The sequence below is a fragment of the Calliphora vicina genome, chromosome X (assembly GCF_958450345.1).
Source record: "Calliphora vicina chromosome X, idCalVici1.1, whole genome shotgun sequence".
Classification (NCBI taxonomy): domain Eukaryota; kingdom Metazoa; phylum Arthropoda; class Insecta; order Diptera; family Calliphoridae; genus Calliphora; species Calliphora vicina.
Genome location: NC_088785.1, coordinates 2,592,991 through 2,737,169, shown reverse-complemented (window position 1 = coordinate 2,737,169; position 144,179 = coordinate 2,592,991). Strand labels below are relative to the sequence as shown.

Below are 144,179 nucleotides of genomic sequence, written 5' to 3'. Positions count from 1 at the left end.
TTTTATTGTTTAATCGGTTAATCTTCTTCAATATAAGAAAAAGAATAAAACGTAACAAGAAAAAAAGAAATTAGTGTAAAGAGAAATATGAAAAAAGACACGAAAAACACAAATCGAGACTATTTGTTTACCCCCCAAGCTTCTCTACACCGTTCGCCAACAAACAAAAAGAGACGTCGAAAAAGCAACGTTGCAAAAATCATGGTGTAAATCCAGTGATAGTCTATTACATATACTTGTTGTCAAAATTAACAAAAATTGAAAGCTGTGACGTAGGCTGCACGCAACTTGAAAGCAATTTAATATTTCAAGATGTCGTTGTCAAGAAAACAACTCAAAATGTTTGCTTCAATGAAAGTATTGGAAGAAATAAATAATTTGGTGGAAGAGGAAAATAAACGGAAGGTAGTGCGAAGATATTAGATGAAGCCATTATTAGTAACAAGGTAAGTTAATTGTTAGAAAAATTAATCTATAATTTATATGTATACCTATACATACTACTTTTTATTTTATAAGGATGGAGCACGACTTGGAGGCTCATTTGCTCAATGATCTGGTATGGGAAGACGACGATAGCGACTTCAGAAACTTTACCCGCATTAATTTACTTAAGTTTGAAGAGCTACTAAAAATGGTAAAGTAATTATTGAAACGAGCTGTAATAACATTTATTAAATATTTTTGTCATCAACTAGGTGCACAATCGCATAAAGAAAAGTGACACGGTAATGCGAGTAGCTATTGCACCACGAGTTAAATTGTGTATCACGTTACGATATATAGCTACAGGAGACTCATACAAATCGTTGGAGTTCTTGTCCAGGGTTTCTAGAAACACAATAGGCGTCTTTGTGCCTGAAGTTCTAGAAGCCATATATGAAAGTCTTCAAGATAAGTATTTAAAAGTGAGTTACATGCGTTTTAATTAAAAACATGGGAACAAGTGTGATATAAAATTTAAAAATAAGAATAAATCATAAAATAGAAAACGCATAGTTTTCGAGTTATGGACCTATGAAAATTTCATCAGGGTTGTGAACAATTTCTAACCAAAAACCTTCGTGCCTCTATGAAACCTAAAAAACAATTTTAACATTCTCGAGATCTTTCATTCGGGCATAAAAATTAGTATTCTATTAAATGACTTTCTGTTTCTTATTTTTGATTTGTATTTGAAAAACAAAGCACAATAGCGTGCATATTAGCGTGCGAATACTAGATTTAAGTCAAAACTTCATTTATTTGGTTTCTTAAATTTTATTTGTACACAAATTTCATTAAAAACTATGATAAAAAAGGAAAACAAAAATGAGATCTTTCAATTTGTCGTAAGAACAAGACAATAACATAAAAAAAATGAAAATAAAAAAATTCAATGATTAATATAAGGCTTAAACCAGGGACCGTTACAGTTACCCTTTTTTCATAAAAGTCAGATGATAACATTTATTTTTTGATTTTTATTTTCTCGAGCAAAAATAAAAGTGATTCTCTAAAGAAATGTACAAGTTATAATTATTTAGTTGACTTTTAATGTATAATGATCATCTTATGCATATTAAAATAAATATTTAAAATCAAATTAATTATTATAACATGTTTAGAGAATAACTTTTATTTTTGCTCGAGAAAATAAAAATCAAAAACTAGCTGTTATTCTTGTATAAAAAATAAAAATCAGAAAATAACTTTTATCATCTGACTTTTATAAAAAAAGTAATAACTGTAATGGTTCCTGGTTTAAGCCTTATTTTAATCGATGTAATATTCAAATTATAAAAATTCCTCTATTCGACAACGTTTAAAAATCGGCGAAGATATAACGTTGTGCAAAAACTGTTGGGCCGTGAAGTACAAAAAATTTTTTTTTTATTGAAAAACAAAAATTCTAGTAGTCAGTCTTCTTCCAAGAATTCAGTATCAGGCATGGCGAAAAACAAAACATCACTCGATGGCATTGAGTTTGAGCTTTGCGACAGAGGTGTTGATGCTCTTGATGGGCGGTTTAACTCAACAGGAACTATTTTGTTAGCCGCAAGTTTCTTTCTTAAAACCTCCATTTTTCTATTCGAAATCAGGGATTGCAGGTCCGCCATTAGCTGATACGCCTCCAGTTCGGGAAATTCCTTCACTTGCCTGCCAACACTTTCCCCAAAAGCCTCAAATGCACTCACATCTTTATTTATTGCAATTAATTTTTCAAAAGCATCATCCATTTTCGACTTGGGCTCTGGGGAATGCTTTCGTTTCTTTGAGCAAGACGAATACGACTCTGAAAATGATGATTCGTTCGACTCAGAGTTGAAAGATGTTTCGGCTAATGCACCAACATGTCCCTTTAATTAAAAAAATATATATTTATACATACATACTATGTCCATTACAATATTACAACTTTTAATTTTATTTCTTAACAGATGCCCAATACTGAAAACGAATGGCAGCAAATATCTGACGATTTTGAGAAATTCTGGCAGTTCCCACATACACTAAGTGCACTGGATGGGAAGCATATTCGGATTAAGGCTCCGGCACATACAGGCTCCCATTTTTTTAATTTTAAGGGCTATTTTAGCATAGTGCTGTTTGCTGCTGTTGACGCACATACGCGCTTCACATATATAAACGTGGGCTGCAATGGCAAGTCGTCCGACAACACCATCTATAGCGACAGCTATTTATACCAAAGTCTGAAGAATGGAACATTAAATATTCCACAACCAATACAACTGATCGCCGGTGAAGGAAACGAAATTCCTTATTTCTTTATCGGCGACGATGCTTTTGCGCAGGACAGAAATTTAATGAAGCCATATGCCAGATGCATGAAATTAAGCGTGCCGCAGGAGATTTTTAATTACAGAATATGCCGCGCACGAATGGTGGTGGAATGTGCTTTCGGCCGGCTGTCAAATAGATTCCGCATATTTCACAGACCAATCGAAGTTCAACCTACAACTGTGGATGCTATCGTGAAGGCTTGCTGTGTGCTTCACAATTATTTAACTAAGTCAAGAACTCTAACAATAGTGGCAGAACCAACAGAGCAAACAATTGTGGAAGCGTTTTCTGCAATTGGAAACCAAAGCCACAAAACTTATAAATATTCGTGCAGAACTAGGGATGAGCTGTCACGATACTTAACCACATATGGTAATGTCGATTTTCAGTGGCAAAAAATTAATATTCAATAAAAATTTGCATCCACTAAGAAATTAAATGTTTTTTATTTGGTTTTTTACTTACCTGGTTAGAATTGTCAACAGTTTTCCGACGAATTAGAGATGCTTCAAGAAAAGTCATCTCATTATACCAAAACAAAGTTGGAATGTATAGAGAGTCTGTGTCACATCCAGATTTTTTGCTATTTTCCACTTTAGATTTTTCTGCACTGTAGGCTGTTCGAAGGGACTTTATTTTTTTCTTTACTTCTTCTACAGGAATATTAGTTTCAGCAGCAATAGACTCATAGGCCTTAATTTTTAAATCATTTCGCCTATATGATGAAAGGTTCATATTCCATAAAATTTCATGGCTTCTGTACAGCTCTATGAATCGCAACACATCATTATGCTTAGTACTTCTATTCGCAAACATATTTCACTATTTGATTTATTTATTTATTTTAGATTTTAATTTAAAATTTCCGCAAAAATGTGTAAAAAAATAAAACTGAAGCTTATAGCGGCAAAATATTTATAAAAGAAAAACGAAAAAACTTTAAAAGAATTGTTATCAGCTGTTTTCTTGAACGTAAATTGAAACACTCAACTTGAATGAGAAATTGATATCAAGTTCGTTTCAATTCTTAAAAGTGTAAGTGTATTAGTAAAAAAATGTGAGTGTATTAAAACTTGAAAGGCAAAACTTGATCGTGTAACCCCCAAGTTTGCAATTATTTTTTAAAAAATTTACAAATCTAGTCAATTTTCTAATTAACCATACATACAAAAATATTGAACAAAAAATGTTACAAATAATTGACCACAAAGAATATAAAAATAGCAGGAGAGAATTGGATTCCGTTATTAGAAAAATCATACCAGTTGAAGATCATATAGCATAGCGTTGCATTTTTTATGCTCGGTACTGTACATTTGTTAGTGTAATAAAATATGGAGAAAATCGGGAAATATTTGAACCGCTATTATCCAGAGTCTGGAGTAGTGTGTGTAAAAATGTTTAAAATTTAATTTTCATTTCGTTTTTCGTAGTGTTCATTTGTGTTTTTTGCAACTTTTTTTGATCTCTCTTTTACGCGGTTTATTCTAGAAATTTTTAGGCGTCATTTTGAAATCATTACATTCAATTGTAATTTTTGGAAATTTTCCTTTTATAATATTTTGTCTATATAATTGGAAAATCTTGTGTTTTTTTAATTAATTAATTTTACAATGATTTTACAACGAGCACACATCCTCTGACAAATATTAGGCCCACATTTGATGATTTTGTCCGATATCTCTCGTGGTGATTGTTCTTCTGGTAATCCACCTTTAAATGAGCCTGCGGTTGAACCTCATGTTGGTAAGTCTAGTGAAAGGCCTTTGATTTTGTATTCTGATGGACATTTTGGTGACTTTCTTGTCTTGTGTGATACGTCTGGATCCAAGGGCAAGAAGGATAATTTGATAATAATAATGAGAGCATAAAGAATTAACAATTTGAGGGTATCTCCCTTATTTCACATATTGGGAAAACTCTATTTAGACTAAAGTTTGAATCGGCATCTGCTGCCAACTTTTTTCGTCTCTAGGTTACAGGGCGTTCATTCCCAATACATTTTTTTACTCCTATGGAGTCGTAAGAGGTATTCCTTTTTGGTATGCTGAAGATTTTATGAAGGAGAATATAATTTCTTGGGTACCTATTATTTCTGTTGAACGTTTTCATGGTAGGGGTTCCACTGGTGATGGGGCTAGATTACCGATGCTGTCGGTAAAACTGGGTTTCAACTCAAATGAAATTCCTACCAGTGTCATATTAGATAATGCGATTGTTGAGGTGTCAGTTTATTATCAACAACTTCGTCAATGTAGAAAGTTTGGTTGTCACACGAAGCGGAGATGCTTAATATGTGGTAATTTTGATTCTTGCAATGGATTATGTAGTGATCCCAAGTGCATCTTGTGTGGAGCTACGGATCACTCTTCTACTGAGAAATCGAAATGCCCAAAATGGGCTCGTGTATGATATTTTGAAGGTGATGACATTGAAGCGCTTATCGAGAAAGGAAGTTTTGAGTACCTTTACAGTCAATGGTTTTGATGTTTTTAAGGAGTATGATGTCAATTTTCCACCCCTGGGTGATGACCAGGTCTCCAGGCCGATGGCTACGAATATTTTAGATAGGATTATGATGAGAAGGAAATTTAATCGAACTGTTAGGCCGAGGCCTCCTCCTAGGTTGAATAGGCCAATCCCACAATTGCAACCGGTTAACACCGATCCGTCCACGCCGGTAATTTATCGGAGGTTGGAGAAGGTCACGAATTTCGAAAAACTAATAACTGAGATGACTAACGTAATGAAGGACTATTTCTCAGAGCGGAAATATGGTTCATATGTAAGGGTACTCGGGATATCCATGCTCGTCTGATACTACGCCGTAGACACTTACACGATGAAATTACTGCAGTACAATGTTCAAAGTTTAATTGCTAACAAAGGCTCTATTGAGTACTACATTAATAATAATTCTGTTGATGTATGCTTTTTTTCTGAAATTTTTGATGCTGATGATTCAAACTCATCATGACGACTTTTGAATTTTGATACCTTTTGCAAACCCCGAGGAGATGGTTATGGTGGATGTACCATAGCTATCAGGAAGGGAATGTGAGTTTCTAGGGTGACATTCAGGACTGGGGGGTTACTGCGTAACTCAATCCGAATTCGAAAATGTGTGCTAAATGCATTGTGATTCGAAAAGATTTTCTTTCGAATCGAATTAGAGAGTAATCCCCCTGGGGGCAAATCACGGCATTCGATATCGAGTGCACGTTCGTGTAGAGAAAAATGTCGATAGCTGCAATGTTTTGGATCACGGTAGTCGATCTAATTTATATTACCTACTACTATTTTTTACATTGCTAAAGCATATGACAATAAGAAAAACAAAACAAAAAAGGAAAACCAAAATAAATAAATTTGTGATGAATTGTTAAATTGTGAAAAAAAATACATAAAACTTTTAATAAAAAATGGATCTAAATGTTTTTTTGTATTCCTCATCATCCGCCAGTGGCAACTTTCAGAATGTTTTTTACTTTGATTAGCACAAAGCACCATGTGCAAAGTTGTGAAAAACGTAAACAAAATACAAAACAAATTGTGGCTCAAAATTTTAAAATTTTAAATAAAATATTTATATTTTTTACACTAATTTTGAGAAAATATCAGAAAAATACGTATATTTTTGTTTATTTATTTTGTTACTTCATTGTTTTGGTTTATTTGTTTACTTTTAACACAAAACGAAATTTTTTTTTCGATAAGAGATTAACAATCGAGTACAACTTCGAGTAAATACGTTTCGATAACGACTGCCGTGATCCACGTTAACTACATTTCGATGACAAAGTACTCGATTTCGAATGCGGTGATTTGGCCCCTGATCTTGATGCCCTGATAGTAAAAACATTGAATATTAGGACCAATCTTGTATTGGTCTCTGTCTATCTGCATCCGAGTCGCGGTTTACTTGATTTTGTTGGTCAGTTTACTAACGCCATCATTGCTGGCGACTTTAATGCGCGATCTACACATTGGGGGATTATTGTGATTCTCCAAGGGGTAATCTTGTTTATCGTTTAATTTCTGATTCAGATTTCAAGTGTCTAAATGATGCATCTTGTACTTTTCTTAATCATCTTGACAATCCTAATGGCACTGTTCTTGATTTGAGCTTCTCGAATTGCGGTTTTAGAATTACTTGGATAATTTAGACACGGCCTCGTCTGCTTTCCGGAATTGGAAGGATGCCGTGAAGAAGGCTAAGTCTGAATCCTTTCAACATAGGTTGAATGAGTTAAACTCTCAACCCAATGCAAGAAATGCTTGGAAATTCGTAAATAGTATCAAGAGTGCATCGGTATTTATGGGATGATGTTAATAATTTACCTTATCTTGAACATCTGAGGGATCAGGTTCCAGATAACACACTGGTTGAGTTTTCTAGGATGCAAATTGGTCCCTCCTCTCCTTTAACGCGTTTTGAACTTGATACTGTTCAAGTACAGCTGGTGGATTGTGTCACGTATGACATGTTGAGGTCATTGTCTGCGGTGTCCAGGGATTCCCTAATATTTGCCTTTAATACATATTTTTCTAATTGTGAGATCAGACCTTCCTGGAGGGATATAAGGATAGTGCCAATTCCAAAGAAGGACAAGTACTTGGAGGTCTATACGAACTTTCGCTATTTTCGCCCTATTGCCCTTATTTCGGTGTTCCTTAAGACTTTAAATTTTATAGTTAGGAATAGACTTACGACCTTTATTGAGGGGAATGGTTAACTTCCAATTAGGTATTTTGCTTATAGGAAGAATTTATCGGCCTCTGTTTGCATTAATGAATTTTTATTTAGGGTTACTCTTTTGAAATCTCAGGGTTTCAAGATTGTTACTGCCGTGAATGCCTACGACTGTGTGAATGTTAGTACCTTATGTGGAATAATGTTGGCCAATAATGTTCCTTTGGATATAGTGGACTGGATAGTGAATTTTCTATCGAATAGAAGGCTTTGTCTCGGTAAGAACTCTATACGAGTTTTTAATGATCTTCCACAAGGCAGTTGTTTGTCACCAATATTATTTAATCTCTATTCAGCCTCGCTCCATGGAATTGAGGATGATAACACGTTGGTATTTCAATTTGCGGACGACTTTATTATAATTGTTGTATATGTAAATTTAGTATTATTTAGTGCTTATTTATATAACAATTATATGGTAACTCTTTTTATAAATAAATGAATTTACTTCACTCTAAAAGACATTGCATGGTGTCAGAAGTGTTTGAAAAGTCCAAATTGAAGAAGAAAATATAATAAAAGTTAAAAAAATAAAATGGCGACAAAAAATGAAGAAACACAAAAAACGCTGCAACAAATAGATGATGGTGAGCCTATTATTAATTATATTAAAAGAGATAATTATAAAGTGAAGCAGACAAATATGCCATGTAATAAGTGTGGCCAAAATCCTTGTATTAAATGCCCTGCGTTGAAAGCAAAATGTCATCATTGTGGAAAAATAGGACATTATGAGAAAATGTGCTTTTTTAAGAAGAAATACATTAAATATGTAAGTGCTGGTGAAAATGAAAACGAAATAGATGAAGAAAACCTGTTTATTGGCGCGCTTTCTAAAAAAACAAAAAACAGCTGCTGAGTGCAACATAGAGGTAATGATAAACAACAATAAAATTGTATGTCAAGTGGACACAGGGGCACAGGCCAATATAATATCATCTGAAACAATGAGAATGTTAAATATAAAACATTTGTTGAGAGCAGTGTTGCCAATTCATGGTGAACAAAAAGGGCTAAATACTTAGAAAAAAGCCTAAAAAAGGGTTATCATTTTTAATTCAAAAAATACATACATTTGACACAAAAAAAACTTAGAATGTTACATTTAGCACGTTCAAATGCAAGAAAATAAGAATATTTATTCCTGTATGTTGATCCGTATTTATCACCTGACCTGCAAAATACTCCTAAGCAAATTTTTTTATATGAAAGTCAAATTATGTATAAAGTAATCCTTTGTGATAACTTCGATGGAGAATATTTTGATAAGTGAATATATGGCAAATATGCCTCTCATGTAATGCAGAAAAATTATACACGTCGCCGGACAGAATTGATTTTCATTGGCAAAAACATAAATTTGTTAAAGTACTATATTTACGTCAATACATCGCCCAGATAAAGTTAAAAGTATTCTCTTTAACCCTATATATGATTTTATAAACGCCCGGACCCGCGCGTAAAACATTAACATATTTATTAACAATTTTTATTCAAATAACGTCCATTTTCTCTATATTAGTTATGGCATTTTTTTAATGTATGGAAGGTCCAATAATTTGTATGTGCTTAAATTGTTAACTGGTTCAACATTTTTCATTAATTTTTGTCATAATAACCCTACCAATTTTTTGAACTGATTTTACTAATTTTCAACAGCAAAAATTTCAGATCATTAGAGTAAATATATATGGCTAAATTAAAATAAAAAAGGCTAAATTAATTTTTTTGTGGCTAAACAAGATTTAAAAGGGCTAAATTTAGCCCAAAAAGGGCTAAATTGGCAACACTGGTTGAGAGAAACCAATGTTAAAATATTTACAATCAGTGGTGAACATTTAAAAGTTTTAGGTGCTGTTAATTTGACAGTAGATTATGAAAACCCAAGTTATAACATTAAATTTTATATTGCTAACATTGATTGCAAAAATATTATTGGTCTTGAATCTGCTATTAATTTGAAATTAGTTAAAAATATAAATGTAATAACTATGAATAAATTACTTGAAAACTATTCTAATGTATTTAATGGCCTTGGCCTTTTGCAAAGTAAATGTAATTTGAAAATACGTGAAGATGTTTCCCCCGTTGTGGATCCACCACGTAAAATACCATTTAAATTACTTGATAAATTGAATTAAAAAGAATGTGTAATTTAAATGTTATTAAGCAGTGAACCAACAGAGTGTGTGAGTACTATAGTTATCGTATCAAAACCAAACGGGAGTCTAAGACTTTGTTTAGATCCACGGAACCTAAACAAAGCTATCTTACGTCCACACTACCCTTTTCCTAACATTGAGGACTGTAAGCCTCAATTACATGGGTCTAATTATTTTTCCTCACTAGATGCCTACAGTGGCTTTTGGATGATTTCACTAAATGAAAAATCTTCAAAATTGTGCACTTTCAATACGCCTTTTGGTCGATATCGTTTTTTGAGGTTGCCTTTTGGTATTAACGCAGCACCAGAAATATTTCTCGCAGAGATGGTGAAATTATTTGGAGATATTTCAGGTTTAATTATTTATATCGACGATTTTTTAATTCATTCAAGTTCAAGAGAGGAACACTTTGAAATTCTGAAAAAGGTTTTTCAAAGAGCCAACGAGGTTGGATTGAAATTTAATAAATCCAAATGCAAGTTGTTGCAAACTGAAATAAAGTTTTTAGGACACATTTTTGATAAAACTGCTATAAAACCCGATGGGGAGAAGATCAAATCGATTATTAATATACCGAGACCTGGTAATGTTAAGGAATTACAACGTTTCTTAGGTATGATTACCTATCTTGGTTCTTTTATAGAGAACTTGTCGTCAAAGAATAAAAATTTGAGACAGCTTTTAAAAAAGGAAATTCAGTGGCATTGGTCGTCTAAACACGAGGAAGAATTCGAGAATCTTAAACATGAGATTACTAAAGCGCCTGTTCTAACCTATTTTGATCCCAAAAGGGATTTAACTTTGTCAGTAGATGCATCGAAATTTGCTATGGGCTCTACAATTATGCATGACAAACATCCTATTGCATATGTATCAGTATCACTAACGGAAGCCCAACAAAAATATGCTCAAATAGAAAAAAAACTATTTGCCTTACTTTTTGGGTGCACAAGATTCCATCAATTTGTTTACGGTTCAAAAGTTCTAGTCGAAACCGATCACAAGCCCCTTGTTAATTTGTTTGACAAACCTGTTTATAAATGCTGCGCTTGCAGTGTTATGATCTTTTAGTTGTTTTCAAACCGGGTAAAGATTTGAATATTGCTGATACTTTGTCCAGAGCTCCATTAAGGGGAACAGCTTTTACGGAAATGGACACTGAGATTTCACTACACTGCAACTTCATAGCTTCACATTTGGAAACCCCATTTTCAAATATAAGTGATGTAAGGGAACATTCTATTAATGATGAAACTTTTAAGAAATTATTTAATTATATGGAAAATGGATGGCCAATGAACAAGAAAAATGTTGATCAGGATGTTATGCCTTATTTTAAAATGAAGGACAACATTTCCACTCTAAATGGCGTTTTGTTAAAAGATCACCAAATCCTAATACCAAAAGGTTTGAGGAAATCTATTTTGCGCAAAATACATGAGGGTCATTTAGGTATGCAGCGATGTAAAGATTTAGCCCGTCAGTCAATTTATTGGCCAAATATTTATAATGACATTGAGAATATTGTCACCGATTGTGAGATTTGCATGCGACATCAGAACTCAAATCCAAAATCTGAATTATCACCTCATGATGTAATTGATATACCATGGTTTAAAATAGGGTGTGATCTTTTTGAATTTAACAAAAAAATGTATTTACTTGTAGTCGATTATTATTCTAAATATATTGAATTGGAATCATTGAGCTCTGGTTATAATAGCTCACAACTTACACTCAAGCTAAAATCTATTTTTTCAAGGCATGGTATTCCGCATATTTTGATAACAGATAATGGAACTCCATTTAATTCTAAAGATTTTAGATCATTCTGTCAAGATTGGGAAATTGACCTGAAAACGTCTAGTCCATATTTACCTAGGTCCAATGGCTTGGCGGAGCGGTCAATTCAAACTATTAAAAAGTTATTATTACGAATGTAAATCAGACCCTTATATGGCATTACTGCATTATCGTACATCTCCTAAGGGCAACTTGCCCAGTCCTGCGGAGTTATTAATGTCAAGATCTCTTAGGACAAAAATTCCGTCCTTAACTCAAAATTTTTGACCAAAAGTCGTCGACCAAGAAAAGGACAAGAAGGGAATGCAAACATTCAAAAGTATTGTGATAATTATAATAAAAATGCTTTTTTTGAAACTTTTTATAGAAGAAATCAAGAACACATAAAAACAACTTTAGACAACAAATTAATTGAAAATCCTTATGTAACGGAAACAACCAAAAGTGATGAGAAAATTCTTAATAATGATGAAAATGTTAAAGTGCCTAATGAAGAAGATATTGAAATTACAAATGAAGCAAATGTTGAAACCATTTAAGACAAATATTCAAGAAAATAATAAAAATAGCTATGTAACAAGAAGAGGCAGAATTGTCAAAGAACCAGAAAAATTAAACTTGTAAATTGTATTATCAAGTATATTTGTAATTATCAAAATAATCACAACATTCTAATTATTATTTAAGTACAAAAAACTACTTTATAACAAATTCATATTTTTAAATTTATTTTAAGAATTATAATTTATATCTGAAAAGGAAAGATGTTGTATATGTAAATTTAGTATTATTTGGTACTTATTTATATAACAATTATATGGTAACTCTTTTTATAAATAAATGAATTTATTTCACTCTCTAAAAGACATTACAATAATGTCCTTTGACCATCATTTTGAGGATGCTGTTGACAATTTGTCTAGAAAATTATTGCACTTTAGGGATGATTGTAATTCCATCAACCTATCTTTTTTTTTTCTTGGTCCAGCACTCAGGGGATGACCCCTACTCATGCAAAGCATTGTGTTGGAACTAGGAAAATAGGTTATGGGAGGGAGGATAGAGGGAGTAGTGTTTGTGGACATTTGATTTGAATTTTCCTATATTGAAAGTGACAGGAAATACTTCAGGAGAAAGCTTATATATACATACGGACAGTACGGCTAAAGAACGAATTTTCCCTGTAATGTGTTGTGCGATCTACTGTCCAGTCGACAACGAATTGATGTGCCCTTGCCGAAGAGCGTGTGTTGCGTAAAAATCTACGGGTTTCGGGAACAAGTTCCCTAATTTCAGCAGAGCACATACCATTGTAGTATCGGTAGAAGAGTGAAACACAACCCACATTGCGACGATCTTCCAGTGAGTCAATAGAGTTGGATACCCTACTGTCACCGATAAGCATCTTCGCCCTCTCCTGTACGCGGTCGTGTAACTCCAAAATAGACTTCGAAGCACCGGCCCACACATGAGAGTTGTATTTCATTTTAGGTCGGATATAAGTGGTATAAATAGTAAGGAGATCAGATGGAGTGAAGTATTTCTTACACCGTTTTAGAAAACCAAGGCACTTGAATGATTCTTTCAAAAATGTGTCCAGCGGACATCGCACTGAATACTCATGCCTATAACATCAAGAGCTTCTGATTCCTTAATATTTACACCACCCATAAAAACAGATGGAGCAACATGATCTGTTATGCGTTTGTGGGTTAACATACAACATTGAGTCTTGCGTGCATTAAAATCGACTCTATTCGCACAACTCCATTCAGAGATTGTCACAAGATCTTGGTTGAGCGTATCATTCATATTTTGCCTCATTGCCCCAATCTCCGACAGGCTGTCATCTGCAAAAGAGTAGAGTGTAGTGCGATCTCTGAGAAAGCTCGATATAAATCGACAGAAGTTATTACCAACACCAAAAGCAATAAGTTTTGCTAATAGCGCACCATGCCATACTCTATCAAACGCTTTAGAAATATCTAGAGCCACCACTTTACTTTCGCCAAAACGGTGTATGGAACGACACCATTTTTCCGATAGGAAGGCTAGCAAGTCTCCCGTAAAGCGTCCTCTACGAAAGCCATACTGCCGGTCGCTGAGTAAATTGTTGGACTCTAACCCCCATATTCATAAAAATATCATTTTTAAGGTTTAAAATACACATTTTAAACCATAAAACACATTTTAGGCCTAAAATGGCTTTCTTATAAACTCGTATTCATACTGAGCATTTTAAGTAAACAGTATTTTAATATTTTTTTAAATTCTGTGATGGTAACACTATAACTTTTATGTGCCACTTCAATCATAGTGCAGCAAAACAATGAATATTAAATAATAAAGTACTCGTACTATTTTTTTTTTAGTAAATAAAATCTGAAATTACAGATTAAACTTGTTGTTAAATTTACACAATCAGCGAATAAAAACCGTTCCTATTTACATTATGCCTAAATATATTAATATACAAACATTTTTATATATTTTTTTTCAATTATTATTAAAAGTATTCGAATGACGAATATTCTTTGTTTAAATAAACATCACTATTTTATGATTTGATTTATTAATTTATTTTGTTAAATTGTAACAAAATCAAATGATTTTCTATGATAAAACTCTTAATTTTAATGCCGGAGTGAGTATATTAGATTTTGTGGACCTTCTTCCACGATGTTTACACATTTAATTACTACATGTCGTTACAGGTTAACAGTAAATGACAAAAATGTCTATAAAACTAATTTGTGAACCTCATGTAGCTCACTGCCGGAGGAATATCTCAGCAAGCAATTTTAAAATTCGTTTATTTAAACAACATTTGAATTAGGTATTTTAAGCTAAAACACGTTTATGAATACAATTTTAAGGAATTTTGCTTAAAAATGCCTTAAAATGCAGTTTAAAATTTTTATGAATACGGCCGTAAATATTTCACTCTCCATAACTTTGGAAATTGCAGAACAAATTGCTATTGGGCGATAATTTTCAGGGTTGTTAGCCTCTCCCTTTTTAGGAATTGGCGTTACATTAGCAACCTTCCAACATACTGGAAATTTGCCGGCACGGTATAAAGTGCTGAAAACGTCAGCTAATGGACGAGCTAGCGTCGAAGAACACTGCTTCAAGACCAGTGCTGGTATACCATCAGGCCCAGGAGACTTATTTATGTTGAGATCCGCTAAAACCCTTTTAACTGCGCGAGCGCGAAAGAATATATCCGGCATAGTAACTGATACTCTTTCGAGCTGGGGTAGTGGTTGATTGCTTTCCGGTAAGTTCGAATTATTTGAAAATAATTCAGCCAAAAGGTTAGCTTTATCAACCGGGTCAGTGAATGGTTGGTCATCCCTTAAAAGAGTAGGAATTGATGATCTAGCATTATCCTTAATTCTTTTAACGAATGACCAAAAGCTCTTACTGCCCCGGGGAGCAGTAAGAACTTTGGCTCGAAGGCGCTGCTCGTGTAGAGATTTTTCACGGCTCAGCACTTTGGCACACGAAGATCTCGCCCTTTTGCGTAGCGAATCAGTTTCGGCATTTTTGTTGTTACGCCAGATTCTGAATGCTTCCTCTCTAGATCTGATTGCAATTTTGCACTTCTGATTAAACCAGGATTTTTCCATAGTTTTAATCGAAATTTTCTTAGATGGAATGAAGGTTTTCATCCCCATCATAATTATGTTCTCCACCATTTTCGACGTGTCATTGACACTATTGTCTAAGAAACAAAGTTTCCAATTAAAATGCCGAAAGAAATCGTTGAGCTCAGCCCAACGAGCCTTTTCGTAAATAAAAGTTGAACGTTTCGTAGCTGGTCGTGAAACAATACGAAGTTCAGAGAGCGAAAAGGAGGCGGAAATGGTGCAATGATCTGAATTGCCGAGAGGTACATAAACATCTACTTCATAGTTGTCAGGGTGTGAAGTTAGAAAAAGGTCGAGCGTGTTATTTTGGTGCCCATAAACGCATGAAATATGCGTTGGTTCATTCACTAATTGCGCAAGGTGATTGTGCGCCGCGAATAGTTCAACATATTGGCCTTCTGCAGTTGTATGACTTGAATGGCGAAGCCAAGAGGAGTTGTGAACATTAAAATCACCAGCAACAACAATTTCACTGTTAGGACAACTCTCAAGAATCTTCGATATGGAATCGGAAAGGGCATCGAAGCTATATATAGTAATATCCCTTTCCGCATTTGGACTTCTATAAAGAAACCCGAAGTGCAAACAGTGTGTCCTGATTTTGAACTTAACCCAGAGACAGTTAAATTCTACATCATACGTACCTAATGATTGCTGGTACTGGTACACGACTTCATTGCGTATGTACATGGCAATGCCCCGATGAAAGTTAAAAAGCGATAGAAAGTGATACCCAGGTATCTGAAAATCCTGTGGATCAGCATTCTCAGATACCTGCGTTTCACATAAGGCGAAAACATCCGGCCGATGGAAACAAACATGGGCGTAAACGGAGAAAATATTCGATCGTAACCCCGTATATTGCAGAAGACAATCCGGAAGCTACCTGTCATTTCAATATTCAGAAAATTCAAATAAAGTGTATATTTCTATGATATAAGTAACAATGATATTAATTGCTGTTATTAAGACTCGTTTAGTGACCAGTGTTATACCTTCGTCACCAAACAGTCAAACAACAATTAATACAATTGTACCAATATCATAAAAATTTAAGGATTAAGGAAAAAACGGACAATTAGGACGGGGAAATAATTACACAATGACGAGAGGCCATAAAAGCCCTGATCTGGTCATTGAGACAGAGAAACGGCCTGTAGTGCCAACACTGTTGCTGTTTATTGTTTTGCTGTGGTTGTTGTTTGTGTATTTTAGCGGTTTATTTTCGTTGATTTTATGTTGGATTATTTGTAATTGTTTTGAAGCTTTTGTTGTTTATTGTTATTTTGTTTGTTGTATTTAATTTTGTTTCTATTTGTTTGTGCATATTTTAAACATGTTTTATTAATTTTTTCGTATTTAATTAATGTAGTTTTGTTTTATATTTTAATTTATTTTCAGACGACACTCGACGCGGACACATTATAATATAAGTACATATTATCAATATTGGGCGGATCACGACATTTATTTGAGGACAAAATAAAAATGCGTGTAGACGCGACGGACGACAGAACACTACTGAACAGGTTTCATCACTAAGTTTTTTAGGTAGAAAGATTATGAACAGTTTGTCGGTTAGGGAACATTGCGATTTTGCTTTGCGAAATTTTTCATCGGCGGTCAACCTACTTGTGCTTGACCAGTATTCGGGTGGTCTTAATCCTGATGTGTCACTTAAGTTTTATAGGAGCTTTATTAGAAGTAAGATCGAGTATGCCAGGACAACTACGGCTCATTCTCCGTCATATATTAATAATTAGATTCGGTCATTTCAAAACTCTACTCTTAGGAGATATCTTGGACTTACCCCATCAACACCCGTTCACATAATTTATGCTCTGGCATGTGAACTCCCTCCGGATCATCTTTTCATTTTCAATCCTATTCTTTTTCATTTAATTAAATCTTTTCGTGATCTAAACAACAGCTATTCTTTTACTTTCTCTAAATTTGGTCAAATCTTTGATAAACTTGGGAAGTGTGTGAGGTCAAAGGTGCCTGTGAGAGTTACATTTAGGGTTAACTATCCGTCAGATTTTGCTTCTGGGGCCTATTTCACTAAGCTACAAGTTCACAATTACAAGTGTTTTTGCCTGTAAAATTGTGAACTTGTGAATAATTGTGTTTCATCAAAATACAATTACAAGTTTGTAGCTACAAGTGAATTTTACAAGTCACAAATCTACAAGTCATACTTCTACAAGTGGTTTTGTTTCACTAAACTAAATTTGCACTTGTAAACTTGTAGAATTGTAGAAAAAAGGCTTAGGGTCGACGGCGACCCTCAGAAAAATTTTACAAGTTACAAGTGAATGATAAATTGAAATAAAATATGATTTTTAACTATTTTTTAATAAAAATTAGTTAAAATAAACACAAAATCCAAAAATTTTAATATTATCATTTGTTTACCTTAATATAGAAAGGCCCTATATATTATGTCGAATTTTTTTTTAATAAATATGATACAATATGTGTGGACCATTTATCGAAATAATCGAAAATATGGGATTATAAAAAAACACGAGTTAAGTCCTTTCTATGTTAAAGTAACGATTTAATTATTTTGTTTATTTTTAAATAGGTTTCATATATACAGAAGACATGCCACCTAATTTTAAGGCGATTGGTGTAGGGTATCATATGGTCAGGCTTGTCCGACTACACTTTCTTACTTGTTTTTTTTTGCTTTTGGGAATAGCCACTTTGGAAATCTAAACATATATCTTCCCCGCAATAAAACAATAGTGTATAAGCATATATACTAGGGTATTCAATTAATCGGGTTTCTGGTTTAATCTGTTAATCGAGCAAATAATTAATCGGGGTATAGATTTAATCGGTTAATAATCGGTTAATTTTAAATTATTCGATTAACCGAATAATTTCTATTTAAATTTTAATAATAAAATGAACAAAAACATAAAAAATAAACGAAACATAACAATTCAACCAAAAAGTAAATAATTTTCTTTAGTTTTAATAAAACTCGACTTGGAAAAAAACTCTCTCGAAAAAACTGAAGTAAGACATGACAAAGAATATCCAATATATGAGTTATTTTTTTAGTTTTTTTCTAAAAATATAAAATCTTCCACCTCAATGCTATAGTCCTTTTTGGATCTTTTTTGATTTTAAATATTTTTAATAATTTCGATAAGTTCTGATAAAAACTCATTTCGGTAGTGTTTCCCGTTTCGTTTATTATCAAGTTCTCATTCGACAAATACATGTCGATGGCTTAATATAGAAAGGTCGTATCTCGTTTTTTTCTAAATCGGGGTTTTTACATATTCTGGTAGACAAAACTCAAGTATACCTCCCTTAAAAAATTCAGTTTTCTATGTTGAAGAATAACAGATTTACAGTAATTTAAAAAAACCCTAACTCATTTCAAAAATTGTTTGAAAAAAACCCCTAACTCATTTAATGTTGAATGCATATTTTTTGGTTTATATTAAAACAAGCAACTTTTCTAAAAGTATTTTTTGATATATTACAATTTTTTAGTTGTTAGTTTTTGGCTTTAACTTTCAGATTTTATTGAGTTTTTTCCTTCTCTTTCTTATATATTAAGCCATCGAAGTAAATTAAATATGTCAGTTGTTATACTCACTGAACATGTTTCTTGGATGTTCGAAAAAATATGTAATGTTGTATTTGAATTAAAATGGAAAAATAAATACAAAAAAAATATGTTAAAGTGCAAAAAAACAGAAATTTCGGTTAATCGGTTAATCGACACAAATTAATCGGTTTATTTGTTATTCGAAAATCGGTAATTTTGAATTATTCGAACAGTTAACCGACCAAATTTAATCGGTTAACCGATTAACGGTTAACCGATTGAATACCCTAATATATACCATTATTTTTATTGTAGAATAAGAATCTACATAACTGATTCTATATGAGGTCAAAATTTTGTGAAGTTCTACTTCCACAAAGTGGGTCAATAGATCAATTGAAATATTGATTTTGTTCTAGATGTTTACTAACACCAAAAATTTTAAACTCAATTATTTCGAAATGGTAAACAAATTATACACCATGATAAAAATATAGAAGGTAGTTTCAATCAAAATTTTTTTTTTAAAAATAAGGTTTTTTGAAATTTCCTTTTTTTGTGAGCATTATAAAAAGCGTTGCCACATTCCAAAAAATGATTATGATTTTCGAGAATTTTTTTTACAAAAAATGTGTAATTTAATTTATTATTTAAATAAAAATGTATTATGTTGTGTTGGGAGTTATTGATTCAATTCCTAACGTTCGATTACTTATTAAAACACGTTGACTATTTTTATATGTATGCATTTTCTTTATTTTTTTTATTACTATGTAAATATTTTATATCTTTTAAATGGAGGTTTAATTATAAGAGACAAGTAGCACACGGAAGAATGTATTTTCAAGATCTAGCTGAGCACTCTCAGAAAATATAAAAAGTCTTTGAAATCGGATGGAAAACAAAAAATGGCACGCGTTTAACAAATTTACATGTCGAAGGTGCCCTACTTTGGGTCCCATAGCGCCGCCATTGAAGTATTTGTGGGGTTCATTTTCAAATCTTAAACTCGAATATTCCTTGGGTACGCCGTTTAGAAATACGAGATTTATTTTCAGATAATTTCGATTCTACTCCAGCGTGCATAGTTAATGGATTATAATCGGTGATATATATCCCAAAATATGTTTACATAATAAGTAGTATTTTGAAGTTACTTTGTGTTCATTGGGACAGCATTCATATCCAATCTCACACGCTTTGTTTTATCTGAAATATTACTTTTAACTAAATGGTCGGAGCACACCATTGGCTGTTTCGGCAAATCTTCTTCGCAAGCTTTACATATATCCATAAACTGTTGTTGTTGTTGTTGGGTAAATATTTTTTCTATTTTTTTAATAATTTTCCAATTAATGAAAATTATGTATTCCCAAAGGAAAAATTTGAAATTGATATGGCATTACTATTTTTACGAAAACTTCAAAATCCTTAAGTACACTTGGTCGCATAAGTTTGCGTACAAACTCCTTTATATATTTTAACAGGCTATTTTAGTCGTAAGTAACATCGGTAATCATTTGAAATTGGTTTTTATGTATAGATAAACATTTGAAAATTATGATAGGTATCTTGTTTTGGCATTTGCAAAGTTTGGTAATAATTGACAGCTTAAAAACAATGGTATGCTAACTTTTCGTGTATGCAAAAGTATGCGTACATAAAATTTAAAGGTAATTTATAACTGTTTTTGTTATTGTGTGATACTACAATACTGCGGTTTTTGTTTCAAACTCATCATAAAAGTGATTTTTGAAATTTTTTTGTTTCAAATTGGAATAATTTCAAGAAATGGCAAACAGAAAATTAATTAATGTAGCTGAACGTAATATTATTATACATTTACGGAAACAAGGGAAAACTTTGCGCGAAATCGATCAAGTAGTTAAACGTACTCACTCCTCCATCCAGAGAGTGATAAACAATTTTAAAAATACTTGAATTTTTGTCCCAAAGCCTCGTTCTGGTCGTCCACCAAAATTAACTGAACGCGAAAAAAGGGTTATAATGCAATCTGTGAAGGAAAACCCAAAATTTATTGTATCGAAAATGGCTGAAAACTTAAATTCACAATTTAATAAACATGTGTCCAAAGTCACTGTGCTCAGAATTTTGAAAAAGGCCAACTATAGAAGCCATGTAGCACGGAAAAAGCCGCCAGTTTTGATAGTTAATAGACAAAAACGAATTGCTTTCACTAATAACACATAAATATGCCTCCAGAGTTCTGGAAAAATGTTCTGTTCACGGATGAATGCAAGTACTGCATCAATGGCATAAAAAATCGTCAGTTTGTTTGGAGAAAGCCTTGTACAGTGCTTAGTCCCAAAAATTTAATACTAACAGTTAAGCATGGTGGTGGTGCAGTGATGGTACTGGGGTACATGACAAGTGAAGGCGTGGGAAATTTAGAATTTATTCCATCGACAATGGATCATAAGGTCTATTTAGACATTCTAATGAAAAATCTTATCTAAAGTGTTAGCAAATTTGGCATTGAAGATGAATATATATATATTCCTGCAAGACAATGACCCAAAGCATACTACACACAACACAAGGCTTTGGTAGTTGTTTAATAAAACAAAAACAATTGGAAACTTCTCCGCAGTCAAAAGACCTAAATCCTATAGAACATTTATGGGATTTGTGGGAGTGAAAAATACGAAACCATGTAATAACATTAAAGGAAATGCTTCAAACAGTATTAACTGAGGAATGGAGAAATATTAGTTCCAAATACACCGAAAAACTGGTTTCATCAATGACAAAACGCCTTCCTGATGTTCTTGGTTGTCGGGGTTTTCCAAGTAATTATTAAAATACAGTTTAATTTATAAAAATCAGTAATATTTAATTTTTTTTTTATGTACGCAAACTTTTGCCTACATGCGGAATTGAATTTTTTTATGAATTGAATTCTTATAAGTTTTGTTGATTCTTAAATATGCATTTTACAATGCAGTTGTGTTCTTAAATATTTAACAGTTTTATATAAAAAATTTCAAATGAGTAGCGTTTATTTTTATATCCAAAATTGGAGTATACTTTTAATTTTCGTTCTTGTACCCAAACTTATGCGGCCAAGTGTATGTCAGATATAGAATTTGAAAAAATAAAGAGAGAATGAAACTACCTTCTATTTTTCTACTATGTTATACACTATTGTTTTATTAAGGGGACGATATAGACAATTCTAAATTAGTACCCATAATTGCAAAAGAATTTATTTTTATCAGTCCCCGCACATTTTTTATTTATTTTTATTTATTTAATATCAATACAAAGATGCCTTCGGCCAAAAAATACATATTGAAATATTGCTTTTTTTATAGGATATTTTAGCATTTTGAATAATAATAAATAAAAATTGTAAAATTAATATCACAATATATATGTACAAGAACTTTTAATTGTAGAAATTGTAGTTTACAAGTGCAAAAAGCTACAAGTGTTAAGAAATTTTTAATGAAACACAATTCATCAGCACTTGTAAGAATTAGACTTGTAATTGTAACTTGTAAACTTGTAGTTTAGTGAAATAGGCCCCTGGATGTGCAATTTACTTAGTGTCAATTGATCCATTTTTCAGTTTTAAATGTGATATGCGTTTGTCTTCCTTGTCGGCTGAATTAATTGCAATCAGTGAGGCTTTATCTGCTGCTGCAGCTGATGGTCTTGAACGGGTTGTTGTCTTCACAGATAGTCGTAATGCGATTATTTCTATAATGAATAATAAGTGGGAGAACGATCTTGTATCTGAAATCATTCAGATTATTGAGAATTCGCATATAGGGTCGATCCATTTGGTTTGGGTTCCTAGTCATATGGGTGTTCCTTTTACTGAGAGAGCTGATGAATTGGCGAAAATGGCCCTTCAATATGGGGCTCCTTTGGAGGTGGATTACAAGACTGATTGGGCATTAAGATTGATGAGAAATGAGTTACAGCACGAATGGAATATTTCATATTCTGAGATATCTCGTAACAAGGGAAATTTTTACTTCTCCTTTAATAAAACTATTTCCTTGAAGCCATGGTATAGAGGATTCTCACTGGAGACATCAAAATAATAAATCGACTACTATCGGGTCATGCTTATGATAAGAAATCTTTGAACTTGATAGTGACTCCAACTTATGTGACACTTGCAATGTCATTGAAACTGCGAATCATTTAATCTTTTATTGTATTAAGTATTATGATATATGTACGTAGAAAACACATGGTTTTTAATAAGTATACAGAATCAGTGATGATTCCTATCATCGCATAAAATAAATCGCTAGTGGGATAACCTGGCAAGTTGTGTGTTCTATACACCGCCATATGATTTAAAAATGTTACATACTCGAGGTGCCTTACTTTACAAAACTTAAACTCGACAACACTTCCTTCATTCGCATATCAAATCGGAATAAGCGTTTAGAAGTTATTTTCCATTGATATAGTTTTGAATTTGAGCTTAAAACACCAAGGGGCTGCCGAGCCACAATGCCCCTTGGAGATGCCAATACGAAAAATTTATAAATATATGGATACATGAAAATTAAAATTTAATTTTTTTTACCTTCCTTATTCTGCTTTTTTGCTAATAACGGATCCGATTTTCTTGAAATGTATTTTTTTGTATTAACAACAAATTTCTTTACAAAGAATTGTAATTGCAACTCTTCTCCTGAAAATTTTGAGAATTTTGAGTTGTGACGTTATTACATTTAGTGTGCGATATTGTGGAAATTTTTGCATCAATGAAACGTAAACATTTTATATTTAGGGCTGTAATGAATCGTAATTTTGAACTTTCAAAAAAAAAAATATTTTAAATTTAGTAGGATGCAATTTTATTCTGTACAGTCAGTTTTTATATTCTTTCTCCTACAGAATGAACAGCAAGGGTTTGATTTTCATTCGCTGCTATGGCAATGAAAACTAGAGATGAGCGATATTTCCATACCTGTGATTTAATCACTGTGATTGAAAAATCACTGGTAACAACAGTTACTGAATATTGCATTAACAGGTACATTTAAATCGTTCTTTTATATTTTTCAACATACTGTTAAATGTTGTTCTTTTATATTTTTCAACATTCACTGATAACGTTTTAGAAAAATCACTGGAACAACTGTAGTAACAGGCACTTTTAATATTTTTCAACATACTGTTAAATGTCGTTCTTTTATATCTTTCAACATTCATTGGTAACGTTTTTAAAAAATCACTGGTAACAAAACCAGAAAGTAACAGGTACGTTTAATGTCGTTCTTTTACGTATTTCAACAAACTGTTAAATGTCGTTCCTTTATATTTTTCAACATTCACTGGTAACAACAACCTATTTTTAGGCGCATAATTTTATTTATCTCCAACACAGTGTATAAAATAAAATGTTAAGTACCATATCAGTTAATTCTCTTAATATTGTATTGCATTTGCTTAATTCTGTTATTTTCCAATTTTTTTTAAAAAACGTTTTTATGTCAGCAAATATTAATTTTTGGTTAACATACGAGCAGATTTAAGAATGCAAATAATCTATATATATAAAAGAGTAACGTTACTGACTGACTGACTGATTCATCATCGCACAGCCCAAACGGCTGAAGCTAGAATCATGAAATTTTAACTGTGGGTTCCTCCCTCCCCAAAACGATCCGATAAGAAGGGATTTTTGGAAATTCGAACGTTTAGGGGGTAAAAAAGGGTAAAAACGGGTAAATTCGGTAACCTTATATCTTCAAAACTAATAAAGATACAAAAAAACTTAAAATAGCATGTTACTCCATTTCAAAAATAAGCTGACAGGTGTTTCGTACTTTTTGGAAATTCGAAACTTTTAGGGGAGAAAACGGGTAAAAACTGTATTTTGGTACTTTTTTTGCACCCTATGTATCTTTTAAGCTAATAAACATAGAAACAAATTTTAAATCGTATTATTTAACTAACAAAAAATAAAAAATATAAGTTTGGTACTTTTTGGAAATTCGAACCTTTAAGGGATAAAAATTGTGTTAATTTTTGGTACTTTTTCATAAAATATGTTTTTCTATAATTTGACATAGACATACGAATATTTTATTATGAAATTTATTTTATTACATAAATTTATTTGAATGAAATTGTACCACCTCAATGGGGATAAAAAAGGTACCAAAAAGGAGATAAAATCGGGAAAATACATTATATTTGAAATTAAGCCAATTTTGATAACTTTTTTAACGTTGGTTCCTGGATTCATACAAAAATTAACTAACAGGGTGTTATTTGGAACTCGAGTACCAAGGTGTACATTGGGCCAAATCCGGGTAAACAGTTTGGTACTTTTTTTAAAACATATTTATTCTTGGGCACATTAACACAGATTTTAATATTTTGATACATGCCTATAGCATAAACAATTTTGGCAAAATGGAATATTTTTAAATTTCAAACTTGAGGGGTGTTCAAGTAAGAAAAGGGAAATTGGTACTTTTCTCCTAATGGTACTTTTTTAACATTTTAAATTATTTCAGTTATCGAGATTAAAGTTAGCTGATATGTATTTAAGTGAAGTTAGTGTTAGGAATAGGGGATAATATTTAGGTACCAAAATGTGTGAACAGTACTATAGGTACTTTTTTGTTCTTCTAATGGTACTTTTTTGAAATTTCTATAATAATGGACTTAGAAACATGAAATTAAACATATATGGTCCTAAGTGAGTGAGAATTCTAGGGGGAGACTTTTTGGTACTTTTTCTTTATTGGAATGGTACTTTTTGTAATTTCTTCATCAATGAACCTAGAAACATGAAATAAAGCTTATATATAAACCGAGTGAGTGGGAAACCACAAGTGTGGGTTTTTTGGTACTTTTTCTATATTCTAATGGTACTTTTTTGAATTTTCTATAACTATGGACTTAGAAACATGAAATTAAGCATATATAGTCATAAGTGAGTGAGAATTCTAAGGGGAAACTTTTTGGTACTTTTTCTTTATTCTAATGGTACTTTTTGAATTTTCTATAACTATGGACTTAGAAACATGAAATTAAGCATATATGGTCCTAAGTAAGTGATAATTCTAGGGGGAGACTTTTTGGTACTTTTTCTTTATTCGATTGGTACTTTTTGTAATTTCTTCACCAATGAACCTAGAAACATGAAATAAAGCTTATATGGAACCGAGTGAGTGGGAAACCACAAGTGTGGGTTTTTTTGGTACTTTTTCTATATTCTAATGGTACTTTTTTTAATTTTCTATAGCAATGGACTTAAAAACATGAAATTAAGCATATATGGTCCTAAGTGAGTGAGAATTCTAAGGGGTGACTTTTTGGTACTTTTTCTTTATTCGAATGGTACTTTTTTAATTTCTTCACCAATGAACGTAGAATCATGAAATAAAGCTTATATGAACCCGAGTGACTGGAAAACCACAAGTGTATACTTTTTAGTACTTTTTCTATATTATAATGGTACTTTTTTGAATTTTCTATAACAATGGACTTAGAAACACGAAATTAAACATATATGGTCCTAAGTGAGTGAGAAGTCTAGGGGGAGACTTTTTGGTACTTTTTCCTTATTCAAATGGTACTTTTTGTAATTTCTTCACCAATGAACCTATAAACATTAAATAAAGGTTATACGGACCCGAGTGGGTGGTCAACTACAAGTGGGTGCTTTTTGGTACTTCTTCTATATTCTAATGGTACTTTTTGAATTTTCTGTAATATAATGGACCTAGAAATATGAAACTAAGCGTATATGGTCCTAAGTGATTGAAAATTCAAGAGGATACCTCATGGTACCTTTTGTTTATTCTAATGGTACTTTTTTTTAAGTTTCTATAGCAATGGACTTAAAAACATGAAATTAAGCATACATGGTCCTAAGTGAGTTAGAATTCTAGGGGAGACTTTTTGGTACTTTTTCTTTATTCGAATGGTACTTTTTGTAATTTCTTCACCAATGAACCTAAAGCCATGAAATTAAGCTTATATGGACCGAGTGAGTAGGAAACCACAAGTGGGGGATTTTTGGTACTTTTTATATATTCTAATGGTACTTTTTTGAATTTCCTATAATAATGGACCTAGAGTTTCCAAAAAATCGAAGAATTTCAAAACCGCGGTTTCGGTTTTAAAAAATTAAAAACCGATTGGTTTCGGTTTTGTGATAATTTATTAAATCTTAAGTATTATAGAAACAAAATTAGTTGATAATATATGAAATGATATACAAATCTAAATTTCAAACTTGACGGGTTATGGTTTAGTGAATGCCAATTTAAAAGTGATAATCAATGGTACTCTTTCCTTATTGCAATGGTACTTTTTGAATATTTTATAATAATAAACCTAAAAATTTAAAATTAGGAACACATTTTGCATTTTCTATAATAATGGACCCAGAAATATGAAATTAGACATTTACAATTAGATTCACAAAGTGGGACTTGATAGTACTATTTCTTTCTTCTAATTGGGGTGGCGAAGCGCACCGGGTCAGCTAGTATATAATATATTATTCTTAACATAATTGTTATTTTGCGGTTTAAAAGAACAGTGATTTATAAATCACGTTCACTGAGAACGACGTTCTTCAAAAATTACGGGATCGCTCATCTCTAATGAAAACCTTATTGAAACATCAATATTCATCGTTTGATTGGTCTTCTTACGACATGTATGTAAAAAGAAGAGAACGTATTTAATTTAAGCGATAAAATCAAAATCTTATTATACTTTAATTAAATGAAATGCAAAATAATCACGGGTCAAGAATATAAAATAATGAAACCCCGTGCAGGATACAAAAAGCTAGTTTATAAATAAAAATATATGGAGTTTTAGAACAACTTTTAGGTTATACTTTTTATTTTATTATATTAAAAGAAAAGTGTACCATATACTTATGTTGTAGTGTTCATATTATTATTAATAATAATAATAATTAACAGACAAACTTGTTGCCAATGTTTTTTTTTACTAAAACATATTTTGTATAAAACGTGTGTTTCTTTTTTTAATTGAGTACATCAGTATTAGTTTTTCAATATAATAATGACAACACTATACTACAAAATAAAAAAATTTATATACTCACCAAGTGAATCATAGTGTAGGTTGTAGTCCTAGTTGAGAACTTCAAAATCTGAAGTTAGTGCCAAAAATGATGTCTTGTTACTTCGCGAATCATATTTAATAATTGAATCCTAACGCAATAATTTCTCTGTTATAAACAATTTTAAAAGAGTATGAAAACCCAATTCTTTTGAGGTTAATAATGTATACATACATGTGTATGTAAAAGGTAGTTCATTAAGCGCTTCCTATTATTATATTTAAATAAAACAAAGTATGTGTGAGATATCATCGACATTTTTTATTTGTTTGAAATGCCTATTAATGCCATTATGTATGAAATATAACATCGTACAAATGTCTGCAGCGGCTTCGCATCCGAAATGTCCAATATTCCAAGACCCTGGCGCTTATTCGCATAGACCCTGCAACTTAAGAAAATCCGACAAAAAAGTCTAACGGGGTCAAATCGCACGTTCACATCACTTCCACGTGAGATGACTATGCTCTCAAAGCGCTCGTTCAGAATGTCTAATGTGGCATGAGCTGTGTGGCACGTTACGACGTCCTGTTGAAACCGTATGTCGTTAGTGTCCATATCATTCAATTGAGGCCGAAAGAAGTTGGTAATCATCGACCTATAGCGCTTGCCATTGACGATGCTGGCCTGGCCAACATCGTTCTCAAAGAAATATGGACCGTTAAAGCTGCCAAAATCAGTGATTTTTCGAGATGAAATGGACGCTCTTGGATCTCATGTGTATTGGTACCGTCCCAAATTCGACAATTTAGTTCTTAGTTGTTGCACGTATTGTTAAAAGCTATATCCATTCGTGGTAATTTGGAAAAACAAACTGAATAAATGACAGCCAATTCGACAGTTATATCTTCAACAATATGCTCGCTATGAACTGTCAAAGTTCTGAAGTCTCTATCGGAAGACCCTTTATAAACTAAAAGCATGTACATTTTTTTTAATATAATTTGTCAACTTTGTCAACAACAAATTTTAAAATCTGTGTGAAATGCCTAAATACATTTTTGAAAGCCGACAACTTCGATTTGAATGTATGATATCAGGTTTCATTCAGGGATTTAAATGGGGGTTTTAAAATATGAATTCACTTATTGGTAATTTTAATTGTAATTATGAATTTAATTGGAACTAAAATTTAAAAATGTAGAAAAAAATAAAGTTTGCAATTTCGCAAAGGTAAAAAAATATAAATATTAAGTATTAATTATCATCAGTCGAAAATAAATCTAAAAATATGCAGAAAAATCTACTAAAAACTGAAAAAATTCACTACAATATGTAAAATATTCACAATAAAATATGCATAATAAAATATTATGTACTGAAACTAGAATTTTAAAACGCATGTTTGTTGTTATTATAATATAATTTAAAATGATATTTGAATGATTAAATGGGAAATAAAATTTTTTTAATATGCAAGTTATATGCGCATAAATGCAAGATATGAAACATCAAATCGATTGCAAAGGTAATTGGTTAAAATTGATTTTGGGTTACTGACTTCAAATACATTTGCATGTAAATCACAGCCCTGTTTATCATCTAAAAGCCGCCCGAGTTATATTTTACTCTTAAATTTTTAACTGTAACTCCATATTTTAGGTTATAAATTTTCAAAAATTTAAAAAGGGCTCCACAACCAGGCCTACCTGTCTACCTACACTACAGTCACTTATAGAGTAATTTTTTATCGCTGTAGCTTCGTGTAGTCGATCTTTAACATCATACATACATAATATGGTATACAAATTACATAAATTTAATAATATAAGTAGTATTTAAATTTAATATTTATATATTCAATTGTTTACAGAAGTTGAGGAATGTTGTATGCTTCTTTCAAATTCTTCTAAACTTAGGGCCTGGTTCATATTTAATAATGGCAGTTTTCCTGCTGACGCCTGTGCCAGTAGTTCTGGCGAAAACCATTGGGCTAATTGATTACTGGTTGGCGATAAACCACCTTCGCGTTGGAAATTCAAAGTTGTAACTGAATTGTTATCGTTGCAAGCTGGATGATGCGCTGGTGGTGGTAAAGCTGAAATAAATAATAAAAAGATAACACAATAAATAAATTAAATAATGTTCTGTATTAAAATAAAACTATTTAAAGCATTATTTGAAACATGTTAGAGATCTATATTCGGCTATGTCGAATCTTAAATACCCTCCACCTAAATATGATGCAAATTATAGAAATTACATTGGTATAAACAATCTAATATCCATATATACATTTTTTGTTATTGGGACTTAGCTCCGATTATGAAGATTGGTAGAATATTAATGTAATAGTATTTTGATATATTGTTAGAAAAACTTGTTTACGCAGAACATATTATATTTAAAACTAGTTGAATTTTAGTTCTTCAAGTTTCTTCAACCCACTCACACCTAGACTTGCCACCTTTTGAAATTTCCAAAACGGGACACCACTAAATGATCAGAGAACGTTGGAAAAAAACATGGAAAATGACCTAGTGTGGGTTATAGGACTTGCTGAGTACATTACAAATTGTGTCAAAAAATTTCAGAAACACCTTCAAATTCAGCAGTTATTCTGAAAAAACCGTTTACAGCATAGGTGGCCAAACATGCCCTTGAGGGCATTGTGTTATTCTCACTAATACACACGCAAAACGAATGTTATCAGCAAAAACTCAAAATAAACACAAAACAAAAACAATTTAATTTTCGGTGCAAAGTACACATATATTCATTTGTGTTCTCTTTTATATTTTACACTACACCATATGCATTTTAAACACTCTCTTTCTGGCCACCTCTGGTTTACAGTGATGTTTTTCAACTTATCGATCTGTAACTCAGTCAGTTTTTGTTCAATTTTTATTTTTTTTTAACGTGTTGGTAAAGAAAACTTATTACGCTTCAAAATGACATGCATTTATTGATACATTTGTAAGTTATAAGTATTGTTTTTGTTACGATCTTTTTTTATTGATAAAAATTTATATCAATGTATAAAGAAAAGTTCTTAATAAAACATGGTTTTAATTTTTCAAATCGGATGAAAACTGTAAAAGTTATTCAACTTTTCATTAATACCTTTTTTAATATTTTCTCCCCCAGCGCATATAAATGTTAAAAAAACAGGGTAAATATTTTCGAACTTTTCTCGAAAATGTTTAATAACTTTTGCAAATATAAACCGATTTTAATAAGTAATATCTCCTTTTTGTCTATATAAAATTGTCTTTAAAGCACTGTGCAAAAAAAAATTGGTTTACATAGAAAAAAATTAAAATAACTATTGTTGAATTTGAAAAATTACGAATAGGCATACAACCTCCATTTGGACGCTTTTCAAGTTCTGACAAAAATTGTTATTTTGAAGCAGTGTTATCCTATTTTATTTATTAAAATCAACAATAACACATTAATTTTAATTGTGTAAAATCTGGAGAACTATTATTGTGAAAGTCTTCGAACTTTATACAGGAGTAAATAGTTATTTTCGAATATCTGGAGAACTATAATTGTGGAAGTCTTAAAATTTTGCCCTAACATCACCCTTACTATTCTACATTTTTTGGGTGAAAATGTTATTGTGTTAGTGGGCGTGACATCTCTCATACAAAGTAAATAGTTAATTTCGAATATCTGGAGTACTATAATTGTAAAGTATTTAAACTTTGTATGAATCAAATTCTTGTTACTATACGGAGATTGGCTGAAAATGGGCGAGACTGAATTTTTTAAAGTAAATAGTTATCTGGAGTACTATAATTGTGAAATTCTTCAAACTTTATATGAATCAATTTCATATCACGACATGAAGTTTAACCAAATTGGGAAGAATCGGAACAAGGTTTAAGTCACCTACCACACAAAGGAAAATAAATATTTTCAGAACTATAATTGCGAGATTCCTCAAACTTGTCCGATAGCTCACTTATCATTTTACATAGTTTGGCTGTAAAATGGTCGGGATTGGATTAGTGGAGTGACACCTCCCAATACAAAGTATATAGTTAATTTCGAATAGCTGGAGTAATTGTAATGTATTTAAACTTTGTATGAATCAAATTCTTATCACTGTACAGAGTTTAGCTAAAATGGTCTAGAGCGGAACAGTGGGTGTGAAACTTTCCATTCAAAGTACATAGTAAATTTTGAATATCTGGATAATTAAAATTGCGAGATTCTTCAAACTTTGTCTGAAAATTTATTTTTTATAATTTTACCTAATTTGTTTCACCTCATTAAAAAATAGTTTATAAAATCTTTAAATTTTTTTTATTTTACTACGTAGGAGTAACGAAGCGCAGCGGGTTATTTAATAAAGTTTACCTATTTCAGTCCATAATTTAAAATTTAAATTTTTAATCGCTTTTATCAGCTTTTTTATTATTATATGAAGTAATAAATTCGACAAACTCAGTCCATTTCAATGGACCAACAACTCACCTTTAACTAAAAGTACAAGCATCCTAGAGCGAGTATCGTGCCATTTATTTTTCATGAAAGTTAAATAATGTTTACTAATGAGTTTATTGAAACTCATAGATGTTAATGCACTAAGTACCTATGTATATTGTTAAATAGTGATATTCAGTTTTTAGAAAATACTATATTTCAGAAAATAAAGCATCCTTGTTTATCGGTATTTCCAATTTTTGATTTTTTTCTATTTTTTGTGGTAATGGCGTCCCGTTCAGAGTATCGCCGGGACACGGGACATTCGACTCTAAAACTGGTCTGTCCCGTCGAAAACGGGACGGTTGGCAAGTCTACTCACACCAGCCTGTTCTTATTTATTTGCAAATAAAATATCTAAATTTGTACTGCATACTTTAGGGAGCTTTTTAATTACAGGTGACTGGACTCACAAAAAAAAAAAGAATTTCCGAATTTTACACGGAATTTTTGATTTGAACCATCTCCTGAAAATTTCGAATCGAATAAAAAAAAATCAGCCAAATCGCTCCAGCCGTTCTCACGTGATGACATTACATACATGGACCATTTCAATTTTATATATATAGATGTATAAAAATGTTATATAATTCAGCAATTTATAATTGAAATAACTACATATTCCTACTATTTTCAACAGAGTCTATAATTTTATAGTAGGAAAAAAATGTGATATTTAATAACATAATTTTTTTTGCAATAACTTGGTAAATGATCTAGTTCCGATATATATTGAAAAATTGAAAACCGACTGAAATCGATCGGTTTTAAATTTTTTAAAACCGAAACCGCGGTTTTGAAATTCTTCGGTTTTTTGGAAACTCTACTTTGTTGGGTCTCAGATTAATATTTCTCAATGTTACACACGGAATGACAAACTTATATATACCCTCATTCACCATTTGTGGTGGTGGAGCGTATAAAAAGGCTGTGACAGTAAATCGGTCAGTTTACATTGTAGTATTAATAATAATATATTTTTAATGAAACCGTTTGAAATTGAATTAAATTTGTTGTTTTTGTAGCAGCATTATATCTAATCGATCTCGATAGAATCAGTCTCTACTTTTAAATGCGGCAATAGTCCATTTGATATACAATGGCCATAGAAATCGAGTTCTGATGACACTGCTTCAAAATTTTATTTTATTTCTGAACAATTAGGAAAAAGATTTAAGATATCAGCTCTTCTAAAAGTGCGCAAGTCTCTGGCGTCACATTCTGTAATAATAGTGATGTGTTAAAGCAAAACGATATATACAACACAAATTTGTACCTTCAGATAATTGGCCCAAAAAACCATATTTGGTTGGATACTGACATTTCCTTTTAATACCACAGAATTTTTTCGAGTAAACTTTAAAACATATGCGAAATTTAATATTTTTCGATATTTCTGAGATATGTTGCACATGGAATTTTGTGTATTATTTAACAAAATATTTAATTTGAAGTAGTAACACGTAAAAAAGTACGGTCAGTCATGCCCGACCATATAATACCCTACACTAAGTAAATGAGCAAAAACATTTTTCGTTTAAAATTTCAATAATTTATATTCCTGAGTGATTTTCGTAAGTGGGCCTTATATGGGAGCTATGATCAATTATGGATCCAACACCATGAAATTAGGTCGTGTGATTTATGTCTATATGAAAGTTATTTATGTTGAATTGTATGTGTATAAAAACATTTTTTAGGAGATTATGCACGTTAAAGTGGTTTACACAGCCAGACGGACATCGTTTAATCGACTTAAAATGTGATACTGAGTTGATCGGTATACTTTAAGATGGATGTTAGACATATATTTTTGGGCGTTACAAACATCTGCACAAATCCAATATACCCACTATACTATGGTGGTATAGGGTATAAAAACAATAATCTACAAAAATTTAAAGGGTGCGTTTATAGTTATGAATTTGGAACAAATCGCACAAATCGTATTTGGCGCAAATCGCATGTCCTTAAGTTTGGATAAAGCGAAAAAATATAGTTGTGAAAGGATGTGTATTTGATCATGAAGTGAAATTACTATCAATAAATGTTTTAATTTGGTGGAATTTGGTTTTAATTGGATCCGTACAATTTTTGTTAAGTATTATTTATACTCACAATTTATATTTTTATTGTATTTATAATTGATGTATAATTTTGTATTTATATTTTTTGTAAAAACTATACTACTTATACATAAGTGGAAATTAAATATAAATATAACTTACGTGCATGATTTCCCAAATCATTTTGTTGAATTTGCTGGCGTTGCATTACAACTGACCGTTGTTGAAATAGCTGCTGTTGCATATTGTTTTGTTGAGATGTTGCAGGTATTTGTTGAATTATATGAGGTGGAAAATGTTGGCCAACAATTTGTCTTGGATGTTGAATTGATGGATAGTTTTGCATTTGAGACACTGTTTGAATGGGTTGAGAGCTTTGATTCATATTTGGCTGATTTTGACCAATAGGGTTTTGTGCATTCTGTGGCACTAAAGGTTGAATAGGTCCCGGCCCCTTTAGTATTGGTCGGCCTTTAAAACGAATAATTAAGGTTTTATATATATTTTTTGTTTTCTCTGAAATCAGAAAAAATTATAATAGACTTACCCATCGGCTTATTACTCATATTATTAAGAAGAGCATGATTAGATTCTGCAGATGAGTGTGGTAAAGGTGACCATTTTAGAGGTGGTTGATTGCGTATTTGAGATTTTTGTTGTGGAGAAATCTGTGGACTGCCATTTGCAGCTGGTGGAATTTGATGCTGCTGATGCATATACTGAAAATTTCCCCCACCAAGTATCATTCTAGGTTGATTTGAATGCTGATACGACATCTGTTGCCCATGAATCTGTAAAATTTTATTTTGCCTGATTAATTAATTCAAATATACAAAATATATATTTATTCTAAATATGCATACAAGTATTGTTTGAAACCTAAGCTATTTTCCGTAATCGTAAAATATATTTCTGATAATATCATGAAATTTTGCACAAATTGTTCTTTTGATAAAGGGACAAGTCATTGTGAAAATTAATCGGGCCATACAAATTTGTTCTCGGAATATGACTCTATGGTACATAAAATCCTATAGAATAGCAGAATACATACAAAATTCAACAAACATGAGTTTTATGTAAAAAGAAATCACAAAACGAAGTTTTATTTCGTTTTGTGAATAATATAAAAAAGTATGCTACCGGGTTTTGTGATTATCGATCCATAATTATACAATACTACCCAGCAAAAACTTTGCTTACAAATAAGCTGAAAAAGTACTTATTTTTGTTCGCGATATCCCAAAAGTATGCTATATTTTTTGGCCGGAAAGAAGTTTTTTTTAGTAGAGTTATTTAAGAATTTTTTTTACACAAACAAATAATAAAAAAAACAAGTAAGAGTGCTATATTCGGCTGTGCCGAATCTTATATACCCTTCACCAAATTATACTTCAAAATTTTAAATATTTTTAGGTAAACAAAATTTAATTTTTATTTCAGTTGTTTTTTTCATTTTTTGGAAAAAAAATTTTTTCGGTTGTTTTAAATTTAAAAAATTTTTTTTTTGTTTTTTCAATTTTTTTTGGTGAAAAAATCTGGTGTCTTCAGAAAATTGATTTCAACAGACAGGCGGACATGGCTTAATCGACTCCGCTATCTATAAGGATCCAGAATATATATACTTTATAGGGTCGGAAATGAAAAATGTAGAAATTACAAACGGAATGACAAACTTATATATACCCTTCTCACGAAGGTGAAGGGTATAACAAGTAAGAAAGTATTCAACAAGTAAATGAGCAAAAATATTTTTCTTTTAACTTTTTAATATTTATATTTTTGAGCGATTTCCGGAAGTGGGCCTTATATGGGAGCTATGACCAATTATGGACCGATAACCTTGAAATTAGGTCGTGTGATTTATGTCTATATGAAAGTTATTTATGTTGAATTTTGTTTATATACCAACATTTTTAAGAGATTTATGCACGTTAAAGTGATTTTCTGAAGCGGGTCTATATGGGAGCTATGACTAATTATGGACCGATCGTAACAAAATTTGGTGACATGAATTTTGTATATATGAAACTTATTTGGAGCGAAATTTGTTTATATACATTTATAAATTAAAAATTTATGGCCGATAAAGTCCAATTTCGAGAGGACATTTGTATGGGGCCTAGGTGAAATAATGGACCGATTTCAGCCAGTTTCAATAGGCTTTGACCTTGGGCCGAACAAATTATATGTACGAAATTTGATCCAAATATCTTTAAAATTGCGACCTGTACTCTGCGCACAAGGTTTACATGGACAGCCAGCCAGACGGACGGACATCGTTTAATCGACTCAGAAAGTGATTCTAAGTCGATCGGTATACTTAAAGGTGGGTGTTAGACCAATATTTTTGGGCGTTACAAACATCTGCACAAACGCATTATACCCTCCCCACTATGGTGGTGTAGGGTATAAAAAAAGTCGAAGAACCGATTCGAACCAGCAACTATCCGTTTGCTAGTCTGCTGTTGTACTCACTACACCACTGCTTAGTTATTTTATTGTGCATCAAATAATGGTTTTCACACAGTAATACAATATTGTTTTATGTGTTTCTAAAACAAACATTCAATAAAAAAATGGGCAAATTGAAAAAAAGTAACTGATTATTTGTTTTGTTTGTTTATTTTCATTTTTTTTTGCTTTTACTACTTAAAATGTAGGTTATTAAAAAAGACATTTTTTGTAGCTTTGTAAGCGAAGTTTTTGCTGGGTAGCTCCTATATAAGGCCCACATCCGGAAAATACATTATCCTCTAGCAATGAGAAATTTACCACTGATATTTGATAATAATAGAAAATATAGGATTCAAGTATGGATATTGAGTAGGTCAATTCTAGATTTAAATCCCGTTAGCAGATAACCAATCTGTGACCAACCTTGACGAGCGTTTGGGTTCATTATTTTGTTGAAACACCCATCGAAGTAGAATTTTGCATCCGGCATGTGTTTGGCTAAAATGTCCCTAAAACAAAAATTGTTACATTAGCTTTGTACTTTTTATTTAATCACGAAGCTATTGATTTTTTAATGCTCAATTTGTTAGATATATAAATTTGGTACTCAATAATTCGAAGCTTAAAAGCAGTTTCGTAACGTGTACGCGTAACTGCTGCACTTCTAAATAATTGGTACCAAACATGCAGAACCAACAAAAATTTAAATGATCTTTATCAAACTAACGGGACTTAAAAATTACAACAATAAAATATTTGCTTAAGTTTCGAACATTAATATATACAGTTATTATTATTATTTTATTTTATACCATATCATGCTTAATGATCAAACGCGCTAACCAATTAAGCCACCCTCACGGCACTTAAGTTCTATCAAATAATCCACTATAATATACAGTTATTATACCCTTCATCATGAGTGGTAAGGGTATATATCAGAGATGTACATGAGTTGATTCGCTTTTTTTCTATATGAATGAAATCACTGCATTTGTTGTGTTCTCAATCATCAACATCCCAGCGGTAAAAATACACATTACGTAAGCGCTTATCTAAGCAATATTTCGTAGCAGTCATTGGTGATTCTTTCGCTTATTTTCCCACTTAGATTTAACATAAAAGTGTCATAGGTTGTATAATCGGTGTGCTCTCGCTTAGAATGTAAGCCACAATATCAGTAGGTGTCACTACTATTTAATTTACATTAAAAGCGGAGTTCTAAGCGAACTTGATGATATGCCTACAAAGACTTGCAAATTAGAATGTAATAAATATAGATTACAATTCTATTTGCATTTGCAAGTTAAGGTATAGTACCATACATACTGATTTCGTAATTGAAAGAATACTTATGTATATTTCCATATATAAATTTCTGGAGGAAAAACCTTCCATTTTCATTTAATTTATTTATAATTTTTACGGCACCAAAATCAACACCTTCACTTACATCATAAATATAAATTTTATCAATTTTGTTTTTCATGTATAAACAAGAAAGAAAAGGTATTTATTTTTAGAGAATTTTAGTGAAAAATAAAAAACAAAAAAAAAAAATTAAATAGCTGCTGACTATCCGCTTAAATCGTAATCGAAGTTATAATTAATGCATGATGTGTTGGATTACGCACAGATTATACTGTACTTAGATTGCTCGCTTAGAATATCATCCTGACGTTATCGATTATTATCTGGGTACTTTGTTTCATTTACCGCTGGGATGTGCTAATTATATTGCTTGCAGTGCTTGCGCTCTCACGACTGATTGCCAGTTTCTCAATAATTTTTTAAATGCCATTAACAATAACAACTCAAAAATTATTAATGTGTTTTGATTTGTATGCAAAGTATTCAAATGATACACAAAAGCAATGAACTCCGAAATAATAAAAAATATTCAAAATGGTGTCTTCCGTATTATAAAAATAGAAATATGGAAGAAAAATTCTTCTAAATACAGTATTAAATTAATTCAAACATTTTTATATAGGAAAGTGTATATTTACTCAAAAAACTCTTCGTATATTCATAACCAGGGCAACCAAAAATATGCTCTAAAAAAACTGTTTTATGCGCATAAAATATGCACTTAAGAACGAAAAATATGCTCTTAAAATATAAAAAATATGCACTTAAAAATAGTTGGTTATTGTTTGATTCAATGTTTTATTAAAAATAATATAAGTAAATAAAAATTAGTTTAGTAATTAGTTGCATAATATTGTAGGGAGAGGATATTAAGAATTTCTCGAAATGTTTCTATTCTACATAAAGCTTTAAAATCTACTTTTTTTATCATTTGAATTATGTTTCCAAATCGCTATAGAGAGCGTTTGTTATTGTTTGGTAAAAATTGCAGTGGATTTTGGAGCACTTATCTAAATTTGACTTCCAAAATTTAAACAGAATTATCAAAAAGCCTTACAATAGTGAAATGATTTGTTTTCTTTAAAACTGTGAAAAAATAAAAAAAACTTTTTTGCATTTTTATTATTGGAACTCAAAATACCGTGACATTTCCTAAGTTTCTTCCTTTCTCATCAATTGATTGTTTTTTAATGATTTCCTAATATCTTTGTTACAATTTGTAACAAACGTGATATTTTCGATATTATTTTCGATGGATCTTAATATTCTGAACATTTGTTGAAAAGTTGTTTAATTTTACATTAGTGGTAAACTGTTAATGCCCAATCATAACTGTCTCAAGCAACCTTAAGTTTTTTTTAAATGTATCCAACATTTTGTTAAGAAGTTGCCCATTTCTTTTCTTTTAATTTTTTATGTACATATTTTTTACTATTTGTTAAATTTTGATATTAGTCAATGAAAATTTAATGAAGATAAGTCGATTACGGGTACTCTATTTTTTTTCTTTAAGTAACTTAGGCAAATTATCATTGGACCTAAACAAAATTGTAAAATATAGAAATGAAAAATTACTATACAAGCAATAAAATTATATTTAGAAAACAAAATAATGGAAATAAAGAAAATATGCAACAAAAATATGCAGTTATAAGTTAAATATGCAAAAATATGCTATAAAACGCAAAATATGCAAAAATATGCAGTAAAGAGCAAAATATGCAAAAATATGCACTAACAAATCGATGCCAAAATTCTTATAATTGTCTGAAACGGATAAATAACTAACTAATATGTTTATACGACGCACAGCAAAAAATATGATATTGGATATTTTTGGTTGCCCTGTTCATAACACTCATATATGCATTGGTAGGCAAATAGAGGCATTTAATTTGTGTGCATGTTTGGGTAAAAAATAAAATATTCGCAACAACATCAAGCAAATGAATGAAATGTGTGTATTTTTACGCTCTTTTGTTCACATTCGGGTTGTTTGACGAAAATCATCGTAACCTGAACAATATGAACGCCTACCATGGCTCATATTGATTCGCTGCTTTTGTGAATGGTAAGGGTTTACAGAATATGCAAGCAATTACATGCATTTTGTAACAAGACACTTGCTGTGGTGAATCATGCAATGACAGTATTCGTTTAGTTTATGTATAGCAGGGAAAGGCAACCTATACTATTGCATTTTACGATTGTATTAGTTATACACTCTCTCCGCTCTTACCGCGAATCGGTGTTGCCAGTAAACTTTCAGCATACAGATTTATCTTTAATCTTTCATATTTTTTAAACGAAGTCCACAACTTTCGTACGGGTTTCAAAAAAATATTTATTTACGTATAACTTATTGAAATATATGGAAAAACTAAACATAAGTTGGCACATTTCAGAAAAAAAATTTAACAAATGTTTCGATTTTAAGGGGACAAAAATATTCACACAGTTTCTAATTTTTAATAGGAAAATATTTTTTTTAATAGTTTAATATTTTGTGGAGTAGCCTATCTTTTTAATGACTTCTTTTAATCGTCTTGCCACTGAATCGACCAATTTTTGATGACGTCAGCTGCAATATTTTGCCATTCTTGTAACAGGACTTCTTTAAGTTGAGTCTTACTAATAATATGGTGCTTTCTTACACGTTCGGCCAATTTATCCCACAAATGTTCTATGGGAATAGAATTTAAATTATTCTTCTACAAATCGAGTCATTAAATTAAACATCTGTACTAAAGTTCGATTATTATTAAATAATTGCCTGAAAAACTAAAATGTATCAGATTTAGTTAGACATGATAGATTTTCAGTAAAAATTTATGATTGTTACAAAATATACAAAGAGGTTGTAGGCTCTTTGAATTAATATTTTTGTTAAAGTTTGTTGTTATTTACTATTTAATTTTAAGACGATTTGTGTGGAATTTATTTAAAATGGAAAATTTTTATAAATAAACAAAATAATGTAGAAATGATTAAGGGCCATTATTACAACTTGCCGTTATAGTTAAAGGTAACTTTAAGCAATAGAAAAAGCTACCCTTAAAGGTAACTTTAATTATAACGGGAAGTTGTAATAATGGCCCTAAGAATATTTTAAATTTTATTTCGTATAGCTATTGGCCTATAATCATAGTCAAACACTAAAAAGGTAAACAATAGAAGTAACAGCGGCATCTAAAGAGAAAAAGCAGTTTGTGGTGGAAAAATGGAAAAGATAAGATTAATATCATATTTAGGATATTTTGGTACTAATTTTATTGATAACTGTTAAATAATTGCCAATATTTTTTAACTTAAACATTTTTACTTTTTGCCGAACTTTTTTACTCGGCGAAGAACAGCTGATGCTCTTGTTAAACGAGTTAAAAACAACTTCAGCTAGTTTTATATTTAGAGTCGACTTCAACGTCAGAATTATACTTTAACTTGTATATGATAGACCTAAAGTCCACTCTTAACTAAAGTCGAGTTTAATTCTCTTAAAATATACTTTATGTTTGCCTATGATTATGGGCTCTTTCATTGTCCGAAGACGATGTCTGTGGTGGTGTTTTCGAATTTGGATTTCTCTTGGGTACTTTTTTCACCACACGTTTCGTAATTTATTCATAGTAAAATTTGCTAAAGTTAACTTAAACTAATTGAATGAAAGGTCCGAAAATTTATCAATCCGACCAGGTACATTTTGATCAATATTATAATTTATATCTTGAAGAATTCCTTAATAAAATAATGGGCAACCCAAAACATCCGCATATTAAACTTAATTTATCTCCAATCTTCTAACCCTGCCTGAGGCCATCATAATCACATAATGCCATTTGCAAATACGAATTCAAAGAGCCTAATAGCAAATGACGTAGTATGTTTCGATTGAATTACCATTACTTTTTAACAAATTGTATAAAAAATTGTGTTAAAAAAAATTTTTCTACGAACGCTGGCACTATTTACATTTGTAAATACGTTTAATTTCTTGTATAATACATTTAATTTCTTATATAATCATATTGTTAGCGATACTCAACCATTAGGTATATTGGTGTAGCCGTCCTTAATTTCACCACAATAGTGCCAGACTTCAAATAACTAGGACCAAAAAAGTGTTTAAAATTGAGATATTTACATATATAAATAAACCAAAAATAAAAAATTTCGTCACGGAATTTATTATGAAACGACAAAAAAAGTAAAATTTGTTTTCTATATAAATTCCCAAATTAAAATTTTTATTTTCTAAATCAGGCAGTGAAATTATTCTGCATCTGATTTTTAAGCAATTAAGGGTTTTCCAAAATTGTATGGTCTTTTACTGTCTAATAAGGCTGTTTGATTTTTACAGGTAACAAAACGCGAGAAACCCCATCATAAACAAAAGGTTTTTTCAAAATTTTTCAATGAAAATTCATATTTTTAAACAATTCTTCTTGGTTACAAAACCCAATCATAGAAAAGAGCTTTTTTTCAACATTTTTCTATGAAAATTCTTTTTTTAAATAATTTTTATTGCAAAAAGCTATTCTATGATTTAATTAACATACAAAAAGATATTTTTGTTGAGTTTTATTTAACAAAAAATTCAGATTTATTTTGTTGAACTTTAATATCATGAAAAATTGTAATTTCCATTAAAACTAATCGTAATTTCCATGGATGCACCCTGTAATGAAACAGGGTGTCTACAAATACAATATATTTAAAGATCACTCTATTATCTACAATCGCTTCATACATTTCTTACTCCTAAGATCAATAGTTTAAAAGATACGATTTTTTATAAGCTAGATTGGTGATTTTATCCAATGTGTGGCGTCCTGCGGCCGCTCTTAGGGGCTTTCTCCTCCATAGAACGCGGCAGGCGGCTTCGCTAAATGAAGCTTTTCTTGCAAATTATAATATATACAGAAAAAGTGATATCAGCAAAGCCGGTTTTCGATTCACCCCAGAGTTTAAAGTCCTTTCGCACGGGCAAAGGACGGCAATACAGAAAAAATTAATATAAACAGAAAGACATATGAAAATATGAACTGTTACTGGGATCAAAAAAATTTTATAAAAATTAGGTTATCTAAAAAAAATTGGACATTATGACATTTATTTATTGAAATTCATTGTAATATAAATGACCAAAATAACAAAAAAGTAATAAAGGGTGGCATGTCATAGTGTCCATTGACATAATGTTCATGGACATTATTTTTTTTTTCATATTTTATTTATTGTATCTTCACAAAATAATGTGAACTATCAATAATTTGTTCAAATCTTAAATCTAAATATTAATTTTTATTTACGTACCACCACAGTTGGACGAAAAATTATGTTTAATTTATAGATCCTATCATCAGCGCAGGTTTGTTGGATTCCTTCTTCTTAGTCGGATGTAGCCATTACTTCTCATTAATGTTCGTGCCAGTGGGTTTGGGTGAACTTCTAACTTTTTCAAATATGACTCCGCTTGTTTTTTATTTCATTTTTCACCAGGGAGACACCTAGGTCCTTATGAATGTTAATATTTCTCACATACCAAGGCGCTGCTGTTATCAGTCGTAATATTTTATTTTGAAATCTTTGAATTTTTCAATATTAGAAGCTAAGGCCGTGCCCCATAATTGAATTCCATAGCACCATATGGGTTTTATTATTGAGCTGTACAGCAAAAGTTGGCAATCTAAACTCAATCTCAAGTTTTTACCAATTAGCCAGTAAATTTGTAGTAATTTTAACTTCATTTGAGTCAATTTCGTATCTATATACTTTTTCCAGGTAAGACGTCGGTCTAGATCAGTCACGAGCAAAATTGGGATTCTAATGCACGCGTGCATAGGCCAAAAAATTCTGCTGACGCTTTGTTGACACACCTACACTATGAGCTTGTGTGTATTAGTGTGTCTGTGTTTTACTGAAATGACCACTTGTTTGTTGCAGAACAAATATTTTGTGCACATGCTCTATATCTTGGATCATATTCATTTATCTTAAATAAACATATTCATTTATCTTAAATAAACTTCTAGACGTCAAATGGGTTTCCGAAACTAACATTATATCAACTTCATGACTTTTAAGAAAATACTCGAGTTCGTTTTTATGTTGGCGAATGCCGTTAGCGTTCCAAAAACATATTCTTAGGCAGTTCATGGTCTGTTAAGCACAGCCTGCAATAACATTGATTGCATCTTAAGCATTCCTTGCATCATGTTACTCATTGAGTTTGTAAAGTTATTTACCGATTGCACAAGAGTTTCTATTGTAGATTCTAGTCTGGTAAAATTGAAAATTGGCGTTTGCTCTCTTACCTCTGGGTTCATATTTTGGTTTTGTGGTTGACGGACTTGCGTCTGAGTTTGATTGTTTCTTAGTACATTTACATATGTTTCATGTTGCAACGGGGGGTAGTTTAAATTGATGTTATTTAATGGCTGAGCGGGGAAAATCTGCGGTTTATGGCTTTGTGATTTTTTAACAATTGAGTAGACAGGACCAACCCTGTAGTTCGTTGTGTGGTTACCTCCGCAATTGCTGCATTTTTTCATTTTAGGATCATCCTTGGATTTGTTACATTGGAATGTGTTATGCAACTCTCCACAAATAACACATACGGGTGGCAATTTGCAATATGCCTTGGTATGTCCATATTCTTGGCAATTCATACATTGGACGGTGCCAAATCGTTTATGTGGCTCTTCTACCGTAATTTTACGATGCAATAAATACTTCAGGTTATATATGGGATGTGTTTAATTTTTTTTCAGATTTATGACACCGGGTTCAAGTTCAACACGGAAGAGTGGTTGGGGTTTTTTTTCGCGATTTCTAATGTTTATCACATTTTTTGTCTTAAAACCTTTATCTTCTAAGCTTTGCTTTATTTTGAGTGGTGCATACCCTTGCTTCCTTTCAGCTGATAAGTGTAAAAACTTTTCTTTTGAGTTTCAAAATCTGTTACAACCTTTCTATAATCGTTTTCACTATTGACCTGTATTTTAGTTTCATGAATCGTGCCTTTCTTGATTGGGATAACATAATTAATTTATTAATGAGATCAGGCTTTGAACCAGTGAATAAGAATTATTTTCTCTCAAGTAAATAGGGGGTGGTTTTGTAGAGGTAATTTTAATTACTGGTTCATCTGTTTCACATTCCAGAATAGAAAAACGATTTTCATTGTTTAGTCTAGCAGGTTCACTAACCTTATATAATTTAGCCAAGGGTGCCGCTTTCGAAGACTTGGGACTTCGTGCCCGATTTATTACTGTAACATACCCGTCCATTCCAACCTGTATTTGGGATTCATTATCTTTATTTAATGGTTGACTAATCTTGGGTATAGCGCCGCTTAACGGGTTAATTTTATTTGTAGTCGTTGTGGTGGATTTCGTTTCTGAAGCTGATATTGCTAGCATACTTTCAGGGGTAAATAAAGTATTTGTAATTTTTGGTAACTCCAGATTAACAGCTGTTGGGTTTGTTTGGCAATCATTAGTTGTTGACAATGCGGGGGATCAAGAACGAGCACGGTTAACAGGCTTGGCGGTTAAAAACAAGCTGTCATCTATTCTTCTGTTTGTTTTGTTTATATTTTTATCATCTGCATTAACTGTAAAGTATGCATTTCTGCCGTTTACACTTAACCTTCGCTCACTGTTTTCGTTAAAGAGACTCATTAAAGAGTAGTTGTAAATACTTTAGTTAACACTCTTGATCTATATTTAATAGTTAATGCACAAGGTTCAAAGAAAAAAATAAAGAATTTTCACTTATTTGTCTTTTAGTTTTTGTTTTTATTTTTTTTTATTTAATAATATTATTAAATTAATAGCGTCCTTTCGCGTAATTAATAAACAGGTGTAATTTATATTTATTTTCCGAAAGAATCATTAAAATAACAAATTAACTCGGAGTAAGAATAAAACACGTCCAATTTCAATCACAGTGTGATGAACACATGGACATTATGACAATACTAAAAGTTACATAATGTCCATGGACGTAATGTCACTTTTGGAGTGTCATTATTGCTTTGTATTTTGTTTTTTTGGTGTTTTGTTTCGTTTGTAACTTCTACAATTTTTAAAAGTGCTCTTGATGCTATACGCTGAAAGTGGGCAATATACATACATACATACATATATACATCCACAACAAAGGTGAAGGGTATATAAGAGAATATAGCACTCTTACTTGTTTTTTGATAAGATATTACAAAAACAAATTATGTTAAATTTTTTTTTAAATTTACATGCATTTGATAATAAACCATTTTTAATTGATAAGCGCTTGTTTTAAGCTATGCGTAATAATAAGGACAGTGCATCAATATGAAAATAAACATATTATGAAAGTTATTGAAAGTTATTATTTTGTGTATAAAAGATAAGAAGAGTGTTCTAATTTACATTCCAACATAAAAATAAGTCCTTTTGTTTAAGCCAATTAGAGAAAAATGGGAAAATCTAAGTATTTGTGACCCAGAAGTACGACAAAATATCAAAAAGTTGCGTGAAGTGGGAAATTCTTATAGAAAAATATCAATGTTGTTTGGAATTTCAAAAACAATGGTAGAAGATATTGTGAAATGGATTCCTGCTAAATAAACGTGTGGAAGAAAACCGAAAGTTACACCAGCAGTAAAAGGAAAGATCATTTGATGTGTTAAAAATCATCTATTTATTTCGTCTAAACAAATAAAAAATGATTTAAACATTAACATTGACTCATCAACAATTCGGAAAACACTTATTACAGAGAACCTAAAAGCTTGCAGTGCTAGAAAAGTACCAATGTTGTCTAAAAAGAACATGCAACAAAGGTTAACATTTGCTGAATTCCACTCTGGCTGGTCTCATGAGATATGGCGAAATATTCTTTGGTCGGATGAGATGACAATTAATTTATTTAATTCAGATCGAGGTCTTCATACTCTAAGAAAACCAATTAATACAGCATACAACTCCAAGACGGGGGTGGTAATATCGTTGCATGTGGATAATTTTCCTACTATGGTGTTGGGTGACTATGTCGTATACACAGGGCATTATAAAAGCAACTGATTATGTCGAAATCCTCCAGAATTGTATGCTGCCATTTTATTTATTTATTATTTATTAGCCTATGGAAAATTATCCTTACAGGCAATTAACAATTATTTGTATAAATGTAATTAAAAAAACTTATTATAAAAATTATGAATTCAAATAGGCAATAATGTTGTTTTTAATTATATTGTTACTTAATGAAAAATCAATTAACATGTAAAATTTATTAAATTCCATACACATTCTCCTTATTGGATCAGCATTGGCAAAGTTCGCTCTAATAAATTTCACTGATAATGGAACAAAATGACGTGATGGTCGTTGAGGCACATTAAATGAGATATTTTGGATTAAAAAACCGGAACTTACACTACCATTGATTATGTTGCAAATAAATGAAATGTTTAACATTGATCTTCGGCTCTTCAGGGTTGGAAGTTTAATTAAAGCCAATCTTGCAGAATATGAAGGTAGATTTATTGGGTTGAAATTTAATCCACGAAGACAAAAGAGTAGGAACTGTTTTTGTACAGATTCAATAGCGTCAGAATGCTTTTTATATATAGGGTCCCATATTACGGATCCGTATTCCAGGATAGGTCTTACCAGGGATGTGTATAGAGATTTAGTGGCATAAGGGTCATTGAACTCCCTAGCCCAACGTTTCATAAATCCTAGTACACCTCTGGCTTTATTTGCTGTCATTGTTATATGTGAAATAAAATTTAGCTTGGAATCCAGTAAAATTCCCAGATCTAAAAATTTATCGACCATTTCAAGCTGATGTAGTTCAAAAACATAGTGTGCCGGTATTGGATTCTTTCTAACAAATCGCATATATTTGCACTTTTTTAGGTTTAATTCCATATGATTTTCTTTACACCATGAATAAAACGAATTTAAATCATCTTGAAGAAGTTGCTGATCAAGAACTTGACGATAGCTTAAAAATATTTTAACGTCGTCTGCATACATTAAGACATTGGAACCACGAATAACTTGAGGAAGGTCATTTATAAACAGTGAGAAAAGAAGAGGACCGAGATGACTGCCCTGTGGTACACCAGATGATACATTTATATTTTTAGAACGAATATTCTTAAAAAGTACAGCTTGTATTCTATTTGTTAAATACGAGAAAATCCACTGTAATGTACTGTCGGAAAACCCCAATAAACAAAGTTTCTTTCTCAAGAGCATATGATTGACTTTGTCAAAAGCTTTGCTGAAGTCTGTATATATCACATCTATTTGCTGATGTTGAAGAAATCCGTGATAAATTTCGGATGTTAGGTGAAGAAGATTTGTTGTAGTTGAGCATCCTTTCTGAAAGCCATGTTGATAAGGAGATATTAAAGTTGAGACTTGATAGCATAATTGTTCAGTTATGATTTTCTCGAATAATTTGAGTATTATACTTAATTTAGCAATACCTCGGTAGTTTTTAATATCAGACTTATTTCCTGATTTAAATAATGGAACAATAAAATAATCCTTCCAGACGTTAGGAAAATTACAACTCTTTATTGATTTGTTAAATAAATACGTAAGAGGGATAGCAATATTGTCAGCACAATTGATTAAAATACTGCTGGGGATTTTATCAGGACCAAAATTATGCGAAAATTTTAGTTTCTTTAATTCCATGGTTATATTACAAACATCGATAAAGTGTATAGATACTGATTGATTTGAAGATATCGTATATGGGTAGTCAGCAGAATCATTATAAGTTGCATTTGAATAAGTTGTTGAGAAAAAATCCGCAAATAGATTGCTTATAACTGCATCATCACTAGATTCATTTTGGTTAAACTTCATAGATGAGGGGAAGCCAGTTGATTTTCTTTTGGAGTTGACAAATTTGAAAAACGATTTAGGATTACGTTTAAAATTGTATTTAACTTTGTTTATATAATTATTGTAACACGATTTACTGAGCAGAGTGTACTCAGCTCGACAAACGGAGTACTTGAGGTAAAAAAGATGAGAACCAGTTTGTTTAAATTTTTTGTAAAATTTATTTTTCTTATTTATTAATTCAGGCTGCGTGGAATTATATACCGGTATCAGTCTGTCAAAAACTTGTCAATTCTATTCCCAGATGATGCCAAGCAGTTTTAATATTAGAACTGAAATTAGTGCAAATCTATTATGAATTTAATTTTTTTATTACTATTTTGAAGATAACATGAAGTGTCCTTATTGTTTTTCACAGGGTAAATCTGTATTTTAAAGTTAATTTATTTAAATAAATAAAATAAAAACAACAATTTAATAAAATCGCAATAGAATTTGTTTTTGTACTAAATTACCTAAACAAATGTACAGTTATCTATCGGCAATTCTCTCATTTTACTTCATTTATCATCACATATTGTTATGGCACATTAGTTTCATTATTTTTCACATCACTGTATAGACTGGGTCGTTATAGATAGCAGAGTCGAATTTTTTTCAAACAATTATTTTTTAATTGTTTAGTGAAGGATATATAAGATTCGGCACAGCCGAATATTAAATTTAACTGTTATTAAAAATGATGTTTAATAAACCACGTTAAAAATGATTGTACATTAGAGTGCTCCAAGATTGTATGGACGATAAAAATTTTCTAGGCCATCCCCCCTCTAGAATGGTTTCATGTATTGTAGAAACACGTTGTGTAAAATATTAGGATGATAGGATAACGTTAACTGGTGCCGCAACGACGCGTAAAAGAATCGAAATTTACACGTAATTGTCATTATAATAAGATATAAAAGACAAAAATTTGTTAAAAAATAATAATAATAATAAAAAAAAAAAAAAAAATGTTAAAGTTATTAAAAAATCGTGTCTCAGGCCACTAGAACAAGAAATGTAGAAACAAAATTAACATATTTTGAGAAATATAAAAGCACATTTTTACTTAAAATATATCCATATTTACTTGTATATGAGTTTTTGTCTTCGTAGGATATCCTTAACCTATTCGCAGGTATGACCAAAAAAAATTAATTTTTTTAACGGCAGTTTCAAAACTTCAATTTTAAATTTTTAAAAATTTTGTTAAACAAATTTTAAAATTTTTTGATCATCACGTTGGGATTTATTGACGGATTTTGAGCACATTTTTCTGTAGAGCAAAATCGGTTGAATGCAAATCTGATTTCACCAATGGATTCTGCATCAAAAATTAATACATTTGATGTTTTTTGAATCCTCAAAAATAGTTCCACTAACCCACAACAATAAAAAAAATAAAAAAAAGAATTTTTGATATTTTAAACATGCTTATCAAAACGGTACCAATATTTCCTTTCCATGACAACCCGTTAAAAGTTTTGTGGCTTTAAAAATGTTTTGCTAAGGCAAATTAATAAAAAAAATTTTAAAGTTTTTTTTTTACCAAATTTTATTTTCTTGTTAAATAAATAACTTTGAAGCCTCATAACTAGGGGGCGGATTTATATGCAAATGCATGTTTTTTCTCGAACGTCCAAATACAATGTAGACCAATTATCTATCCGAATCGCACATTTTGCTGCAAAATGGCATCGATTTGTTAGTGCATATTTTTGCATATTTTATTGATAATGCATATTTTGTTATATTTTACTTCAAAATGCATATTTATATGCATATTATGCCAATTTTTAATAAAAATATAATTTTTTGTCATTAATGGGCAATACATTATTTCGACAACAATTTTTTTTGTCGAATTTATTATAGAAATAGCAGTAGATAACATTTACTAACTAACTTCTTTCGACATCGAGAAACTGGCATTAAGTTCTTCATTTCTTTAACAGTAATTGAAAATTATCATTTCAAAACATTTTTCTTCAAAAAAGTTTAGTTTTTTTAAGTATCAAAAATTCATTAAATGTATTGAAAAACATTCATATTTGTTTTAATTGCAAATTCGATTTATAAGAGATTTCGTTATCGAAAGATTCACATACACAGTTACCGCTCCAGACAGTTATTTCTACGAGACTTTCGTAAACTAGTGATTTTGGATAACTTAGAGACACTATAGATTACATAGAGACACTTAAGTGATAATTGTCTTTATGCTAGATTCCATGGGATGTATAAAGTAACCAATTGACTTCTCTCTGCATTACAAATAGCACGTCAAATGACCCAAAATATATAAATTGGAGTCAGCCAAGTGTTCAGATATTATTTCCCTCTATAAGGGATACATTTACTAATTGCTTAATTGCTTGGTTATTACGAGATAAAAATTAAGGTTGGATGCTACTTTACAGCACGATCAAAATAGAGAAGCTCTAAAGATTATGGCTTTAAACAAGTATTCATACCAAGATATTACAATTAATATATCGTCCATCGTTTTTTCAGAAGAAAAATTATTTTAAAAATAGTTTTAGAACTTTAATTGTTTAATTCCTGGTATAATTTAAAGAGCTCTAACTGCTGCCAACAGTGTTGTGTATTTTTTTGGACATTTCGAATTCCATACTTAATTATTTTATGTTTCTGCACAAAAATATAAGTGCATATTTTTTTAATTTTTAGGTCATATTTTGATTTTTTTGAAGCATATTTTAGGCGCATATTTTCCAATAATAAATGCATGAAAATCCGCCCCTACTCATAACCTTTTAATGGTTAGTGATAAAATTGATGTCGTTTTGCTAAGCTTAAAATGCCTTTTAATCCTGAATTTTTAAAAAAATAAAAATAGTTTTTTTTATTCTTTTATGAGATTTGCCTGTAGTGAGTTTGTGGAACTATTTTTAAGGATTCAAAAAACATCAATTATATTAATTTTTGATGCAGAATCCATTGGTGAAATCTGATTTGCAATATATTCAACAGTTTTTGCTCTACAGAAAAATGTGCTCAAAATCCGCGTCTTTAGGTGCCTTGAACCACCACAAGGAATGAAAATTTTCCAAAAAAAAGGACGCCATTATTTTTATTTACGCAAAAACCTTCAGAAAAATGATGATACCCGAAAAACAAATGAAGTGACCTGGTCACAAACGAACTCTAATATTATACAATTGATTTACCTGGGGATGCGTGGGAATCTTTAAATGTTGCTGTTGTATATGTGCTTGCAATTGTTGTGGTGATGAGGATGCAATGGTTGTGGCCTGTGTAGAATTAGAAATTGTATCCTTCTCTGCAGTCATTTTACGTAAAACCGATGTTGGTGTAAAAGCTAGAGGCGTGGGAGAATTTACATGCCGTGATGTTTGTTGGTGGCCTTGTTGAGGCATTACTGAATTGGAATTTAGAGACTGTTGTTGATGCTGTTGGCTAAATGATTCAATTTCATGCTGTTTATGCATTTCTTGTCGTCTTCTCATTGCCTCATCTACATCTATTTTCTTTTTGAACAGCGCATTTTGCATAATGGCTTGAGTGTGCATTTGTAGTTCCCGTTGGGTTGGCATATCTTCCAATATGAAATAAGTCCATTAAAAATTATAAATAATAACATATTTTATAACTTACGTAGTGGTGAATCTTCATGATGATGTGATCGCAAAATGGATGATATAACATGTTGTTGATCAGATGCAATATTACAAACGTTTTCGTTTGTTAAAACCGAATTTTGTTTTTGTGCAGGAACTACTTGTGCAGGCAATGGTATAATCACACCTCCGCTCGTCGGAATAGAAACACCGTTTAATGATGTGGATAAAGGAGTACCACAGCGCGACCTTTCTTTGAATGCTTCATTATTTGAGGTTTCAGTATTATTTAGTTTATTTAATTCATGCTCCAGAAGGTTAAGTGATACTTCACCTCTTGCTAAAGCTTTAGAAATATAGAAATAAAATAAATTAAACAAATGAATTAACAAAAATAGCACACAGTAAATATCATAAGCTTCTGAATTCAGTTTTTTTTACAATAACAGAAACAAACAATAAGGAACAATAAATTATTCCTTTATTCTTTTGTGATTTGAATTTGTTCGATTAATTCGATTAAATATTTAAAATTAGAAAATTATTTGAATAAGGATTTGTTTAAAATAAAGTAATAATTTATGTTTTGGTGTATACTTTTTTTTAATATTTGAAATGTTAACAATTCAATTCGAATCTATTTAAAATATTTTATTCGTTTTTTGTTAATTTGATTTAAAGGTAGAATAATAAAACAGTGACACAAACACGAACGGAAAAATATGTACGGGTTCTCGTGTAGCAATTCAATTTTGTTGAAGTCCATATAGTACAGAAATACTTAAAGTTTTTCTCGATCACTTCTTTTTAATTAAATAAAGGTATTCTTAAAGTTGCAACTTCAAAACATCATGTACACACCGTTACAAAAGTATACATACGATCGACTTATTGTGCTTTTTTTAAACATCTATACAAGGCCTGACTCTTTCATTAACTCACTCATCAGTGAGTTTTTATGGTTTCTTTTGTTTGAAATTTATGAGTTTTACCTTCTATACAGAAAACGATTTGTAAAACTCGGTTCAAAAATTGCTAATGTCAGGATGCTCACCAACTCGGAAAGCTATTTACTGCCTTACGAAAAACTTAAGGTAGGGTCACACATGGCAAATATTTGACGAAAAAGACGTAACCGCTAAATGAAATATATTTAAACTTTTATTTATTGTCAAAAACTCCTTTTACTTAAGACAGTTCAAAACAAATATTTAGTTTTATTTTATTTGATGCTGTTTGATCTTACAAAACACTTGTAAGAGCAAACACGTCAAACAAAATTGTGCTAAAAAAAGTGGTTACGTTTCTTTGAGAAAATATTTGCCTTGTGTGACCGTACATTTAGGCGTGAAAAAATTAAAATTTGTTGAAAAAAGTACGTTTTTAGAATCTTAAACGACCGAACCTGCCATTTTCCAACCAATTTTCAAAAAGTCTCTTCTGTTTGAAAGGTAATATATAGCAATATCTTTTAAATGAAATAAAACCAATTTCTAAACCACATTCTTATGATTTTTTAAAGTTGTAAAATTAAGAATATCGTTATTTCACTACATTTGCTAAAAAAAAGTACTAAACGCAGTAATCGAGAAAAACTATAAGCATTTCCGAACTCTATGGACTCCAATAAAACAGAATTGATATACATACACGTAAGTACTCCTGCTTATTTAGTGTAATCAATAAGTTTGCAATATGTATTTTCAAATTCAGATCATTATTTTACTAAATAACAATCGTTTCCACGACAATTGGATCACCGCACCGGAACGTGTCCAAACTCAACCCACCGGACAAAATTTTATCTATACCTCGCTCCAGGATGTTTTGTCTGGCAGGACGTAATTACAAGGAACATAACATCAATTCAGTGCACCGGCTACAATGATTGGTGCCAGATGCTCAGGATTGCGCTCGCACTGGAATAATAGCTTTTTAGCCACAGTGCAGTGCAGACACCCCAACATCTTCCTTAACTACACTCCCCTGCACTCAATTGCCACATATACTGAATATACCACCCCAACATCACCATTCCCGGCGGTCTCTGCATTTCGGGGCTTCCCAACTATCATTTAAGATCATTCAGTTGAACTTTAATGGTCTTAGAAATAAGGTCGTGGAAATCACCCATTTTATGTATGTGAATAACATCCTCATTGCCACCATTCAGGAAATTAATGCCGTGACTAATAATGCAATGACAATGTCGTCAAAAATAAATACATGATTGATGCTAACTTTGCAACGCGTTGGCAATGGTTAATTTCACATTTACTTTAACATAGACAGTGGATGATTCCCAGTAGCAGTGCGCGGACTTATCGCATAATGGTTCAATTGTTTTCTTGACTACATCGGGCCTGACGATAGACTGTGATGTATATATGGCAAACAAGGGTGATGAACCCACCTAGACATGAGGTTTTAAATCTCGCATTATCTCGCAATAACTTATCATATGCCATAAAAAAACTGGCACGTATCTGATGATGTTCCTATGTCCGATCATCAATATAATATGTTCGATATCGAAGATTCTTTGACGTACGAAAGCGAAATTTCGAAATCCCAAAAATAAGTATTGGGAACTTTTTCGCTTTTTCTTAGGTAATACTGAACATTTCAATAGGAGCTTAATTTTGCGCAATGGAAATTGATTTTGAGCAAATGAATTAAGTTCGAACATTTGTAATGCCTTCGAATTCAGTTCTCAACTACAGTCAAGGAGGCCGATGAGGAATTCTCTTGGGATTCATATTCAATATACAAAAGTACTCGTCGGATGTTAGGTAGAATCTTAAGTACGTTTATTGACACTCAGTGGACCTTCGACAATACGTCATACGGTGCTATTGATCGAAAAATCACTGAATGCCGTTTTTAATTTGAAAGCCCAGTTTTTTACAAAGGAAATTAAAAAAATAATAGTAATTAGAGGAAATTTAAATATTTTCAAAAGTTTTGGAAATTTAAATTAAGATGGCATTTTTAATGTAAAAAAAATTGACAACAATATTTAAAATATGTTGTAATTTGCTATAGGTTTAGGTATATCTTCTCGAAACTAAAAAATGAAGATTCAAATGGAGTTTACTTACATTGCATTAAATGGTTAGGTGCAGCGGAAATATCACTGGTGGCGGCTGCTTCCACCGAATCAGGTGCATTTTGACCGCCTGCTGTAGATGGATTGTATCGGGATGTTTCCTTTAATACTGTCGAAATAATATCTTTAGTGTAAGGGGGAACATTTGGGTTCTTTAATTCTTTTTCCAAAAAGCTTCGCGATAGCTCCTCACGGACAACAGCTAGAATAATGAAATAAGTTAAAATTCTTTTATTAAATAGTGCAATGAAATTACAAATGTATTTGAAAGATAAATATACAGTAGCCCAATAAAGTCTATATACTGGAAAAATAATTGTGTTACTTTAAAACATTTTTTTAATGAAATATATAATAATACAAGTCTTATGTCGATTTTAGCAAAAAAAAAATCAAATAACGCGCAAAAGTTCACCGTTATTATAGTTATTGATTCTGAGTAAAATAACAAAAATTGTATTTTCGGTTACGCCTACTTTTTGGTGGGCGTGGCTTTTAAGTTTCAAAATATTTTGAACACTAAAGTGATGTTGTTTTAATTTTTTTTAGCATGAATTTATTTTTTTAACAAATATATTTCATTACTTTTGACTTCCTGTATGTAGACTTTATTCGGCTACTTACTGTATGTCATTTAAAAGTTTATGAATAAATCACATTTCATTCAAAACTTCAAAGTTCAATTCTTGAGTTATAAAATTCAAATGCATATACTATCTAACAGAGCTATAAATTAGCTAAATTTTTAATTAATTCATTTAACAACAAAAATGAATTGAATGAAATTTGAATCCATTCAAACGAAGTAGGCAGAAATGAATTTTAATTCATTTCCAATTTAAATGAATTTGTAAAATTGAGTTGCAATTCGTTTCCAATTCATTTGAATTGAGTTGCAATCAATCAAATTCAAGAGCAGATCTCTAGCGGGAATGAAAAATTTCTCCTACAATAATGAAAATATTCACTACAAAAATTTAAAAGCCTTGTCCTGGATCCGCGCCTGATCAAAGAAAACATGGTGTTTGGAGTTTGTTTTATCAAGAAGAACTGATTTTTATTTTTAAATACGCTGAACGACAAAACACATTTAATATTCAGGAAGCAATTAATGACCCCTATCGGCATTAACATGTGAAATTTTGTTCCCATGAAGGGAAAATTTCTATCGTGATATTCCCATGAACCGTTTATTGTTTACAAAATTAAATCTAAAAATTTCACAACAAGGGGAATTTTTTCATGTGAACAAAGTTGATGAACGAAAAAAGGAAAAGGGAAAATATTTCATGTGGAATATTGATTCGCGATAGGGGTGAATAATTTTTTAAATTTTGTGATCCAAGACCACCCATCTACAAACTTTTTGCTAATATTTATGTTATATTTAATTCAAAAAAATAAAACTATCTTCCACAAATAATCAAAAATCAGGACAAATAACAATGTACGTTAAAAATAATGTAACTTCTGAGATGAATAATTAATATATAAGAATACTATATATAAATTTCAAATAAAATCTGATATACAAGGTTCAATAGAAAAAACATAACATTCTATTATTTTGCATTTTTTTTTTTTTAAAAGAGAAGTAACACTCAGGCAATTAATATGCCTATATATAAATGTGTTACTTTCTTTGGAAAGGGGATAGAGTGTAGAGGAAAAGGTGGTGAAAGGAGGAGAAAAGCTTTTTAATTAACAACTCTGCAATTGCGCGTTATGTTTGTTATTAGTGCAGGTTGCAGCGCCTCTGATGGTGAGATGGCGCCTTAGTCAAGCCAACAACCTTTATTTAATTATTTTACTTCGGTGGCGTTTTAGTGTTATACCACCGAAGGAGGGCGCTGTGATAAATATTAGTTATTAGTAAACTAATAATTATTATAAACTGATGTTGTTGGTTGGCAGCTGCTGGGAATCGAACCCAGTCCACAAATACCATATCATGCTTAATGATCAAACGCGCTAACCAATTAAGCCACAGCACCCTCGTAAATACAGTACCGAGCATCAAAAATGCAACTCACAGTGGTATAAATAACAAAAAAAGAGGTAATAAATCTGTAACTTTTAAAAAGTTGGTCCGATTTGAATTAAATTTGAGATACACAAAGAGAAAGTGTTGTCGAGTTTAAATTTTGAATTTGGACCTCATGGGCCCACCAGGGGCACGGTCAGGGCTCCCCAAAGTAGGACACCTCGGGTATGTTAAATTTTTAAAACGGTCATATTTCTTCGTTTGTGTTCCGATTTAAAAAATAAAACATATGGGTAATTCCACGAGAATCGCTACCACGACTGAAAAAACAAAAACCCTTGAAACTTTTTTTCAAGATGATTTGAATAGAAGAAAAGAATAAAATGTTACTATCTGAAAGTATTTAGATCAGGGGTGCCCACAAGTTCCTTATGGAAGAGTAAAAACCAATACATTTAAAGAAAAACTACTTTTTATTCAATATTTGTTGTTGCTAAAACCAATTCATACAAAGAAAAAAGAAAAAAAAACTCACTTTCAACAAAAACAAAATCTACATGGACGATCGCAGTCGTCGATGTTTACCAGCTAAGCATACGAAACTGTTGCTTTCAACATGCGTGTATTCAGTGAAGAACGACAAAAAAATAATAAGACAAAGTTGTTTGTGTATTTTGTATTGCTAGTGCTGAGTGCTCTAGTGAGTATACAAAACACACAGCCTATAGCTAAGAGCAATTACAAAAACAAAAGAGTACCAAGAGTATAGGGCTTGGGCATGACTGATTTAGATCATATTACAACATTTTAAATACAAAAATAATACTTTAAACTGATTATATATAATTTTTTAATGTTTTAGCCTAAAATTGCGGCGAAAACTAGGCTCCCAATTACCTTGTAGTATGAAATGAATTTGACTCTGATTGTTTTTTGCTATTGTCAAATTGGAAACCTAATGTATTGTTACGAAATTGTACTTGAATTCAAATATAACGATTTTAACGGCCGATTTAAAAGTAGCATAATGATTTCAAATAACAGTGCTGTAAAACTGTAACATATCTGTGGGCATTATTAAATAAAAGCTTTCAGTTGAGTTGATCGTAACTTGGCAACGCTGTATTCGATTTCGAATATTCTGTTAAAGAACATTGTAGAAAGTACACCACAGATGGCGTATGTATTAGAAACCTCTAGACAGTTAAAGAGAAATCTAGAGTGCAGATGGCAGTGTTATAAATAGTAGCAGAGGTTGCAGTCGTGAGGGAGTTTATCAGAGACGCTTTTCGAATAAACATCATCTAAGTGCCTTAAAGTGTGTTGTGTTTTTCAAGTAAATTCGTGTACATTATAAATTGTGTCTATATTTCTGAGAATTTATAAACGTGTATAAAAAACGTTGAGTGGCTATTTTATTCTGTTGTTGTTGTACATTTGAATAAATAAAGAGTTGTTAAAATTTTTAAACTACTAAACGGCTTTTATTTGCAATCAAAGTATCCGGTTTATTTAAAGGAAATAAACACCCCGTTTTAAAAAAGTTAAAACGTAACAGTATATTTTCTATTAATTTTTTTAGTTTTTGTATACATATATTCACAGAATATATATTGTTTTATTATAAGAGAATAGTCTGTCACGTACGATATTAAATTTTATTTATTATAAAATCATCCGAAGATTGTTTTTATTTAAATATGACGGATTGTAAAGGAAACATATTTCGTTTAGTGTAAGAAATTAAAAGAAAACATAACGCCTCTCACGATTCGAATATTTTCGCATATTTCTACATGTACCTCAAAATGAGTTCCGTTTTATGGCACGTACGATATACCCATATTTCGATCAATATTTTGGACAACAATATTTCGAAAGAACTTATTATTATTTTAAAATATAGTACCCTCTGAATGGAACATAAAGACCAACTTATTTTTCAGATGCTCTTATTTTTGCAAAATCTATTCCACTCTATAGGCGTACAAATGTCACGTACGATGATATGGAATTGCCCATATGCTTTGCATTTTTTTATGCTCTGTACTGTATATGTGTGTAACTATGATGAACTTGAGAATATTGTTACGAAATTGTACTTGAATTCAAATATAACGATTTTAAGGGCTGATTTAAAATTAGCATAATGCTTTCAAATAACAGTGCTGTAATGGCAGACTGTAACATATCTGTGGGCATTATTAAATAAAAGCTTTCAGTTGATTTGATCGTAAGTTGGCAACGCTGTATTCGAATATTCAGTTAAAGAACATTGTAGAAAGTACACCACAGATGGCGTATGATCTAGAATATTCGAACTTTAACAGTTAAAGACCAATCTAGAGTGCAGATGGCAGTGTTATAAATAGTGGCAGAGGTTGCAGTCGTGATTGAGTTTATCAGAGACGCTTTTCGAATAAACATCAACTAAGTGCCTTAAAGTGTGTTGTGTTTTTCAAGTAAATTCGTGTACATTATAAATTGTGTCTATATTTCTGAGAATTTATAAACGTGTATAAAAAACGTTGAGTGGCTATTTTATTCTGTTGTTGTTGTACATTTGAATAAATAAAGAGTTGTTAAAATTTTTAAACTACTAAACGGCTTTTATTTGCAATCAAAGTATCCGGTTTATTTAAAGGAAATAAACACCCCGTTTTAAAAAAGTTAAAACGTAACAGTATATTTTCTATTAATTTTTTTAGTTTTTGTATACATATATTCACAGAATATATATTGTTTTATTATAAGAGAATAGTCTGTCACGTACGATATTAAATTTTATTTATTATAAAATCATCCGAAGATTGTTTTTATTTAAATATGACGGATTGTAAAGGAAACATATTTCGTTTAGTGTAAGAAATTAAAAGAAAACATAACGCCTCTCACGATTCGAATATTTTCGCATATTTCTACATGTACCTCAAAATGAGTTCCGTTTTATGGCACGTACGATATACCCATATTTCGATCAATATTTTGGACAACAATATTTCGAAAGAACTTATTATTATTTTAAAATATAGTACCCTCTGAATGGAACATAAAGACCAACTTATTTTTCAGATGCTCTTATTTTTGCAAAATCTATTCCACTCTATAGGCGTACAAATGTCACGTACGATGATATGGAATTGCCCATATGCTTTGCATTTTTTTATGCTCTGTACTGTATATGTGTGTAACTATGATGAACTTGAGAATATTGTTACGAAATTGTACTTGAATTCAAATATAACGATTTTAAGGGCTGATTTAAAATTAGCATAATGCTTTCAAATAACAGTGCTGTAATGGCAGACTGTAACATATCTGTGGGCATTATTAAATAAAAGCTTTCAGTTGATTTGATCGTAAGTTGGCAACGCTGTATTCGAATATTCAGTTAAAGAACATTGTAGAAAGTACACCACAGATGGCGTATGATCTAGAATATTCGAACTTTAACAGTTAAAGACCAATCTAGAGTGCAGATGGCAGTGTTATAAATAGTGGCAGAGGTTGCAGTCGTGAGTGAGTTTATCAGAGACGCTTTTCGAATAAACATCAACTAAGTGCCTTAAAGTGTGTTGTGATTTTTAAGTAAATTCGTGACATTATAAATTGTGTCTGGATTTCTGAGAATTTATTAACGTGTATAAAAAACATTGAGTGGCTATTTAATTCTGTGGTTGTTGTATATTTTGAATAAATAAAGAGTTGTTACAATTTTTAAACTACTAAACGGCTTTTATTTGCAATCAAAAGTATCCGGTTTATTTAAAGGAAATAAACCAGCGTTTTAAAAAGGTTAAAACGTAACAATATATATCATTTTGTTGGTAGATGCCCAATTTTCTCTAATTTTCTGTTAACTATTTATGGTAAAAGACATATATAAATTGCTAAGGTACACGAAATATTGAATGGCGAAGGTTATATGCGTTCATACTTTTCGGGAAATGTTTGTCAGGAATTTTCGGGAATTTCTTCATAAGTTTTCTTCTAAATGTTACTATATTGAGATACGTTTCGGTGGCCAAATTGCTAATTGAATCATTCTATTATTTCCATATATTTTTTCGGTTCTTACAAAAGATAGTCAGATGGCAAAGAAATATTACTATTAAAATAACCGAATTTTGTTCACTCAACTCAAGCCACAGCAGAAAAATTTGGTTATTAAGAATGAATCAAATTTAAAGTTTATGCTCTTAACGAATTATTAAGATGCCTAACATTACATATTTTAGGGATATTCAATGATCATTATTCATATTTATAGAAAATAATAACAAATAGTGGTTCAAATTTCTTTATCTACGATCAGATTTGAAAAATTTCTCTAACTACTAGGGTATTAAATCGATTAACCGTTAATCGGTTAACCGATTAATTTTGGACGGTTAACTGTTCGAATAATTTAAAATTGCCGATTTTCAAATAACAAATAAACCGATTAATTTGTTTCGATTAACCGAAATTCCATTTTTTGCACTTTGTGCCGATTTACACCATGACTTTTAAGACATCGTTTTTTTCTTAAATCTCTTTTGAAGTTGCTTTTACTCCACCCCTCTTATCCACAAACTCAAAATATCAAAAGAGAATTAAGAACGTCTTAAAAGTCATGGTGTAGATCGGCACTTTAACATGTTTTTTTTGTATTTATTTTTCCAATGCAATTCAATTACAAATTTCAAATTAAAATTATATATTTTTTCGAACATCCAACAAAAATGTTTAGTGAGAATAACAACTGACATATTTAATTTACATGGATTTAAAACATTGTTTGCATTTACATGTACAGAATTTAACGAAACAAAATTTAACCTATATGCTTAGAAAGAACTAAAAAAAACTGAGATAATGAATATTATTCATCATGCTTTCGATTTCTCCAACATCTACAATCAGCGAAAGAGTTTTTTCCAAGTCAAGTTTTATTAAATCTAAAGAAAAAATCGTTCAAAGGGAAAAAAATCAATTATATTCTTTTTATAAAAGATTATTTCGTAAGATCTCACTAAAATCCAAAAAAAAAACTCAAATGTGTATACAAAAAGGATCTCAAATACCATATTTGCTATTATTTTTTGGTTGACTTGTTATGTTTTTTTTGTCTTTTATGTTTTTGTACACAAAATTCGTGGTTGTATTTTCAATTTAAAATTTAAATAGATATTATTCGGTTAATCGAATAATTTTAAATTAACCGATTATTAACCGAATAAATCTAAACCCCGATTAATTATTTGCTCGGTTAACCGATTAAACCAGAAACCCGATTAATTGAATACCCTACTAACTACGCATGTTTTGTAGATTTAATATGGTCGAAATTCTTAAGTTTTTTTTAATAAACAATGAATTTATTGATTTCATACCGATCAAATGCCACTATTAAATCAGAAACCCTTAGGGCACTGCTACACGTTCAATATATATTGTGAAATTGGGATCGCGATCCATTGCAATGGATCACGCAAAATTAGGTTATTCTGCGATTTGGATCGCGATGTAAATATGTGACCAAAGGTAGTGACATGGCAATTTCATATGGGCCGCTATGTTAGCAGTAACGAAGATATTTGGAGCATTTTTTCATTTGCCATTCATGAAAGATATCCAACTGCACATCTGGAAAATGGTCAAATATTGTGCTTTACTGAGGAGAATGTATTACAATGAGTTGATCGACCGCCATCTACAACATTGACCAGATTTTTTGAAATGTGCCGGAATAATAAAATTATTTTATTACTAACTGCTTTATTAAAATATAAAATAAAATTAATAATTAAAATTCGAAAACGAGATCACGAGAAAATATATTTTGAAATAAAATTACTCATTCGTTGTCATACAAAAAAATTACATTAGAGGATGCAAACACATTTTTTATATAAGGGGATTCCCTAAACTTTACAAATCTAATTAAAAGTATGTATTTCAGTGTTGTCTACATTCTAAATTCGCTAATAACTTGGCCAATAAGCGTTTAATCAAGAAAAGGACCTCGATATGTGATCACTCATATTTCTGAACAAAACTCGATTTTATATATACAAAATCCAAATTTCTAAATAACTTGGCCAATAAGCGTTTAATCAAGAAATGGAGCTCGATCTGTGATCACTCATATTTCTGACAAAAAATCGTTTTTTTATATAAACTACAAAAAATATCTAAATTCGCTAATAACTTGGCCAATAAGCGTTTAATCAAGAAAAGGAGTTCGATCAGTGATCACTTATATTTCTGACAAAAAATCGATTTTTTTATATAAAAACTCAAAATATCTGAATTTGCTAATAACTTAACCAATAAGCGTTTAATCAAGAAAAGGAGCTCGATATGTGATCACTCATATTTCTGAACAAAAATCACTTTTTTGTATAAAATCTCAAAATATACAAATTCGCTAATAACTTGGCCATAAGCGTTTAATCAAGAAAAGCAGCTCGATCTGTGATCACTCATATTTCTGACAAAAAATCGATTTTTTATATAAAAACTCATAATATCTAAATTTGCTAATAACTTGGCCAATAAGCGTTTAATCAAGAAAAGGAGCTCGATCTGTGATCACTCATATTTCTGACAAAAAATCGTTTTTTTATATAAAAACTACAAAAAATATCTAAATTCGCTAATAACTTTACCAATAAGCGTTTAATCAAGAAAATCAGCTCGATCTGTGATCACTCATATTTCTGACAAAAAATCGATTTTTTATTTAAAAACTCATAATATCTAAATTTGCTAATAACTTGGCCAATAAGCGTTTAATCAAGAAAAGGAGCTCGATCTGTGATCACTCATATTTCTGACAAAAAATCGATTTTTTATATAAAAACTCATAATATCTAAATTTGCTAATAACTTGGCCAATAAGCGTTTAATCAAGAAAATCAGCTCGATCTGTGATCACTCATATTTCTGACAAAAAATCGATTTTTTATTTAAAAACTCATAATATCTAAATTTGCTAATAACTTGGCCAATAAGCGTTTAATAAAGAAAAGGAGCTCGATCTGTGATCACTCATATTTCTGACAAAAAATCGTTTTTTTATATAAAAACTACAAAAAATATCTAAATTCGCTAATAACTTTACCAATAAGCGTTTAATCAAGAAAATCAGCTCGATCTGTGATCACTCATATTTCTGACAAAAAATCGATTTTTTATTTAAAAACTCATAATATCTAAATTTGCTAATAACTTGGCCAATAAGCGTTTAATAAAGAAAAGGAGCTCGATCTGTGATCACTCATATTTCTGACAAAAAATCGATTTTTTATTTAAAAACTCATAATATCTAAATTTGCTAATAACTTGGCCAATAAGCGTTTAATCAAGAAAAGGAGCTCGATCTGTGATCACTCATATTTCTGACAAAAAATCGATTTTTTATATAAAAACTCATAATATCTAAATTTGCTAATAACTTGGCCAATAAGCGTTTAATCAAGAAAATCAGCTCGATCTGTGATCACTCATATTTCTGACAAAAAATTGATTTTTTATTTAAAAACTCATAATATCTAAATTTGCTAATAACTTGGCCAATAAGCGTTTAATAAAGAAAAGGAGCTCGATCTGTGATCACTCATATTTCTGACAAAAAATAGTTTTTTTATATAAAAACTACAAAAAATATCTAAATTCGCTAATAACTTGTCCAATAAGCGTTTAATCAAGAAAAGGAGCTCGATCTGTGATCTCTCATATTTCTGACCAAAATTCGATTACTTATATGAAAACTCAAATATATACATATACATTGATTTACATGTATTCTGTTGTTGCAAGACTTAGGATTTTGACAACGGACTTAGGTTCTTTGTCTCTCAGTAACGCTTCTATGTATATTTTATTTTATGACCATAAGATTCATTGTACATCAAACATAACCCAAACCTATATGTATAAAAATTATCATTCAACAATACGTTTTTTTTTCTTTTTAACTATTTTCACCCATTTCAAACCGCTTCTCTCAAATTCACAAATCGAACACAAGCATTTTTTAATTTGGACAGGGCAACGTCTGTCGGGTCAGCTAGTAAGCAAATAAATGTGTACTTTCATCTAAATTTAATAATATTCAGATGTTTTATCATTTTTTAATTTCTAATCACCCATCAAGAACAGTGATTGGGATTATATGTCCCACGATAAAAGGACGATTTCAGGATTTCTGAATATGCAGAACATAATATTCTTTCATCATCTTTTAGAAAATGCAAAAATGTCTACCATATATATTTTGGTTCTCAAAATAAAACTCCGTCCCTAAAGGGTTAAATAATGTTGAAGATTTCTGGTTCCATTAACTCATTTTTGAACATTGAAACCGAAAATCGATGTCAGTTACCTTGTTTTTTCGAATAATGGAGTTACCTAGTTTTTCCAAAAAAAAACTAGTTTCTATTTTTGGTGTTATCTCAGTATTCGCAAAAAGTGGAGTTACCAAGTTTTCCAAACGACCACAGATATATACATTAGGGTGGCCCTTAATAAACGAAAGTTGGATTTTGGCCATTCTCACCCTCCAGTTTGGTGAACATTAGCAAAAAAATCATCCTGAAAAAATTTTAGGTAAATCGGTTGGGGTTAAGACGTGCCGCAAGCCCTCTGAAGTTTTGAGATGCATTTACAAGGGGAAAAAATGCATTTTTTTCAGTTTTTGTAAAAATTTTGCCATTAAAAAATTACTTTTGTAATTCAATTTAAAAGAATCGAAATGTGTACGTAATTGTCGTTCTAATGAGACATAAAAAACAGAAATCGGTCAAAAAATGTTAAAGTTATTAAAAATTCGCCAGGCCATTAACGTGTCTCAGGCCACTAGAACATGAAATGTAGGAACAAAATTAACATATTTTGAGAAATATTAAAATAAAAGCTCATTTTTACTTAAAATATGTCCATATTTACTTGTATATGAGTTTTTGTCTTCGTAGGATACCGTTAACCTATTCTTAGGTATGAACAAAAAAATTTAATTTTTTTAACGGCAGTTTCAAAACTCCATTTTCAAATTTTTAAAAATTTTGTTAAACAAATTTCAGAATTTTTTGATCATCTCATTGGGATTTATTAAGAGTATAATAGGGAATTAAATCGTGAAAAAATTATGAAAATATCTCTTATAGTTTTTCCGTACCTGCGATTTAAATTTTGAAATTTTCGAGAAAAACCAATTATTTGGCAATTTTTAGGCCAATGAGCTCTATTTTCTTACTCTTATGAATTTTAAGCAAAACTTAATTAGAATATTATAGTCCAGATAATTCTAAATATACTCTGAAACTTTTACTAAAACCAAAAAACGTTAACCCTTAAATCGTGAAGGTCAAAGGTCAAATTTTTCAATATTTGGAATTTCTCTTGGAAAGATTTTGAAATGTTCGAAATGTTGTATATTTTTGGGCCGATTTTGATGAAATTTAACAAAAATATAACATAAACTCTAGGGTTTATAATAACAGCACAAGAATGGAAATTAACGCTTAATGGCACTTGGGGTTAAAATGACACCAAACTTTTAAAATCATAATTTTTTATGGTTTTTTAAGTTTGGGGTCATTTTAACACCAAGTGCTATATAGGGTTAATTTTAATTTTTCTGCTGCTTTTGTAAATACTAGGCTTTGTGTTATATTTTTGTTAAATTTCATCAAAATCGGCCCAAAAATATACAACATTTCGAACATTTCAAAATCTTTCCAAGAGAAATTCCAAATATTGAAAAATTTGACCTTTGACCTTCACGATTTAAGGGTTAACGTTTTTTGATTTTAGTAAAAGTTTCAGAGTATATTTAGAATTATCTGGACTATAATATTCTGAATAAGTTTGGCTTAAAATTCATAAGACTAAGGAAATAGAGCTCATTGGCCTAAAAATTGCCAAATAATTGGTTTTTCTCGAAAATTTCAAAATTTAAATCGCAGGTACGGAAAAACTATAAGAGATATTTTCATAATTTTTTCACGATTTAATTCCCTATTATATTCTTAATAAATCCCAATGAGATGATCAAAAAATTCTGAAATTTGTTTAACAAAATTTTTAAAAATTTGAAAATGGAGTTTTGAAACTGCCGTTAAAAAAATTAATTTTTTTTGTTCATACCTAAGAATAGGTTAACGGTATCCTACGAAGACAAAAACTCATATACAAGTAAATATGGACATATTTTAAGTAAAAATGAGCTTTTATTTTAATATTTCTCAAAATATGTTAATTTTGTTCCAACATTTCTTGTTCTAGTGGCCTGAGACACGTTAATGGCCTGGCGAATTTTTAATAACTTTAAAATTTTTTAACCGATTTCTGTTTTTTATGTCTCATTAGAACGACAATTACGTACACATTTCGATTCTTTTAAATTGAATTACAAAAGTAATTTTTTAATGGCAAAATTTTTACAAAAACTGAAAAAAATGAATTTTTTCCGCTTGTAAATGCATCTCAAAACTTCAGAAGGCTTGCGCACGTCTTAACCCCAACCGATTTACCTAAAATTTTTTCAGGATGATTTTTTTACTAATGTTCACCAAACTGGGGGGTGAGAATGGCCAAAATCCAACTTTCGTTTATTAAGGGCCACCCTAATATACATATATGTAATAAAACTTTAGCCAATCAGGGACGATTTATTTTCAAATGTCATAAAATATAGACATTATTTAATAATTTTTATTAAAACACTGGTTTCGGCTGAAATAAACAAATAAAAATGGAGTATCATTTTTGTAAAGACATATAGTGTGTTCTTTACTCCGGTTATACATTTCCATACAAAGATGAGGCATTGGTTAATAACATTACATCATACCAATTTAAAAATTAATTCAATTCAAAATGAATGTGAAATGTGTTCCCACATGATTTAATAACGAATTTTATTGTAATTGTAATAAATACAGTGCACTCGCGGTAATATGAACTAATTAAAACCAGGCCAGTTCACTTTTGCAAGATTGTTGATATTTGCGAATGGCATCTAATTCCCATCTGCAGCTAGGGAAGTCCAAAAATTATTAAGCAGTTGAATTAGAATTTATCCACTACCCTGTTGATTTAGATTTCAACTCTGTGTAGATAAATAAAATACGTTAAACAAAGAAAAATAAGCTGTTCATATTTTAAAAAGCTCTAAAATATGAATAGCTTAGTTCACCAAGTTCATATTTTAGAGTACCATATGGTAGTAAAAAGTGTTCATATTATCGCGAGTGCACTGTAATGTTAAAAAAGCAAAATATATGTATTTACTTACACTGAATCATATGTTGCACATCAAGTCGCTTCTGCGGAGGGCCCATTATTATTGGCATATAGTGGGAGTGAGGATGGTGCTGAGGGGGTGCTGACATTAAAGGCAAATTTTCAGTCTGTTGTTGTGGAGACATTTGTGGAATTCTATGATGATGATGTCGAAGAATAGGTGCTACCATTTTACCCGCATTTTGCTGGTGATGTAACATTTGTTGTTGATGCATAAGTTTCATCATATATTCTTGTTTGGCCACATTCGATTGGGGCAGTGCATTGGGTGGTATTGGTGATATACCAGTGGGATATTCCCCAACGGAAGTTGGTACTGAATGTGGTTGTCCTGGCGTATTCGGTAAGATAATGTTCATTGATATATCTACTCGAGGTTTTCCTAGCTGGTCTAGTAATTTTCGAAATGCTTCCACATCCTGTGAGTTTATTTCTGCCGATTGAGGAGAGGGGTCTGATTCACTTTCAAATCCAGATGATCCTTTAGCCTGACTGCCATCGCTTTTCTCCAAATTTTGACTAATGCTGGCGCCTTTTTTTTTTTCAATTTCTCCTGAGTCCATTTTCCGCATTCTAGATTCTAGTTCTTCAACACTTAGTGCAGAAACTGAATTTAAAAAAATAAAAGAACAGTGTGGATCACAATACAATAGAAAATTATTTTAAAACTTGTAATTTCAGTTTTTAATCGTGCCTATCTTATTTGAGTGGCACTTGGTATAAAACTGCAATATTGAAAATTTTAGTAATGTCGGCTTTGAACTTTGAAAATACGTTTAGAGGGGACATAATATTGCAAAAGTATATTAAATATTAAAGTACACATTTGATTATAACTCAAATCGGAATCTATACAGACTTATATTTTCAACAAGATCGGTGGAGAACTCTCTGAGTTAGAGGGGGTAAAAAAATAATAACATTTTAGGCATTTTTTTTTCCGAAATCAAAAACTTTTTTGACTTCTTTTTTCAAAATGGGCCCTTTTTTCTTAAAAGAAAGCTTAGATATTTTCCTTGAAGACCTTTTTGATCGCTTAGTGGGATGCGAGTTGGATATCTATCAAAATAAATGTTTTGTAACTCAAAACATAAAATTATTTTTATTTAAATGGTTTGGTATGACCTTTGTTTTTGTTCTTAATAACTGTTACTTTTTAACAAATTATGAAAAGAATATTGTTATAAATCTTTTGATAAATTTTATATATTTAAGCGTTGATTTGCATCAAATGAATTCTTGCGATTTATTTTTCATGTTCGCAAATAAAAGTCACAAGCTGACATTTACTAAAAAAATAAATTATAAATTACTCATCTAGATTATTTGTGTGTGTTTCATTTAGGTATCTTTCAACCCGTAACTTAAAATGTTCTCTAATAAATCACTCTCTCAGTGATATATCACAAAAAATTATTTTTAAATGGCTGCGAATGAGAATTTACCGTTGAAATGAAAGTGAACCCGTTATTTTCGGTCTCTGAAATATATATATTACCTTTCCGTTATTACTAAATTACGAAACATAATATTTAATAAATTTTGTTTTACAAACACAGAAAAATATAAATGCTTCTCTTTGAAAATACATTTCCAAAATTCAAATCCGATAGAGCTCGGTTTTACATTATCCGATATGACAATAATCCGAAGAGTAAAAAAGCAGAAGTAGCTAAATATTTGAAATTTATAAATTAAACTTACCGTTGGATGGTAAACCTTTTGGTAAATCAGGTGTGGGAAATTTGTTGCATTTTAAGAATGTCATAAATGAATTAAAGTCACTTTCGTTCAAATCTGAAAAATAATGAAAATAATTATTAGACATAAATATGGTGGAAGAAACAAACATCGACTAGTGTCCAAATAAAACGAAATATTATTTAATTTTAAGACATTTCTTAAAACTTTTTTTTTAAATATTTAAGTATGTTTTAGTCGAATGTCAGGGGGTTATTCTCTATTGCGATGCGAAAGAAAAATGGTATAATTGGTACACTTTATTGCGTTTTCGCATCGTAAAAAAATTTGTTTAAAATGTTTTTATATACAAATTTTTACATTTCATTTCGTCATTCTTCGCTATTGTTTATTTTGTGGAGCCAGTCTTGCTTCTTTATGGGAAAGCGTTTGCGTAGACCATACAGATTACCAAATTCTATTCTTATCGCATTTACCTTTCGCATCGCAATAGAGAGTAAACCCCAGTAGTTTTTTTTATTATTATCAATTTCGTTATTTTATGCTTATTTGATATAATATGTACAAAGTTATGAGAATTTACTAAAATGTATTACATCAATTAACATTTAAATAACAGTTTTAAGAAAAGTAGTATTTCAAAAACATATAACAAACTTTAAATATTATAAAAAAAATAAAAGCTAAAACTAACATAGATTCTTTCACTACAAAAGATTCTTAGTGATTGTTTATCAAATTTCCTATTGATTCAGCATTTTTTATCAAATGATATATACAGGGTTTAAAATTAGTTAAACGTTTTTTACATTTGACTACCGACTGCGCAATAAATATGAATCGTTTTCATATTAATGTGCACAAATACTGAAAATATACAAACTATAAACCAATGCCATATATGCACAAGCTTCATGGTAGAAATATTTGTCGCAGTTTTTCCAAAAATATTTTGCCTTACAAAATATTTTACGTTGCAGCTAGAAGACAAAATGAAAATTTTGCATTTTTAAATCTTTTGCTGCCTAAATATATGTATATTTTTGGTTAGCAAAAACAAATGAAATTGCTTGTGTATAATATACAAAAAAATTACTACAAAAACATCATACATGCAAACAAATTGCAGCGTGAAAACCATAAACTGCAAACGATATGCGCAGTGAAAAATTCAAACAATGAAAATATGGAAGATGCTAAAAGTAGACTGCCAAACCATACGAAGTTGAAAAATGTAAAATACGAAATTGTGCAAAGTTAAAAATGTTTAAAGCGAAAATGTTTATTTTTAAAATATTTCCGCCGCATATATGGTTTTGTTTTGCCGCATATAGTCATTGAGTAGAAAAATGTGAAAAAAACTATGAAGTTGATTTGGGTGTACAAAATAAAAATTGTATTGAAATGTGTGTTAATAAAGAATTTTAGTGCAATAAAATAGAAGTTTTATTTTTTGAGGTATGTAATTGTATGTATTGTGAAAGATAAATTAAATTAAATAAGATTCTGGACACAGGATAGCTAGCGGAGGATATTATTATTGAATTTTTTGATTGATTGGCTTTTTTAATACGAATTCAAATGTATTCATGCTGGTGGTAATAGGAGTCCAGAAAAATTAGTAAGAAAAAAAATAATTTTGTATGTAAAGCGGTTAAAAAAGGATATATAATGCAACAACAAAATGTGACAACAACAGCCAAATACCATAAATAACAGGATCATTCATTTTATGAATAAAATCTATCATAATAAAGTGTTGTACATTCAAATGTTTCCTTTCGTAAAATTTGTAACAGGAGAACAAACAAAAAAATAAGCAGCATAGAAAATAATTGTGGAAGAACAATTTTATGTGTAAGATATAATGCAAAAAAGGCACAGGTATAATTACAACAGTAGCAAAAGGAAATTAACTGCAACAACATCAACTTATACACACAAGTAGGTAATTATGATATAAAATTGCTGGATGTGTGTACATACAACAACAATTTATGCAAAAATCATAAAGAAATACATAAATAGGTTCAGTCGTGATCGTGAGTGATTTTGTAGCAGGAGAAAAAAGGATAAAGAGGAATGATAGAAAATGTAAGTATCAACAAAAGAAAGGAAAATAGTTAAAAAGGGATAGAAAATGCAACAACCAGATTATGGAAGGACACATGCATGAAAGCAAGAATAATTTATCACTACAAATGAATACAAAGAGGTTATAAATAACAGGAGATACGAAATTTAAGAAAGTTCCTGAAAATATAATTCTGCAATCAATATTACAACTATTCGCGAAAAAAAAATAACGGACACAACGACAAGTGTACAAATAATAAAAAACAAATACGCACAAAAATCCTTTACAAAAAACAACAACTCAGTGCACATGACAAAAATTCCTCGATCTAAAAATAAACCAAAATGCGTAATAAAAAATGATCTGTAACGGTATTCAACAAAAATCAGTTCTACACAAACAATGCAATAATAATATCATCCGCTATCCTTTGCTCATAACCTTCTTGAATGTACTTTCACTGCATTCCTATCCTTCACAATACATATATTTTTTTTTAGCATTCTATATTTTTTTTATTTTACTCCTGTTACAAACGCTCAGCCAATCATACTCATTTGCATTTCAGATTGCACAAGTTGTTGTTGACTTTTTAATTTTCTACATTAACAGTAAAGAAACAACAAAATGCAATTAATTGCAACGGTACTCCACCACATGTCTAGAAATTCCTTTGCTTTGTATTTGTTCCTATTTTTTGAATGTGTTGTTGTTGCATTATGCAGCTAGAGGACACACAACCAACAGTTGCATTTCAAAATTACTTGAGGTAGTAGTTAAGTAGTTGTTGTTGTATTTCCTTTTTCTCCTGCTGCACTCGTGCCTATGTAAAAAATTTGTTGTGCCTTCGTTGCATAATTTGTTCTCTGTTGCTTATTTGTTTTTTTGTTCTCCTGTTAGAAATACTACGAATGGATACATATGAATGAGCATTTAAACTTTAAATGCTCATTCATATGTATTAAATTTTAAAAACACAAACAAAGTCGATCATTTTCGCTCTCACTTGATATTTGTATACAGTAAAATTTTCTTCATTGTAGAATTATATTTTCAGGAACTTTCTTAAATTTCGTATCTCCTGTTATTTATAACCTCTTTGTATTCATTTGTAGTGATAAATTATTCTTGCTTTCATGCATGTGTCCTTCCATAATCTGGTTGTTGCATTTTCTATCCCTTTTTAACTCTTTTCCTTTCTTTTGTTGATACTTACATTTTCTATCATTCCTCTTTATCCTTTTTTTCTCCTGCTACAAAATCACTCACGATCACAACTGAACCTATTTATGTATTTGTTTATGATTTTTGCATAAATTGTTGTTGTATGTACACACATACAGCAATTTTATATCATAATTACCTACTTGTGTGTATAAGTTGATGTTGTTGCAGTTAATTTCCTTTTGCTACTGTTGTAATTATACCTGTGCCTTTTTTGCATTATATCTTACACATAAAATTGTTCTTCCACAATTATTTTCTATGCTGCTTATTTTTTTGTTTGTTCTCCTGTTACAAATTTTACGAAAGGAAACATTTGAATGTACAACACTTTATTATGATAGATTTTATTCATAAAATGAATGATCCTGTTATTTATGGTATTTGGCTGTTGTTGTCACATTTTGTTGTTGCATTATATATCCTTTTTTAACCGCTTTACATACAAAATTATTTTTTTTCTTACTAATTTTTCTGGACTCCTATTACCACCAGCATGAATACATTTGAATTCGTATTAAAAAAGCCAATCAATCAAAAAATTCAATAATAATATCCTCCGCTAGCTATCCTGTGTCCAGAATCTTATTTAATTTAATTTATCTTTCACAATACATACAATTACATACCTCAAAAAATAAAACTTCTATTTTATTGCACTAAAATTCTTTATTAACACACATTTCAATACAATTTTTATTTTGTACACCCAAATCAACTTCATAGTTTTTTTCACATTTTTCTACTCAATGACTATATGCGGCAAAACAAAACCATATATGCGGCGGAAATATTTTAAAAATAAACATTTTCGCTTAAAACATTTTTAACTTTGCACAATTTCGTATTTTACATTTTTCAACTTCGTATGGTTTGGCAGTCTACTTTTAGCATCTTCCATATTTTCATTGTTTGAATTTTTCACTGCGCATATCGTTTGCAGTTTATGGTTTTCACGCTGCAATTTGTTTGCATGTATGATGTTTTTGTAGTAATTTTTTTGTATATTATACACAAGCAATTTCATTTGTTTTTGCTAACCAAAAATATACATATATTTAGGCAGCAAAAGATTTAAAAATGCAAAATTTTCATTTTGTCTTCTAGCTGCAACGTAAAATATTTTGTAAGGCAAAATATTTTTGGAAAAACTGCGACAAATATTTCTACCATGAAGCTTGTGCATATATGGAATTGGAAAATAGTATTTATATTTTTAGTATGTATACAATGAAATATTATCTTGTTAAATATTTGTTGCAGTTTTCATGTAAAATTATGATTTTTTTTGCAATTTTTTGACTAATATAGTAGTAATTTTAAACTCTGGATATATATGTATAGTCAGTTTCTATGCAGTAAGTCAGAGGAAAATCTTGGAGTTAAATTATGAATTATGTATAAATATTTATTCAGTAGTTTTATGGGTCTAATACACATTTTGTACAAAAGTATTTTGTCTTCAACAAGTAAGAGAGCTATATTCGGCTGTGCCGAATCTTATATACCCTTCACCAAATTATACTTTAAAATAAATTTTTTTATATATTTTTAGGTAAACAAAATGTATTTTTTTTTCCAATTTTTTTTTTGAAATTGTTTTTTAATTTTTTTTTTAAAAAGTTTTTTTTTAATTTTTTTTTTAGTTTTTAAATTTTGGAAAAAAATGTATGACCAAAAAAATTTTTTGATGAAAAAAAAATTCGGGTTAAAAAATATTTTTCCCGATTTTGACCTATTGTAGGTCCAACTTACTATAGCCTTATCTACATCGTTGCAATGGACTTTGAAATATCTATCATTAGATATCCATATTGTCTATATTAATGACTTAGTAATCCAGATATAGATCAAAAATAGGTCAAAAATTGATTTTGTCCCGGTTTTTTGCTCATATCTTTATGGACCGATTTTGCTGATTTTAAATAGCAAACTTCTCGAAAGCATGTCTGACAGAATTATTGAAGATTTGGATCCCGAAGATATCTGGGGTCTTCAGAAAATTGATTTCAACAGACAGACGGACATGGCTTAATCGACTCCGCTATCTATAAGGATCCAGAATATATATACTTTATAGGGTCGGAAATGAAAAATGTAGAAATTACAAACGGAATGACAAACTTATATATACCCTTCTCACGAAGGCGAAGGGTATAAAAATTAAGTTTTGACCTACTGTTAAGTACAATATACAAGGCGATACCACAATTAATTGATTTCTAACACCTATATTTGACTGTTGTCTAAACGAAAGTTTTTTGTATAGAATTACAACTAGATATTTAATATGATCTTTTAATGGGATATTAATTCCCCTAAAATATGAGATTTTACCACAACAAATAAAAGCACAAATGCTGCTTCATGGTTTCTGCAAACAGTAATATCAGAAGTAAAGAAGGGGCCACTTAAAATCGGTACGCACTGATAACGCCCCCTGTTATCAAAATGGAAAAAGATTTACATCTGTTTTTAACAACAAATCTACCGTTATACTACAATGAATTGCAAGTCATTATGTTTAGTTTTAAAAAGTGTTGACACAATGGAAAAAGATAAAATTGTGCACAAAGATATCCAAAATCTGATTTTCGGCGATACCAGGTCAAAAATTTTAGATCTCGGCAGCTCGAGGTTGTGTGGCCTTTAAATAATATGAATATGTAAAATTGAACAAAAATATTATTTTGGCAGACAATCCGCAGCTATGTTTGGAGAGTCAACATTTTCAGAAATGTTTAACAATTACATCAGAATTATATATAAAAAGAAAGTTTGGAAAAGCGATTGCTGTCATTTATAAGACATCCAGTGATGCCAGGAGATTTTTTCAGAAATCCCTACGCTTATGAAAAAAAATCCCTTTTTCTCCCTACACTCACTTTTAATTTTCCATACACTACTTTTTTCTATTTTGAACAGCTAAGTTGTGTTCAATCAAAAAAAGGCTTAATCGGATTTTGAAATTGGCCACATCATTGGTTTTTCCAGGACTTGCTTGCCAAAAAAAGAATCCATTTTTTGGGTTTTTGTTTTTGAAAGATTTTTTGGTGCATTTGGGAATTAACACACAAGCCTTGTATCTGCATTTAAAGTCGTCATCTTTGACCGGCTCCAACCATCCCATTATCTTCTCGTTTCTCAACCAACTTGGGCAGTATTTCTTTACTTTGTTTCCATCATTATCAGAAGACGAATCGGAAATTTTTTCTAAAATTATTTATGTTTTAATTTATAATGTTATTTATTTCTTAAAAACTTACTTATTAAAATCGATGAGACCTGCGAAGATGGTGTACGTATGTATGTAAAAAAATACACAAAACCAAACAAGTGTTTAATTCAAAAGAAAATTTATTGTAGAATCTACTCTTGTAGCTAGTTCTTTAAGGAAATGTCAAATACCGTAATAAGGAGAATCCAAGGCGTATTAACAAGGTGAGTGCTTGATTGAGTTAATACTCCTTGAGATAATCACTATATACACACAGCCTCAGAAGTGAGTACACACCAGTGATTTTTTTGATTTTTTTAAGATCATAAAAATCATTATATTCCGACTTAAATCTTTTTTATAGATTTTAGATTTTATAGATTTTAGGATTTTCATTATCTTAAAAAAAAACAAATAATTTTTGGTGTTTACTCACTTTTGAGGCTCACTGTAGTTTGAAAGCGGTGATGATATTAAAGATGCCACATTATTACTTACTTCATATTATACCAGATTTACGAATTTCTGATGATATGCTTAAACAAATTTTATATTTGGAAAATACATATGTAAATTGCCATTGCAAAAAATCCCTACAATTCGACAAAAGTAAGAAATCTTTCCCATTTTCCCTACATGTGAAATTTTGGGAAAAAATCCCTACAAAAGGGAAAATTCCCTACACTTGGCATCACTGAAGACATCACAAGTCTGATACAAAGTTTTAGCCAAGTTGTCATTACTCAAATACAACTATGAAGTGGTATAATGAGAATAATATTGATGTTATACCAAAACACATCAATTAAACAAATTGCCCAAATCTTCGTCCTATCGAGATATATTGGACAATTGTTAAACGTAAATTTAAAAAGAGTGCAGGTACAGTAAATAACCTGATGAGAACAAAGTGTAATAACCGTAGAAGTGGGAAGAAAAGTTGTGCAGCTATTAATGGGAGGCATAAAAAGAAAAGCCAGCAAATTTATTCGAAATAAAGACACATAATCCTACCTTTATATTTTTTTAAAGCTTAATAAATTACCTTTAATTTCATGTATAAAATGTTAACATACGTTGTTTCATTTAAAAGTTATGCTCGTTATAATCCGTACCGACTTTAAGTGGCTACTTCTTTATAAATTGAATAAATTGTGGGAGATAGTACCAACTCTTGCGGTAAACACGCAGCTATTTGTCTTTCACTAGAAAATTGTTTGTTAACGCATACAACAAATTAACGCTTGTCTAAAAACCTATTAATAATTTTTTGCTGGTAGGTTGGAAAATTTATGGAATCGAACGCTTTTTCAATATATAGAAAAATAACCCCTGTACTCTTAGGAGTAGACAAATAAAAGGTAGTTTCATTCTCTCTTTATTTTTTAAAATACTATGTCTTTTCATAAAAATAGTAATATTATATTAATTTCAAATTTGCCCATATATTCTTTGAAAATATTTAAAAAAAAATTACTTTCAAATTGGGCTAAAAACAAAGCTAATTTGTTTATGGCCAATAAGCTAGGTTGTAGAAAATAATAAATAAATAAAAATAAAATTAACAAGCATGAGTTGCATTTTCCCCAACTGCGAAAATACAAAATATGTTTGCAACAATTCAAACAGGTAACATCAAAAAATAGTTAAAGAGTTTTAATTATAAGCAAGCGAAAGTAAGGAATTGAATAAATAACTTCCAACACTACATAATACATTTTTATTTAAATACTAAATTGTAAATTACACATTTTTTGTAAAAAAATTTCACGAAAATAAAAATAATTTTTAAGAATGTGGCCTTTCTCGGGAGGAAATTAAAAAAATCGTTTCCCCGGAATTTTTTAACACTAAATTAATTATAATTGTACCATGGTTTTATAAGAAGTATAAAATAACTATATTTGGTTGTACAATGTTGGCCCAGCCTTTATAAGGGGTTCTAATTTAATAGTGGCATGTTATCGGTATTGTCACAGTCGTAGTTTTTATCAGTATAAAATCAATAAATTCTTTGTTTAATAAAAAAAAACTTAAGAATTGCGACTATGTCAAATATATAAAACATACAGTAGCCCAAGAAAGTCTACATACAGGAAAAATTATTATGTTACTTTAATTTAAAGCAGTTTTTTTAGTTTTTTTTTTATGAGATATATAATAATACATATCTTATGTCGATTTTAGCAAAAGCCCAAACGCCCAAAAGTTCACCGTTATTAGAGTTATTGATTCTGAGTAAAATAACGAAAAACTTATTCTCGGTCACGCCTACTTTTGGGTGGGCGGTACTATTAAGTTTCATAATATTTTGAACATTAAAGCCAAAAAAACCAAAAAAAAATTTTCGTTATTTGACTCAGAATCCAAAAATTTAATGACGGTGAAATTTTGGAAGTGATAGGAAATGTTGCTAAACCCGACTTAAGTGATGTTGTTTTAATTTTTTTTAGTGTGAATTTTTTTTTAACAAATATAAACGAATCAGAAAATTGTAACTTTTAGAAGAAAACTTATGAAGAAATTCCCGACAAACATTTCCCGAAAATTACCGAAATAATATTCCCGGGAAATTTTTACCGCGTAGGAAACCTAATCGCGATGCAAACAATTTTACCTAGCCTAATCTGGCAACGCTATGCCTGAATAAAGCGTGTTTGTAACTCAGCTCAACTCATATTTATTACTAAAAAACACTTAGGCCCTAATTTTGTAAATCACGTCACCAAAGTGATATTTATGTGCAAAGCAAAAACAACATTTAACACATTTCAAAAATTTGTTTTTGTTTTATGTACAAATTCTGAACCAAACAAACGCACAAAAATTCAAGCGTTGATTTGCCTTTCAAAATTTGAAAATTGTGTACACAAAACAAAAACAAATTTTTAAAATGTGTGAAATGTTGTTTTTGCTTTGCACATAAATATCACTTTGATGACGTGATTTATAAAATTAGGGTCTTAAATTGTGTATAAAGAATTAAAGTTATAAAGTTTTTTATCAATTCTATTAAAATCTAATATTAAATTGTTGATGAACAATTGATTGAGATTGTTTCGTTGATTTTTTTACATCCAAATGATTATATTGTGTTGTTGTTGTTGTAGCAGCATGAACAATTTACAATAATCAATCTGGATTTTCTGGTGGTTCTGCATGTTGTTCAAGTCCAAGAAATTGAGCTACTTCAACAGGATGAGTCCATAAATCCATTGGACTGAGTGAAGTAGGGTTGGCTGAACAGTTAAATATATGGAGGGTGTCATGAGGACCCTGACCACATGCTGGGCATAAGTTAAGGACGGCACGGTCTATGCGGGACCAAAAGGCATTAAGCCTGTTGCTCCATCCTGATCTAAGTTGTGCCAGAACGACTCTTGTTCCACGCGGCAGAATCTTCTCGGCGTCTGCTATCGGTGGTGGGCGACCTCCAAGTACGACATTCATACGGTATCCTGCTACCGCGGAATTGATGGCGTCTCTGTGAATGTCGTTCAAATCTGTCATATACGAACGGCGATCAAATGGATCCTGCACATACCTCTGTATGTTCTCCTCGTATTTCCGAAGGTCCTGTCTGACATGCCTCGGGGGAGATTCCAACTGTGTGATGTTGAAGTTTGGATGACTCCTCCGATGACATCCCAGAAGGAACTGTTGCGTCAACATGACATTGTGTTCCTTGAACGGTAGAACCTTGGTTTCCTCCTGAAGGTGGTGTTCGGAGGTTATTTGAAGGCAGCCTGTGGCGGTCCTTAAGGCTGCGTTTTGACAGCTTTGAATATTTCTCCACTGAGTATCACTCAACGAAGGCGACCACACTGGAGCAGCATAGTTGACCACTGACCGGCCAATCGTCTTGTAGGTAGCAAGCAAGGTTTCTTTGTCCATACCCCAAGTACTGCCGGCTAGTGCTTTGAGGACCTTGTTCCTATTTCGCAGTTTATGCGTGATTGCAGTGGTGTGTGCTGAGGAGGTAAAAAGGCTATCAAAAGTGACATCCAAGATTTTCGGGTGGTTCACTGTCGGAATTTGTACGCCGTCGATCATGATGCCTAAATTCAGTTTTACCTCCTTCGTCCAGGTGGTGAAGAGTGTTGCTGATGACTTCGTTGGTGATAACTGCAGGTTACGTGCAGTGAAGAAATTGTGGATTTCATTGAGATAACCATTTACCATACCGCAAAGCTCATCAACCCAGCAACAACAACTATTATATTGTGTTGTTGTTGCTGCTTGATGCTGTTCTGTTGTTGCACACTTGCTGGACGAGTAACTGTTACTGAGTTTGTTGATGCTGACTTAACCTTTTGATTAATTAATTATACCTGCTACTAAGGTTGTTAAATGTGGAGTATGCAAGAGTACTGTTGGAAAATCTCAGGGTGGTATTCAATGCAATAGTTGTGAATCTTGGGTCCACCTGACTTGTGCTAAAGTGTCTGAGAAACATCTGCACCTGTTGACTGAAAGACCAGACTCATTTTCTTTCAATTGCACTAATTGTCCTAGCGGTAGCAAAAATGATGATTCGATGCGGAATGAAATTAGATCTTTGAAAGACTGCTTTGATAATTTTGCTGTAACTAGTCGAGAGGATCGTGATTCTTTTAAGGCTGACATGGCGAAGATTCTAAGTGATTTTAAGACCGAGGTGTGAAATTGCGTAAAGGATATGAAATATGATATTGTGGCATGTAGTAAATTAATCAACAATATTGACTCATCAACTACTTCCAAATTTGCTGCTTTAGAATTGGAGAATAATTTATTGCATCATAGGCTTAATCGGGGTGATGTTGTAATAAGTGGCCTCCCCTCCGGCTTGAGTGACTTAACTTCTGTTGTGGTAACTTTATGTTCCATTTATAACATTGATGTATCAATTGATGTATAAAGCTGATGGTAGAATATACCCAACTAATTATATTACATTATTAATTACTCCCATGTAGGTTATCTGCTTGCATGAAAATGAAGAATCATTAAGCATTACTTACTTAAAATTTAAGTGTTTTTATTGATCTCTATCCTTATAATTTTTGATAGCTGGTTATTATGGAATTATTTGTGATTTATAATTTTTGTTACTAAATTATTATAACAATAATGTATTATTTAGTATTTTATTACATTTGGTTCGCCACCATTCATACAATTTTAATCTTTAATGTCTACTTTTAATGCCAATATTGGTCCCATTATAAGTAGTGGCACGTTTCTTAAATCTGCACTGAAGAAATATTCGAACCAGCTTAAAATAGTTCATATAAATTGCCAGAGTATTCGGCTTTCCAATAATTAAGTTAAATTTGATGAGATTAAAAATATTTTTGCTGGTAATTTTGACTTGATTGGTGTGTCAGAAACTTGGCTTAAGCCACATATTGTTGATGCTTCGATTATTATTCCTGGCTATAAGATAATTAGAAATTATCGATTAGTCAAGGTGGAAAAAAAAAATTTTGTTTACCTAAAAATATTTAAAATTTTTATTTTGAAGTATAATTTGGTGAAGGGTATATAAGATTCGACACAGGGGAATATAGCTCTCGTACTTATTTTTATACCCATCACCTTCGTGAGAAGGGTATATATAAGTTTGTCATTCCGTTTGTAATTTCTACATTTTTCATTTTCGACCCTATAAATTCTGGATCCTTATAGATGGCGGAGTCGATTAAGCCATGTCCGTCTGTCTGTTGAAATCAATTTTCTGAAGACCCCAGATATCTTCGGGATCCAAATCTTCAATAATTCTGTCAGACATGCTTTCGAGAAGTTTGGTATTTAAAATCAGCAAAATCGGTCCATAAATAACGGAGATATGAGCAAAAAACCGTGACAACCTCGATTTTTGATCTATATCTGGATTACTAAGTTATTAATATAGACAATATGGATATCTACTGATAGATATTTCAAAGTCCATTGCAACGATGTAGATAAGGCTATAGTAAGTTGGACCTACAATGGGTCAAAATCGGGAAAAATATTTTTTAACCCGAATTTTTTTTTCATCAAAAAATTTTTTTTGTCATACATTTTTTTTACAAAAAAAAAATTTTTAAACAAATTTGGAAAAAACAACTTCAAAAAAAAATTTTAAAAACAATTAAAAAAAAAATTAAATTTTGTTTACCTAACAATATTTAAAAAAAATTTATTTTAAAGTATAATTTGGTGAAGGATATATAAGATTCTTACTTGTTAATAAATTATTTGTTTTTTAAAGGTAGGGTTAGACATGACAAATATTTGAGGGCAGTTCCAGATTCGTTTTCATCTAATCAATATATATGATCAAAATCTGACGATTGAAACAAAGACAGCAATATCCAGTGGAGATAGCTGACTTTTGACTGACGCACACTTTATAAGGTGTTAATTTTCTTAGAAATGTTACCATATTTTGGAAAAATATACGTTTTTTTTTTTTTGCAAAAATAAAAGTAACGGGTAGAATAACTCGATGTTATGGTATTATTAATTATGGAGTTGAAAATTTAAATCCTCACTTCATTTCCTTATAATTAAAATAAAATTGTATATAATTTATTTTTATTATTACAATAATTGTTTAGTTTTAAGATTTAATTACATATTGTAACGCCTAGAAATTAAAGGCAGGAATAATATTTACCCGCAAACCTCGGTGAGGATATCGATCAAACTTGGTTGGCATATTTGTTTTTTTCTTCTATACTAATTAGCAAAACATTTAATTATAAAATTTAAGTTTCTTTAGAAATACAAGTTTTTCATATTTATTTCGAAAACAACAAAAATGGAGATTGCTGCCTTTCTTTCCACACCCCTCATTTGACGAAAAATACGTAACCACTAAATATATACATTTGAATTCTTTTATTTATTGTCAGAAAGTGCTTTTACTTATGCCAATTCATAACAAATATTTAGTTTTATTTTATTTGATGCTGTTTGATCTTACAAAACACTTGTAAGAGTAAACACGTGAAACAAATTTGAGCTTTGTGGTTACGCTTTTTTTAGTAAATATTTGCCATGTGTGACCGTACCCTAACTCTTACTTCTTTGATATTCCATGGTATAACGATACAACATATATGTATATCAAATAATATCTTATTATGTTGGATTTACAATGGCTAGTGGATTTACATACTTTTATATCGAAAAGATTTTGAGGGTTTTACAATTGACCACTGAATGTATTTTTAATGTTTATAAACCAATGCCCAATATTGTTAAGTAAAAAGAAATATAAAGCATATTGACAACCCTGGAACCTGTAACCTCATAATATATTCACCCCTATCGGCAATAACATGTGAAATTTTGTTCCCATGAAATATTCATTCCCCTCGAAGGGAAAATTGCTATCGGGAATATCACGATGAACTTTACATTCACAATAGTTGATTTTGTTCGTAACAGCTGTTTATTGTTTACAAAATTCCATCTAAAAATTTCACAACAAGGGGAATTTTTTCACGTGAACAAAGTTGATGATCGAAAAAAGGAAAAGGGAAAATATTTCATATGAAATATTGATTCGCGATAGGGGTGATTATTTAAAAAAATGGAAAGTATAATTTAACTTTTTAAATTTTTGTGAAAATCTCTAGGAATTCATTGGCCTTATAGGCTTTTTATATTAAGCCTAGTACTCTGTTCATATTTGCGAAAAATCATGGTTTTTTCATGCGAAAAATTTTATATGCTGTTTGACAGCTAGCTGTTGCTTTTAATTTCGTGCGAAAGAAGTGCTGCGTATGTTATTTCGTGTGGAAAAATAAGGTTGTCAGATGTATTTCACATGTTTTCCACAATAAAAACAGAGTACAACTTTTGCGAAATTATTTCGCATATATTTCATTCCAAATATTTTATATGTAGTTTGACAGCATTTCGCACGAAATTTTGAACAGAGTACATAGCTTTACTTGGAATAAATAAATAAATTGCACTAGCTGATGTAAAAAATATCACATATTTTGAAAACTTCTTTTCTACAGATAGTTCTAACTCCATAGAAGGAGTGAGATCGAAAAAAACTTAACACACATTTTTCCTTAAAACTTTTAACCCAAGTAGTATTTGTTTTTTTTTTTTTTTTTTTGATCAATTAACTTTTGAAATGTATGTCAGTTATTATGTTAAGCATGTACTCTGTTCAAATTTTCGTGCGAAATGCGGTCAAACTACATATAAAATATTTGGAATGAAATATATAATTTCGCAAAAGCAGTACTCTGTTCTTATTGTGGAAAACATGTGAAATACATCTGGCAACCTTATTTTTCCACAGTCAGTCAAACAGCTGATACCTTTTTTTTCGCTTTTTGGTTCTAACAATTGTCAAAGCTTGTTTTTATATTAAAATATTTAAATATTCTAAGCTTATTAACAAAATATTTATTTTTACATAAATAAGTAAAGCCCTCACTATTCAATTATCTACACAATATTAAGTTTTAATACTTATTTGTTTAATTTTTCATTTTTGTTTTTTGACATTTGTTAAGACTAATTGTTGTTTTTGTAGAACTGCCACCACTTTGTATGAATTCGCCTTGAGCACTTCTTTCGCACGAAATTAACACCAACAGCTGATCATGTTTTTGCATATAAAATATTTGGCATCAAAAAACCATAATTCTTCGCAAATATGAACGGAGTACTAGGCTTTAAATGTCAATAATGTTCATTTGTTCTTAATCTGATTAAAATGAGTGACGAGAAAAAAGTGTATCCTAAAATTATTAAATATTTTCAACAAAACACAACTTGGTCCTACAACAAGTTGGCCAAACAATCAAAGTTCTGCCATCAAACTGTTTCCAATATTATTAAACAGTCCGTTGGTAGAAATCCTGGTTCAGGTAGAAGGAATGGTCCACATGATGTTTCAAAAGCCAATAAATAGAAAGCAATTTCAAAAGAGCTTCCAACACATCCGGTAGAAAAGCCAAAGATAGAGCACGGAAATTGAAGTCAATTTTTTTTTTTTAAAAAGATACCTGCTGTATGATGGATGATGAAACATATGTTGTGGAAATTTTTTCGCAGCTTCAGGGTCAATCACCCCTATCGTGAAAAAATGTGAAATTTATGTTCCCATGAAATATCCATTTCCCTCGAAGGGAAAATTGCTATCGTGATATTCCCCTAAACTTTTCATTCACAATAGTTGATTTTGTTCGTAGCAGCTGTTTATTGTTTACAAAATTTCATCTAAAAATTTCACAACATGTGAAATTTTTTCACATGAACAAAGTTTATGAACGAAAAATGGGAAATGGGAATATATTTCATGTGAAATAATGATTCGCGATAGGGGTGAATATTTCTACGTTGCTGATGCTCGTGGGAATGTTGAAGAAAAGTTTAGGACCCAAAAGCAGAAAAATTTATCAAAAAGTTCTTGGTATGCAGTTGCGACAAACGAAGCTCTATAAATACCGAAAATTACATCAAAGAATGTTTACGAAAGAGGTTGCTTCCATTCATAAGACTTCTTAATGTGTCCACTTATTTTTGGCATGACTTGGCATCCTGTCACTATGGTAAGCAAGGTCTTGAGTGGTACATGAAAAATTATGTGGTATTTGTACCAAAAGAGGCAAAACCTCCAAACTGCCTGGAGCTAAGGCCAGTGGAGAGATATTTGGCTCTCGATAAAAGAGAATTGAACAGCACAAAAAAAGGTGTCCAAAAGTGTGGTCGATTTTAAACGGAAATGGACTACCTGTTCGAACAAAGGACAGAAAGCACCATGATTCAAATATACAAGGTTACTCCACTTCTTTCTCACAAAAATATTTTTGAATCAGAAACATTGTGTAACCGACCCTTTAAATTGACCATAGAAAATATAGCTTCGTCCATACATCAATGTCCATGTTGAAATAAACGTTACAAAATTCATTTTAACATATACTTTTATAAATTTCAGAATACATTATGTAAAAGTTTTATTATACCTTTCACCATAAGTAAGGTTTTACATAAGTTTGCAATTCGCTTTGAAATTTTATAATACATATTAATTTGTCTGGATAAGGGGAGGCTTAGGCCGTCAGAGAGCTTGTCCGTCCATCAGTGAAAACGGGATTTCACCGAATCTTCCTGTCAGCTTTTTTGAGCCATACTAGAATAGAGGAAGTATTCTTTGTCAATTCGCAGACGAACATTATGCTGGGGCATCCCTCAGGCTTCGACGTGTTTAATAATGTTTCCTTTCCAATGGCACAAATAGTTTTTTTTTATTTTAAAATTATTTAAAAAATGAATTTCTTTAGTTTAATTTTTTTGTTTGTTTTATTTTTTTTTTTGATTTTTAAACAAAAAATGGGATTTTATAAATGAATACGGTAGCACGATTTTTCATAATTCCAATAAACGTCAGAACGTTAATATGGCGACAAAAAGAGAAAGTGGGACTACCTTGTATTTTTGTATCATGGAAAGCACTATAAAAACCTTAATGGAAGGGTTTCCGGTTTCAGGTTCATAAATTCATCACTATTGATTAGAACTATAGCAATAATATTTTTGTAAGTTGTAATCAAATCAAAATCAAAATTGTGGTTTCTTTTTTATTAACATTTATATATGTTACGATTTTTTCGATCTCACTTACACTTTCCAACCCAAAAAGTAGTATGTTGGTACCCTTTTTCTGTAATATTAGTACCTACCTTTGTTAATTAGTTTTGAATCGTCTTTAGTGGGCGGATTGTTATTGAATTCATCATTACTGTTAATATTATTTGAATTGTTAAAGAACCAACGGCTAAAACGTGAAGTTCCACTGACGTCATTATTAATAGGCATTGACTGATCATTATTGCTACCGATCAATGTATTTTCAAGAGCTTCTATGTTGAGAAAATTATCAAAGAAAAGTTCGGTAACATTCGATCGACGTTTATCGGAATTTTCAAATTCTTCAGTTATTGGATGAATTTGTGGTGTATCTGTTGGCGATTCGTTGGCATCAGTATCCCTGTTTGGTGGTATTGCTGTCTCCTTCGCATTATTGCAGTTGCTACCATTGTCGATATCCTTGTCGAATGTGTTTGTGGTATTGTGGGAATTATTTAATACTTCGGTGGAGATATCAAAATTTTCTTTGGTATACAAATTAGCATTGCTACTACTATTATGTGACAGTAGCGAACTTTCCGAAGTTTTTCTCTCAATTATTGAATTGTTGTATTGACAAACGTCTTGTTCTCGTTGCTGCTGAGATTCGTCAGTTTCTTCAAAGCCACGCAATTCAATGGTATCATGCTGTGAAGTGGGACCCTCACTAAACCATTCAGGTTCTTCTTTGCGGTCTCGGTGGTGATTATGATGATCGCCTCCTCTATGTTCCCGACTTTCTCGCGAATCTTTCGGGTCGCGAAAATCTCTAAAATCTCTGTGGTGATCTTTGTGCTCAACATATTCACGACGTCGAAATGACATAGACCGTTGGCCCGAAAAGTGTTGTGTTTGTTGGTGGTAATTATTTCTTTCTTCTCCAACAGTTGTCGTTGTATACCTCTTGTTTGTATTACTACTAACACCATTTTTTGAATCATCCGGATTAGATATACGTCGGTCGAACATACGCCTGTCTTGAGTTCTTCTATCCGAGTACCCTGCTATCGAAGAGTTGCGGTTATTTAGTTTGTCTATATCTCCGAAAATAATGTTATCCTTCTCTTTTTCACTATTGTTATTACTGACATTTGAATGTACTGTTGTACTGTTTTCCTTTTCGATTTGCTTATTGGTACCTGTTATTTTATCCCAATTAACTTCTCGTTGCACCAGGCGACCACTGCCAATACGACGTTCATAAATTAATTTCTTGTTAACACTACCAGCATTACTTGGTTTATTATTTGACGCCACATACTCAGAGTTAACTTTCTTAATTAAATTCATCCATCCAGATTGACTATCTAACGACTGATCACCACTCTTATCGAGACGGTTATTAGCTGATGATTTATAAATATGGTAGTCATCTGAAAAAAGCAAAATGAAAACAAAATTAGATAAAGATAGTAAAAATTCTACACTACTATACTATATACTTATAAATTTTATATAATATATTAACCTTTTCAGCCTTTGAGTTGTTGCAAAATGAAAATCTTTCTTAAATATATTCTGTTTGAGATTAGGGTTAATAATAATCGTCGTCATCGAGGGCGTAAGACACTAGTTCATCTTACATTTTTAATTATGTTATTGTCCACCAATATTGATGAAACATATAGGGTTTAAAAGATTTTTTTCTGTAGATATGCACAATATACAAAATATTTAAAAATTCTTTCCATAATAGTGGTCGAATTTCGGCCACCAGTCGATCCTAGTATATATAAAAGAGTAACGTTACTGACTGACTGACTGACTGATTCATCCACTATGAGAGCTAGTTTCTGGGATGAAGATAATCTACATTCTTTGTTTAAACCGAGATTAAACTAAAAATTGTGTTTCTCAATTATTGTTTATTTACTACCTAATCTAGGTTTAACTCAGCATCATTGGTGAGTTAAACCTAAGTATAAAATGACAAAGCACAAACAGATGAAAAATAAAATAAACAATTCAGCACAGCAGCTCTTTGTTTTGATTTGCTTTATTATCATCAATATAATTTTTAATATACATTTTATATACTTTAATGTCACTTTTTGTTTTACAATGTTAAAATTTACAAAAAAAAGTTATGTACGCAGTTGCTTTTTCTTATAAAATTTTAAGTACTGCCATATTTATATGAAACATTTTGACGTTTCGCTTGCTTTTGACACAAAATTACTGGAAATATTCCAGTAAGAACAGAATCAGTGTTGTGTGTTTTCGTATTCAAATACAGAAACACTTTTTTCTCACACATCGAGAAACGATGGAATTTTTTGTTTCACACTTCAGAAGTTTTACGATGCGAGAAATACAGAAACGAGCTACTGGATTCATACAAAAATTAACTAACAGGGTGTTATTTGGAACTCGAGTGCCTTGGCCTTATGTTTCGGGTCATTATCTTGCATAAATACCGTATCGCCTGGTTCACAACCAAAAACTTGCAGACTAGGCAGATATGAGTCCTTTTATTTGCCTAAGTATTCCTAATTTTTCACCCTGAAAACAACCCCATAACATTAGGGATCCTCCACCATATTTTAATGTGTTTTGAATATTATTTGATGTAATGCCTATTTTTGGGTTATACCAGGACCAAATGCGACCGTCGGAACATAATCTATTTATTTTTGTTTCGTCGGACCATGTTACAAGTTTCCACTGCTCTGGAGTCCAATTGACATGATCTTTTGCAAACTTTAAACGATTAGCCCTGTGTTTTGCTGATAAAAGCGGCTTCTTAATTTTGGTTTTAGCCTTCATACCGCATTCCTTGAGGCATCTACGTACAGTTTGATGGGATACGTTTATTTGAAGGGACTCCTTAATTTCCTTATTGGCCTGTACAGCGTTATCAACAGCTCCTGATACGACAAGGCGTCTTACCAATCTCTTCGTGTGGCAATTCAATTTTTGTTTTCACCCACCATTATTTTTTTAAAAAAAAACACGCCAAGTTTTTTTCGAAGTTTGGATACAAATCCAATAGAAATACTATGTTTTTCGGTAATTTCGCGTACTGATTTGCCATTTAAAATTTCATTCATCATTCATTTCATTAATCATTCATGAGAAATTTATAAGGGGCAAAAATTCAAAAAATTAAATTTTTGTGAACAGTTGTGGAAGTCACTGTATATAGAATCTGCTCATTGAGCACTACATAAAACCTCGTCGTAGCTATAAATTATCCGCATTTGAAAATTAAATTTTCAACATTTTTACCCACCCTACTCCAGTTTTTTGATGACCTCGGTTCCAAAAAGGAAGAATTGTTTAAAAACCATGACTGAGTCCAAAGTTACATGCATTTGAATTATAAAAAATTAAAAAAGGCGATTTTTCGCTATTTTTGTGAAAAAAAAGTACTTTTATTCTTTTTCAGTTATCTAAAAAATTTCTATGAGGATGTATAATAAATTTATACTTTTTGAAAAGCTAAATTAACGTCAAATATTTTAAATGAAAAAAAAATTATAATTTTTGATACCCAGGGGACCAAGTCCATTCAAAAAACGCCTATTTTTTATGTAAAATTCAACTTTAGGGCAAAAATTCTCAAATCGCAGTCAATATCAAAATATAGTAACCCATTTTAGATAACCCAATATGTTCTTAATTATTTTGTAAAGGGTTCCGATAACCCCGCCCCTGGTGTAGATATTATAGCCAAAAAACGAAAATATCCCATTTTTGGAATTTTTCAATACTTTTTTGGGAATTGCGGGATTCGTGATAACAAATTTCAAAATTTGTTTTTATTTTTCTATATTCAATAAAAAAATCTATATAAGTGTAAATTCTCAGCGAGTTGTTAAGTTTTCCATAATTTATTTGACACGTAAAAAACATAAGGTAGACATGTTATATATCAATGGATAGAGGATTTTGTCTACTTTTCAATAATGTATGTATAAAGAAAAAAACTAATTAATTTGAAGTGGATAAATATATTGTGCATATTTTAGGGTATTCGAATTATTCAATTTGTTTCTTGTTCGAATAAAACGAATAATTCGAATAAAAGATTTTAACTTATTCGAATAATTCGATAACAAGTTTAAAATTATTCGAATTATTCGAATAATTTAAATTTTTTTAAAAAAGTAATGTTATGTTCACACATGGGCTTTTAAACGCGTTTAAGCAAAATTTTGATTAAGTTAATCAAAGCCGTTCACATTTCATTTGAGATGATTAAGTTGATACTAAAATGATTAAGTTGACAAATAAAAAACAACAAACAAATTTATATTTCTTTAAGGCATTAAATATGGAAATAAATACATTATTAAAGATATCATTATTATTATTTTAAATTATTATTTTAAAACTTTTTAATTATGAAATTGTGAACATTGATGAATTATTTAAGGAAAAAAAAAACTTCTGTCAAAATTTATTTATCGGTACTACACTGAAAGGTGGCCGGTGCTACATCATAGTCGGTTTGAGGTATGTTCAGGTGATTCTATGTGATTAATGAAGTGATTAAGTTTTAATCATGTCAATTTGAAGTGATTAACAAATCATTTAAATGTATGGATAATCATCTCGATTTTGAAGTGAGATGATTTACTCTGCAAATGTGAACATTGTATAAAGAATGAAGTTTTGATATCGGTTTTTTAATATTTTATTGTTAAAGAAAAACAAAAAAATAACGTTAAAGTTAACAATTCAAGTATTGATAATGTCAAAAAACATTCGAAAACAAAGTCCAATTTTCATCAGAAATATTGTGATTAGATTAACTACCGAACAATCTACAAAACAATTGACTAGCAAACCCTATAGTTTCCGTTTTGGAGCTATGCTTTAAAAAAATTGTGCTAGTTGGACATGATCCTGAATTCAAGTACAATATAAACATATTAAGAACTTTTTATGCCGTTCATTAATTCGGGTTTTAAAATGAGTAACTAATTCTTTAGTAAATGAATTATTCACTTTATCTAAATTATTTATAACAAATTGTATTATACCCTCAAGTTGTATCAGGGTTCCGAATAGAGTTGTCAAACCGGTTTTCGAATTATTCGAAAAACCGCTTTATTTCCAATTTTCCAGTTTTTTTAAACCGGTTTTTACAAAAGGACGGTTTTTGAGTTATTCGACAAACGAGTTTTTTTTTGTCTCAAATTATTCGACAAAATCGAATTTTTTTTAAAATTTATTTAAGATTGTATGCGATTACTTTTAATAATTATCTATTCCCCTTTTTAATTTTAAAAGCAAACTTTAGCAGATAGAAGTCAGAAAATACATATATAGAACAAAACACTTTTTAATTGACTTTTTGGTCAGAACTAAATGAAAGTTCATCAAACTCTGATTTAGAATATATTGAAAGTGACTCGCAAAATTTAGTAGCTCTGTTTAACATTAAAAGAAGTTCAAAATCTACACAAAAGAACTAATATTGCAACAACGAGCGACTTAAAACAAGATTTTAATTATTTAAACAAATTTTTAAAGATATCGAATTAAATCCTTTATACAATGCAATTTTAACAGTTAGTCCATGTTTCTTCTATAATAAAAAATAAATTAAGGAAAAATTACAATTAACTATTATTATTATATAAAATATATATTAATATTATATTAATATACATCCTTTCTTTTGACTGAACAATTTTTTAATTTGTTTTAACAAAAAAAAAAATTTAATATACCTCAATTCTTAAATTGATAAAAAAGACTAAAACCGGTTATTCGAACCGGTTTTTGATAGAAAAAACCGAAAACCGGTTTTTAAAAATTAAGTTTTTTCGAATTATTCGAAAACCAGTTTTTAGAATATGTCGAATATTTGACAACTATAGTTCCGAATCTTTCCTTAATCATGTTGTCTTAGGGAATTACACAAATCTATCCAAAATTTTATATCATTGTCAGTGAACGTGGCTAATTTGAAGGCAGTGCATGATTGACGCATTTACAAATACGCAAAAAGTTTATTACCATGTTAGACAAAGATGTTCAACGATGTTCAAAATCATGTATAAGACGAACTCCATGCTTTTCATACAGCAAAACGTTAGTATGCAATATTTGTGTTTATCATTCGAATTATTAAATATTTTGCAACACTTACGTACGCGGTTAATAACACCACTTAAATATATTTTAAGATTTTTATAAAAATTAAGTTATACTAGGCAATATTTTATATAATGTGTTTTACATATCCTCAGTTCTGTACTGGAATATAAGACTTCTAAGTCTTTTGTATAGAACAACAAAATAATAAATAAATAAATAAAAAATCATGGCCTTTGTCTGTTTCAATGTTATCATTATAAATGTCATCCTCAATGTCACTTTCGACGACCATTTCAAAATCACATTATCCATCACATTCAACTCCACTTTAATCTAAGTTAAAATTTTGATTATTAATTGCGATTCTTGTTGAGATTCTAATATTTTATTCCGTACCTTTTATTTTCAGTGATTCAAGTCCTAAGTTAATAATTTTGAAAGATTTGTTTTTAGAATTGTAACTTCTTGCAGTAATATTTATATAAGGAGCTATCGGAACACTCATCTACAGTGATCAAAAGTCCCTTTGTCTTTAGTTATTTATCGAATTTCAGAAACAACACAATTTTGGTGAATTATTATTACTTATTTAAATTTGGAATTATGAAAAATTTTAAGCAATCGAATAATTATTCGTAAGAAATTATTCGATTAATCGAACGATCATTAGTCGAATGAATACCCTAATTATATCTAACGAAATAAATAATGAAAAAGAGGTTCCACAAGGATCGATCCTAGGAGCTCTACTATTTATTATACTATATACATAAATGATTTGCCAAACGTACTTCACAGATGTGAAATAGTGCTATATGCGGACGATACTCTAATTTTTAATGAATCGGAAAATAAAATACAGTGTCAAAACAATCAAATGCAACACATAATAAATATAAATAAATGGTTAAAGATTAATAAATTAAAAACTCAACGAAAATAAAACAAAAATAATGGAAATAAACATGAAAAACAATTAAATTTTTAAAATTAATTAAAAAATAATTGAGAATGTGGATAAAATAAAATACTTAGGTTTTATAATAGATAAAAACATGAACTTTAAAGATTAAAAAGTATGTGATTTATGCATTTTTTTTTAAACGATATTATTTTGAATGAATGTTTTTAATGCTGAAATTACACATTGAAATTAAATATATTATTTTTGTCGTTTTAAACTAGTGTTGTACATTTTGTTAAGCAACAAATGTTTTAGAACCCATTTACTTAGTAAAAAAATTAAAAAAATTCTGGGAGCATTCTGGGATACGCTGAAGTAGTCGGACGGGACTATAAAGCGGGTGATCAAAACATCCCACCAACCACTTCATTCTAAATAGTTTTTATCAGGTATTGCAACATATGGTCAAGTGTAGTCATGATGTAATGTTACAGTTTGATGTCTGGCCGCAAATTCTGGGCGTTTTTCGACCAATGTTTACTTACTAGCGAACATTGTATGTAGCAATTCCTTGGTAAAAAACCAAAGCTATAATGTTTGGTCCGACTAAACGTTGTTGTTTGAATATGGAGATTAGGTAGAAAATCGTATTTCTTTTGAAGCTCATATCGAAAACAACAGCACTAGCTCAATTGAAAACGACCAAACTATGGGGTCGTTTATACTACTTATATTTAAAATTTCAGCTCATTCGGATCACAAATTGATTTTGGCGATTTGGACCAACATTGAAGGGCCACCCATTGGGCCCCTTTCGGCCGAGACGGGACTATACCCGATATATTGATGTATCATCTATCCAGAATATATATACATACATACTTTATGGGGTCACAAATGAAAAATCAAACTTAGATATACCCTTATAATATAAATAAAAAAAGTAAGAAAATATGGTCGATCAAGCCCGACCATATAATTACCTACACAAGTAAAAGAGCAAAACCATTTTTCTTTTAAAATTTCAATAGTTTATATTTTTTAGTGATTTTCGGAAGTGGGCCTTATATGGGGGCTATGACCAATTATGGACCGATCACCATGAAATTAGGTCGTGTGATTTATGTCTATATGAAAGTTAACTATGTTGAATTTTGTGAGTATACCAATATTTTTAAGCGATTTATGCACGTAGCAGAAGCAGAATTTTCGGAAGCGGGTCTATATGGGAGTTATGACTAATTATGGACCGATCGTAACAAAATTTGGTGACATGAATTTTGTATATATAAAACTTATTTGGAGCGCAATTTGTGGAGATACATTTATAAATTAAACATTTATGACCGATAAAGTCCAATTTCGGAAGGACATTTGTATGGGGGCTAGGTGAAATAATGGGCCGATTTCAGCCAGTTTCAATAGGCTTGGTCATTGGGCCGAAAAAATAATATGTACCAAATTTGATCGAAATATCTTCAAAATTGCGACCTGTACTCTGCGCATAATGTTTACATGGACAGCCAGCCAGCCAACCAGACGGACGGACATCGTTTAATCGACTCAGAAGGTGATTCTATGTCGATCGGTATACTTTAAGGTGTGTGTTAGACTAATATTTTTGGGCGTTACAAACATCCGCACAAACGCATAATACCCTCCCCACTATGGTGGAGGGTATAAACATATAGATATTTACTCACTTTGATTATTCGCCGCTTTGACTGAATCCTTTCGAGATTTTAATGTTTCAAAATGTGTTGGGCCTTCACTAGATCCATCGGCATTGGATAAATGTTCAGAATTGTGTCTACAATTATTGTTAAAATTGGAACAGTTGGAGTCTGATTGACCATGTGCGGTATTAGCATGACCCATTCGGCGTTTTGCAAATGCCGGCATAAGATGGGATGATGAAATACTACGGTGATCAATAAAAGCAGGCTTCAGGTGTTGTTGTATTGAACCCTCAACACCACTAGGTGATGTAGCCCGTATTAATTCGGTGTTTATACAACGCTGATAATTTAAGGAACGTTCACGTGATCGTACAGCTCTTTTACTGCCTAAAGTTGGCGACGAATTTGTCGTTTGTTGTACGGGCTGTAATTGTTGCGATTGTTGTACATTTCCATAACATATTTGAGAATTAGCGGCGTTCACTTGAGAAGTAGAGGAAATGTAAGGCTGGCTATCCCCACATGTATATGATTGACAGCTCCCATTACAGCTACAATTATGGTAGGGGTTTCCTGTGTTTGGAATTTTCCACAATCCTAAATACTGCAGCTCACAACGCAAACGACATGTCCATACGGATAATGCCTGCAAATCAGTCCGGAGGGCACACTGTGGATAATGTAAAGATAGCTGGCCACTTCGAAGAGATAACAAGTCATACCTTGAGTAACGTTTTATATTGTTATAAAAACTATTTTGTTGTATATCTTCATCTTCTACGTAACTTGTTTTATCAGAAACATTAATATTGGTTATTTCGTTTTTCTCCTCCTCTTTTTGGTATATTTCGGAAATTTCTATGTGTCCTGCCATCACAACAATGCCAAACTATATGTCGCTGTTAAATAAAAAAAGAAAACAAAAGTTATTATAGCACATCTACATATATTTCATTTCGAACCGGTGTACAAAGTGTTCAATTAACTTTTTTAAAAAACATCGTTTTAATTTTTCCTAAGAAGAATGTATTACATTTTTAAAAAATATATAGTGTAATTTTTTGATATATTCCATGTGATTCTCAATTAATTTTCCAAATATTTCCTTAAATATATATCCAAAAGGACTCTTTTAACACACAAGTGTGTTCAGCTTTGTTTTTTCTTCAACGTGATATTTTTTTTAAATTAAATTGCAAAAGTATTTTTTTAATGGCAGAATTTTTACAAAAACTGAAAAAATTGCATTTTTTCCCCTTCAGAGGGCTTGCTGCACGGCACGTCTTTACCCCAACCGATTTACTTAAAAATTTTTCAGGATGATTTTTTTTAACCAATGTTCACCAAACTGGTCAAAATTCAACTTTTGTTTATTAACTCCTTCAGCCACGCTTTTTTGTGTATAAGTTTAAAATCAAAACAATCGCATTTTTACTTTAATCAATGTTAGTTTATTATAAAAAGTAAGAAAAAATAAATCAAATCATAAAAAACCACCCCATTTCAAGGTTTTTTGTGGAGTGAAGTGGTTAGTTTACTAACCACCGTGGCATTAAAAATAACTATAAATTTTTTGAAATCGAATATTTTTGACAAAATTTTCTGACCAAACAACCGAAATAGCAAGGCAACACTGAATTCGATGAACAATAAGCACATTCCGTAAAATGCACAGTACCACCACAGCATTATCCGCCATAGTCACTCAGATCTCACAGGGCTTAAACCAGCAGAGGCCTTGTGAACGAACTATCCTAGTGGCACTTGACCTGTCGAAAGCCTTCGACACTGTCAGTCACGCCACACTCTTCCAGGACATCCTGCAGTCCACAATGCCCAACAACACGAAGAGATGGATAGTGAACTATCTGAGTGGCAGGCAGTCGTTCGTGGAGTTTAGAGACAAATGCTCAAAACCCCGTAGAGTTAAACAAGGAGTCCCTCAGGGCGGGGTCCTGTCGCCGCTCCTGTTTAACTTCTACCTCTCTAAACTCCCAGTGCCCCCACAGGGCGTAGAGATAATCTCGTATGCGGACGACTGTACTATATTGGCAACAGGTCACAACGTTGATGAGCTTTGCGGTATGGTAAATGGTTATCTCAATGAAATCCACAATTTCTTCACTGCACGTAACCTGCAGTTATCACCAACGAAGTCATCAGCAACACTCTTCACCACCTGGACGAAGGAGGTAAAACTGAATTTAGGCATCATGGTCGACGGCGTACAAATTCCGACAGTGAACCACCCGAAAATCTTGGGTGTCACTTTTGATAGCCTTTTTACCTCCTCAGCACACGCCACTGCAATCACGCATAAACTGCGAAATAGGAACAAGGTCCTCAAAGCACTAGCCGGCAGTACTTGGGGTATGGACAAAGAAACCTTGCTTGCTACCTACAAAACGATTGGCCGGTCAGTGGTCAACTATGCTGCTCCAGTGTGGCCACCTTCGTTGAGTGATACCCAGTGGAGAAATATTCAAAGCTGTCAAAACGCAGCCTTAAGGACCGTCACAGGCTGCCTTCAAATAACCTCCGAACACCACCTTCACGAGGAAACCAAGGTTCTACCGGTCAAGGAACACAACGTCATGTTGACGCAACAGTTCCTTCTGGGATGTCATCGGAGGAGTCATCCAAACTTCAACATCACACAGTTGGAATCTCCCCCGAGGCATGTCAGACAGGACCTTCGGAAATACGAGGAGAACATACAGAGGTATGTGCAGGATCCATTTGATCGCCGCTCGTATATGACAGCTTTGAACGACATTCACAGAGACGCCATCAATTCCGCGGTAGCAGGATACCGTATGAATGTCGTACTTGGAGGTCGCCCACCACCGATAGCAGACGCCGAGAAGGTTCTGCCGCGTGGAACAAGAGTCGTTCTGGCACAACTTAGATCAGGATGGAGCAACAGGCTTAATGCCTTTTGGTCTCGCATAGACCGTGCCGTCCTTAACTTATGCCCAGCATGTGGTCAGGGTCCTCATGACACCCTCCACATATTTAACTGTTCAGCCAACCCTACTTCACTCAGTCCAATGGATTTATGGACTCATCCTGTTGAAGTAGCTCAATTTCTTGGACTTGAACAACATGCAGAACCACCAGAACATCCAGATTGATTATTGTAAATTGTTCATGCTGCTACAACAACAACAACAACAATAAGCACTGTGTTCTTCTTTTTATTGAATGCGTGAAAATCTCTTATAAAAACTGACTTTTACAATATTTTAAAATTAATATATTTATCTAACCAGAGCACCCTGACGGCAAAGTTTTACAAAAAATCATAAACGATGACTTAAAAAAATATAATTGTTTAGCAAAATGGCAATAGATACCAATAAACTATGTTTTAAAGCAGTGGTGCACAAAATCACAATTGCCTAGCACGCGTAATAGGGCAAGAAAATTCTGCTGACGTTACTTTGATACACATACACCAGTCATGCCCAAGCCCTATACTCTTGGTACTCTTTTGTTTTTGTAATTGCTCTTAGCTATAGGCTGTGTGTTTTGTATACTCACTAGAGCACTAAGCACTAGCAATACAAAATACACAAACAACTTTGTCTTATTATTTTTTTTGTCGTTCTTCACTGAATACACGCATGTTGAAAGCAACAACACTTTCGAATACTTTGCTGGTAAACATTGACGACTGCGATCATCCATGTAGATTTTGTTTTTGTTTATCGTATAATATTTTAAAAATGTGTGTGTTGAAAGTGAGTTTTTTTTCTTTTTTCTTTGTATGAATTGGTTTTAGCAACAACAAATATTGAATAAAAAGTAGCTTTTCTTTAAATGTATTGGTGTTTACTCTTCCATAAGGAACTAGTGGGCACCCCTGTCATACACTATAAGCATACTTGTGCGTTTTCTTATAATGATCATGTGTTTGTTGCTTTGTTTTCATCTCAGAGGACAAAATCAAATCAAATTCTCCGCTGTTCTTATAATAATCATGTGTTTGTTGCTTTGATTTCATCTCACAGAACAAAATCAAATCAAATTCTCCGCTGTTTTACCAACACAACCAAAGTTTTGATGGTATGTGTTCGGGCACCACTGTTTTAAAGCGTTGGTGGCCAAACACTACCCAGGGATAGTTATGTTATTCTCACTAATACATACGCAATGCTCAAAACAAAAACAATTTCATACAATTTATTCAGGGAAAAGCACATGTATTTCCATTTGTGTACTCTTTTATTTTTCACTACTACATATGCATTTTAAGCACTCTCTCGTTGGCTACCACTGTTTTAAAGACTATAAAAAAGGTGGTTAGTAAAGTGACCACTCAACCGCAAAGAGTTAAGGGCCACCCTAATGTACATCGAAACTTCTATATCATTAAAACTTCTATACCTTAGCTATATTTAAACCATTATCAGGTAACATTTACGTTCCTCTACGATGGGTAGTCATCTTGACGCGATGTAGAGGCTTAAGTGCGATGATTCGCGTTGGCCATGCTGGAGGGGACAGTTTAACTTGAGTTGGCTGTCTCTGGCAGGGTCTCCCATTCCAGAAGGGCACGCGTTGAGCATGATACTAAGAACTACCCTCCCTTTGTCTGATAGCGTCTGTTCTCCTCTGGGGCGGCTATCAGATGTTATTTCCATCGAACCATTTTCCCCTCATTGAGAGGGGTGGTTAAGGTGGATAGTCCGGCTGGTCCGTAAGGACTCTTTAATGTCCGTCCGAAATCCACCAGCGTCTGTTTCCCATATTGGGCGGCTGGTGGTCTGCGTCTGTTTCTCCAATGGGGCGGCAGTTATCTCAACACCTGGCAGCAGGTATAAAATGCAAGTAATTGTCCATCAGGACACATGGAAGAGGATAAGGCATGCCCCATGTACCCGGTCGGGGGCTTCATAATCTCCGGGGACCCTACTCCCACAGCGATGGTTTCGGGCTGTGGTGAGTCGAATGCTACTGCAACTCAGGCTAGTCAGGTGATCACACCGGGCCAGACTAGTCTGCATGCTACTGGTGTCGCAAGAGGTCAATCTGGCATACCCAGATTGGCTGATTGTAAAAAATCCAAGGCAATAGGTGGTAGTGACCTAAGCGGCGAGGTACCTCTGGACTTCTCTCCAAGTACCTCCAAAGCCGCGAAAGCCCAAGTCGTCAAGGCGGCTAAATCCCCTGTTTCGGGTGCCTCTAAGGGGGAAGCGACTAAGTCGCCCCTCACGGATGCTTCCCATATGCCAACTGTGCGCTCAGGTCTTGTGAAGGAATCCTCCTGTCCTGAAGACGCATCACCCCTGGCCAATCCCGGCTCTGAAACTAACCCCAGGCATAAAAACCCTGCTAGAAGGGCTGCTACCACCAGGCGTTCCGCTTACCGCTTTGTTGAGGCACTTGGCTCGAAAAAAGTCGAGGACCTCACTAAGGAGCAACAAGCTTCGCTTTCCTGGGCGAAAGCCTATATTGCTGGTCTCAAGACCGCTCCTCCTTCTGCTGAATTACCAGCGGGGCCTAAACGGCAACGTTCAGAGGAGGATACAGCGACCAAGAGCCAGCAACCGGGACCTAAACGTCCCAAAGCGGCACAAAGGTCGTTAGCTAAATCCTTTAGCGAGATTGTCAAAGACAGTCTTGTTAGGGCGGTTATCGACCGGAGTGCGAATGACGGATCCATATCTCAATTGAATTGGGATATGGTGAAGCAAAAACTGGTAGGGGTGTTTTGGAAAGTTCTCAAAGAGAACCCAGGCACTCCTCCATAATGCGATGACGCTGGTTGGTACCAGGGTCACGTAAAACTTATGTCTTGTGTAGATGAACGCTCAGCGTTGCTACTAAAGACTGCCGTCGCATCACTGGGTGAGGTTTGGCCGGGGTCTAGGCTTGATGTGGTATCTGTGAGTGAGATACCCCGAAAGCCTAGATCCATAGCTAAAATACCAGCTGAGCCATCTAGCCCGGAGGAGATCTTGGAGATCCTTCAGTGCTGTAACCCACAGCTTCCAACTCAAGACTGGAAAGTTGTTAAGGTTACGGACGCTGAGGGCTCTTCAAGGAAAGCGATCGTTGTCCTGAATAAGGACTCTTTGGGGCCGCTAAGGAAGGCACAAGGGAAGGTCTACTATGGATTTGGTACGATCATCCTGCGTGTCTACCGTAGCGACAACAAAGGCGATACATCCTCAGGTGATGTAAAGCCCATGCTCTCGGAAGAGGGCATGGATTGCAATGACGCCACTGATCCAGCCGACACTGAAGATACCAACTCAGTCTCCGAACTAGTTGGTACATTCTTTGAACGGATGGATGAGGTGGTGGACGAGGACGCCCTCCTGAATTCTGACCAGGAGGACGCCGACGTCACTATTGTAAAAATGGAGCATGGTGAGGGTGACCCAGATAAACCTTCACCACTCTAAAGCAGCATCAGCTGCACTGCTCCTCCGAATTGCTCAGAACGGGGAGGAGCTAGTCATGGTCCAGGAACCTTGGGTCCATCAGGACCGTATCTGTGGACTATGTTTGAAGGGCTATAAGCTCTACTTCGCTAAAGGCGCAGGTAAAATTAGATCCTGTATATTGGCTAAAAGCTCTTTGAAAATCTTCATTCTGTCTGATTACAGTAATGAAGATACAGTAGCAGTCTCATGGGAAACTAATGAAGGCTGTTTGTTATGGCTGATATCCAGCTACATGGCGCATGACCACGGGGAGCATCCACCAAACGATGATATCCGTAGTGCTGTGAAAAAGGCGAATGAGTCCAGGATACCATTGGTTATCTGTGCTGACGCTAACTCGCACCACATTGTATGGGGTAGCAGCGACACCAACACAAGAGGTGAGAGTCTTTTCAGTTTCATACTTAATAGTAGTTTGGAAGTAGTTAATAGAGGTTCAGAACCTACCTTCATTGTTTCAAACAGAAGTGAGGTACTAGACTTAACACTTGTGAGTGCTGAGCACCACAGTATGATTAACAATTGGGCTGTCTCCGACGACTGCTCTTTTTCTGATCATCTATATATTGATTTCAATATCAGTGTAACTTATAGGAATGATAATACCATTCTAAATAGGAGGAAGACCAATTGGGAGTTGCAGAGTGATGTACTCTCCCGGTCTCTACCAAACCCGCCCACTATTGAAAATAGGGACGATATTGAGGTAGCAGTTGAGGCACTTACAGAAGCGTTCCAATCAGCTACTAATTTGGCCTGTAAGCCGAATATCTGCAGGGGTAGGAATAAGCCACCCTGGTGGAACCCTGAGATTGCACACGCAAGAAGGGCGTGTCGTAAATTGTTCAACGAGGCAAAGAGGCTGGGTAACTGGCCGGAATATAAGTCCTCAGTGAACCACTTTAAGAACCTTACGAGGAATGCGAAAAGGAAAGCCTGGAGGGACTTCTGTAGCGGCGTGGAAGGATCCTCTGAGACTAACCGATTACGTAAAATTCTATCAACTTCACCGGTTGTACCAAGCTATATCCAGAAACCCTGTGGTAGATGGACTCTGAATAGTAAGGAAACACTTGAGGTCCTATTAGATACTCATTTTCCAGGTTGCCTTCCAGTCGATGATGAGACTATGAATGGGGCTGCCGATTCTGTTGCTCCGGGTGATAACTCTGTTCCGATAAACAGGGATAGAATCCAATGGGCAATCAAAAGCTTCGACCCGTTTAAATCTCCTGGGCCGGATGGCATTATTCCTGCTGATCTTCAAAAGAACGAAGAAATAGTTGTACCATGGCTCATTAGCATATACACAGCGTGTATTAGATGGACCTATATCCCCACATGGTGGACGAGATGCAGAGTAGTCTTCATTCCTAAAGGTGGTAAGGCGACTCACACTAAACCAAAGGATTATAGGCCAATTAGCCTTGCATCCTTCCTGCTGAAAACCCTAGAAAGGGTGATTGACGTATATCTGAGAATGACCATTCCGTCGGAACTCATCTCTAAATCCCAACATGCCTACACCAAAGGCAGATCTGTGGAAACAGCTCTACATTCGCTAGTTGGCTCCATTGAGGAGTCGCTAATACATAAGGAGTATTCACTTGTTGCCTTTCTCGATATTGAAGGAGCTTTTAATAATGTCAGGCCCGATGCCATCCTATCTGCGATGGATGAACTGGGAATTGATCTATGTGTTCGCCGACTAGTCGAAAAGATACTCGGTTATAGAGTCATTTGTGCTACTTTAGGTGGTGTAAGTGTTTTAAAAGTGGCCAATCGTGGAACCCCGCAGGGGGGTGTTTTATCACCACTTCTGTGGAATTTGGCTATGAATTCCCTGTTGATCAGGATGGACAACAGAAGGATCAAGACAGTCGCATATGCTGACGATGTTGCAGTTTTTATATCTGGTAAATTTCTGGATACAATATCCAGTTGTATGGAATCAGCATTAAGTACACTGAGTGAGTGGAGTATTTCATGTGGACTTAGTGTGAACCCACAAAAAACGGAACTGGTTCTCTTCACTAGGAGGTATAAGATCGATGACTTCAGACCACCTAGACTGAATGGAATCAGTCTTGAGATTAGAGATAATGCGAAGTATCTTGGCATCATTCTAGATAAAAGATTGTCCTGGAATTTGAATATTCAAAACAGGATTAACAAGGCTTATGTAGCCATCTACTCCTGTAAGAAGGCAATTGGTACAAACTGGGGTATTATGCCGAAGGGTATCAGTTGGATCTTCAAAGCAGTTGTTAAACCCATCTTGTTCTATGGAGTGTTGGTGTGGTGGCACGCCTTGGATAATGCTACTCACCGTAAGGCTGTGGAACGAGTTCTCAGGACTATTGCGATACTGATTACAGGCGCTATAAGGACTACCCCCTCTAAGGCACTTTTTACTATCCTGAACTGGTTACCAGTTGATTTGATGGTGATACAAATGGCTCTCAACTCTGCTGTGAGACTAAATGCTGGATGTTCGTGGTATGGTAAAGATCATGGGCACTCTAAGATACTGAACTACTATGGGTACTTACATAGTAATGTCGATTACTGCATCGCAAAACCATTTTTCGATATGCATTTCCATATTAAGATCCCGAATAGGGATTCATGGCAGCGCGGACTCTTACCCCCTGATGATGTCATAAGGGTATTCACTGATGGCTCAAAGAGGGGCAATAGGGTCGGTGGTGGTTTCTTTATTGAGAACTATGGGATTAAATCCTATTTCAGGCTACCTAACTTCTGTACGGCTCTTCAGGCGGAAATTACGGCCATTAAACGTGCATCCAACTGGCTGAGGTTTTATCAAATATCTGGTGATATATGTATATTTACCGATAGCAAGGCTGCCGTTAAAGGAATAGCGGGTGTCTTTACGACATCTAGGTTAACCGAGGAATGCCGGGTATCCCTTAATGAGATAGCGAGACATTCTAGGATAACGCTTATATGGGTCCCTGGCCACGATGGTAATCAGGGTAATTGTATAGCTGACGAACTGGCCAAAATGGGGGCGATGATGGATGATGATGAGATCGACCCCTTTTCTGGTATTTCCCTTGCTATATGCAAGATGGCTGTTCAGCGGACACTATATGAATCTGCACAAAGCAGGTGGACCAATGAGTCTTCCTGTGTTACAACGAGGTCTACTTGGCCCGTATATGATGCCAGCAGGACGAATCTACTTATGGAATTTCGTCGTGAGCAAATAAGGCTAATTGTCTCCTTCATTACAGGACACTGTATAATTGGGACACATGCTAGGAGATTGGGCCTACGGTATAATGACTACTGTAGGAGCTGCCATAATGAAGAAGAGGATGAGACGGTGTCACACCTATTCTGTCAATGCCCGGCTCTGATAAATCTGAGGGAACGTATCTTCGGAACACCATTCCTATCATGCTTAGATGAGCTATCAAGGATAAGTCTTAGACGAATCTACTCTTTCATCAGAGAATCTGGTTGGTTTAGCCTGGAAACAACGGACGTATAATTAATACCAAGATGTTTACCCCTTGGGTATCACAATGGGATCAGTTTTGAATGGACCCAAGTGAGCTGCTTGAAGAGTGGCTACCCATGGAACCTAACCTAACCTAACATTTACGTTTGTTACTTAAAAAATTATGTTTAAATCGAGAGGTTCGAATAAAAGCTAACCTTTGGCCCTTTAAGTTGTTTAGTATGACATTATTTCAGAAATAATGAATACTTAAATTCTTTCACTTATTTGATATTTTATGTATGTTAGGCGTTCGGCGCTGGTCTGTACTGGTTGGTTACGATAACACAATAAACATAGCATACAGAATAGTATTATTTTAGGACATTTTTAGCTTGAAAGGCAATAACAACATTTTCAAACCATTGTGAAATATTAGGACATTGTGACAATATGACATGATAGGAGACCTTATGAATTGACCAAATATTAAAGGATTACTGTTTATTAAACTCATGTGTGCATAATTTAATTTAAAGTTAAGAAATTTTAAGAGTTTTAAGCCTTGTTAAGTGTTTTTTCTGAAGTGGGCACTATATCGTAGCTACATAGGGCTGATTATGGACAGATCTTCAACAAATTTTGTAGCATGATTTCTGTGTATATAAAACTTATTTGAGAGATATAAAACTTGCAAAATATTTATGCATGTTTGATATTTGGATGATCTATGAACCGATCGTTTGGGTTTAATTTTATTGTATGTATTTGGATACCAAAATTGTTAAGATATTTACGATCGTTAAAGTAATTTTTAGATGTCGACTTTATATAAGAGTTACGACTAATTACACTGTGCACCACTCAAAAATAACTTGGCAAATGACCTAGTGCATGTTGTAGGTCTAGGTGAGTGTATTACAAAACCGGTTTTAAAAGTTCCAATATACCCTAAAATTTCCGAGATATGGGCAAAAGTATATTTTTATGGACCGGCAAATTAAAACATTTAAAATTCAGTCATTATTTAACCGATTTTAAACGACATTAAAAAGTTACGAACGAGGTCTTTCAAGTATATACACTTTCACTATAGGGTATTCAATTAATCGGTTTTCTGGTTTAATCGGTTAATCGAGCGAATAATTAATCGGTGTATAGATTTATTCGGTTAATTTAAAATTATTCGATTAACCGAATAATTTATATTTTAATTTTAAATTGGAAATACAACAACGAATTGTGTGTACAAAAACATAAAAAACACCAAATATGGTATTTGAGATCATAATTTTGCATACATATCGCGTATTTGCTGCAACAACGTCATAACTCAAAATCCTTGTTTTTTGAACTAAGTCTATTATTTTTTGTGAGATACTTGAAATAATTTGATTTGATAATAACTTTATATAAATAAAAGAATCTATACATAAAAAACAAGCACCATGGTAAAGTTAATGTGAAACTAACTATTGGTGGTATTAGCGTAAATCATGTCTTTGTTGTTGCCGATATTGTGGAAGAAGTAATCATTGGTGCAGACTTCATGATTAGTCACAGCATTACTTTGGATATGAGACAAAAAGTCATGAATTGGCGAAATGTTAAAATACCCCTTGACGTCGGATAGCACAAAAGGTTGCCACCGCAGTCAGAGGATTTGGTATGGGCCCGTGAGGAAGTGGAGGATTGTATAGACAATGGTTTGTTGGTGTTGGAACCAGCGGATGTGAGAAGTGGCCATGAAACAATGGAGGCTCTCGTTGAGCAGTGCAACGACAGAATGGTTCCTGTTGGAGTGCTTGGTCTGTCCCGCAGAGAAAAGATCATCAGGCCGGGTTCCAAGATGGGTGAAGGTGCTTCAGCAGCAAAAGAAATGCATGAACTCGTTCGGAGACGAATTAAAATGACAAATGACCAAATGAAAACCAGATATAGCTCACAACGTAATAAGGGTTTGTCATCCAAATTAAGGAATCACTGCAAAGGACCATATAGGGTAGTTAAGAAATTGGACGACAGGTTTATAGAATACGGAAATGTTAAAGACCGATACCGGGAATTAAGTTTGAACATCTGAAACGACTAGATGCCTATGGGAGAAGTGAATCTATGCCTATTCGGGACGAACAGGCTTAAGCGGGGGGCAGTGTTACGAAATTGTACTTGAATTCAAATATAACGATTTTAACGGCTGATTTAAAAGTAGCATAATGCTTTCAAATTCGCAGGGAATAAAAAGGAGGCAATATATTAAAAACTTAAAATTTCCGAATTTTTTTTTTTATTATTATTTATTTTCAACAACCTAGCCTATTGGCCATAATCGGTTATAAATTTCTACTTAAAAAAATAGTTTACATTAAAAAATTTAAATATAAAATAAATTAAATAATTATGATATACATTAAATAAATATTATAAATAAAATTGAACAAAGTCAAAACTTAAACTCAAACATATTACATTATAAAACATCATTATTAGATAATGATTCTTTAATTGATGTCAGTAAATTAGCAACTTGATAGGAAAAACTAGTTTCCACTAGGAAAAAATAAATTTGATAAGTATATGTGTAACAGAAATAATCAACCATATAAAAGAGAAAGCATGGTACTCAGTACAACCTAGAAACTATAAGGGCCAAATATATGTATATATAAATATTAGTCACTGAATGTCTATTAGTTGATACCACCTTCAGAGATATAAACAGTAGAGGGACCAACCTATATGACAAACAATGTCATCAAAAGGGTGTATATCTAATAATCAATTACAATACTCAAATCCTAATATCATAAGTGATTCAAACAATAATCAAAACAAGTTCGAATAAGTTCATGAGAGAATGATAAATTCACCGGAAAGGTACTTATCACAGTCCACAAATCAATGTCTACACACTATCCGCAAATTAAACTTCAAACATATATACTATTTTGGCGCCTCAACCAATTGCACTAGTGCAACACGTAAATCAAACACTAAATGTAACTCCAAACACCAAGACAGCTTACTAAACAACACTTCAGGAATTCACAAACATAACACAGTCAAGACAGTCTCATAAAATCCACAACAACGGAATGGATATAAATTAATATGACAATGACTAAGTATGCAGAAAATCATATGATAATAAAAAAAATCCATTAACAATGCTTACATCAATTACCCCATAAAGAACCACGATTGATAGTAGTCAAAAAGCATAAGAGGATCAATGATAACCAAAACTTTATCATTGCCAAATCAGAGTTAATATCTTCAGAATATATCAACATATTAGGAGCAAAAATAACTGAAAAACAACCTGAAGGAAAAGAAAACAAGCTGAATAAATTACAAGAAAACAAAGCAAATGACACATGACTATGAACAAAGTATAACAGTTTTTACCGGGGTAGACTCAGCCAGTCCAAGATAATTTAATAAAATAAAACACTGCCAGAATTGTATATAATTCAGAGTTCAAAATTTATTATTTTTACAGGATAATCAAGGATACTAAGAAAAGAAACTGACGCAGAGTACCCGTACAACGTCGGTATAGTTTCAGGGCCAGATCCAGAATCTTCTGCCTCACAATAAACTACGCATCTTGAGGTTTTTTTCTTGATGGTGTTAGTGTTTTTTAGTAACCACTACGCCTGGGGTTCATGGCTATCAATATCAGTGTACTCCCTGTGCACTATCACTAATATGACTGGGCACTATGGCAATTAAAACCAGTAGTAGCCCTCTGCACTACAACATTGAGTTGAGATTTTATGTCGTTGTGTACGGCTGCTAGCAAAGCTGTTACATACTTGTACCAGCTGTCCGATCACTTCGACACACCAAGCTCAACTAAATTTGTAGTAAGGCATTATACAAACATCAACAGTCGTTACAAGCGTAGTGGTGGCTATGCTCTAAGTCTCTCTTACAGTAATCATGTACTCTTTGTTTAGTTGGTTCTCTTATACAATTATTTTCTCACATCTTATACTAAGATACTTAAACATATACATTCACTTTCCATAACAATTCTTATAAAACAATTGCAATTGTAATAATAATAAAGATAATAGTAACAAAATAATATTCATTGTAATAATAATAAAATAATACTAATATAAATAATCAAATAATTATTATAATATGTAACGAGGAACTTCGTTACAAAAGAAAATATCAATATTAAGATTAGCCCGTCAGAAACTTAAGAATGAGATAGCAGATGGGAATGACATTATTAAGAGTGCCAGTCTTGATGATCAAGACCATTCCCTCTCTTTAATCAATCTGAGTTTAAAAAAATATTAATGAAATTTCCGCAAACCATACGATAAAAACTCTTATGTGCAATAGTTATCAATGAAATGTTATCTGTCTTTATCAATATAAAGAAAATATTTGAGGCAATGAAAATTCAAGTAACAAGTTCATTACAATGACATAACCAACTACTTGCAATCTACAATACATTCACTCAACACAACCAAATCCACTCTTACATCATATTGGAAGTTGCTAAACAATTATCAAATAAGGAAGAAAACTGCTGCAAAAGCATCAATGAATTTAGATCAATATCACATGCCATTATCAGAACAGTGAACATCGCATAAAACTCAACCCAGAAAACATATACAAACCAAAACATTGTCAACCGGCGCTCAAATGTAATTGGGCTACCACCACATAACAACAAGATAAACTGACAACAAAAAAGATATAAAATTTGCAGCAAAGAATAATATGAATAATTACCTAAGACTTTAATATGGCCAATCATAGAACAAATCAAAAGCATTATGTATTAAAGCTACATACAACGTACGATCTCACCAAGCCATTTTACAAATAAATACATACCATCTTGCCCACAGAGCACAGTATGAATCAGAAATGTTATTTATCCGGTCATTCCAAATTTAAAGCTGAGATTAACAGGAACCAGCACAAAGAACCCTACTATTTACATGCATATAAATGAACATTCAAAATGCAGTTAAACAAAATATAACAACCAAATTCATTTTAGATAATGAACAGTTACCATTAACAAAATGATATAGAATTTCCCTATATTATGCAAATTACAATTTTTTTAAATTGAATTAAATTCATGATTGGGTCCCTATCAAATGATCTGTCTAACAATAAAGATAAAGAAAAAAGAATAACAATTAGCAATATAGATGTAACAACCACTCAGGTCACTCTAATAGTATACAATATAAGTTTAAATTCAGATTCAAATTTCAGAGTGCAATTAATGATAAGAAATAACCGTCAAGAAATCATAAAAATACTGTAATACTAAGGAACTTTACCACAATAAAACATACAACAAAAAATCTGTTGATACTTTACACATCAAGACACGGATCATTCATGCACCACAATCCCAGTACCCACAAAATGCTAGTCTAAAACATGAAAAAAAAAAACAAATACTCTAACAAAGAAATCCAGCATCTACACAATATCAAAATGCATTACCACGTCTCATCATATATCCCAAAATTTAAGTTAATTATTAATGCATTATATAATAATAAGAAATCAGCACACAATTACAAATCATTAACTTAGAGGCATCACGATTTTTAACAATTTTATCAAATTCCACAGATAAACCAGATAATAGGCTAGGCAAAAAAATCAATACCACACCTCAAAATTAAATGCACATTCTATGCAAGAATTACACGAAGATATAACAAAAAGCAATCCCATTAAAACATGTGACATCTCAACTGTGCCTATAGGAACGAACTATTACGAGAGAGTTCTTGAAATAGTTTCCTTCTATATGCATTAGTAGATATGTCAAACATTCTTAAAGAGATTGGCAATCTGTTATAAGCTCGTGCCACCCTAACACAAAATGAACGTTCTAATATGGAGGTCAGTCTTGGAATTTTAAGCTGAATATTCCTAGATCTGCAGAATTCAAACAAATCAATTAAATATTTTGGAGTCTGTAACTTATATGACTTATAAAAATGTAACAAATTTCTAAACATTATAAATTCAATAAATGAAAAACCCAAGAACTTCAAAACATACGACGAAACATGTTGACACATCCTAAGAGAGTATAGATACCTAATAATCCTGTTAAAAGCTAATCTAAGTTTCTTCATGACATAGCCAAAGGTACCAGAAAATACCTCTAAAGCATATCAAAATATTGGCATTATCAGTGCATGAACAACTCTTTTCTTAACATGAAAAGGCAACAACAAATCCAAGCTATATAATTTACGTAGAGTAAAGTTAACCTTAGATACAACAGAATTGACATGACCTTCAAAACTCAAATTGTTATCAAGAATTACACCGAGACACTTGAGTCTATCAACAAACTCAATCAATATGCCACCAAAGTGAACTGAAAAGTTATAATTACCTATTTTACCGAATTTTATTGATTTAGTCTTATCAGTATTGATAAATAGACGATTATCAGTAACCCAATTCAAAAGTAATCCAACTGTAAAATCAATCATATTTTGCAAAACGTCAGGAAATTCTGCATCACCCTTGAACAACAACTGAACATCATCTGCATAAGAAAATGGAAGACACATACTACTTGACACCATATTGAAAAGATCATTCATAAACATAATAAAAAGTAGTGGGCCAAGAACAGATCCCTGCGGTACACCACTGAAAACTGGAAGTATTCTAGAACTATAACCATTACAAAAAACATACTGCATTCTATTGGATAGATATGAATGTATCAACTTACAAGCTGAACTTGAAAACCCATAATATCTATGTAACTTTTCAATCAAAAGCAAATGATTTACCCTATCAAAAGCTTTGGCAAAGTCCAATGATAATAAAACACAAACACCCTTGCTAGAAAGATTACTCCTAATGTGGTCAGTTAGACCAAGAAGCAAGGAAGTAGTACTCCTATTGCACCTAAAACCTGATTGACAATCATGAAGTAACTGATTTTCATTAATATGTTTCACAAGTTGAAACTTCATCAAATGTTCCACCATCTTAGACAATATTGGCAAAATTGATATCGGTCTAAATTCATCACAACCAACCAAAACATTATTCTTCCTTATAGGAATAATTTTCGCAATTTTCCATAACAATGGAAAAGTGGAAGTAGTTAAAATCGTATTAACTAAATGCAATATATGATTACCAATAATTGGCATTAACATCTTAAGAAACTTGAGTTTAAAACGATCATAACCAACAGCACTTGACTTTATTAGATCAAAGGCATCAAACATTTCAAAAACATCTACAGAACGAAAAGAACGAACATATGAAATATTAGAAAAATCAACAACATTATCATAATCCACAGACTGATTAGAGGAGAAAATATCATTTAAATTATCAGGATCCACACTATTATAATGGTCAGTACCATCAACTACTCCATTCCTATTCAAGATAGCCCAAACCGTCTTACTGTCCTTATCCTCAAAAATCACACCATGCTCCTTTCTCTTATGTTTTCTAATAACGGATTTAGCCCTATTTCTACACCGACAGAATATTCTCCAATTAGCTTCAGTCCTATCATTTAAATATGCCCTGTAGGCAAGATCTCTAATTGACAATTGATAACTAATTTCAGGTGCATTAATCCACTCATCACTATGACAAAAGGGACAACAGAATGTAAAGACTGCAAATTTCTATTCAAAAACATCAATTGTTCATCAACATTATCAGTCAAATACATATCACTAAAATCACAATTCCACGTCATGGCTTCCAGAGATCCAATTTTTTTTCTTTACAAACCCCATTTCCTGAAAATTTCGAATCCAATAAAAACATCAGCCAAATCGCTCACGTGATGCCATTACATACATGGACCATTTCATTTTTATATACTATATAGATAAATCAATTTTGTTACATCTGCGGCTTATTCATTGACAAGAAACATCGATTAGAATAGATTTTAAATAAAGCTTTCAATCTTTACTTTGATCGTTCATACGTAAGAAGTTTTTAGTATAAACCCTAATATATTTGTTTAAGGTGCTCCTTGGCACTCACAAAATGGATTTCTGGAAAATATGATAAACAACTTCACCCATTCACCGCCCCAATGGTTTGGCATCGAAAATTTTTCCATAAGCCGGAGAATTTATACTTTCGCCAAACAAATGTCTTTGGTCATAGCTACAAAACAGAATGTATTTCATAATGAACGTTTCATTGTTTAAAAAAACGACTATAACTTTCTCAATTTTTAACCGATTTAAACAAATGAAAGTTTGTTTTACTCACACTCGTAATAGTTGAAAAAAATCAAAATTTTTGGTATTATTGGAAAAATCTCTACATATTTATATTAATATAATATTGAAAGTGTATATACATGGAAATACCTCGTTCGTACCTTCATTTTCCAAGTTATTGCAAAAAAATTGTTATGTTGCACCGTGTTATAGGTGCATGAATTATGTATTTATGAATCTTATTTCTGTTAAATTATATTGGAATACCAGCATTTTATAGACATTTATGATTGTTAAGTGATTTTCGAAAGTAAGCTATAACTAATTATGAGGCGATCGTCATTAAATTTTGGTGTCGAAATTTTTTATATATGAAAACTATTTGTGTTGAATTTGATTTGGATATCAACATTATATTTCTAAAAAGACTGCGAATATTAAAAAAATTTTCAAAAAAGAGCTAACCCAAAAAAACGGCTAGCACCGCTGGATTCAGCGTGGTGCAGAATTTTAACCCGCCGTCAAATTCGTCCACAGTGTTATCTTTAAGTTCATCTTTAAGAAAATGAGTTTTTCAGTGCTGTTTTAAATGACACTGAATGTCCAATGCGAATAAGTGTGAGATGAAGAAATAACAAACGGAACAACAACAATCGTTTTCTATTTTAGCAGTAGCTGATACGTTGCAAAAAGAACGGTGGTATGTTGACAGCGGCACAACGGCGCATATATGTAATAGTCGCAACATGTTTATAAACTTTGAGCAACATGTTGAGATGATATCGTTAGCTGGCAACAAACATGTTGTGGCAAGGGAGATGTCAAGATAAGATCGTGTAACACTGATGTTGTTTTGAGGGATGTGTTGTATTCATCGGAATTGCAGGCTGTTGAACGTGACTATGTGGCTATGTTTAACAAGAATGCTGCTTGTATAAATGACAGGAATGGTAACTTGGTGATTAAGGCTGTGAAACATAATAATTTATTTGTCGTTGAGTGTGATGTAGGTGATCAGTTGTGCGCTACGAATTTTAGATGGCATGATCGATATGGTCATTTGAATGACAAAAGTTTGTACTTATTATCGAGAAATAAGATGGTTATTGGCATGGAGTCTAAGGGGAATGATACAACAGGGAAGTGTAAAACATGTATGTTGAGCAAATTTCATGTTAGCCCTTTTCCTCAACAATCTACGTCAACATCAAATGAGTTATTAGAACTTGTGCACACTTATGTCTGTGGACCTATGAAGGTTCAATCTATTGGCGGATCGAGATATTTCTTAATCTTTATCGATGATAAATCCAGACGGACATTTGTTTATTTTCTGAAGCGGAAATCAGAGGTATTGGAGAAATTTAAGATTTTTAAGGCACAAGTCGAACGACAATCTAGCAGAAATCGACAGTTAACTATACCCTACACGCACCAGCAAAATGGCGTTTCAGAACGGATGAACCGAACCATAGTTGAGATAGCGCGATCGATGCTGATCCACGCGGGTATTTTAATTGATTTGTGGGCGGAGGCTGTTTGTACAGCTGTATATTTGAGGAACCGATGCCCCAGTCGCAGTTTGAATGATAAAACTCCATATGAAGTATGGCACGGCAAACGACCTAATGTGAACCATTTGAGGACATTTGGATGCTTGGCAGTGGCACTAGAGAAGCCACAGAGGTCAAAATTTGAAGCCAGAGGCAGTGTTGCCATATATTTTTTGAAGAAAACTTTTTATTTCTAAACAAAAAAACTTTTTTTTCAACAAAAAAAACTTTTTTTAAGTACATACAAAAATTACAAAACCCAATTCGTACATATATGTAATCAGACTGATATAATTTATGTGAATTTAGTGCTGGAGACACTTCAAATATTTTCAAATCAATCTTCCCATTTAGTAAATGAATTTGGGGACTATCATTTTGAAATTAACGGCTTATTGATATCATAAATTTATAATTTTCCAAAAAACTTTTTTTTAAAGAAATAAAACTTTTTGCATCTCAAAAGCCTGGCAAAAAAAGGGAAAACTTGATATATGGTAACACTGGCGAGAGGTGATGAGTATATCATGGTTGGTTACTCATTGATGTCGAAAGCATATCGATTGTATGATATGACAACACATAGCATTGTTGAACGTCGTGATGTCGAATTTGATGAAGCAAAATTTCCACGGAATATTGGAAATGGTTCTGTTACGAATGGAAATGATTTTGTATTTTTTGATTTTCAACATGGAAATGAGCACGAAGTTATCGGTGTCCATGGGGCCCGACAGGATAGCTGCATAGAGCAAGATGAAAATTCTGAAGGTAACGATGATAATGCAGACACATTCGACACAGCTGATGAAGACTCGGAAAATCTTTTTCTTGGGTTTAAGGCGGGTCCTGGTAGACCTCGAATTATAAGAAGTGGTGAACCTGGTAGACCACGAAAGGTGCGGAATTTGGTGAGTCATTAATGTAATGATTTTATTCCACAAAGCTTCGACGAGGCAGTATCATGCGACGATAGTCCCAAGTGGGAGGAGGATATGAAGGCTGAACTTAATGCCCTGGAAAAGAACAGCACATGGAACCTAGTCGACTTACCAGACGGTCATAAGACGATTGTTTGCAAGTGGGTTTTAATTTATTTTTTTCATTTCATTTATTGTAATATTTGTAAGCCACATTTGGCCAATAATATTAATACTAATACATTCATATTAATACTAATAGTAAATATGACAGAGTATAACAAATTATTTATGACTACAAAACATACTTAAATTAAAAACTAAGCTATTCAGAAACAAAGGGTCCTTGTTAGCGAAAAAACTGTATAAGTCAATTCAAAAGAAACAATTATATTATTTATGAAAATACTTAGAAACTAAACATTTTCACAAATATAGAAAAAAAGTTTTTTTTGAGTCGGCAAAATTTCTTAAATTTCTTGGCAGTCTAGATACTCTTACTAGGAATGAACGTTCAAAAATGGGAGTAGAAATACGAGGTAGTGTAATTTGTGCATTCCTAGTAGACCTTGAAAAGCAAATGTTATCTCGTAGGCTAGGTGGTATCGAAGTAATAATAAGTCTGTACAAGAATATCAATAGCCTAAAATTCACAAATTTACGGAATGTACATCCCGAGAACCTTACAACATATGGCGTTATATGTTCTCTTAATCCCACATTAAAAACAAAACGGACAATCATGTTGAAGATTTTCTCCAATCTTGAAAAACATGTAGTAATAGTACCAGATGTCACTTCAATGCAATAATACAAATGCGATGATAAAAGTGCCAGAGCCACACTACGTCGAATATGAAAAGGTAAAAAAATTTCTGCATTAAATAATCGGCGCATGGTAAAAATAATCTTTGGGGCCAGGGCATCAATATGCCTATCAAAATTAATTTTTTTTTTTTGATAGGCATACTGATGCCCTGGCCCCAAAGATTATTTTTTTTTCGCCATTAAACGAAATAGAAAAGGTGAGATAGAGCGATATAAGGCGCGTCTAGTTGCCAAAGGATGCAGCCAGAAGTTTGGCATCAACTATAATGAGACATTTTCTCCTGTTATGCGATACGCTACAATACGCATGCTGTTGTCATTGGCGGTGGAGGAAAAAATGCATTTGCATCATGTCGATATAAGCACGGCATATTTGAATAGTGGCCTGAATGACGAGATATACATGACCCAACCAGAAGGCTTTGTTAATAGGACCGAATCGTCCAAGGTACTGAAATTGAATAGATCTCTATATGGGTTAAAACAAGCCGGAAGGAATTGGAATGAGAAACTTGATGGTGTTTTAAAGGAAATGGGTTTTATGGCATGTGAGAATGAGCCATGCCTATATAAAACAACAATTAACGGTGACATGATGCTAGTGGCAGTATACGTTGATGACCTAATAATTGCTAGCAAGAACAAGGAGGAGATTTTAAGGTTTAAATCTAATTTGGCAAAGGTATTTGAGGTATCCGATAAGGGAATTCTACGCCATTTCCTTGGAATGCAGATAGAACGTGACGGTGAAGTGGTTGTCATAAAATTATGTCAAGGTCGATATGTGAATGATATGTTGATGCAGTATGGGATGGAGAATTGCAAAACCGTGTCTGTACCTCTCGACCCTGGTTTACAAACCCATTGTGCTAATGATTGTAAGAGGGCTAGTAAGGAGGAATATCAGTCTATAATTGGTGCTTTTGCGATAACTCTTACGATAACTTCTAGACCTGATAGACAACATTCTGTATCGAAGCTTGCACAACACAATCAGGATCCACATCTCGAACATATGACCGCAGTGAAGCATATACTGCGTTACCTAAGGGGTACTACGAATCTTGGTTTGATTTATGAATCCGGTGATGCCATTGTTAGAGGTTACGCTGACGCTGATTGGGGTAGCAGCGCTACGGACCGTAAGTCGTATACGGGATATATATTCTCCCTTGGGAAATGAGTTTTCTCATGGGAATCACGGAAGCAGTCTACAGTGGCTCTTAGCTCTACTGAGGCAGAATACATGGCTATGTCGAGCGCGTGTAAGGAGGCAATATATCTGAAACGTTTGTTGGCTGAAATTGGTTTTGATGGTAATAAATCTATTCTGATAAACGTGGACAATCAAGGCGCAATGAAATTGGCGACGAATCCGATTTTCCACAACCGTACGAAACACATTGATATTAGATATCATTATATTCGAGAAGTCGTGCGTAATTCAGAAGTTACTTTGCAGTATTGTTCAACAAATGAAATGGTAGCCGACATCCTGACGAAGAATCTTTCTAAGGCGAAACATATGTATTTTGTGAATTTAATGAATATGTCATGAATTTAATATATTTTGTATAAAGGATATACATGTTGAGGAGGAGTGTTGAAATATGGCAACCCTTTTATATTGCAACATGTACGTTCTCTATTTTCTTCTTACATGTTCATTCTTATACACTCAGGTCTCGTTTTATGCGGATTCAAATTTATGCGATTTTTAAATTAAAGATTTTTTTAGAATTTTAACAGATTTTGAAATTTTAGATGTTTTTTAAGCTTTTTTACTGTTTTTAAATTAAAACAAGTTTTATTTTACAAAATAAAATTCTTAATATTTAAGATGTACATGAATGTCATTCAAATGACATATTTATTATTTTGCAAAAGTAAATACATAAATTAAACGAATACTATCATTGCATAATTCATTACAGCAAGTGTTTTGTTACAAAATGCATGTAATTGCTTGCATATTATGTAAACTCTTACCATTCACAAAAGCATCGAATCAATATGAGTGTTATGAATATACGCAGAGTTTTATGAGTATTATGCTTGAATTAATTTAAGACTGTATTTAGAAGGATTTTTCATGCATATTTAAATTTTTTCAATATTTTTTATTATTTCGCAGTTCATTGTATAAAAATAAGACTAAATTTAGTTCTTGAACCACGCGCGAAAATTTATTTAAAACAAATTAATGCACTGATTTTGTCTTATGGATTCAACTTATCATCGAGCTTTTATGAATTATTTGAATACTTTGCATACAAATCAAAACATAGTAATCATTTTTGAGTTGTTATTGTTAACGGCATTTAAAAAATGATTATGTAAATGGCAACCAATCGTGACAGTGCAAGCACTGCAAGCAATATTATTTGCACATGTTGATGATTGAAAACACAACAAATGCAGTGATTTAATTCATATAGAAAAAAAGCGTATCAACTCATGTACATCTCTGGTAGGCATACATCCTTTTTTTATGAATTTCTAGTCACTTGAAGAACAAGAACAATAATAGCAGTAACAACAATGTTAACGGTCGAAAATTCAAATGTTATAATTGTGGTAAGCGTGGATACTTCGAAAAATATTGCACATACTGTGAGCGTCAAAAGAAACTGTACACCTTAAAGTGTTATATTCCTAATATATTTTATAATTTGATTAAATATTTTATATTTTTTATTTAATATATTTTATTTTTTCTCATTTTATTATAAAAGAATAACGAAATTCTAACAACAACAAAAAATATACAACAAAAACAAAAAAATCTTCATATTTATAGCGTCAAAAGTAATTGTACATTACCTCTGTTTTAAAATAACAATGTTATTTAAAAAAGAATTAGGATTTTATTTGTTTGCCATTTGATTTTATAACAGCTTGCAGTCTTCCGGGCATCGATTCTACAAGATTTTTAGTAACTTCGGGGGAAATATTTTGCCATTCCTCCATTATCACCGATTTGATAGAATTCTTGCTTGTAATTTCCGTTTTTCTTATTTGCCGATCCAGATACTCCCACAAATGCTCGATGGGGTGATAGGGGAAGATGATCCCACTGTTTGGGAGTATGGTAAAGCAGTCATTCCTTTACTATTTTGGCAATGTGCTTGAGAACATTGTCTTGCTGACAGACCCGAGTTCTATCGACGCTCTGTGCCAAATTATCTTTTAAAATGTTAAGGTAATCTATTTTATTCATAGTTTTTTTTATATGAAATCCAAATTTCCTACACCATTGGCTGGCATACATCCCCACAACTTGACCGAACCACCGCCATGATTTACTGTGGACATTACATTTTGCTGGGCAAATTAAGACGAAAACCGTATACATCTGTAATCAGTCAACATCGACGTTGAGAGTTTTCTAAAAAGTAGGAAAATTAAACTAATATATTCTGAAACAAAGTGATATTTAGCGACGAGAGCAAATTTTAAATTTTTAGTAAAAAAAAACAGTTAAAATTTGGAGAAAAATAAACTCTGAATTTGCAATGCAAAATGTGATGTCCACAGTAAAGCATGGTGGTGGTTAGGTTATGGTGTGGGGTTGTATGGCAGCCAATGGTGAATGAAATTTGGTCTTCATAAAATACTCTATCAAAAAAACAGTTTATCTCAACATTTTAAAAGATAACTTGGCACAGAGCGTCGAATAATTGGGCTTGGATAGAACTCGGGTCTGTCAGCAAGACAACAATCCCAAGTACAATGCCAAAATGGTAAAGGAATGACTGCTTTACCATACTCCCAAGCAGTTGGATCATCTTCCCCTGTCACCCGATTAGGGTGATCGTCCCGGTTTTTAATAACCGGTTATAACCGGTTTTTTTGATAAGGTCGGTTTCGGTTTTTTTGAAAAGCTCACATTTCGAATATCGAAGAAACCGGGTTTTTCTCCTCGAATAGCCGGTTTTTTCTAAAAGTGTGTTGTTATGAGTTTTAGTGTATTAAAAACTTTAAAAAATATTCAAAATCCAAAAAAAAAAAAATAAAAAATTTAATACAAATACTATTTTAGAAGACTTTTTATATTTAGAAAATGTCACAAATGATCTGGTAAGCGTGAAAACTTACTCAATGCTTTGTTTTCTATATGTCCCACAAATACACCGAGTAAAAGATGAATTTCAATCTCTAGTTTTATAAAAACAAAAATAAAAATAAGTTTAAACTGTGTTTAAACTTATTCCTAAGAGATTATTTTACCTTCATCTTCGGGTCTAATTTGACCCAAATAGAAAATAGATTTTTTTTTAAAAAACCTAACGTAGTTGTTAACATTTGAAATTAAATTAAAGTTATAAAATATCAACCACTCATTTTTTTGAGAATATGCAATTTTAATTTTAAAATGGGTAAAATTTCACCGAAGACCTTATGAAAGATAAAAAAACAGTAGTTCAAGTTAATTGTGCATAACAAAAGACCTTAAGTCCAAACAAGTTTATAGATTTTTTTTTCAATTTGTTTTTCTAAAAACCTAACGTAGTTGTTGACATTTGAAATTTAATAAAATTCATAACATAAAATATCTACCACTCACTTTTAGAAAAAATTAAATATTAATTTCAAAATGGTCAAATTTGAACCGAACACTTTGTGAAGGATAAAAGAAGTAATCAAAATTGTTTTAATCACTATTATTTTAATAAATAAAACCTTTTTTCTCCTTATTTCTAGGCGTTTTAATATTTTTCCAAAAAAAAACGGTTAACCGGTTATTATAAAAAAACCGAAACCGGTTTATATTAAATTGTAGTTTTTCGAAGAAACCGAAAACCGGAAAAATGAGAAAAAATAAAATATATTAAATAAAAAATATTAAATGTTTAATCAAATTATAAAATATATTAGGAAAATATATTAGGAAAATACATTAAGGTGTACAGTTACTTATGACGCTCACAGTAGGTCTCCAAGACCCATTTTTTGGCCAAAACTCAAAACTTTTTTTCCTATATTTGTTGGAATATTGTAGAAAACACTTCAGATAAACAAAAAAAATAATTTACTTTTGCAAACTTCAATAAACAGTTATTCTATGAAGTGAGAAAGTTCAATGCTTTAAGTGCAGTGGTAAACTGAAACACGTGGTGTAATTTTTTGTTTTCTTTGAGTCACATGTGACACGAAAATAAAAAAAACTTTTTAAGTTATATGGATATTAATGACGATGGTATTTAAATTTATTGTCTGAATTTGTTTATATTCTCCGAATACCGTCAGTCAAATTTTCAACTTTCAATCGAGGCTGCTATACGTTGGCACAACCGATATGCCCACCTTAATTTCAAGAGTATGGGTGATTTAATTAATGAGAATGCGGTAAGTGCACTGTGGTTCCAAATCAAAATCTAGGTGGACAAAATTATTTGGCGCTCTTTTTTTATAGAATTGGTGACTCGGATTCCAAAAAAAAATGTTTAAAAAATCAATATAAACTTTTTTCAAGTTACAGTCTAGATATATAAAAATCATTAATAAAAAAATTTAAAAAAACGTTTTCATGTGTTTCTAAATTATATTTCTAAAAATTCCATTCCATAAAAATGAATAAAAAAGCATTTCGGCGGGTACTGGCGGCTCCAATTTTTTTACAAAGACATTCCCCAGAAGTTTCTTTAAATGATGTTTATACTCATTGGACGGGCTTCGACGGTCTTTTTTTTTGGCAAGCTATATAATATTCTTAGAAAAAAAATATCAGTATATTTGAGACCCAAGTTTAAAGGACTATAACAGGAAAATGGAGTGGCCCATAAATATAAGATATGCACTTAATAAAAGCCGATATCAATGTTTTTCTATGTTTTGAAGTATGAATTTCTATATGTTAAAACAATTGAGATATATGTAATTTAGTAAAGCAGTAAAATATTAAAAAAAAATAACGAAAATATGATTCAAACATTTTTGAACTTCTGGCGCTTCTGTCGAGAAAACGAAATGTGCAATTGAAAAACCCGTTTGTATTAGAGGAGACCAGATTGTCAGCTTCCGAAAAAACTTCGTTTTGCCAAATTCTGAAGATACCGATTTTTATAATTTTGTTAACCTAGATTTTGATTTGGATCCACAGTGGACCTAATTCATACCGAAGTTTGTGGTCCTATGAATGAACCATCGCTTGCTGGCTCCCGGTATTTCGTCACTATTATTTACGATAACTCCAGACATGTATTTGTATATTTTATGAAGAACAAAAGTGAGGTTTTAAATCTGTTTCTAGACCAGCATCTACACCCCTTGATCCTGGTTTTTAGATTGCCTGTAATGAAGAAAACTGTGAACATATAGATGTTAAATGGTATCAGTCATTGATTGGAACTTTAATGTATTTGGCGATAAGTACGAGACCAGACATTCTACACCCAGTTTGTAAGCTGGCACAGAGAAATCAAAATCCACATGTAGAGCATGAAAATGCAGCCAAGCACGTTTTGAGGTATCTAAGAACTACCAAGACTTCAATATTCTAAGACTAATAAACCCCCAGTTGGTTTTGTCGATGCTGATTGGGCCAGTTGCACGGAAGATCGAAAATCTACACCGGATTTACATTTTTCTTAGCAGGATGTTGTTTCAGTTGGGAGAGTAAGAAACAATCCAATATTTCACTCAGTAGCACTGAGGCTGAGTTCGTGGCTTTGTCAACAGCAGCTAAGGAGGCAATATATTTGAATATATTGAGCTTTTCCCCAAAATGCAACTCGCATATATCCTTAAGTTTCTTTTGTTTTCTGTTGTCTATGTAGTTAAGTTTAAACGTTACTTTGTGTTGAATTCTTTTATAATTTATTCTTAACAAAACTTTTGAATCGACCATTATATTTATATACTTACCATTTACACGTAGTATATTATTTTTTTTTAATCAGTTTCTTCAGTCCCAGATTAATGACAAAAAATTTATAAATCTAAAATAAAAAAATAAAAAAAAGTCTTAAAAACAGTTTTATTGATACAAACTCTGCTTTAATAATCACTATATATCAATTATATTTTGATCCATAGGATTAATATCGGATTATATGAACGATTTTTTTTTAACGTGCGAATTGCACATTATTGGAATTATTTGCCTTTAGATCCTAGAGTTTTCTACCATTTGTCTTACTAGTGAACTTACATTATGTGGAATAAACTTACTTGTTGTTCACTCTTTTATTAATGCAGGGACTAATTTTAATGTTATTACTTTTTCGTTTTTCTTGGTTGGGAACCAATATTATATTCCTTCGGTTTACCCATTCATAATTAATGAGTATTTAGTAGGGTATTCATTCGACTAATGATCGTTCGATTAATCGAATAATTTCTTACGAATAATTATTCGGACATTTTAAAAGTGGCCATTTTCGAATAACGAATAATTCGAACAATTTTATGTAGAATAATCGAATAAAACGAATAAATGTTCATATATTTTTAAATTTATTAAATTGCTTAAAATTTTTCATAATTCCAAATTTAAATATGTAATAATGACTCACAAAAATTGTATTGTTTCTCAAATTCGACAAAGGGACTTTCGATCACTGTAGATGAGTGTTCCGATAGCTCCTTCTATATATGTATAAATATTACAGCAAGAAGTTACAATTTTAAAAACAAATCTTGTTTAACAAATTATGTTTAAATATTAAAAAGTTTAAATTCATTGCGAGCATACAAAATGTAGTTTTAAAAATGATTTTCTTTTAGAAATATTAGTTATATTAAGTAAATATAACGGTAATTTATTGAAAATTGTTGGTAATATAACGGCTAAGTTGTTTTTGCCATAATTGTTTCTGTTGCAAGCGATAGTTTCTTAATGACGTTCAATCTCAAATTGCCAATTCAGCTTACATGCGATGACAGCTCTAAAGGAATATCGTGTGTTCTTACTCACATAATCGGTGATGATGAAAGACCAATCGCCTTTGCATCCAGAATTATAATGTATTGAAACTTGTGTATTTAATTATCAAGATACAACAGTTTTGTAATTGTTTATAGTTACTCTGACTCAAACAATTGTCCATACCCCATACAGCTGAAAATATATTTGATTATAATTCAAAAAATACTTACCCGATTCGAATAAAGTAAATGGTTTTTCAAGAATGGTGGAATATTGGTTCATAAACTACAGAAAAACTGGCTTTATCGATGAAACACTTAAGACACTAAACGACGCCATATTCAATATTTAGGACATCATACATCATTATAATATGCATTTCATAAATAGATATGTAAATTTATTTATAGGGTACGGACATTTTTTTGAGTTAATATTTTGAACTATTTTAAATTTTTTGTTAAAAATAAATGTGAATCTTTTTTATTTTACTTATAATTGGCAATTTTTATAATCACTTGTTGGACTTTTAAAAAGCATTAACTTTATTCGAATCGGGTTAGTATTTTTTGAATTATAATCAAATATATTTTCAGCAGTACCTGGTATCAAACATTTTCAAATTTTTTCATTGGAAATATTTGATGTAAAGTTAGCTTTTCAAAAAGTATAAATTCCTTATACATCTTAGAAAATTTTTAAATAATTTAAAAAAAATTTACTTTTTCCCAAAAAACTAGTGAAAATCGCTTTTGGAAACATTGACTTACGATAAAATCTTACCTCCTATATTTTTGAAGTTTTGATATTCGCTTACGATAATTTGGCGCTTATGGTTATACATTATATTATTCACACGCTGTATAACCATACCATTTAAATGAATGTCAAAGTTAGATTCATGAATATTACCAAAAGTAAAGTATTTCGTCATCGATATGTTAATAGTAAAACCATTTCGATCCATCCATGACGATATATTAATTAAGCAAACCTTTTGTTTGTGTTTCCAAAACATATAGAAATTGTCTGTCGTTTCTCAAAATAAAATCATCCGCAAAAACAAAAAGTTAACATATTTGCAAATCTTCAACTACATTTATCAAATCGTCAAGATAATAACTTTTTAATGAAACATTTTTAAATTTAATGCAAATAGGTCTCAATTCCTGGATAGAATCTCCTGATCCAGATTTGGGTATTGGGAAATCCGAACAAAGAATGCATTCATTTGAACAAAAAAAAAATGAAAAATGAAAAATGAAATTTTGAAAAAAGTCAACAAAATTTCTGATTTTGCAAAAAAAAAAAATCAAAAATTGTATGTTTTGAGTTACAAGACATTTATTTTGTTAGATATCCAAATCGCATCCCACTAAACGACCAAAAAAGTCTTCAAGGAAAAGATCTAAGTTTACTTTTGATATAAAAAGGGCCCATTTAAAAAAAATCAATAAAAGATTGACACATTTTGCTAATAAAAAACACCTGTTTGGCTAAAATGTAAAATTTTTACCCTCTCTAACATAGAGGGGGTAAAACCCTCCACATATTCAACTGTCCAGCCAACACTTCTTCACTACATCCAGTGTTTTTATGGACCGACCCAGTAGAAGTAGAACAATTTCTTGGACTTGATCTTCTTGAAGAACCCCCAGATTAAATATTGTAAAACAAACTTTGACAGCTCTAGTCAACATATAGAAACACAAATTTCATCTGGTTTTTGTAAATGTTGTAAAATCGATCCCACCTTGTAATGATTTCGTTTAATATTAATATGAAAACTCTGTTTCATAAATAAATGTTAATGCTTTGCTTTAACCCTTTCGTATTTTCTTTATTTTCAATGCAATTTCTTATCTAAATAACCCCTAAACCATGTTTAAGAATTCATTATAATATGGAATAAAATATTTGTTATTTAGTATTTTAGCGTCTAAACATGAACATTAGCAGAATCGCAATTGATAATCAAAATATTAACTTAGATTAAAGTGGCGTTGAAGGCGATGGCGAATGTAAATTTGAAACGGTCGTCGGATATTGAGGATAACATTTATAATGCTTACGTTGAAATAGACAAAGGCCATGATCTTAAAATATACAGTGGCGGCCAGCTATTTAGGGTCAAATATATGCATTTTTCTATCGACTGAATTTTAGGTGCGATAGTGTCAAAATAAAGGATAAGAAATTTAGTATTAATATTTTTAGTTGCTAAAAAAAATTTGGGAAATATTTGAAAAATGAATTGAGAATCACATGGAATTTAGCAAACAATTAGCTGGCCACCACTGTATATGTGAGGAGCCGCAGAACAAAAGGTACTTTTTCGCATCTTATCAAAAATTGGTTTTTTGGTATTTTTATAATATTTGGGTTGAAATCTTCTAGAAACAATCAAGTCAGCAACATTTTTTTAATTTTTTTACTAAGTAAATGGGTTCTAAAAAAATTTGTACTTGATAAAACGTACAACACTAGTATAAAACGAAAAAAAAATATTTAATTTCAATGTGTAATTTGTTTATATATTGGATCAGGATTAAAAACATTAATTTAAAATATTATCGTTAAAAAAAACTTATAAAAAACATACTTTTTAATTTTGTTTTTAACAAAACGTACTTTTTTTCTTTATATTTTAAAAAAAGGTTCTTTTTCCGATATTAAAATGGTTATATATCAAACATCCTTAACATTTAATGTGGTGACTTATGACAGTTAGATGTATCTATTGATAAGTAAGAAACTTGTTACCATTTCCAGGTAATTTTCCCAAAAATTTTAAATGTGCGAAAAAGTACCTTTTGTTCTGCGGCTCCTCATGTGATGTTATTCGTCTTATACATGATGTTAAACATTGTTGGACATCATTGTCTAACATGGTAATACATTTTTTGCGTATTTATAAATGCGTCAATCATGCACTGTCTGACTTCAAATTAGCCACTTTGGACAGATTTGTGTAATTCCCTAAGATCAATTGATTAAGCAAAGATTCGGCAACGTTGATAGATACAATTTGTTATAAATAATTTAGAAAAAGTGAATAATACATTTACTAAAGAATTAGTTACTCATTTTAAAATCCGAATTAATATATGTTGTACTTGAATTCAGGATCATGTCCAACTAGCTCAAATTTTTTAAAGTATAGCTACAAAACGGAAACTAAAGAGTTTGCTAGTCAATTGTTTTGTAGATTTTTCGGTAGGTAATCTGATTAGAATATTTCTGGTGACAATTTAATGATGGACTTTGTTTTCGAATGTATTTTTTTTAATATTATCAATACTTGAATTGTTAACTTTAAAGTTATTTTTTGTTTTTTCTTTAACAATAAAATATTAAAAAACCTACATTAAAACTTCATTGATTATTTTTTAAAAAAAAAATAATTATCATTAATTGCACTCTGAAATTTGAATCTGAATTTAAACTTATATTATATACTATTAGAGTGAGCTGAGTGGTTGTTACATCTATATTGCTAATTGTCATTCTTTTTTCTTTATCTTTATTGTTAGATAGATGATTTGATAGGGACCCAATCATGAATTTAATTCAATTTTAAAAAATTGTAATTTGCATAATATAGGGAAATTCTATATCATTTTGTTAATGGTAACTGTTCATTATCTAAAATGAATTTGGTTGTTATATTTTGTTTAACTGCATTTTGAATGTTCATTTATATGCATGTAAATAGTAGGGTTCTTTGTGCTGATTCCTGTTAATCTCAGCTTTAAATTTGGAATGACCGGATAAATAACATTGCTGATTCATACTGTGCTCTATGGGCAAGATGGTATGTATTGATTTGTAACCTGGCTTGGTGAGACCGTACGTTGTATATAGCTTTAATACATAATGCTTTTGATTTGTTCTATGATTGGCCATATCAAAGTCTGGGGTAATTATTCATATTATTCTTTGCTGAAAATTTTATATATTTTTTGTTGTCAGTTTATCGGGTTGTTATGTGGTGGTAGCCCAATTACATTTGAGAGCCGGTTAACAATGTTTTGGTTTGTATATGTTTTCTGGGTTGAATTTTATGCGATGTTCACTGTTCTGATAATAGCATGTGATATAGATCTAAATTCATTGATGCTATTGCAGCAGTTTTCTTCCTTATTTGATAATTGTTTAGCAACTTCCAATATGATGTAAGAGTGGATTTGGTTGTGTTGAGTGAATGTATTGTAGATTGCAAGTAGTTGGTTATGTCATTGTAATGAACTTGTGACTTGAATTTTCATTGACTCAAATATTTTCTTTATATTTATAAAGACAGATAACATTTCATTGATAACTATTGCACATAAGAGTTTTTATCGTATGGTTTATGGAAATTTCATTAATGTTTTTTTAAACTCAGATTGATTATAGAGAGGGAATGGTCTTGATCATCAGGACTGGCACTCTTAATAATGTCATTCCCATCTGCTATCTTATTCTTAAGTTTTTGACGGTCTAATCTTAATATTGTTCTTTTCTTTGTTCATAGTCATGTGTCATTTGCTTTGTTTTCTTGTAATTTATTCAGCTTGTTTTCTTTTCCGTCAGGTTGTCTTTCAGTTATTTTGCTCCTAATATGTTGATATATTCTGAAGATATTAACTCTGATTTGGCAATGATAAAGTTTTGGTTATCATTGATCCTCTTATGCTTTTTGACTACTATCAATCGTGGTTCTTTATGGGGTAATTGATGTAAGCATTGTTAATGGATTTTTTATTATTATCATATGATTTTCTGCATTCTTAGTCATTGTCATGTTAATTTGTTTCCATTCCGTTGTTGTGGATTTTATGAGACTGTCTTGACTGTGTTATGTTTGTGAATTCATGAAGTGTTGTTTAGAGTTAAGGGTGGATTAGCCGACTGTAATGTAATGTAACCTTAACGGAACGGAACAGCTGATCGTTTCTATTGTGTGTAAAGTAGATTTTAAAAGTCTTGTATAAAAAATACTTATGCTCAGAACGCTTAACAATATTTTCAATGTTCTAAAAATGTTTTAAATATTTCAATAATATAAATACTAGGGTATTCAAACGATTAACCGTTAATCGGTTAACCGATTAATTTTTGTCGGTTAACTGTTCGAATAATTCAAAAATGCCGATTTTCAAATAACAAATAAACCGATTAATTTGTGTCGGTTAACCGATTAACCGAAATTTCTTATTTTTGCAGTTTAACATATTTTTTTTTGATTTATTTTTCCGTTTTAATTTAAATGCAAATGTCAAAGTAAAATTTCATATTTTTTCGAACATCCAAGAAACATCTTTAGTGAGTATAACAACTGACATATTTAATTTGCATGTATTTGACGGATGAGAACATGATAATAGACGAAACTGGAACACTACTGAAACGAGTCTTTTACCAGAACTTTTACGAAATTAGTAAAAGTATTAAAAATCTAAAAAAATTCAAAAAGAACTCCAATGGTGAAATCAATTTTCTGAAGACCCCAGATATCTTCGGGATCCAAATCTTCAATAATTCTGTCAGACATGCTTTCAAGAAGTTTCCTATTTAAAATCAGCAAAATCGGTCCACAAATGGCTGAGATATGAGGAAAAAATTAGGACAACCTCGATTTTTGACATATATCTGGATTACTAAGTCATTAATATAGACAATATGGATATCTAATGATAGATATCCCAAAGACCTTTGCAACGACGGATATAAGACCATAGTAAGTTGGACCTACAATGGGTCAAAATCGGTAAAAAATATTTTTTAACCCGAATTTTTTTTTCGCCAAAAAATTTAAAAACAAAATTTTTTTTTTAAAATTTTAGAAAAAATTAAAAAAACGACGACCAAATTTTACTTCAAAATACAAATTTTAAATATTTTTAGGTAAACAAAATTTTTTTTTCCAAAGTCGTTTTTTTAATTTTTTTTAAATTAATAAGATTCGGCACAGCCGAGTATAGCTCTTTTACTTGTTTTCTATGTTTTTGTTCATTTTATTAATAAAATACTTAAATAAGAACACAAAATCCACAGTTTTATTATCAGTTTTAAATCTAAATAGAAATTATTCGGTTAATCGAATAATTTAAAATTAACCGATTATTAGCCGATTAAATCTATACCCCGATTAATTATTTGCTCGATTAACCGATTAAACCAGAAACCCGATTAATTGAATACCCTAATAAATACATAAATAAAAAACAAAATGTAAGAACAGATAAGCTCACTGTTTATTGTTGATTTTTTGTTTAAGCTTCGATATTTTTACAAATAAAGCTTGAGTGTCTGTAATTCTCATTCACTCTATAGTTTGATTTGTATATCTTTAGTTTTTCTAAAGCCTTTTGGGAAAAGGTTTCCTGATGATCTGGCCTAAGCAACTAGTGAAATGCGCATAGTCTACGTTTACAATGCAGAAATTGAAAGGTAGACAGACGAAGTTTGAAGGCGAGGTGTTGAAGAGGTACAGTGTGTATTAAAAAGGTTTAGGTTAGTTCAAAATAAAATGAGAAAAATGTCTGCGTTTCAATTTCTGCATTGGAACTAGTATATCCCACAACAATAAATTTCATTCCCACAACAGCCATTTCTACACACCGGAATGACGCGAGTTCACTCGGCCAAGGGCTGTCAACTCAGCAATCACTGCTGCTACAACAACAATAAATGTCAGTGAATTTATCAATAATTGGAAAATTTAGCACAATTCTTACTAAAAACTAAATTTTTTTATTGTTATGGTAATATTTAAGGTAGGGTCACACAAAACAAATATTTGACGAAAAAGACGTAACCACTAAATAAAATACATTTGAATTCTTTTATTTATTTCAAAAACTTATTTTACTTAGGATGATTCAAAACAAAAAATTTAGTTTTATTTTATTCCATGCTGTTTGATCTTACAAAACACTTGTAAGAGTGAACACGTCAAATAAATTTGTGCTAAAAAAAAGTGGTTACGCTTTTTTGAGCAAATATTTGCCGTGTGTGACCCTACCTTTACTTATTATACAAATTAGTTCACACAAGCATTTATAAAATGTATACTAATAATAGTCGAAAGTAATAAGTTTGAAAATATTAAATTAATATTTTGTATAGACAAATTAAATTAACAAATTAGGGCCATTATTACAACTTGCCTTTATGTTCGAAATAGTGAAAGGTGAAACTTTAAGCAATAGAAAAAGGTACCCTTAAAGTTAACTATTACTATTACGAACATAAAGGCAAGTTGTAATAATGGCCCTTAGTATAAAGTACAATACAATATTAATTAATTTTTAAATTATCCCACCTTTAATAAATAAAGTCTGTATGACAAGGTAATAAATAATATTTATAATTGTCTCCTAATGGGTTAATGTAAACATATATGAAGTCACTTCGAAGCACTTCACAATGATGATGAATACATTATGTGTAAAAAAATACGGTTTATATGTAAGTACTATTACCAAAAAAGTTTAATAATTTTTTTTTAAAATCGCAGAGAAAACTTATAAAATCGCTTGAACAGTATTTAAAGCAATTGTGTTGATAACACTTTCAAACAGCTGTTTAAATTTGTTTGTTTATGTCAAAAACATATGACACGTTTTTAATGTTCTATAATCGCACTAAAGTGTTACGTTAAGTCAACATTACGGTTACATTACATCAACGGTCGGCTAACCCAGCCTTTACATTTAGTGTTTGATTTACGTGTTGCACTAGTGCAATTGGTTGAGGCGCCAAAATAGTATATATGTTTGAAGTTTTATTTGCGGATAGTGTGTAGACATTGATTTGTGGACTGTGATAAGTACCTTTCCGGTGAATTTATCATTCTCTCATGAACTTATTCGAACTTATTTTGATTATTGTTTGAATCACTTATGATATTAGGATTTGAGTATTGGAATTGATTATTAGATATTCACCCTTTTGATGACATTGTTTGTCATATAGGTTGGTCCCTCTACTGTTTATATCTCTGAAGGTGGTATCAACTAATAGACATTCAGTGACTAATATTTATATATAAATATATTTGGCCCTTATAGTTTCTAGGTTGTACTGAGTACCTTGCTTCCTCCTTTATTTGGTTGATTATTTCTGTTAGACATACATATACTTATCAAATTTCTTTTTTCCTAGTGGAAACTAGTTTTTCTTATCAAGTTGCTAATTAACTGACATCAATTAAAGAATCATTATCTAATAATGATGTTGTATAATGTAATATGTTTTAGTTTAAGTTTTGACTTTGTTCAATTTTATTTATAATATTTATTTAATGTATATCATAATTATTTAATTTATTTTATGTTTAAATTTTTTAATGTAAACTATATAACCGGTTATGGCCAATAGGCTAGGTTGTTGAAAATAAATAATAATAATAATTCGATTAATTTTAAACGTGTGATCGAATTATTTGAACAAGCTAAAATCTCTTATTCGAATTATTCGTTTTATTCGAACAAGAGATAAATCGAATAATTTGAATACCCTAGTAGATTATCTATATAAATGAAATGACATTTGTATGGGGGCTATATTTCAATAGGCTTCGTCCTTGTGCCGAAAAAAAGTGGATGTACCAAATTTGATCACCTTAAAGTATGTATTTCGATATAAGTCGATCGATATACTTTGAAGTGTGAGGTTTCAAACCCCATTAGACTAAAATAACAATTCTGTATTTCCATTCATATATAATATAATTACATTATTTTGTAAAATAAACCTCTATGCTGTAATTATACTATTTCTTTATTTCAAACTTAAGCATCACAACTAGGGTTTGCGGTCCGGGAATTCCCGCCCGGAAAATCCCAGGATTTCCCGTAAAATTATTGTCGGGAATTCCCAGGAAATATAAAATTAATTAAAAATACTTTAATATGTATATTTAAATATAACATCTCTGTTTGATAAATGCCTTGTTCCAAATATTAGTGGAGGTTTTTAACCGCTTTAAGGATACAGTAGAAGCATTAAACCGAAATGAAACCATTTTTCTGATAGGTGATGCTATAATTATTCTACGATTTCTCAAAAATGTATGGACTGCAAATGTATGAACACCTATTTGACCATAATGTCCCCTCATATGTGATGAGTTTTCCGAAATACAAATGGAGCCAAATTTTATAAACCAATTAGAATATTCAATCAATATTGAAAAGGAAAACCCTAAATATTTAAAATCAAATGTTAAAAGTTTTATGCGGGAATTCGATTTATTTGAAGCAAGTAGCAATCGGAGAAAAATGTTGATTGTCTTTATAATGCTTTACTAACTAAAGCCAACACCTTTTTAAAGCAAAAGAGTGTTTATACCCTTCACCTTCTTGAGAAGGGTATATACAAGTTTGTCATTCCGTTTGTAATTTCCAAAATATAATTTTCTGACCCTATAAAGTATATATATTCTGGATCCTTATAGATAGCGGAGTCGATTAAGACATGTCCGTCTGTCTGTCTGTTGAAATCAATTTTCTGAAGACCCCAGATAACTTCGGGAACCAAATCTTCAATAATTCTTTCAGACATGCTTTCGAGAAGTTTGCAATTTAAAATCAGCAAAATCCGTCCATAAATAACGGAGATAAAAAAAGACAATTTATTGCATGCTTTGACAAAAAAGCAACAAAACGTATGTATGTTTGGATGTGTGTCGGTTTCACTGCTTTGCGTATTTTGTTTTTGTTCTTTTTTTTTTGACAAAAAAAGCAACAATGCGAATGTTTGGATGAGTGTGTTTCATTGCTTTGCGTATTTTGTTTTTTTTTGCTGTTTTGTTTAGTTTGGCGTTGTTGTTGTTTTTTATACAACAAAACGTATGTTTGGATGTGTGTTGGTTTCATTGATTTGCGTATTTTGTTTTTTTGGTGTTTTTTTCGTTTGTAACTTCTGACAAAAAACAATACCTACAGTTACGAACAAGAAAATAGTAGTACCACTAAGAAATTTTTTTGAAACGGCGTACGTCTTTAAAAATTTTAAAGGCTGTAAATTTTTTTTGATGTAATCTTTTTTTAAAAATAATGATAATTTCAGAATTAACGAATGCAATCCATTTAATCTGTCAAGCAAATAAAAACCGAATGAAATTTAGAAGTTATTGATATGACAGTAAGGAGATGATTTCTAAATACAAACTTCACAGAACGAAGTCCAAGGAAAAAGCCACTATTAACAAAAATACATAGTGGTACTTGTTTGGAGTACGCTGAATGCCGACTGGTTTACAAGTAAATATCGCAATATTTTGTGAACTGGAGGGTCTAAACTGGTTTTATTTGGAAGTTCAGGCTGTAGTTAATATATTCGACGTCCACTCTCTTTTGTATGTCACACACAGTACAATGTGAAAAAAGTTTAAATATTTCAAAATTTCGTGATACTGCTGTTATCTTGTTCGCAAATGTATGTTTGGATGTGTGTTGGTTTCATTGCTTTGCGTATTTTGTTTTTTGGTGTTTTGTTTCGTTTGTAACATCTACAATTTTTAAAAGAGTTCTTGATATATTTAGGATGCTGTACGCTGAATGTGGGCAATATATGTACATACATACATATATACTAATTATTATAAAAAATAATAATGCATCCACAACAAAGGTGAAGGGTATATAAAATTCGGCATAGCACTCTTACTTGTTTTATTTTTTTTTTTATTTATTTATTTTCAACAACCTTGCCTTATTGGTCATAACCAGTTATAAATTTCTACTTAAGAGTTTTCTCGTTGAATGACTTATTGAATGAATTAGTTATTTTGATAAATCAATTTAAAAAAAAAAATATTTCTATGACGGACATATATGTAACATTATTTTTATTATATAATAATAAAAGAGCAGTTTAGCAGAAACCAAAAACAAAATACATTAGAACTACTTTTTTACTTCTTTACTCTTTTTAAAAGTATATTTTTGTTTTGGAAATGAATTTTTTTTTAAAAATTGTATATCTATATGTATATATAAAAATGAAATGGTCCATGTATGTAATGGCATCACGTGAGGACGGCTGGAGCAATTTCGCTCAGGAGGGTTTGTAAAAAAAAATATTCAAAAATTCCGGATATAACTCGGGAATTTTTTTTTTAGTCCAGTCAACTGTAATAAAAAAAGCTCCCTAAAGTATGCATTACAAATTTAGATATTTTATTTGCAAATAAATAAGAACAGACAGGAGTATGTGGGTTCGAGAAACTTGAAGAACTAACATTAGTATATGCTACCGGGCGAAGCATATACTAAAAACTACTAGTTCTCTAGTAGTTTTATATAAAAAAAAAATATAACAGAAAAATAAAGAATCTAAAACGTGCATTACAAATCCCATTAACATCGAATTATAAATGTACGCTCACAATTTATAAAATTTTGTGACACTTAATTACTTTTTTAATCTATTACATCATGAATACTGCTAATATTTAATTTTATAGTAACAAGTGATCTCCAAATATTTTAAAAATCTTTTATTTGGTTTTATGTGAGTACAATGAATAGTAATGTATTGCTTTTCTTTTAATAAATTTAATAAAATTACACAATTTTATAAAATAATTTTCTTTCTTAATTATTTTTCTAGTTGAAAAAACATTCCCGGGAATCCCGGGAAATGATATTTTTCATTCCCGTTTCCAGGGAAATAAAATTATCCGGGAAACCCAAACCCTAATCATAACATAAAATAAACACACCGTTGAAATTCATACAAAGGTACACACAAGAATAAAAATCATATATAAAAACAAAAATAGTTCGAATAACTCGGATAATTCGTGAAACATTTCATACAAACATTCTTTGATAGATGGACATTGCAAAAACATATACACGGCAGGTCATAGTAGCCATGTACACATATATTTTAGCATTCTCCATTGTACGATCATATACAAAACAAACTAATATTCGTATCACTTTCGATCCGCACAATTCTAACACTCTTTTCAATTTGTATATGCTACAGAGTAGGATATAAGCGAAAGAAATTTACAGTTTTGTCGGGTACATTGAAGCATGTGCTTTAGTGAAGACGAAAAAATTAATGTGGTTGTGCAGCTCTTTAGTATGTATTAAAGATTGCAAATATTTTACATTAAGGAGACAAATGTACCATTTAGTGTAAAATATAATAAATATCTAGGCTGCTTAAACTGTTTCTGTCATCTGTCTTGATTCAGACAAGGAACATTTTGTATTTTGATCCAGTTTACAAACGGCTATCACTAAAACAAACACAAATTTATTACAAAAAATTTCCATTAAATTAAAGAAATACTCTTTGTTAGGATTATCGACACTTTTTTTAACCATTCATTAGCACACTTGAAAAATAGAAATCAACAAACATATATTAAAAATTCCCTGGATTATCTTCCGAAAATAAACATTTACAATTTATACACTCATAAATGTTATTTCAAAAATTATTAAATTTCATGGTTTAAATTAATTATATGATGAAAAAATTGGAGAAAAAGCATTTGATATCAAGTGATTGTAATTAATACTCAAATTGTTTACCATTACCATATGGAAGAAAGTAATTTCAAGATTATGTCAACAATTAGATACAAAAAAAAAAAACTAAAAATTTCACTTCTCACAACTGTTCGTATATTTTTACAATTTTTGTTGTTGTTTATTTTGTTACTTAAAACAAGCGTCCACTAAAAATTCATGTATAATCTCTATAATACTGAGCCGAATGACGTTTGCAAATTTAATCAAAAAGAAAAAAAAGTATTTATGTATTCTTTTGTTTTAATGCATACAGCAGTATAAGCGTATCTCTTGTTTATATTTTCATAATATACGAGTAATTTTGTAGCAAATTTTCACTATTGTTGAAACTTTATGTGATTTTACCTTATTTTATTAATTAGCCCGTACTTTTTTTATTATTATACACATATTAATTTATTGTTTAACTATTATTGTTTACGAGTCTTAAACCTTAATAAAAAAAACACGAAATCTGGCCAACAACTAAAGATATTTAGCTGACGACAAAACATCGTAGTCATTAATAATAAATTGACGGCGTCACGAATATACGAAAAGTTTGGTTTAGCAGGAAATAAAACCAAGGCACAGTTGCCAGATTTTTGAACTATATATATCGTCTAGACGATTCTACAATTTGTTCACACACCGAATAAATAATTTCATGTCCGTATGTTAATTTATCTCGAGAGGATTATCCTTGTCTGATATACTTTAAAAAATTTAAATTTTGAGAATTAGACCCCAAAAGTTATATTTTCAAAATATGTCTACACATAACATACATATTTTTCATTTACCCTCGGTTACTCGCAACTGATCTGGTTGAAAAAAGTTTGCCTGAAGTATACCGATCGACTTAGAATCACTTTCTGAGTCGATTAAACGATGTCTGTTCGTCTGGCTGGCTGGCTAGGTGGTCGGCTGGCTGTCCATGTAAAACTTGTGCGCAGAGTACAGGTCGCAATTTTGAAGATATTTGAATAAAATTTGGTACATGTAACTGTTTGGGCCTAAGGACGGAGCCTATTGAAACTGGCAGAAATCGGTCTATTATTTCACCTAGCCCCCATACAAATGTCCTTCCGATATTGGACTTGATCGGTCATAAATGTTTAATTTATATAGGTATCTACACAAATTTTGCTCCAAATAAGTTTTATATATACGAAATTCATGTCACCAAATTTTATTATGATCGTTCCATAATTAGTCATAGCTCCCATATAAGACCCGCATCCGAAAATCACTTTAACGTGCATAAATCACCTAAAAATGTTGGTATACACATAAAATTCAACATAAATAACTTCAATATTGATACGAAACACACGACCTAATTTCATGGTGATCGGTCCATAATTGGTCATAGCTCACATATAAGGCCCATTTCCGAAAATCACTTTAACGAGCATAAATCTCTTAAAAATGTTGGTATACACATAAAATTAAACACGAATAACTTTCATATAGATATAAATAACATAATATAAGTTCATGGCGATCGGTCCATAATTAGTCATAGCTTCCATCATAGCACTCTTCCGAAATTCATTCACGAAAATAAATTATTGAAATTTTAAAAGGAAAATGATTTTGCTCATTTACTTAGTGTAGGGTATTATATGGCCGGGCTTGACCGACCATACTTTCTTACTTGTTTTATTGTAAATTTTTTTAATCACCTTAAATTTTAAGCCATTTTTTGATAAAATAATATTTTTACTGCAATTTTTTTTATTACTCTTTTAAATACATTGCATTTAATATTGTTTTTATGTTTTCGAATCATATTGATATCAATTTGATTTGATTGCGACTAGTCTCGATTGAAAATGATTGAGGATGATGATAATCACCTACCGGTAGACAAAATATATCATTCAAGTATGGATATTTCAACTTACAAATTAGGAGAATTTAAAACAGATTGCAAGAATTTTTTTGAATCAAGTCAAATGCAATTTTTAAAATAATGGATATAATAAATCCCCAATTGTTCGATATCAATAACTCCATAATTCCTTTAGTTTTGCATTTCCCAGAAGCTGTTCAAATGGATGAATTTAATGAAATTTTTTTTAATAAATCTAAACAAAACCAAAATAAGAAACAGGTTAAATACTGATTCATTTGGAGGTATTCTACACGCATAAACGTTTATTTATTCTAGTAACAGTTTAAATATTAAATTCGATGGCAAACATTTTCTACATTTTAATTAAAATCCATATGATCATAAACAATTAATGCAATCAAACTAAATTTTAAAACTTCCCAATCCAAATGTATTAATAACATTATTAGCTAAGCTTTAAATATTACAAAAAACTATACATTTGGTCAATTCACAAGGTCTCTTATCAGTCATATTGTCATAATGTCCTAATATATCACAACTCGGCAACTCGGCTTAACCGACTCTTAAGGCCTAATTAGTTTGTACGTTCCGTTCCGTAATGAATCAGCTGTTTTGTTTTTAGCTTAGGGGAAGTTGTGTATGTCGTTAGTTTTTCTGTAACGTTGCCGTTCTGTTGCGGATGAATCTGTTAAAAACTGAATTTTGTCCGCAACGTTAAGTGACAGCTAAAACAGCTGATATCATATACACACAAAAATGCTAACAATATGAAAGCAGTGGTGCCAACATTTTTGAAAGGAAAATATTTATTATTAACAAAAGAATAAAAAATATAATATTTTCAAAAAAACATTGAAATTTTATAAAATAAATATAAATTTCTTCTAATGTATTAAAAAAAGTTAGTTTAAATTAAATCATTACGAAACAATATATGTATGTATTTATAAAAATGTTCACAATAATATGTTGACGATCTAAATACAAAATACACTAAAAATAGTAACAAAATCACCAAGTTGGTTTTTTGGTTATTATTTTAAAAACAGCTGATACGATCTTACAGAAAAACTAACTACAATATAACAGCATTCAGAACGGCACAGAACAGAAACGTTACAGAACGCAAAGACTAATGGAGCCTTTAGGCATTCGGTTGGTTATGATAACACAATAAACATAGCATACAGAGTAGTATTATTTTAGGACATTTTTTGCTTGAAAAGCAATAAAAACCATTGTGAAATATTAGGACATTATGACATGATAGAAAATACTTTTATTTTTGTACAACATTTGGGTTACGGTAATTTTACATAATAAACGGTAATTTTTTTAGGGCTGTATGGAAATCGAAATAAAAAATTTAACATCACTGATACCAGTAACAGTTAATATTTTCATAATTTTTTGTATGTTAATATTTATAATTTCAGAATTTGGCGAAGGGAGTTCGGGTAGAATTTACGTAATATTTATCGTAAATATAATCGCACACGCGATTATGATGCCACAGATTCTTTATTATTTTGAAGTTGTAAACGGGGCTATCGGATTGTGTCTTACTATATTGAAGCGTTTGGTGAATTCGATTGTTAGAGTTGCTTTTAACATTCGACGTAGAGAATATGTTTCTAATTCTGTGAAATGCTTATAGTTCTTTTAGCGAATTTGCAGAAGTTTTATAAAATTATGAAAGATGGTAGATCATCTGTTATATGCAATGCATTTATTTTTTTTTTCGTAACAAGAATACTCACTTTGTTCCCCATAGGATATTTCGATTTTTTTCAGTTGGTCTTTCGTTGTCAATATTACAGAATATTGGAATAGATTGCCATTAGAGTTGCGTGTTTTCACGCACTCTTATAATGTTTTCAAATTAAAACATTTGGAATATTTTTCTGACCTTTTTGTGATAATGTTCATGTCGTTCTTGATTATGTTATCCCTACCCGTCCAGTTTCGTCGGGACAGACTAGTTTTAGAGTCGAATGTGCGGTGTGCCGCCGATACTCTGAACGGGACGTAATTTGTCCCGTTAACAAAACATAACTTTTTCGTCAATTACAACAAAAATATAAAAAAATCGAGAATTTAAAATCGTATAGTAAAGGAGAAAAAAATATTTCCAAATTTATTTGGGAAATTTGTTGCCTGTGATCAAGATAAGGAAGTACAGAATGACGAGTAAATCAAATTGTGTTGGAAGTAGATCATAATAAAAAATAATATTTATTCATCAGTAGCTCCACAAACCTTGCTCCCTTTTGAAAAAGTTTAATGTTTTTTTACATTGCCGCAAACACGCAATGACAGCCATTGAGATTTGTTAATGGTCTTTGTGAAAGCAAGCCGTACCGGAAACTGCAAACGTTTAAAATCAAATGGCATGTCGAACCATGGAGCCATTGGGATCTGTGGTATCAAAACGTCTTCTCATTTGTACACGTTCGCCCAACCAATCATAATTTTTGTAATTTTGTGCAATGTTTGGAAACACCTTTCGGATTATTTCGGATTTTCATTCGGTGAACAGGCAGAAAGCAACGGGAAATTGAATGCAGCCGGTCGACATGTCAACCCGGATTTTGCCGTTTCCAATGTCCAGCAATTGTTTGGAAAATACTTCTCCAGATTGATCGTTCTGCAGCTCGATACTCATGTTCACAGTCAATTTGAGTTTTTTGACGTGCTTCCACAAAACGGTCGACTTCAAACATGCATAAAGTTAAGGCGACCAGATTTTGAAAATGAAAATAGATGACATAAAGAAAAAAGTCAAAAATTTATTTGAATTCAAGGTACGTTATGTGTACGTTCTATGTATTGTTGAAACACCTTGTGTAAAATATTAGGATAATAGCTTTTGCAATTTAATTTAAACGAATCGAAATGTGTAATGAGATATAAAGGACAAAAATTGGCAGGTATGTCCCACAAAATTTATTTTTTTTAACGGCAGTTTCAAAACTCCATTTCAAGTTTTAAAAAATTTTGGTAAGAATTGAGCTGAATTCCCAATTATTGATAAATTCACTAAAATTTATTGTTGGGGATAAGCTAGTTCCTATACGCATTTCACTGGTTGCTTAGGCTGGATCATCAGGAAACCTTTCCCAAAAGGCTTTAGAAAAACTGAAGATATTATACAAATAAAACTATAGAGTGAACGAGAATTACATACTACGTTCATACACACGGCTTATTCGCAAATAAAAATATTGCATTTAGAAAAATTTGCCGCATAAACAGTGAATTAATTTTTTATTTGCGAATAGCTAAAGCTAGGTACTCTGTTCAAAATTTCGTGCGAAATGCTGTCAAACTACATATAAAATATTTGGAATGAAATATATGCGAAAAAAATTTCGCAAAAGCAGTACTCTGTTTTTATTGAGGAAAACATGTGAAATACATCTGGCAACCTTATTTTTCCAGACGAAATAACATACGCAGCACTTCTTTCGCACGAACAGCTAGCTGTCAAACAGCATGTAAAATTTTTCGCATGAAAAAACCATAGTTTTTCGCAAATATGAACAGAGTACTAGGCTTAACTCACGAAAACAATTCCTGATTAAAGCCTAGTACTCTGTTTTTTCATGCGAAAAATTTTACATGCTGTTTGACAGCTATCTGTTCGTGCGAAAGAAGTGCTGCGTATGTTATTTCGTGTGGAAAAATAAGGTTGCCAGATGTAATTCACATGTTTTCAACAATAAAAACAGAGTACTGCTTTTGCGAAATTATTTCGCATATATTTCATTCCAAATATTTTATATGTAGTTTGACAGCATTTCGCACGAAATTTTGAACAGAGTACCTAGCTTAACGACACTATTTGCAAATAAGATTTTAACATTGCCATATGTTTTAATATTTTTGGTTTATTAAGACTTTTTTTAAATATTTCA

General features: G+C 31.5%; 3 protein-coding genes across 3 annotated transcripts; 1 reads left to right on the top strand and 2 right to left on the bottom strand.

The window, feature by feature from the left end:
* Nucleotides 1–495: 495 nt before the first annotated feature.
* LOC135962831 (uncharacterized) lies at nt 496–3,212 on the top strand. The gene is made up of 3 exons (XM_065514730.1): nt 496–637; nt 699–908; nt 2,421–3,212. Exons 1-3 carry the CDS (start codon nt 521–523, stop codon nt 3,195–3,197), a joined length of 1,104 nt encoding a protein of 367 aa, XP_065370802.1. The 5' UTR covers nt 496–520; the 3' UTR covers nt 3,198–3,212.
* Nucleotides 3,213–29,577: 26,365 nt separating this feature from the next.
* On the bottom strand, nt 29,578–138,904 carry 4E-T (eIF4E-Transporter). Its single transcript, XM_065514698.1, has 12 exons — nt 138,765–138,904; nt 124,872–124,945; nt 96,567–97,441; nt 87,962–89,281; nt 70,759–70,851; nt 69,047–69,661; nt 55,771–55,980; nt 52,707–53,015; nt 52,259–52,647; nt 34,892–35,135; nt 34,507–34,815; nt 29,578–29,879 (listed from the first exon to the last, which is right to left on the bottom strand). Exons 3-12 carry the CDS (start codon nt 97,414–97,416, stop codon nt 29,641–29,643), a joined length of 4,578 nt encoding a protein of 1,525 aa, XP_065370770.1. The 5' UTR covers nt 97,417–97,441; nt 124,872–124,945; nt 138,765–138,904; the 3' UTR covers nt 29,578–29,640.
* Nucleotides 80,218–81,158, bottom strand: LOC135962805 (uncharacterized; the record flags this gene model as incomplete). Its single annotated transcript, XM_065514699.1, has 1 exon — nt 80,218–81,158. A coding segment is annotated over one exon (753 nt), but the record flags the coding sequence as incomplete, so codon positions are not given.
* Nucleotides 138,905–144,179: the final 5,275 nt, after the last annotated feature.

Excerpts from the sequence above, each read along its gene's own strand:
- LOC135962831 (XM_065514730.1), top strand. The coding sequence starts at position 521 with ATGGAGCACGACTTGGAGGCTCATTTGCTCAATGATCTGGTATGGGAA. Across the intron at positions 638-698 it reads TTGAAGAGCTACTAAAAATG|GTGCACAATCGCATAAAGAA; the intron begins GTAAAGTAATTA and ends GTCATCAACTAG. Across the intron at positions 909-2,420 it reads TTCAAGATAAGTATTTAAAA|ATGCCCAATACTGAAAACGA; the intron begins GTGAGTTACATG and ends ATTTCTTAACAG.
- 4E-T (XM_065514698.1), bottom strand. The coding sequence starts at position 97,416 with ATGGCAGGACACATAGAAATTTCCGAAATATACCAAAAAGAGGAGGAG. Across the intron at positions 70,852-87,961 it reads TTCAAAACTAATTAACAAAG|ATTTGAACGAAAGTGACTTT; the intron begins GTAGGTACTAAT and ends ATTATTTTTCAG. Across the intron at positions 55,981-69,046 it reads TGTGCAACATATGATTCAGT|CTGTTGTCCGTGAGGAGCTA; the intron begins GTAAGTAAATAC and ends TCATTATTCTAG.